We start from the raw sequence: 144,179 nt of genomic DNA on the forward strand, positions 1-144,179 counted from the left end.
GAACACTCCTTGTGCCATAGATTCCCGCACGTCTCGCAGATCCGCCCATCAGATGTCCTGCCGGGGCATGAATCCGCACTGCACATTGTCCTACCATAAGCCCGGTCAGGGCAGCAACTAGAGTCTCTGGCACCCGGGGCACAAATGGATTCATGCCCCCCCCCTCTTTTTTTGCACATACCACACCAATAAAGCGGGGGGTCTGGGGGCCCTCCCATGGAAAAATGGTGCTATTTAAGCATTTTCCATACCTACATGTAACAGTTTCTGTGCTACTGTAACTTCCATTCAAAAACTTTTTACCAGTTACCAGTTGTAGTAGGAATTACAATGCAAGCGATTTCGGCGCCCCCACAGCTTTGCGCCAGGCGTATGCCCCACTTGCCCCCCCCCCCCCCTAGTTGCGGCACTGAGCCCGGTATTCGAAGCAAAATCCACACTCATAATTTTCGAAGTGCTCGCAGCTCTCGCCGGGCTCTGGAAAGTCCGCTTCCGCCCAGGTCTCGTAAGCTTCCTAGAAATCGTCCATGATTATCGGGAGTGTCTCGCTGATCGGTAATATAGTCTGCGTCTTGTCGCGGCGTTATCTTGCACAGAACATCCTTGCTTCATCGCGGTCTCAGGTTCGTGGCACTCCCACGTCTTGTTATCTTGCGCCGAACGTCTCCAGTTCGCGACGTTCCCGCACCTTGATATCTCTCGTCGACGTCTTGTGTTCCCGTCGCTCCCACGTCGTGCTATCTCACGCCGACGTCTCGGGTTCGCGTCTTTCCGCGCCGCGTAATCTCGCGCCGACGTCTCGAGATCTCGTCGCTCTCATGCCGCGTTATCTCTCGCCGGCGCGCCGGCGCGACATCTCGGTTTCATGTCGCTCTCATGCCGCGCAGCCGCACCTGCCTCCGTCCTGTCTGTGTGCGCTTACGTGCGTTCGCGTGCGCTTACGTGCGTTCGTGTGTGTTTACGGCCCCACATTGGGTGCCATATAACGTCCCTCGGCCTATGGTTTCTAATCCCCTGTGGTGAACTGTCCTGATTTGCCCGTGTAGCTCTCGTCGGTGAGGGATAGTGAGTTCAAGCCAACGTGGCTGGGACTGGAAAGTAAGGGACCAGGAGGGAACTTTGCGTATGTGGAAGGAATGGTAGGTGGTACCAAGGATAATGCGATGATGTCCGTTTTCATGAGCCCCTTTTATTTCGTAAAGAAATCCTGTCGCAGCCTGGCCAGCACGTCGCGAAACGAGCGTCCTCCTCTGCTGTGACCCAGACTCCCGGAAACAAACACTTGGAGACAAAATGAGAACTGGCGTAACAGTGAATTCGGTCCCGTAGCGAATCGTACCGGTTACGAAAAGTTCAGCGGTGCTTCGTAACAGGTACGCGACTCTTGACGTATGCATAGACGACTCTATAATGATATATACATGTTAAGAAAGTAGGAAGGCCCAAACGTGCACTGCGTGCGTCTCGAGCGGAATGAGTTGCGGAGTTACGAAGACGCGACCTTGTTAACGAGGCTTATCGCGAGGAATCCTGTCACAGCCTGGACGACCACGCCGGTAGACGAACGTTTCATCCTCTCTGCGACCCGGATCCCGTACTACCTCTCGCGGAGCGGAGCGAAGCAGGTCCGCCCCATGCGACTCCCAGTAGGCAACTGACTGACGCTCTGCCGCCCGCCCGCGCGGGCTAGGGAGGGGAGGAAGGGGAAACGGGCCGGTGGGGAAGATGCGACTCGCGCGGCGGGCCAGGCTTGCCGATCTACATGATAATGACACAGCACTTGAATGAGTTAAAGAATTATTACAATGACATGAAAAGTAATTTGTTAATGAAATGCAAACACAAATGAATTGATTAATAAGTCACTGATCAAAGACGAAGTATTTACACAACATTCACATACACTATTCCAGACGTAAGAGCTATATATATATTTGTGGAGGCTCGTGGTTATTTAGAATGTGTATACAAAACATAACTATTTACAACACCCCTGACGTCCGCTGACGTACCAGGGCGCACGTGGGTGCATCCCTGCTCTTAGCACTGCACTTAGGTTTCACTAGTAATGCAAGAGAGGACGTTTACGAGGCATAACGGCTTGAAGGAGCCGAGGTGACATTTGGGTCGACGTCAATATATATATATATATATATATATATATATATATATATATATATATATATACTTCACTGTGTTCGAACTTAAAACTCCGAGCTCCATGACACAAGTAATTTTTTTAATTAAAATTTTATTAAACATATTTTTAGGTAATTGTTATTTTATAAATTTTCAAGGATTTTTTCCGAATCTTTGGTTAATAATTACTGATTTTCAATATGGTGGTTGTGGTGTCACAATCCAAGATAGCGAAATATTTTAAATTATTTTTTTTATTAAAAATATTTTCCCAATTTTCTAGCATAAAAATACGAACTTTCAAGTTAGTGGCTGTGACGTCATGATCCAAGATGTAGAAATATATTTTATTCAAATTTTAATTTTTTTATAATATTTTTATTAAATTTTTCCTGATTTTATAGCATATAAATTACGAATTTTCAATAATTTTCATAATGAACTGACATGAACCCCGCTACCTCCGTGTGACTTTAGGCATAATAGGTAATGTCTGGAATCTCGGGGTAGGTTCGGCCTTGTGGCGGAAGCCAGAGGTTCGCCGTAGCAGGGCCTCCCGAGCTGTTTAGGCCACCCGGGATGCCTGATAACTGATAAGTCCAAGAAAACACAGTGTTAAAGTTATTCACTTAATCCGGCACAGCCCTTACAAGGTGCTACCCCTCCTGGCCGTAACGGTTGTCCCGAAACGAATCGTCACACGCGCGGCCACTCCCTCAGTGGCGGCTCGTGAATTTAATACCCGGTAAGGTCATTCAGTTCTGACACGACACGACGATTACATATGCGCACTCTAAACAAAACACAACTGGAACCCTAAGCAAGATCACGCTTCACAATAACATTACGTATTACACTAGGCTAGGATCGTGTATGCCCGCTACTCCGGTGACGCTACATGAGACCTAAAACTGTCCCAGATATTGATGCATTAAGATGTTGGTTACATAGTGCCTGCTGGCTGCCCCGTGCGGGCTAAAACTAAGTAGCCGACTGGCTAAGAAATCGCGTGTGGCGCCGACAGACCATCTTCCAGTCCTTACACAGTACTTAGTTATATGACGTAGCGCACTCCTCGTCTTGGAGCACTAAATAATTAAGTTACATACCACACGGTAAATCGAGGCCGACCACGGGACTGAAGGAAAAGGTTTGAAGAATTGATTAATTATGGTAAACTACATGTTGGTGAAAATAAAGAAAGTGCTGGTCCTATGACGCGCGGAGGCTGCCGGCCTCTGTGAGCTCTGGAAGGAAACTGCCGCTCTCACCGCGCGCGACCCCCTCCCCACCAGCCCTACCATGCAAAACCCATGATTTTCGCGGGAAACTGAACCGGCCAGGTTTGGGACAAGGCGCACGGTAAAACATAATTTTGGAAAATATAAAATGTTAAACAATGAAAATAAAGTCTAATATGTTCCTGTGGAAAAAATACACAAACACTCTTGTAGTTCGGCGGAGGGATATGGCACACCCGGCCGGTCTCCTCCGCCGACGTGGCACTAAATGCGTGGCGTTCGCTCCGTTGCACTTCCTACACTCCGGTGCGTACCCGAGCGCGTTCGGTGCACACACTTTCGTGAGACGTTGATGAGGAATAGAAGTCTATGCGACATAGAGGAGCATTGGCGGTCGGCGTCAGAACATCGTTTTTAATATTATAATACTGCTGTCAGCCGCGGTCTCGTGTTCGAGATCGGGCGCAGGTCCTAGCGGGTTGGCTGGCTTTTTTAGCGTTTTCTGCTCCGGGAGGGCGCCAGGCTAGCTCGGTGTCTAACCGTGTGATGGTCGTGGGTTCGTTGCCCCAGCGTGGTCCGCTAGAACCGTCAGCGGTGGTGAATTTTGTTTCCTGATTGGGTTGTTTAAGTTAATTGACATACACTGTTTGGTTTTTCTACGGGTCGCACGTCGCGCACGGGGGGTGCGGGGTGGACTTTTTATTGTTCACGATTGACACTGGTTCATTACATTGGGCGCGAGGTTTACTCGGCGGTACATGACTGCCAATGGGGCGTCGGAACACGTAGAAGTTTTGATTACACTATGATTACAATTACACTTGATAAAATGGCACTCTGTGGTGCTTTTAAGTACACGGTTACACTGCACACGTTATTTGAGCGGGGCACCTGCGTGCCTCTACGTGCGTTTACTTAAGTCCTCACGCCAGTTGCAGTCGAGGGAGAGCGTTCAATTAGCATCGGCTAATTTCGTAATCTGTAATTGGCGACGCGCGGGCCCACCTGTGCGGACCGCGGCTCGCTATTAAATTAAAACACGTTTAATCTTGAAGGTAGCCTGTGCCTGTGCACTAGGCGATTAAATAAAGTTCTGGGGTGGCGGGAGACGGCCCGTACCGTATACTGCACGGCCCCACGTAATGCTTTGTGTGGGGCGTGTTAAATTGATGCGGCTGGGTTAGGCCCTACACCGTAAAAGGACCGGGCGCACACGGGGAGTATTAAAAAGAGGTTTTGGTTGTGACTATAATTACCAGATGGACGTTCGGTGAAACAAAGAGATGCTGGCTCCCCGTGGGACGTGCATCAGTCCCGGTCCGCGAGTCGCGCTGTACTCACGTCCTGACGTGCAGCCCTGGCGCGAGGGGAGGGGTAAGCTCCCTGTCGCGCCAGAGTTTCTAAAGTTCCGTTATTCGTAAAAATCTATATAATTAACTAATTTTAAGTGGCTCTAAATTCAAATAATAAAACATAATGATTAATCTAATATCTATATATGTTATAGAAATGACATTTAATAAGTTTGTCTAAAATAAGTTTGAATATTAGAGTCAAGCTGGAGACTGTCTGTTTCTTGAAAACTACTCCAGTGGCGAACGATAATGCTAATTTGGGGTGGTTTGAATTACGTCACACGCTTCACTATTGAAATTAGGCTGAAGGCCGCAAGGGTTGCACTCACAGCTGTTTTAGCGGAAAACCACACGTGAGTGAGCCGGGCACTCCTACGTCGCACTTTATTAATTAGGGGCTTTTGTTTGTTTTTGATTACGTTATTATTGCGTGGGGAATTTTGTAGGCACGGTGAGTGCATTGCATGCGTAATTAGAAATGGTTCGCTATTCTCTACCTTGGGGCTGCGGTCCGCTCACTTGACTCGGGTGGGCCATGGCTAGGGGCGCTTTCCGTTAGCGGAGCCGAGTACTGGCGGGTGCAGGTCGGGCTTTGGGGTGGCCTTCAGCCGTACGATGTCAATACTTAAGGACAAATAGTTTATTTTATTTTAGATGAATTAAAATTTGTTTTGAAATATTACTCATTTTCGTGCAGGCTACTGCAAGTTTCGGCGCACACAGATATTTATTAATGCATATACAGAAAATCTTCCCACCCAGGTAGAAAACCTCAATACAACATTTTGTTAAGAAAGCTCATAGAAATAGATGTGTGTCGTTGTTATGTCTCCATATTATTTGGTTTGACAGCAGAAAATTTGTAATTATGTGGTTTTTTTTGGGTGCAGGTCCAGGTGTATACAAAGTTAGTGTTTTGAAAGCAGTTTTTCCTAAATATCACAAAAAACATTTTCAATAAGTACATTCTTAAGATTATATTATTTTTTATTTTGTTTTAAAAGGAAACTAGAAAATTTTAAATAGTTCTTGAAATCATAGAAGTTTTCCCGCAGGCTACTATAAGTTTTCGGCGCACGCAGTTGTTGCTAAATGCATACCTATACAGAAAATATGCCGACCCAGGTAGTAAAAGGGGAAGGTATATTTTGTTAAGAATGTTTACAGCAATAGTAGGGTATGGTTTTTGGACAGCCTAAGTTTCACCCCCATAGATCGACATGCACGAACAGTTCCGAAGTACGTCGCTCGATCGGGTAACTTCGGTAGTAGAAAAGCGCGGGCTATAGCTACAGCTTTTGAACGTGAACAATGATATCGTTTTTTGATCTAGCAAGAGATAAATTGCAAAATTGTACCAAAAGTGATAAAGATAACACTATTCCGGGATATGTAGACAGTGAAATCGGTTATAACAATTTATTTGATGCCTTAAAAAGTGCAGGTTACTCGTTCTCAGTCAGAAGTAGTGCAGCACAGGAGCAATTCAAAATATTAGATTCAATTTTCTGTAGAAGACGAAGCAAGCAACATTAAAATGTTTATCTTGCTTGCTTCAAATCCTCAACCCTTATATCTGTCAATAAAGGAAATTAATTTAGCTTTCAGCTTGGTGACCTCTAGATCATTACAAAAAAATGAAGGGCTATAAAATGCTAATGATATGACAGAATGGGTGGGTGAGGTAACGTAAGAACTCTGAGAAAACCAACTAACCACTGCAATGTTTGCTGTGTTCCCCACTATCAAAAGATCCATTAATGACCCTGCTGAGAATCAAACCCAGAGCACTTAAACACAGAGACCTAATGTTTGCCTCTAATGACCACATTTATAAGACCACAAACCTAATGCTTATTACCTTTTCCACCATTAATTTAATTACCTTACCTTTACAGATCGTGAGCAGCAGGTAATGACCAGTGTACTGAATGAAGTCTTTGAGATTAAGGGCTTCTTATGTGTAGAAATGTTTGCAATTTTTGAAACAGCCCTTTTCGGAATTTTATTATTCTACTACTGTTAAAAGTCTCTTCTCTACAAATTTGCTTTGTTCTCTGTTACTAATTATTATTAATGTAGGGCATCCTCCATCCATTGCATACCTTTAGTGAACATAATAACATATTATATTTTATTATATTTTTATTCTCCTCGCTGGTTCTGTATGTTCAACTACAGCTGATTCAGTTGTGTCTTTATATTTTTAATTATTTATTTCCATTGTTTTCCATGGCAAACAATACAAAACTTCAATGCCGTTAATCCAAAAATTGGAAGTAAATCATATTTTGAAGGTTTGCTATCTAACAAATCATTAGGTATTTAAAAATTTATTGTAATTTTTAAATTCAAGAAAAGTTTTCTGATGTATGTTCTGAGAAAAAGAAACATTTATGGAAGCTTACTGTAACACCAAAAATGAAGTATGATGTTACTGATATCATTTGTGTTTCATATAATTAATTATTAGTGTTAAAAGTGCATTTGCAGTGCTAATTTCTGATCCCATTCACATACAGGCATAAGTGTGATAACTAAAATGAAGTATGACGATTTAAGAGTTAAATGTTATGTTTAATCTCTTTGCCTAACTGTTTGATGAATATTTTAAGTGCAAATGTGCAGTTTGTAGTTCTTATGTTAGATCTAATTCATATTATACAGGCTAACATGCATTGTTTTATGAAGAATAGTGTTGTAACAAACTGTCAGATTAAATTGTTTTGTTCCAAAATAGAGCAATGCTCTTTGGAACATTGCAGAAAATAAAATTTTAAGAATTACAAAGTCTAGCACAAATATTAATGTAAATCAGCTCCAAGACTTAAGTTGTAAATGTGAAATTAGGCCTATGTGATTACAATCTTATGGCATTAAAGGTCTAGTAAGCCTACCTACATTTGTATTTTAAATAATCCAAGTTCATAAACATTTAAAGAAATTGCTGCAAATATTTCAGTTCAATGAACTGATTCAAATAAAAAATTATAGGTTTAAAGATAATCTAGTAATGAAGCCAATAGTATTATTAATTAAAATCTTGTCTGTAATCTCAGAAGTCAGAGAAGTTGAACCCTCATGCAAAACCCAGAGCTGGTAGGCAATAATTTTTTTAATTTATTAATCATTTTCGGATTTTTTTTTTTATCAAAGATTGATTAATTTACATTGATTGATACCAAACATATACAAGAACTTCAGAATACATATTTTCCTTCATATTGAAATATTGTTATTTAAAAAAAATTATTTTCTTTTATTGATAATACACTTATTGGAATTGGCTCTAGAATATAATAGTGAATACGTAATCTGTACTTGTCTATGATTTGTTTGTTTTTTATGTAAGTGTATATAGTAGTGTTTTTTTTTAATGGTTGTTGGCTAGTGTTATGTATGTATGTGCACTATATGCAAATGGTAGTTCTGATAGTATATGTTCATAATAACTAATATACTGATATCAGACTAGCTCAAAATTGGTCTGTATTGTACATATATGAATACTTTATAAGATATGTATTGAAATATTATTTGAGTTAAGGAAAATTGTTACTGTAGAGTGTAGATGTTTGATTGATTATTGAAAAAAAAATTCCTTCTGACAACCATTAATAATTTTTACTGCTTTTTATTAATCTTCATAAAAATTCACAAGTCACCATGGTTACCATCTTCCAGCCACAAAACAAATATTATCAGTGATTTTAAAATACATCAATAAATATTATCAGTGATTTTAAAATACATCAATAAATATTATCAGTGATTTTAAAATACATTAAATAAACTCTCTCGCTGCATTCACGAAATCATTGCTTATTTACATTCGCCAGCCAAAGAGTAGATTAAAAAAAAGCTGTTCTCCACAAGCCTGAAACAAAAAAGAAATCAAAGTTAAATGATTTATATTGTACTAAAGAGAAATGAAACTGATAAATAAATGTATCAAAGAAAAAAGTTATGCATACCAGAATGATAAATTAATTTCAAAACCATTTTAGTTAGAAATTTGATACATTAAATATTTTGGTAAATTCTCATTTATGTACTACAATTAACATTTTTCTTTGTCCTTTCAAATATATATTTTTTCCAAATACTTTTTGACAAAAACTCATTTATGTGAAAAAAAATTATATGAAAAACATAATTCTATTGCTCTTGTGCCCATTATTGCAGAAAAACTAGGTATTTAACAATCCAAGTAACTACACAATTTTAGAAGTTTGATTCTCAGGGCCTCAAGTGATGTAATTGCTTGTTATTAGCTTAAGCAAATCTAGGCTTTGACTCAAGCAAAATGTTTACAAGTTGAATTAATTTCACGTAATGCATGTCACATAAGCAGTTAATTTTTTTTTTTTTTTTTTTTTTTAAGTATCTAACCAAAGTCTTCGGGGAGAGTATTAGTAGGTAGGTTACCAAAATTTGTAAGATTCTATATATATCCTATATGTTCATATTTTAGTCGTATCAACAAAATGCCTACACAAGAATAGATGTCAGCATGTTATTTTGCAGCAGTCGATGGCATTACTTCATAGTACAGTAGTGAAATCACTACAAAATGTGTCGGATGTATATTGCAATGATTTACAATATTATCGGTAATCGCATAACTGCAGAGTTCAGAGCGTGTTAGAAAATTAAAATATACCACACATTGTTCTTTTTTTGTTTCTAATAATATTAGTTTATATTCCTACAAAGATGGATTCAGAAATTTCCTAGAGTAACAACTTTTCCACACAAACCAAATTTGATAAATAGTAATTCTTAGTACTATGTACTTCGCCAAATAAATTATTTTTAAAGTCTAGGTAAACTTACCTAAAGAATAATTGCTTACACCATTTTACAGTAGTTATGAAGAAGTTACCTTTCCCTAACCATTTTCATGATTTAACAGCACTTATGTAACTAACCTAACCAAGTATTGCAACTGTGAACTACAGTATAACCCTGTAATTGTTTTCAAGTGAGCATGCGGAAAAAAACATAAGCAGTCGATGGAAATTTAGCCATTCCAGTGTTTTAACGTTTTACCAATGGATTCATTAAGAAAATATAATGTTAAAAACCATTGATCAGTACCCTTGATGCTTGAATTTGCTTAACCAATCCAACAATTATACAACTTCAATGTGCATCAATAAAGTAAATCAATCATCAATACAGTAAACGTCTTCGATTATACTGCGCTAATTCCCAAATATATTTTTAAAAAATTGAAATAAATTGTTTAACAGTAGTTTAATGTTAAAGTAGGTAAGTATAATCAATACAAAATTTGTAAAATCATGTGAATGGTTGGTTAGCTAAATTTAAAAAAAGTAATTTTCTTTTGTTGCTGCTTATCCATAAATTAAATTATAAAATTTTGAAAATACCGCTTCAGACACTAAAAACCTTCATCTATTAAAACTGTAAACAGCTTTTCTTAATTCCTACTGGTTTTCAAGAAATCACATTTTGCAGGTCACGCTAGATAGCTTATGCAGTGAAGCAGCTGTTACCATTTTCCCCTCTAATTGCATAGCAGATCCTGTGGTTTTCCATATATATAAGAATGTATATATTTTTTATTTGAATATTATAACCTAATGAAACGTAAATAATAGTTTTAAAAAAAGTTACGAGTCTCTAATGTGTATCCAAACCAAAACGCCAACCCTTGACAGGGATTTTTTATAGCAGTATGGAGGCGCAAAGCGCAGATTAGTTACCTGCAATAGCACGTAACCTGACGTATAAAAGGAATCATTTGTTACAAAATGAAAATTTATTTTATATGTCAGGTTATGTGTTGTCTCACGTAAAAAATCAGAATTTTGCACCTATAAACTGCTCAAAAAATATCGCTCTCAAGGACTGATGCTTTGGGTTTGGAATGCACAATAAGGAGTCACATAACTTTTTTAATGTGTTAATTTATGTTACTGCATTGCAATATCCAAATAAAAAATAGACAATTTGTGTATGAAAAACAACAAGATCTGCAACTCAATTAAAGAACAACATGGTGACAGGCCCTTTACTGCACAGGTAATGTAATGTAACCTATAAACAGTGATTTCTCAAAAACCAGTCTGAATTTAGAAAAAACTTTTTTCAGAGTAAATACAGGTACATATTTAAAGTTAAAAAAAAAGTGTCCAAAGTTTATTTTGCATACAAAAAGCAGCAACGTGAGATAATAACCTAAAAAATCACTGTAAAATGTATATTGGTTGGTTAGATTAGGTTAGTAACATCCAACCGTTCAATTGATTTTACAGAATTTTTAATTGGTGCTATCCCAAGCTAACCAAATGTAAATTCCACTGTACTTAGAATCACTGTACGTATAATGTTACTAACCTAACAAATTTCACTGTATTTTTAATCCAGCTAACCCAAGGGCAGTATCTCAATATTACAGATTTGTAATAAATAATCCTAACCTATCCACATGTTAAACATGATAAACTACTTGCAGTATCAAACAACCCTCATAGAGAATAATAATTTTAAACATGTCAGGAAGTAAAAAACACTTTAGGAATTTATAATTTTTCCTGCAATACCCCAAATTATATTAAGTGCACTCACCTCAATGTAATTCAGCTCTGGTAACAATCATTTTAAAATATTTTTACTTAAATGCGGTTAACTGCTACACACCACCAGAAAACATTTCTTATGATTTTATATTTTATACGTTGTGCGCTCATGAACATAAGATGAAATCTCCACACGCTACCTAAAATTTAAAAAGATAAGCCTATAGTGTACAAAAATTTATATAAGAAATGATTACTTGCCAAGAATAACACAAGCAATGTTAACTTGTAAACGGACAAAACTAATCTCCTAACAAATCAAACAGAAATAGCTCAATAACTTACCTGAAAATCTCATAATTAGTAAAAGGAAATATTTGTGTACATGTGTTTTACTCTTAAAAAAATATAAAATAACATTAGTCAACAATTTTTTGATCAATATTGCAATGTTTGTTTTGAACGTACAGATAAAAAAAAGAAAAAGAAAATAAAACCGAACATGTACGAACCAGCCCGAAGGGCATGTCGATCTATGGGGGTGAAACTTAGGCTGTCCATGGTTTTTATGTGTCCAAATTATTTGGTTTGATATCAGTAAATTTAAAAACAAAAGTTTTTTTTTCCGAGGTTCCTTAGTGTAGATTAAGTGTTTTTAAATCAGTTATTTCCAGATATCACAATAAAAATGGTTTTTGAATAAATAAACACTTAATTGAAATAAATAGATTTTATTTAAGTTTGAAAGGTAACTGGGAAAAATAATAACATTTTGATATTGTACCCCTTTTTATCACGCAGGCCATTGTTAGTTTTCGGCGCACCATGTTGTTCAACGATGTTGTTGCTTAATGCATAGCCAGAACATCTGTCTACACAGCTAGAAAAAGTCAACTGTAAATTTTGTTTAAAACCTGGTGGCTGAGGGCAAAAAAGTAATATAAAGTAATGTTTTTAAAATATATTTTTTTTTTCCGAGGAGCACTATAAACCATTATTTTGAATAAGTAATGGCTTTAGTGAAACGGTTTTTTATATTAAAATTGATTGATGCGGATGTTGCAGATAATGAAATAAGGAGAGGGAGTTACATAGTTTTTAGAAGGGATAGAAACAGGAGAGGGGGTGGGATAATGGTTCTTGTACGGGGGGTGTTATACGCAGAAGTCAAGTGGATGGGAGAAAAGGAAGAAAGATCTCAGGGAAGAAGAGGAAAATGCAGCTGTTTGCGGTGTACAGGCCGCTGGGTGATGGGGGTACAGATGTGGAGGCTGTATTTGAAAGGCTTGATAGGCTGAAAGAGGACAGCATGGTAGTTGTAGCAGGTGACCTCAACCTTCCAGGGGTCAAATGGCAGTGTGGTAAGGAACTGGTGGGGCCACTGGGACAACGGAGGGCAACTAAACTGGTTAACATGGGGTTACAACAGGCAGGGGCGCAACAACAGGGGGGGCAAGGGTATTTTGCCCCCCCCCCCTCTGAAACATTGAAGTGGGGACAAACAGGGGCAAAGAATGTGCTGTGTAATCAATTTTTAGATAGTAAAACTGCTTAAATAGCACAATTTTCCACCTTGAAATACAAATTTTCCCGGGGTAGGACCCTCGGACCCCCTGCTTCAATAGGGGGGATCGATGATTCTTTATAAAAAGGTATATTGCCCTCCCCCCCTTGGAAATTTAGTTGTTGCGCCCCTGTCAACAGGTGGTGGTAGAGGAAACTAGGATGGGTGGGGGAAATGGAGGATCACTATTGGATGTAGTGCTGGTAAGACCCGAGGAGCTAGCCACTCACTCTAAAGTGATGGATGGGATAAGCGACCACGATATTCCCGTAGTGGAGATTTGCCTGGACAAGAAGGTCATGAAAGGCAGCAGCAGGCAAATATGGTTGTATGGGAGAGCAGTACAGACAAGGGTGGAGGAGTTTCTGGAAGAGAGATTCGACCAATGGAGGGTAGGCATCGATGTATAGGAACTGTGGAGGGATTTTAAAAAGGTGGTGGGAGATGCTCAAGAGCAATATGTACCTAAAAAAAGGATAAATGTGGGAGGGGACCCACCTTATTATGGAAGGGACATTCGGAAACTAAAGAGGATGGGTAGAATGTTATATGCGTTGGGGAAAAAGGAAGGAAAGAAGACACTAACAGAGGAGCTGAAAGAAATAGGAAAGCAACTGAATAGAGAGATAAAGAATGCGAAGGAGGCCTATCTCGGGGACCTGATGGTACAGGGGACAAAAGGCAACTGGCAAAAGCTATACGGGTTTGTTAGGAGCACGAAGGGCACAGGGACAGGGGTACCGATTCTGAGGAATCAGGAAGGTGAAATTGCAGAGGGATCCAAGGAAAAGGCAAACTTGTTGGCCATGCAGTACATGTCAGTGTTCGAGAAGGGAAAACAGTGGGAAAGGAAACATGCTGAGCATAGTACAGGGCGACACGAGAAACGGCTGGAGATCAGGAAGGAAGAAATTGAGAAAGTAGTGAAAAGGTCAGACAGCAGGAAAGCCATAGGTAAGGATGGCATAGAGAATGGGATGATAAAGCTTGGGGGGCAAGCCATGGTGAAGTACCTGGAGTTGTTATTCAGTAGATCGCTGCAGGAGGGCAAATTGCCACAAGAATGGAAGGAGGCGGCGGTGGTGGTACCTATATACAAGAAGGGGGGTAGCAAAGAGGACCCAGCCAGCTATAGACCAGTTAGCATCACGTCAGCAGTAGGTAAGGTTGACGTCGTCCGACCGAAGGCCACCCTAAAGCCCGACCTGCAACCGCCAGCATCCAACCCCGCTAACGGAACGCGCCCCTAGCCATGGCCCACCCGAGTCAGGCGAGCCACCAGCAACCAAGGTAGAACCCGGCCCCATGATAAACAGACCGACATTACAGCCGACCACGTTGCTAAAACACACACAGAATATTAAACAATATTACGTATAAATTAAAAGTTGATTAACGAAAGTGCGACGTAGGAGTGCCTGGGCACTCACGTGTGTAAAGGTGTCGATACGTGTGTGTGTGTCCCCCTGGCGGCCTTCTGCCTAGATTAGTTAATTAACCCATGTGACATAATTATTAACCCCTTGTGTTTCGTTATTACCCCCCACCGGAGCAGTCCGGCGAGAGACGAACAGTCTCTAGTGTGACGTACAATTTAAAGGACATAATTCATAAACATACTAACTCTAAATTGTAGAAGGAATGAGTAATGTTAATTTAGCCTTAATAATTAATGTAGGAATTTAGCGCCCTTAAAATCTCTTATTAACGTGTCACATTAGAAAATAACGTAATGAGGTCAACCCTGGCGCGAGGGGCACCGAGCCTCGGCCGGACGCCATAACATCACGCCAGTACAGCGCGACTCGTGGACTGGGGCAGACGCACGTCCCACGGAGAGACATCATCCATTGTCTGCATTGAACTCACTTCTGGTAATTATAGTCACTTCATCGAAACCTCTTTTTACTAATCTCTCCGTACATACCCGGTCCAATTTTCGGTCCAGGACTTAATCCGGCCGCATAACTTTTAAAACCCCCTGCACCACACTTGGTCTGCGGGGTAGTTTCAGTATACGGCACGGGCCGCCTCCCGAACCACAGAAGTTGAACTAAAACCAGTTTCTCCGGCACTGACATCACCCCGTAAGGGAACTTGGACGAATTTAGCTGCGGTCCGCGCTCCACTACAGTGGATGCGAACACCGCCTCGAGACATTGATATACGGGATTGGCCGCCTCCAATCACCCTCACCCCTCTTTTGGGTAACCAGGCTCAGAACCGCCTAGTGCCATGGTAATACGTAACATTTAGTAATCTTGTGCGACGCCTTGAACCTGGAACGTTTTTTAGTAAACTTGTGCGATGCGCCACCACGTAAAATTCAGTAAACTTGTGCAACGCATCATCACGTAACATTTTTGTAAATTTGTGCCACGCCTTATTACGTAACTTTTCAGACTAACTTTGTGTAATTGTGTAACTTCTGTATTGTGTGACGTCACCCTCTGTACGACGTAGTGTGTAATCAACGGTATTACACCAAACCCACAGTCGCATGAATAAACGACGCACGTTATTTGTTGCACTACTTCAGCGCCTAAGTAGGGAATTCCTCATATCCCACGCAACACCGCCGACGGTCCTAGTGGACCACGCAGGGCAACCGACCCCACGACCCACCTATCGACTAGAAACAGAGCCTGTCTGGTGCCCACCCGGAAACACTACATCGACAACAGCTATTCCCGCTAGGAGCCGCACCGGGACTCGAGCCCGAGACCCCGGATGACGGCAAGGTAATGGAGAGGTTAGTGCACAGGCATGTAGTAGAAGAACTGGACAAAAGGCAGTGGATTGACAGGAGACAGCATGGATTTCGGAGGCTGGCTGGCCTGTTGGAGGAGCTGGTGGAAGGGGTTGATACAGGTCTGCAGATTGATGCCTTTTTCATCGATTTCGACAAGGCATTCGATAAAGTTTCTCATGAAAAAATGATGAAAAAAGAGGAGGGAGCTATAAGTGACAGGAGGGTGGTGGGTTGGATTGGTGACTTCCTAAGCAACAGGACACAGAGGGTACGTGTGGAGGAGATGTCGGAGGAAGGAAGGGTTACATCAGGGGTGCCGCAGGGCAGTGTGCTTGGCCCACTTCTCTTGACTATAATGATGAATGATATAGGTGAGGAGATAAAAGGGCATATCAGGCTATTTGCAGATGACTGCGTGGTATACACGGATGCTGAGAGAAATGGGCTACAGGATGATCTGGAAAGGCTGGAAGAGTGGTTGGAAAATAATGGCATGAAAATAAATGTGGGAAAGACAAAAGTGGTCAGGTGTTTACCAGGAAGAGGAAGATTGTCAGGAGGGAATATCACTGGAGGGGAGACGTGATAAGTGAGGCCGCCAGCTATAAATATCTAGGGGTGTTGCTGCAGGGTAACCTGTGGTGGGGGGAGCAGGTAGACAAGGTAGTCAAGAAGAGCAGACAGGCCCTGGTCATGCTGGGACGAGTGCTCAGGGGTGGAAGCAGCAGCATACATGACAAGGCCAATAAAACTATGGTCCGCCCCATGCTGTAGTATGCCGCAGCAGTGTGGGACCGATACTTGGCAGTACTTGAGAGGGAGCTGGAGGGAGTGCAGAGGAGAGCAGCTAGATGGGTGAAGGGCAAGTGGTGGAGAACGTACAGAGAAGGGAAGGGGGAGTGCAATACCACAGAGATGATAATAGGAATGAGATGGGAGAGCTAAAGGATAGAAGACAGAAGGAGAGATTGGTCAAGATGTACTAGGTACTGAGTGGAGTGGGAGGATGAGGAGAGCTGGGGGGAAAAGTCAAAATGGGAATGCCTAGAAGTAGGAAGGAAAATACTAGGAAGGTTTTCAAAGAGAGGAGGAGAACAGAAAGGGGAAAAATATGTGATGGTCGTGAGGACGGTAGGGGAATGGAATAGGCTGGAGAAGGAGTGTGTGTCGGCTGGGAGTATGGATCAATTCAGAAGAAGAGTGTGGGGAAAGTAAGGAGAATGCTTTCCACCAGGTACTTCTGTACCCAATTGCAGCTATATATATATATATGAAATAATTTTTCATAAATTATTACCTTATAACTTAATTAATAAATAATTTTTTTTGGGTAAATATTTCGAATTTGTGAATTTTCTTTGAAACCATCATGATGGACTGTTAATGAGTTCTGTTGCTGTTTCGCATATTCATATAGAAATTGACCAAGGTTCCCTTATCTATGGTTCCGTCGGACATCGTTTCTGTTTATTAGCGATTGACGTTTATTGTTTGTATTATTTTGAGGAACTGTCATTAAATTTTAATGTAGTCTACAGATAAATATACACAAGTAATTTACCTTGCTATAGACTAAATGGGCCTATCAAGGTTGTTTGTTCGTCAGGTATGAAATTTATAATTATTTGTTAATTGATACCTGTCCAGAATTTAGTACCTTTTACTTTAAAATAATGTTGTAATTCGGAATTGGCACAGAACCAGATTAAAGTTACAGAAGAACTGTGGCCAAAGGAAAAGAAAAAAGAAATGCATTTATAAATTTGACATGTAAAGTAAACAGTTGTGTAAGCTCAGGGCACAGTGGAAAAGGACTATGTCAGTTGTGTTGTAAACAAAGATTATTTTTGTTTTAGAGGTAAACAGATGGTAAAACGGGTTTTAGGTTAAATTTTGATATTTTGAAAAATGTGTAGATGGTGTTTTTTTGTGTGTGTATACAATATGGAGAGTCAGTGAGTAGTTGCAGGAAAGTTATTTAGATATTAAAGAACTGCCAGAGAAGGGCAACCTAACTTTTGTAAACAAGAGGAAAGAAAAAGTGTTTGGTAAATATGTAGAGTCGCGGTATATGCGAAAAAAAATGCTAAAAATCCGAAAATACTTTTATACTATGCTCCTTCGCTTCCTCTTTTCAAATCAACCGGCGGAGATAAGAAATTCCAAATACTTTAGGAGATATCAAATTTTTTAGTTTTCATCACAATACCTGTGTATTCATGCGGCGATCATCATTGTTTCTTGTTTACGAGTATATATTATGTTTCTTATTGGACAATTTTGTCACGTGACAGTTCCATGATTGGCCAGTATTCAAATGAACCAATACTGATTATTTATTCATTTATTGTTCAATACAATGTTTAATTACAACTGTCAACTTCTGCCATTTGATCATTAGGGAAATATACCCGCCTCCAACTTAGGTGAGTTTTTAACGTTTATAATTTTAAAGTCTTATTTTTTATTTGGATATTGTTGCGCAAGTAATAAGTAACAAAAAAAAAATTACGTGAGTTGTTAATGTTCATCATTTGTCCGGGTTTGTTAGGTCAGGTCAGTTACATTATAAATACTTTAAAACTAAAGAACCATTGAAATTAATTCATATTATATTTAATGTACGCTTAGTTTGAAAGTATTCATAATGTAACTGACCTGACCTAATCGACCATTTTAGTTCCTACTGTTCATCCTTTGTCCCGGTTTGTTAGGTCAGGTCAGTTACATTATAAATACTTTAAAACTAAACAGCCATTAAAATTAATTCACATTTTTTATGTCCGCTTAGTTTGAAAGTATTAATAATTTAACTGACCTGACCTAATTGACCATTTTATTTATTACGTATTCACGAACACACTGCAAAATAACAAAAATTGCGACGGTCAAATGGTTGTACAGGTGTTGTATTGCAAAATTAAAAAATTCGATATCTCCTAAAGTATTTGGAATTTCTTACCTCCGCCGGTTGATTTGAAAAGAGGAAGCGAAAGAGCATAGAATAAAAGTATTTTCGGATTTTTAGCATTTTTTTTCGCATATATCGCTACTCTACATATTTACCAAGTGTTTTATTGTGTGAGATGGACTCATTTATTCGAGAGTTGCCTGTGGTGAATTGTGAAAGGAAAGAAGTGTATGTTCAATGTGTGTTAGTAAGCCGAGGCAAACTAGTTGCCTGAAGGGACCCAAAATGAGCAACCTGCTCTCGGCAAGTTGGGGATTTAGGCTGAGTGGCATGGTAGCTTAAGGAAGTACCATGTGGATTAAGGAAGAAGTGCGGAGGAAATATTGTATAGTAATTGTATTGAAATTATTTATATTAAGTTAAAGGTACTGGTATGAATAATTTTTTTATTGAAAATTTTACCAAGGTTTTTAAAGTAAGAGAAGTAAATGCACCAGTTTGAAAAAAAGTTAAAGTAGTCATGGTTCATTGATATTGTGCAGGGTATTTAAATTTTTGTTGATGTGAAAGTCACAGGGGTTGAGTTAAAAAAAGAAGAGTTAAAGTTTTGTAAAGATGTTGAAGTTTTTAAAGTTTGTATGCCATAGAATTAAACAAGAGTTAAGTTGTTTTTGGAAGTACAGCAAAGATTGTAGAGACTTTAACCAGTCGTTGCGTCATATACTGAAAGAGAGCTGAGGTGTTAAGGGGCCCGCCTACCTGGGCACACATACGGTGTGCAGAGCTTCAGGAAAAACAACGCGATTTGAAAACTACTCAAGATATCCGAGGGGAGTCTGCTTACGAAAAGCATTTAAGAGTTCGCTGAGGACCGAAAAGTACTTTTAATTTCGGATTAAGTTTTTAAACTGTATTTTTAGAAGCGTTAAAATGCCTAAAACGCGTGTTTTCAGAGTAATTTTTAGGCATACAACAATCAGTGCAGATTCTTGAAAGCACTTAAGGGGCTTGCATAACACCTTTATCTTCATTTCTCCGCCATATAATATTACGGTCACCACTCAAATTTCACAGTTATCCTGTGACGACGAGACGAATGTGCGCCGGTTCAGAGCCTTGCGCTTAGAGGCTATACCGCGCTAGAAGCACCAGCGAGCGTCACACTTATCATCCCGCCTCACTAACACACATACACCCCTGACGAGGCGGGCCCCTTAACAGAGTTTTGAAAGTGCGTAGTTGAGGTGTGGAGAGATTGGCAGAGTTATGAGTGAAGAGTTGTATTCCAGGGGCAGAGGTTTATGTGGTTGTAGTGGTTTGTGAGGCAGTTGAGAGGCATGAAGGTGTAATCCCCCAAGTGTCTTAAAGAATAATTAAATAAGTAGGTAAAAAGATTTGGAAACTCTGAATACTGGGGCCCTTATTTAATAGCTATCATAAGTCAACATCAGAGGCAACACTAGGAGTAAACAAAGAAAATTTAGAGACTCCCAACGTACACTTGGGAGAAAAGGGATCATTATTATAGATTAACTAAATAAAAACAACAGTTACGTCTATAGACTTCCTTATTTTATTAATAATTGTTCTTTCTTTTTTTATAGATTAAATTTTCCTTTGTAACATCTGTTTTTCATTGATAAGTGAACTTACATAAATTCCTCACAATTACACTTATTATATTATATTCTTTAACTTTATGTATGAGAGGGCCGGCCCTAAATGTTCAACAAAAATTACAATATTTAAAGAAATGAATGAAATTAACATCGCTAACTTTAAAGATAGTACATATAGTCCTTGCAAAACATCATATGAATTTCCTCTCCTCGAACTGCTTTAACTGTCCGCTGTCTTAACTGGGATAGACTATTTTTTGAGTTCGTAAAGAAAATGATTGAGTGATGCGGGTATCACCCGGAACTGTAGGTTGACGGTGATTGAGGTAGTAGGCCTAAAGATGGTGGATTCTGCTCAGGATCCGACTCCAGAGGTTCTGGCAGAGGATTTTGGTTGCCCCAAACTTGGAACCCTGTCTGAAACAGAAGTCAAAATTCCAAAGAATCAGACCTGTTTCCAGACAGTATACTTAAATGGCGCAAAAGGCCAATAGAGGGAAATTAAAGGGGGGATGACGTTAAGACTTACCAGAACAGGGTGTTGGTCCTGGCGCTCAGGAGAGGGCGTCTCGTTTCGGAAAACCTTAACCACGATGCGCGGTAGACGCGGAAGTATTCATGATTTAAAAAAATATATAAATAAAAAAAATACTAAGTTTCTCTACTTTTTATAATCTACTGACTGGTTAATCTAAATTTTCCAGATAGGGACTTCATCCCTATAGTCTGAGAAGACTACATAATAAAAGATGCAATGCCGATAATTCGCCGAAGATCGCAGTTACAAAAGGTACCAGTCAGCCAGGAGGCGCGCACCGAAGTCCCTTCAGCGCGGGATATCGTCAGTATATCATAAGCATGGGATCTCTAGAGAATGGGAGGGGGGTTAGGCTCTGAGCCGAAAATTACCGAGCCCACCTGAAGGTGTCCGGCATAAAATATATTAGATCTTACTGGAGTGACTGCACGACTGAGGCGCTATCTTTTTGTGGTGAAAAGAAGTACTATGAAATTGACTTGTGGCCGACGAGAGTGTCATTGCTAGGGGCTTATGGAGCAACCAGTGTTGCCACCTAGCGGCCCAAGATATAAGGGGGAGAAAGGTTGTCGTTACCTCCACGCGAACGCGCTAGTGTCGGCGCTGCCGACGCCCACACGTGTAGTGACCATAGTCATTGCTAGATGTCGTTAAAGACCAGAATCGTATCTGCGGCTGTCAAGCCTGAGATGGCCTTGAATTCGGTTACCGTCCCCAGGAGTTCACAAGCGGTCATCGCTCTTTGCTTCAATTCTGAGAAGAAAGGGTGGGGGAGCAGGGGGGGGGGGATGGCTTCAAAAAATGCATAGTCTGTGGGACGCAAGGTCCACGGGATCCTCCTGTTGTGTCTTGCTGCTAGTGAACCTTATACCGATTCGTGACAGAGTTAGCAGGGCTCAACACTGCTCCACAAGCTGCTGTATGCAATTCTAGTCATGCGGAGATATAAAGTCACCGGCCTCCGACGTGCCTATAGGCGGGAGAAATATTATCCAGACTGCTAACCTAGCATTATGCTGGGAAAAAAATTAGCTAGTCTCTGATAACAGAGGCTGAGGGCCTGGTCGTAAAGATATAAGATGAGTAAAAAAAAGAATAAATTTCCAAAAATATTTAAGATAACAAAATTTTAAATAAAACTTGCCCAAATCCCTAATACACGGCACAAAGGGTAAGTTGAAATGGTTTTTACCGGAAGTGTGGCCAGTGTTTTTTTTTTTGTAAGGGAATTTAGGATCCCTTCTCCTTGGCCGTTCCCCTTCTCATGTTGTTGAAGTTGTTGATGGTTGCAGTTGATGTTAAGGTTGAAGTTGTTTAAGAGGTTTAATGATGTTCTTTGTAGACCATAGAGGAACAGTTGAAGCTTATTAGGAGGCCAGTGTTGACTTCAGTAGTACAGTGTTACATAGTTTCCAGCTATCAAAGTCTCGTAGTTGCATGCAGCACTATGCAAAGACTGCACACTCGATAATGCCTAGCGCATACAGGCGATTGCACTTGATACATGTGCTAGTTTTGATAGGTGTAACACAGGCAATGTTTAAACTACATGCTCCACAATTATGGACAGGGATAATATCGATAAGTTGATTCCAAATGTTCAATTAGCTGGAAAATATTAGTTTGAACTTGTTAAAACATATCTTCACCAATACTAGTAAGGATCTAAATATCTACTTTAACTTTCAGAAACTGAAACACATTTCCCAAATAATAATTCAATATATTTGCCTTTTGATAAAAATTCCATGATTAAAAATATCTGTTACTCCCCTGAATGTTTAGGTTTTTGGTTTTTTGTAGATAAGATATTTACGAATACAGCAAAGTACAGTACTTGTGTTTTTTTAATTTTTTTTTCCTTTCTGACACTTACTTTTGCATATTGATTGAGCTTGTTTGTGGTAATGCAAGCTAGCTTTTAGAATTTTTTTAATAAAACCTTCCAAACTTAATTTTTCTAAATAATCTCTTTGAATTGTTACAAAGCAACTAATGTAGAAATACTTTATTTCTTAGTTTATTTATTAAAATAGAATTTTATTTTTCGTATTTCTGATCTTGGGGAGGTGTCATGAAATCACATTTATACAAAAACACATATTGATACATATATGACTTTTCATAAAGATACACACAGCATTGACAATTATGATATTTACAAATATACAGTATCAAATTTTAATAAAGGTATTGTACCTACAAATGAGATGTTTAAATATGCTCTATGAAATAAAGCTGCAACCCCTTCTTAAAAATTTCTATATAAATTGAATTTACTGAGTTATGATGTGTGTGTTATTGAAAGGACCCTGTAGGCCTGAGTGCAGTTACTGAGTGACGTGCCTTGTGACATTCCAGGTGCGCACGATACAACGGCAGGCGCGCAGCATGAGCTACCAGCTGAAGTTCGACAAGGCGTTCGTGAACCAGAAGTGGGTGGCAGCGGCCAGTGGCAAGACGTTCGATGTCGTGAACCCCAGCACGGAGCAGGTGGTGGGGGCGGTCCCGGACATGGACGAGAACGACGTCTCCAAAGCCATTGACGCAGCCGGCGAAGCATTCGCTGCGTGGGGCCAGACCACCGGCAAGGTAGAGCGGGAGTTGTTTGAACATCTGCAGTGAGGCAGACGGAACTCAGTTGGGTCATTATAGCCAAGTATTTAGCTCTAATTGAGATCTTTGTGGGAAAGTGTTACGTACATACTGTAGCATACCTGCCAAAGATTGAATTTTTTTAATCTAATGGCTGTTAGCCATCCATTTCTGCACCAATTAAACTACTTACAAGGTTTTAGGACTGCAAAATATGTTATGAAAAAAATTAATCTGATCAAATGAAATTATTGTGTGTTGTCCGCCCACCAGGAAACAGCTCCACTGCCTAACACTCTTGTAATGTAACTGACGTAAACTCACCTTTTTTTTTTGTGTGCATTTGATGTGAAATTTGAAGACCTCATTCAAAGTTATAAGCACTGAAAGTAAATACTGTAACTAGAACGTAGAGTCTAAATGATGTACCAACCTGCACCTGTAGCAAAACACCTTACTAAAAGGTTGATAAGTATGCTTCAAGACTAGCATAAAACCAAACTGTGGTTTGAAGCAGTGTGCTGGTCTTGGGAGAGGTTTCGCCAAAACCTGCTCAAACCGGAGCAGCCGCTGCTCTGTGTAGGACTGACCTTGTATTCAGAAGCACCCAGGTTTGAATCTGGGCAGTCATCGTGATTTCAGTTGTCAGAGTTTTCTTGAAATCATTACAACAAATAGTGAGATGGCCTATTCCTTTTCCAGGTTCTTTGATCCTTTTGTGGTATCTTCATATTTGTCTCTGATTACCTCACTGTCAACAAGACATGAAGCCAAAAATAATTTATTTTCATAAGCTCTTTGTATTTTAAGTTCATTCTTTCTTGAAAGTTGAAAATTGCTACCAATGAAGTTTCTTTTGTAGCATGATTCACTGTCAAGAACAATTTTTTTTTATTTTCAGAAACATTCTGAACAAGTAGGTATCTATAAATAATTATCAAATAATACTTTTAGTACTGTGACTGGGCCAGCCATATCCTCAAATACCATAAAATGCCTAGTATTTTAAGGATTTACTGTCTAAGAAAAATATTAGAGGAAATAAAGTAAATTAAAAAAATCAAACGACTAATAATCTCTGAAGTTTATTGGGTAATTTGTTTCTTCATGCTTATCTTGTTACCATCTCCAAGATATTGTAATTTAAACATGTAATTATATAAATAAAATTATAACATGTATTGCTTCTGGAATCTTTGTTTGTGCAGCAAACATTTAAAAGGGTTGAATGTTCCATCACCGTAGTTAACATTTTTGTTCATTTTCTATTTCATATCCTTGAGACCTAGATTCTGACTTTAGGGGTATATTCAAGGTACTCTTTAGGATTCGAATTTGAGATTCAGATTTAAAAAAAAAATTGGAATGTGGCCCATCACTATTTATTATCTTATCGAATAAATTGAGATGTCAGATTGGATTCCAACAAGGACGGGAGAAGTGTACGCAATAATTCAGTGGCAGTGATACATTTGCAGGAAAGGGCAGGAGTAATGAGGAAGTGGTACGAGCTGCTAGTGAAGAACCAAGATGAACTTGCCAAACTCATGTCGGCGGAATGTGGCAAGCCGCTCAGCGAGGCCCAGGGAGAAGTTGTGTATGGCAACTCGATGATTGAGTGGTTCTCAGAAGAAGCTAGGAGGATACACGTAAGTCTGCCCACTTACTAAGTTACAAATGTTTTGTTGGGAAAGTGACATGTTTGTATACGTGCCTAGATAAATACATGTTTTAAAAACATATTTTATTTATTTTTATTTTTGTTTTCACCTATTCAGGCTCATATCCAAACTTAATAGCTGATTTTATGCTTGTTCTGTGTGGGTTTATGTTTTCATTTTTATTTCTTAATTTGCATTCTTGAATTTTTTCCATGACAGACATTGCAAAACTTTCTAAGAAATTGTATTAAATCAAGAGCTAAGATATTACACATCAATAATAAAATTAATTTTACTACAAAGAAGACTTCAATGCTCATATACATTCCTTAGTCTATTAAAAACACTTTCATAAGAAAATAACATCATCTTTAATTTTAAAATAAATAATTGAAACTAAATAAATATATAAAAAATAATTTATGTTGTGGATTTCAAAGACAATAATTTTTGGTTAGCTCATGGTTTCCATTTGATTAATTTTAGATTAATTTTCCAGGAACAGTTGTGTTAGCTCTTATAATTCACATTTTTTTTTTAAATTCATGATTATGCTACGCAGTACAACCAGGCTACAACAAAATTGCTTGGAAGGGTTTAACAATGCCTTAACATTTACTTAAAATTAACTTTTTTCTTCACTGCCATTTTCAAGGTGGTAGTTATAGTAATTACAAATTAGTTTTCTGTAACTTTCATAAAACAGTAGTTTCCTTCTCAATTTGAAAAAAAGCAAAAGATTTTTATTTCTACTTAGGTTTATTTGCAAACATAAATAATAAATTAAATAAATAACCCAATATAGATTGAAAGAAAAAATGTATACAAAAAAGCAGTGTTTGTTGATTTAAACCATGGTGGTTTAAACCATGGTTTAAACAAAGTGGATTTTATAAAAAACATGTGTCTAAATATAATATCGTAATAAATTTTAATGAAAGGTCTAATTCCACTTACATAATGTTTCTTGTGATTTACTAAACAAGATATAAACATTTAAATTACTGTACCTGAATAAGTTACTTAGTAAATTGTAGTTGAAATTGTTAAATAAAAATGAAAACAAATAAATTTATTATTTTAATGAAATTCCCTTTTGTGGGAAATCCCCTTTCTGTGGGAAACACCCATTCTATGGAGAATCCTCCTCCTGTGGGAAATACCCTTTCTGCAGTCAAGTCCCAGTCAGATGTGCAGGTTTGCTGGACTTCAGTTCTTTGATGTTACAACTTTTCTGGTTCAACATGAGTAGCATAAACCGGGATGTTGTATGGCTTTCATTTAAACATGCTGAGAACCAAAATAACTAATGTGATAAAAAATACTGGTTTAAAAAAATTATTTGTTTGATTTTTTTAAAAAACCTGGTTTTTTTCCAACCCTACAGCAATAGCAGCTACAAAAAGTATTGAATCACCCATCATTTATGTTTAAGTTTTCCTCTCTACTCAAATTTATCTCAACTTCCTAAAATTTTAAGTTTCATCCTTGATGACTTAAAACTAATTTTAGGTTATCTGTCCAAATTTATTTGATGGAAAAAGTTGGTAGCCATTTTATATCCAGTAGCCCTCCAACTTTATTGTCAAATACACTGGAGACAAATATTTGACAGGGTGACAGGGTCTTACAGCAGCAGCGACACATCTGCTGTCTGACTGGCGGAAGTTGACTGGGAAAGGATGGCGGCGATAGACAGCAGGGTGTGCTCTGGCACTTGGTGTTCTACCAGTCACTAAATACTTTAAACTACGTCACTAAATACACCATTTACGTAGCATACAGCACCATAATGCAAGTTAAATCATAAAATTAAGAAACCTTTAACAGGAACGTGATTCGATTCACAAATAAATAATCTTTTTATTTTTTAAATTCAAGGAATGTCATTATTTTCAGATGAAGTTTGTACCAAATGCATAAATGAGAAAAATTAATTTACTTTGTATGTACCTTTAAAGGTACACAACTAACTACATACATAAATAAATAACATACAGTAAGTTGTTTTAATGTGAATTTCAATGGTGCAATACAAAATATGTTAACAGAGAAGGTTCATAATTAGATAAAAGCACTCTTACTATTACACTAAAATCCATAGACAATACACAAAAACAAAATATGAATTAATGCCACCAATGCACACACACTGTTGCCAACTCTGATGATAACCACCTGCACACAGGCACGCGGTGGTTGAAACACCTTCCGCAGAGTTGGTGCTTCAGGGTTGAGGCACAATGATGTCAAATTATAACGAACTAAGGGCTGGAAAAAATAGTTATTATTAGATGTTCATAATTAAACTAAAGTGTTAATTGTGGCATTCTGACGTGCTGAAGCGAACAACTGTGTGTGTTGCAGGGTGAAGTTATCAGCAGTCCAGTGAAGACCAAAGAAATGGTTTTAATACGGCAGCCGTTGGGGGTGGTTTCCTTGATCACGCCGGTAAGAATAGCTGCATAGCTTGCAGTTCATTTTATTTAATTCATCTATTCATTAGCTTTTACATTTTGTTGGCAAGGTCATTTAAGACAAACACTATAACCTTTGAATATATATACTGTATAGAAGTCGCGAGTGGATAGGATTTACTCTACGTTTTTCAAGAGCGTAAAATGAGCAGCTTGGGAACTTCACCGCTGCAGTGCGCTGCCGTAACGCCCTGTATCGTCTTAGTTGTTGTGTACACGTTAGAATGCAGCACTGTCGCCCGCTGTCATTCCCCGCACCCCTCATCCATCATTCACTGCAGCTCGAGGTCGTTCAACGGGAGGGGGAAGGGGTGTTTGAAGAGTTCGGCACTTGTCCGCTAGGGACCACCACAAGTCGATGCCCTAGAGATGGTGGCGATTGCAGCGGTGAATTAACCAACTACCTCAAAACCGTATTAGAAATTTTAACCTCGGCTGGCGACTTCTATACAGTATATATATTCAAAGCTATAACATTGGTTGTTCAGGGAAATTGATGGAGAGAGTAAGGAAAGGAATTATTTTAGCATTTTCTTTATAGAAACTATAGGGAAACAAACTCAGGTGTGCTGGACTGATTCAGGTTGCATGCCCCATCTGGAAAACTTGGTATACTCATAGGTTCTGCGGAGTATATGTTCCTACATTAGATTGACTTCTGGTTTTTGGCAGGGTTTTCCCCTCAAATAAACACTACCAGATTGTTCTGTACATTAAGCAAAACATTACCGTTCTAAATGAGTAAATCTTTTCCATTAATCCCTCTGGAAACCTATGAGGTTACTTATCGGTGTGTGCTTTATTTCTGCATGCATTCTACCATGCCAGGTATTTTTCTAGTCACCTTAGATGCCATAAGCTTAACCTCTGCAACTTAATTTTTCAGATCAACACATACACACTTATTTCTCCAACCACAGAAAGAAAACTAGACTAATATTCGCCATAAAGTCCACTTGGTGGAATTAAACTAAAGAGGAAAAGTTTAAATGTGTAAACTAATCTTTGGTAATATAAATTTGAAAGTATGTAATTGAAACACTACACAAACTTCAATACAGTATAATTCTTTGTCACATTTTGTAAATAGGTATCACTTTGTGGAAAAAGCTAGCTTACTTCAAGAAACTCATTACTTTAGGCCAGTCGAAAGTAAAAATGCACTTGGATCTGTAGTAGATGTGCTATCAATTCATAGGTAGAAAACAGTAGAAAATATTTGAAGGTTTACAAGTTAGGTGATGCAACTAACACATTTTACTCTCATTCAGAATGTTGCAAGTTTGAATCTAGGTACAGTCATCCTGAGTTTGGTTTTCATAGTGTCCTAAATGCCTCGAGGAAAATGTTGGGATTTTATCTTGGAATATAACAATTACCCTGCATTATGTCAATTGTAATTGGGTCTATAAAAACCTGTAATGAGGCTTAAAGCCCAATTCAATAAAGGCTACTGTACTATCTAATATTTTTCTGATTATTTTTCAATAGTTTATTTGTCCTCTAATGATAAGATACAAACTACTAGTTTCAACTTTGTTATGAAACAATGTCAGTGCTTTGGGGTATTAAGTCCCTTAAATCCATGCCCTCTGGTTCCGATGAATTACCTAACTTAATTCAAAAATTTGGTTTTCACCTACTAGTACCTCTTGAAACATTTATTCAATATGAGCCTCAAATCTCAAGTTTTTCCTAAGAAATTGAAAATTGTCAAGGTTATATCCATACACAAAAGTGGTTCTAAATTAAATGTTACTAATTATTGACTTATTTCTCTTCTCTATGGTATTTCTAAAATTTTTGAAGAAATAATTTTCAAAATTATAAATTTCCCTTAAAAAAACAAATTATCTTTCTATCAACAGGATTTAGATCAGGAATGACCACTGCCAATAATCTCATTACTTTTATGAATCTCATTTTCAGTGAAGTTACTAATAGAGGTCAGGTTGATGCCTGCTACTTTAACTTGGCAAAAGCTTTTGACTCTATCAACCATGCGGTCCTTCTTGGCAAATTATCTAACTTCGGCCTAAGTGACAATTTTGTGAACTGGTTCTCCAGCTATCTCAAAAATAGAAGTTGCTTTGTTTCCATTAACAATTGCAACTCTTTACATTATATAGCCAGTTCTGGTGTTAACCAAGATGTTACCCTGTAACCCTGCCTTTTTAATATATTTATTAATGATATCTCTTATGTTCCCAATCACTCCAATGGAGTTTCATTCGCTGGCGACCTCAACATTTGCAGAAAAGTTTATTATTTCAATGATTGTCTATTACTAAAAACTGACATCAATGCAATTTTGAATTTGTGCAAACTTAATTTAGTACTTATCTCTCAATAAGGGAAAAGCTAAAATATCAGTTACTAGATAATATTTCCCTATTAATATTACATATGATTACAAACTAGAAAATACTGTCCTTCCCAAGCCGTTCACTTTAAAATATCTTGGATTTATTTTAGATTCAAAATTATATTTTCATCAGCATTTCAATCACCTAATTAGTAGTTAATCAAATATAACGTTTAATCAAATATAACCTTGTATGCTACTACTTGTGATTCTATTCTTTATCTTTACTTTTCATGAATCAGATCAACATTAGAATATCGTGCAGTGATTTGTAATTCTACGAACTCACCTGATGGTTGCAGTGGAACTTCCCGCACGCCATGATCACGCGCAAGGCGGGCGCGGCGCTGGCCGCCGGCTGCGCCTGCGTCATCAAGCCGGCCGAGGACACGCCCCTCACGGCGCTCGCCCTGGCCAAGCTGGCGGCGGACGCGGGCGTGCCCCCGGGGGTCCTCAACGTGGTGACCTGCGCCCGGCCCGGCGCCCCGGCCGTGGGCCGCCTGCTGTGCGAGCACCCCCGCGTCGCCGGCATCTCCTTCACCGGTGAGTACTGAGCACACCTCACAGCACACAGTCTCCAGTCGCTGTGGAGGCAGGAGCCAGATAGTTGTGTTGGGAGTACATATTTACAACATGTGGCATGTGATGAAGAAATGAAAAAAATTTTCTCTTAAAAATATTTTTTTTACCAAAAACTAAAATAAAAAATAATTAATTAAAGCTGTGAATAAAACTGTAAGTGTAATGAAACAATACATGGATCACAAAAAAAAAATTATATTTCTAAAGTTGTCTGTGAGAATATTATGACCTCATAACAGTGACTGATTGACAAATTATTTGACATTTATAAACAAAGACAGCTTTTAGGCAACATTATATCTGTTAATATTTCGTTTTTGAAACATTCGTCAGGCGGGCCGTATGTATCTAAGAATATTCAAAACTCACAATTGAAAAAAAAATGGGAAATACAGTAAATGTCAATGGCCATAACTGTAAATGCCAACTGGGCGGTTTGTGTAACTTGTAAAGTTTCCAATGAATCCCATTAGCAATGGACTTGTAATTCTCTCTTAGCTGTCAGGGTACACTCGGGCATAAAGGAACTCTGGAAACTCACGGAGGCCCGACCCCTCTCTCAAGACGGCCCGGTTAGAGATGAGAGCCAAGATGCAACACAGGCTTTACAACAAACTTGAATCACGTTAAGAGAGTTAATTGTTGTGTTATGCCGGTTAGATACATAGTTGTGGTGTAGTACCCAAGGTGGTGTGCTTGAGCCATGTTTTAACCTATAGAATTTCAACTATTTGCCCATTCATCAAACAAATTTTCTTTAGCATGAACATAGATTGATGTTCAAGCTGTAATTAAATGGTTTAGAGTGGAAAAGAAATACTGTAGGTGAATTTTAAGCCAAGTTTTCATCTTATTTATATTTTGATACATGAAATAAACTCAGCACAGAATTATGCTCTGTTAAAATGGCATGGTGCCATAGTGGTAAAATTTCTTGCCTCCCAAGGAAGCGATCCGGGTCAAGTCGTAAATGTGTTGTTCTTTGTAATGAGTAAAATTGTTTTCAAGATAATCTTAAAGTTTTTTGCCTGTTGCTTGTGTGTGATTGTGTGGTGATGTGTGGTGAGGTTCCACGGCCGTCGGGAAGGTGCTGTACCGCAACTGCGCGTCTGGCGTCAAGAGGATAGCGCTGGAGCTGGGGGGAAACGCGCCGTTCATCGTGTTCTCCGGAGCCGACCTGGACAAGGCCGTGGACGGGGCCGTCGCGTGCAAGTTCCGCAACTGCGGGCAGGTGACGTTGCCTTTTGTGCACTAACGCCGTGCAATCTTATTTTCAATTACAACTGGCGTATATTACTGTCTAAACTTGTAGAACTCTGCGGTGGCTTTATGTCGTCATTTATCATTAAATTATAAGCTAATTTTCTTTAGTTTCTCCGAATGTCTAATTTTGTCATCTTGATAGTTAGACATTAAATTAAAGATAACAGAAGTTAAATATTAACTTACAGAAATTTTCATAACAACAATTATTCATGGTGATTAACAAATGAAGTAAATATAGTCACAATCCGTGCAGCTGCCCACACCCGGTGCTAATAGAGATGAGCGGCCAGGGCCACAGCCGTGACGAAAGAGAGAGAAAAAAGGGGGGAAGGGATTGTCGTCTGTCAGTAGTTGCGTATGTGACACGCGTCAGCACATTACAATTCTTGCCTATAACCGAGCACCTTTTCAAAAATCTTGAAAACAGGGTGTTGTGCAGATTCTGAAACACAATGACAGGAACTTTGTATATTTTTCTATTAAACGTACAAGTACACAACACCCAGAAATAGGGACAAGATGATATGGTGAATTGTGATAAAACCGAATTAACACCAATGAGCATGCCAAAACACCACATAACACCGAAATGCAAGTTACATCATCGAATAAGTAGCATTTAACTTAAACTATATTCAAATCATAAAAAAAGGAATCTTTTTATGTTTAAAATACAAGGAATGTTGTTTCCAGAAAATTAATATAACTTGTTTTTAACTTGTTTTACTGTGCATTTCATATTGATTCAATTATAAATCATGAATGATAGCTAATTAATTTTTATTGATTTAAATGTATCTGTTGTAAACCAATTTATTAAAAATTATTTTACCTTAAAAATGCAGCATACAGTCAAACTTCTCTGAAACGACCCCTCACGGTTCCCAGGAATAGGGTCGAAATAGAGGGGGGTCGTAATAGATGTTTTCCGAAATTTTCAGTTGATTTGAACCCCCCCCCCCCCCCCCCCCCCCCCTATCCTCCCACACCGCTACCTACTAAGAAACCAGCCGTACAATGGCAGGATGCTGTCACTCACAATGCTAGACGGCTTTGCTTTAATCCCACTTCAACCTTCATGACAAGTCTGTCGCCCTACAGGCCACCTCTAAAGAAAATATGTCAAAAGACAGTTTATTTTTACTGGTTAGTTTACATGTACGCTTTCTTGCTTGCCGTAGTTAAAAACACTAGAACCCCGATGTCATGAACCCCGGATTTAACGAAGCAGTGATTTTACGAATACATTCTCGGGAACCGTCAAAAAATTGGACATTTTGACCAAAATGTGAAAATCAGAAAGAAAAAAATTAAAAAAAAAAAATGAAATGAAAGATCATTAAAATCTGTTAATTTTAACGCACAGCGTATTTTTGTGTCGGCTTTAATACTTCAAATAATGTTCATGTAAGAATAACAAAAAAAATAATGGGACATTTCCTTTAAAAAATATGGCAGCTGTAGGTTCTGCAACGCGAGTGGGCGCATACGAAGCTCGCCCGTATGGCTGGCGGCAGCGGCTTCATGATGCATAAGCTCACCCCTCCCTCCCCTCGTTAACATTCTTCAAGGCTAGCTCATCCCTCCCAGACACACAAACCATCTAGTGTCCTCCCTTATAACACCCCAACTTTGCTCTCCTTTGAAAAACCTTCAGTGAGAAAATGCTCATTTCACCCTCCCTTCTCCTGTAAAATTGGGCTATTATGAGGGAGGTGTAAGATCGTTGTAAATATTTTCGGACCCCTCCCTCCCCACCAAAACACGCCCAAAAAAAAAGTATGTCAAAATATGTCACTTTTCACACCAAGTTCAAGTTTAGTCATCTCTGGCAAGGAATTTATAAGCTTTGAAACTTAAATATAAATGTATTTTAATAGCAAGGGTCCTATGAAAAGGAATATACCGAACAAAATCAAGCTGCTGTCACCAAACTAAGCATAAAACGTTATCTTCATTTTAACGAGAGTAAAAATACCGTATTTACTCACATATAGGTCGCGGCAATTTTACCAGATTTGAAGGGAAAAAAATGAAGTGCGACCTATATGTGAAGAAAAATTTTTTTAAATTTTTGAGGAATTTTTTTTGCAATACAGTGGAATCCCATCGTCGATGCGACCCCCCCTCTGATGCGTCCATTCTGTTTATACGACAGTTTTTTGAGAAACAGTGAAAAATTTGAGCAGAGAAAGTCGAAAATTTGATTAAAATCGGCTGAAAAACAAGTCTGTTACACTTTGTTGGGCGCTATGTGTTCACGTTTATCTTGGCGAGAGCTGTACTGTAAGCAGGCAGGCATACAAAAGACGGTTGAGCTCGGCGCGTCCACTATCGCAAGAAAAGCCGTCTCAGCTGTCATGTTATCTTACCCGCCCGCACGAAAAGCCACTGTGGTAGCTTCTGCGAGAGCATAAGAAACTCGTTCGGTCAGGCTGGTGGTAGCGGCGGCTTGACGTCATACGTGACGTGACGCGACACGACGCTTACCTCTCCCATCCCCTGCTAATTCTTCAAGGCTCATTCCTCCCAGAGCCACAAACCATGTAAAAACACCCTCTCCCCCCTTTTCCATCTAACATTTCAACACATTCCCTCCCTTATTTCAACCTTCTGCGTGAGAAACTGTCAGCATCCTCCTCCGAGATAGGCCGCAGCGCACGGTACGGGGAGAGGGTGAGCCGACTACCATGTTCACATGCTGCGGCCGGAGGGTTTTTCCTGCATTGTATTAATATAGTAATTAATATTTAATGGTATTTTATTTATTAAGTCATAATACACAAAATCGGAAAAAAAAAGAAAAAAAAGAAAAAAAACCTGCATAAGTCATCAGCAATAGTTCACAAATTTAAGCGAGAAAATATACCAAATTGGACTTCAAAAACTAAGCAAACATTGTTAACCGATAGTAATCAAAATCAAGAGAAATCCAGCAGGTAGCTTTGCCTTAACTTTGTACCACACTAGACACTCACAAAAAGCTAAACGTAAACACTTTGCCACAAAAACTTTATCTGCACCCTGCCGGCAAAGGGATGTGGAATGGGGGTTGTCAAGCGCTGACAGCGGTCGACAGGATGTGGTATCTATTTTTAGATATTCGCTGCCTAAGGCAGTACAGCACTCGGCAAGAGAAACGCAGTAACACGCTACTCACCACAAAAAACTTATTTTCTGTCCGATTTTCTTCGGATTTTCAGCAATTTTTTCTCGGTTCCTCGAAATCGGGTTGTAATAGAGAGGTGGTCGCAATAAATGGGGTCGCAACAAAAAGGTTTTACTGTATAACTTTTATTCTTATTTTGGTGGAAAAAGTATTACAAAACAGCTTTTATGAAATTAAAAACAACAACACTGAAATCCTCTGTTTTAAAAATGAAATTGGACTAAAAATAAAACAATAAAATCTTGTCTCTGCCCATGAAGAATAAATTCTTAAAATTTGGTGGGAAGAATTTTGTTATTTTCCTATTGCTTTATGTGTGTACAGCTTTATGTATGTACAGCTTAAAGAAATCAAACAATTTTAAGAGCACTAGAACTTGGTAGGTAAAGAACAATAAAAAGATTTGAAGTTTCACAAGGTAGGTGATGCAGTGGTAACACATTGGACTATCATTTGGGATGCTGCAGGTTTGAATCTGGGTACAGTCATCGTGATTTTGGTTTTCATAGTGTCCTAAATGCTTCCAGAAAATCTTGGAATTTACCTAACACTATATCAACTACCCTGCATTATGCCAATTGTACGTGACAGGAACCTTTGTTTGAGGGTTTTTGCAATTTAATGCTACTAAAGTAAGTATCTCTGATTATGCTAAATAGCTTGGAAAGGGCACCAAATTAATTTCTCAGACTTGACTTGTCCAGGGCTATGCCCTCCCTTAAGCTCGATGTGTCTTGTCGCTGCAGACACCTTATTCTCCCACCATCACCCTCTGTCCAAACTGTACTGGTGTGTATGTACAATAGCGTGCCACAAATTACCACTGGAGGGTGCAGTAATCTCAGTGCTTTGTTCCCGTAAATTAAGTGAATAAATAGATATGTAGCTTATTTTATTTGTTCCCTAGTGTTTTATGCATTTGAGCTCGTAAATAATATGATTATTAGTATGAAGAGTACACAGAGTTGAACGTAAGCGAGAATTAAATTGGGGAATTCTCGAGGCGGCGTTGTTAAGATGATACATGCAACTGATTTTAGAAGTACATATAACAATTATGAGCAAAGACTGCATCAAGATAGGCTCTACAGTCTACAAGGAAAGTTACATAAGGTTGACGAAATTTCTCCAGAATAATTGGTTAGATAAATATATTTTGAATATTTTATAATTTTTTAATATCAGTTACCTTGATGCCATTATAAATAATAGAACAATATTCTAACTTTGATCTTATAAGTGCCAAATATAGGGAGACAATTGAGTCTGAATTAGATGCATAAAAGCAATCAATTTTATAAGGGCTAAAGTTTTTCAGGGAAAAGAATATAAATAATCATGTTTTGTGAATTTAATTTGGAATCTAGAATGACACCGAGATCTTTTATGACTAAGGATTTGGAGATTAAAGAATTAGCTAATTTGTATTCATATTCAATTGGATGGTATTTCCTTGAAAAGGTTATGATCTTAGCTTTATCTTTATTAAGTGTGACCAGATTTTGTAACCACCAATTATTAACATCAATAATGTCTTGTAATAATAGACAATCATTTGATGTAGAAATAATTTTATAGATTTTTAGGTCATCTGCAAACTTAAATGTGAATTTTGTCTCCTAAAGTCAGTCATCACCATCTCAATACTCGCTTGGCTGATTGCTGCTGCGTGACCTTGAACCACCGAGACACCATCTTCCTCCCCCTTCCCTGCCTACTCATCATGCATTGTCAATCAACACTGCTGTCATTGGTTACCCTCCTCCTGGCCAGATATGCGATAACAAAGGTGCGTAAGGTGTTATTACCAGTCACAACCTAACTGCAGACTCGCCTTATCGCCTAGATATTTGACGCCTCAGCTCGTTTATCCTCTACTCATGTACACTGCCTGCACTTAATGATCTGCTACCTTCAGCTACCAGAGCCTGCCACCGCTGCAGCCACCTGCCAGCGTCCGTTTACAAGCTCCTTGTCTGGAAAGGTAAAGGTTCCGACCCTCCTTGTGTCATTGTGCGGCTCACGTGTCACAAAGTCTTCAAGATCGTCTAGGCAGTTCCGTTTCCCGTCAGTTACGTTTCCTTTAACAGTTGGTGCTATAAGAGCAGTTGTCAGTGGCAAGGGTGGCAGGGAACTCCTCCACATAAAATACCCAGAGAAGAGACTTGATCACGCCACACCTCGGCCGCGCTTCTCGCAACTCAGCCGTGCCTTCTGCAAGTGGGCCATTGAGACTCCGACGTGCGACTCAACCCCTCATCACCCCCTTCCCCCGGAGGAAGGAAGCTCCAGAGTGGAGGGGCCGGAATTGGGGAAGGTAACTCTTCTCAGTGTTCACGTTTCACATGAAACACATTGGTTAATCATGGTATGTATAAGAAATTTGTTTGCTTTTTATTTAATATCAGTGGCAATTAGTTGACTTGCTAAGTATTCCTCCCGTTATTCTTTTTTAGTGTGAGATATGAAGAATGTGCTCCTACTCAAGGATACTCATTCAAGTTGTATCTATCTAAGGATTGACCTTAATGTAGTAAACTATTCAACTAATCTTTGACTTCAACTTGGATTCGAATCAAAAAAAATTATCTTCCCAGACCCCTAAATTATTTACTGTAGTTAATAAACTTAATTTGGTTGATGCACAGTAAGATTCCTAACACTCCCTGTGTACAATGTTTTTCCTCACAAAAATTCTAGAGTCAGAATCCTTAGAACTGAACTGGACTGACCTTGGTTAAATGCCACTTAAACTTTCTTTTGAAATACGGAAATATGGTTAAATATTATCTAACTCAAGCTGTTCTGTGACTAGTTGGTGTCTTCCAACTACAGTATCAGTTACTGTTTGTTCCTTCAAGCTAGGCATGTGAGGGCGAGTTGTCATTTGAATGCCAAGAACGGATTGTCACAAACCAAGAGTTTTTTTGTAGGTAGAAAACATTCACCTCACCAAGTTGTTGGTAGTTTATCACACATTTTTATCTAAATAGGTCACCTCATCTTAGAATCTGTATAATCAGGCTCTCGAAAGCTTTTTGCACCACAAATTATTAACTCAATTTTCTCATTTTGTGATTATTTATGGTCTTCCCAAAAACCATGTTTTCATGGTATCTTCTCTTTCTAGCACTCATATTATTCATATTCATTTCAGATTAGAAAATACCCAAAAAATATTATTGTCATATTAATCACCACCCTTGCAGGGTTTTTATAGAAAACCACAAATGATTAAACTTGAGAGGTCTTCCCCAGCACTTGCTCGTCAACACGAAAGCTCTCCTCATCAGGAAGGGGGTGGTGGGGGGTTGAGATGCTCTTCAGGGTTTCAGCGGCAACCTCGCCACAAGGAAGCAGAGTCGTGAGAGATGCGACTGAGTTGTTAGATGCGCAAATGCTCAGGACATTTTGCCTGCTTCGCATCTCGTTCGAGGGTCTTGGCAAGGCGCCAGAGCATGCACAATGTCAGCAGTTTGTAAACTACAAGTCGAGACAATTTCCGACGTAAAGCCATTTATCATGCCCAAAGAACACAGCACTCTTGAGGGTTGCCCCTATTGTGCCAAGTGAGTTAAGGGAAAACTAAATGGGCTGCAGAACTACTTATGAAGATCTTGCAGTTTTACTGGCCTCACAATGCTGCAGAAAGGCGTATGTAAACAGACGGAGGAGACATGTTCAGAAACTGATGGTCGAGATGAATTAACCTTTCAAAATATTCCACTTGTAGACAGTAGGGAAGCAGTAAGCAAGAAGCATCCATAACAGAACATTCGCCCTGGTTCTGGCAGCGGCATCGAGCAGGCTTGTGCTGCTGAAGGTCGCAGGCAGAGGAAGAAATGAGAGGCAGCGATGAGTCCCAAGTGTAACAAGGCGTGTGAGTGACTGGGCGACAACTGATAGCACAGTGGCACCACATATTTGGCCGGTAGGAGGGCAGCCAGCACACGCCGATTGGCAGCGCGTGTGGAGTAGGCCCTGACGCAGCAGGCAAGACTATGCCGTTGGTTACTGCAGCAACACTCAACTGGGTGCCAATGGAGATGGGCGGGCAGCGCAGGACATGAATGTCTGCAGACAGTTTTTAACCTATCCACTTTCAGAACCATGCAAAATACTATTTTTATTCTCAGGGAGTGACAAAGACTTCAATTTACACTCATCTGAATCTGTTTTGAATAAATAAGAGTTTATTGTGAACAGTGAGCCCTTAAGTGACAGAAGTTTTTGGACACATCTCATAACTCAAATTTTTCTTAAGTTAAAATCAAATCAAATTTTGAAGCATTTGACCATTAATTTAAAATTTCTTATATTGTTTATTTTACCTACCTTGTCTTGTGAAGATCTACAAATAGTCTATAAAAAAAGTTAAACCACTGTTAATGAAATAGTATTGATATTGTGTTTAGCAAGTGGCCATGTTTTGAGAAATATGTGGGTTGGGTTAGCTTACTGGTATATCTCATTAACTCATAGTTTCAGTTTAATTAGTGATAAAGCAGGTCAAGACAGACTAAAATGCAAAGGTCATGTTTTTACTGTTTGCATGATATATAGCAACTGTTTGTTTAGTGTTAAAATTTTAATTGTTTAATGATTTTTTGCAGTTGAAATAATATCTGAGAAGTGCTGAAATTTACGCAGATACCATGTACGCATGTTGTTTTTCATCCTACAAGCTGTGTATGTAATACGACATTGTAAAATTTATTTGCAGACATGTGTCAGTGCCAACAAGTTCTTGGTGCAAGAGGATGTGTTTGACCAGTTTGTTGACAAGCTGCAGAAGAAGATGAAGGCATTGGTTGTTGGTGACCCATTTGCCCCAGGCGTAAATCTAGGACCACTCATTAACAACAGCCAGGTCACTAAGGTATGGCAGTGTGTATTTGACATTGTTGGATTCTTTTTGCAAGTTTGTTTTATTAGTACTTTCCTTTTCATTGAAATTTTTATTAGTTGCTTACAAGTGTCATGGCATCCTTGTGCAATTTTCTGTTCACCCAAATTTTCTGGTAGACAAGCTTAATGCTACAGTAGGTTATATACCTTAATCTCTTACCTAAGTATAAAGGTAGAAGATTATTGTCTAGACCAGCGGTTCCCAAAAGTTGTTCCGCGAAACCCTGGGGTTCCGTGGCAGGGTCACAGGGGTTCCGTGAGTCAGGACGAATGTCACATGAAGCAGGCACAATTATTGTCAAATAACTTTCTTTGAAATAGTTGGGGGTTCCACCAAAAGAAAAGTCGATCTTAGGGTTCCCTGGCCAAAAAAAATTGTGTACCGCTGGTCTAGACTCTTAACGTAAGCTGCAGGTTTGAGTCTGTCAGAAGAGAAAACATTGCAGGTGTTGGCATTAATTTGGGTTGGATTTTGTGTTGTGTGTGCTGCAATTTTCATTTATTACATTTAGTACTTAAGCCTCACTAACACAGTGTTTGAATATAACAGCTGTAATCTACATGTAGACCATGGCCACAGTCATTAACTACTTCTTGGTTTCTGGGTTTAAAACATGTTCGTGGAGATGATGGTGTGCTTGACATGTAGACATCCCTGGTTTCAGGCTTTTTAAGATGACTGCATCAAGTCAACCAGAAGATATAGTTAACAATAATGTGTACTTATTCCCTCTTCTCTGTCTTCACTATTCCCAGCATTTTATATGCATATCTTTCAACAAAGTACCGTATTTACTCGTGTATAGCGCGCCCTCGTGTATAGCGCGCACCACGATTTTTGCAACAAATTCCAAAGAAGAAAAAAATTTGAAATTTTTTTTCCCATAAATAAATTTTACTAACATTTTGTGGTACCTGATTATTTAAATTGATGTGTGGTGATGCGTCAGGAAAATACTTAAACTCTGCTGTGTAGACGGAAGATAATGAAGCGCTTTATCGTCACAACTGGTATGTGAGCGTGAGGAAGGGAGGCAGGCAGGAATGTGACACGGAGTAGATGACTCACCGGTAGCAGCTGCGGCGAAGCGAAGGAAGTGGTAGGGGGGGACTGGTGTCAACATTTTCTCTCTCTCTCTCTCTTTTTATTTTACTAGCTGTAGAGGGGGAGGTCTAAAAATAAACAAGAGACCTGCGTGCTTGCGCGCGCACGTGTGTGTGTGTGTGTGTGAGAGAGAGAGAGAGAGACCAGGTTGTGTGCGTGCGTGTGTGTGTGAAAGAGAGGCCTTGTTGCTTGTGCGTATGTGTGGGGGCTGGCCAGAAACGTCACCCGTCACCCGGCAGTTAACGACTTCCACTCCTCCCCGCCTCCCCCCCCCCCCCCCCCCACAATTTTTTTTTTTCCGTGTATAGCGCGCATCCTTATTTTTTTCCTTTACTTGAGGGGAAAAAAGGGCGCGCTATACACGAGTATATACGGTAGCTGGAAACACTCCTGTTCTACAGGATGTCCATAAAAGAATGTCCCAGTTGCAATGGTAACTATTTATTACAAATCATACATCAAATTGAAGGTAAACTAACCTAGTTTTTCTTACGCATGTCTAATATGTGCACCTTTAGTTATATGGCACACATCTAAACTAAATCCAATTCTTCCCACACTTTGGTTAACAAGTTTGAAATAATGGAAGCAATAGCCTCGTCTATTCTGTGTCTCAACTCTGGCAAATCATTAGGTAGAGGTGGAATGTAGACACAATCTTTTATAAAGCCCCAAAGTAAAAAATGGCATGGTGTTATGTCAGGTGAACATGGAGGTCAGCGACTTCGATGTTCAGCCCCACTCGTACAGAGAGATTTCAATGGGGAGGGGCTGAGATACACTCCTCAGAGTCTCTTGATGACTGGGGGTAACTAGTGGATCTTTTGGTTTCAGAAGGAAAAATAATGATTTCGTCTAGATATTAGTACCTCTGTTTTATTTTACTTTTGATTATTTTCACATGGTATTTTATAAATTGATTAACAAATATATATATTTAACATTGACATTGATTTAAAATTACCTTATTAAAAGAATGGGCCGGCCCGGCCCTCATTAGGAAATTACCCTTAACAACAATAAACATACTTATGAGTAGCAATTCCAGAATACAGGTGGATCTTTTAAGTTCTAAAGGAACATTTCTGGCTGTCTTATCTGTTCAACTTCGTGATTCAATGGTAGTCTAAAAATGTTAAAAAAAACTGTAGGGCTGGCAGTTTGACGATTGCTGGACGAAGTGGAACAGCGGACTGGACGTCAGAGGGCCTTATCATCCGGCCCTTGGAAACTGATCTGGTCCTTGGAAACTGTCCGGTTCTGGGAATCTATCCGGTACTTGAACCCTGTCTGTGAACAGATCCGAAACACACATGTTCAGGACTGATTCACAGACAGTTGGCAAAAGTAGGCAGAAAATGCCTTCTAATCACGCTGATGGTCGGGGAGTAAAGGTTGTCAAAACTCACCAAACAGGGAGATGGCTTCCAGGATCAGCCCAGGTGTGTTGAGCTCGCGAACTTGCGAACTCGCGGACGTTTCCATGATTAAAAAAAATAAATTAATAAATTATGCTGAATAAAACATGACTACTCTTACGAGGTAGGTCTACATGGACTGACTAAAAGTTAATCACTATAGTTGTGGGAATCATATCCCTTGTCTAGCTAATTACATCTCAAAAGAAAAATGGAGACACGTCCTGATGTCAGAGATACGGAGTGGTCAGTCCATAATCGTGGCGCGCAGTGAATTTGGGGCGGCAGCGACTCATAATTTAAAGGCGAAGTTAAAGAAAAGAAAGGGGGGAGGCTTCGGCTTCCGGACCAAAAGGTTCCAAAGATTACCGAGGGGCTTGTCGAGAAATACTGACTTCGATATCTCAAAGTTGGTGTTACTGGCCGATGTCAGCACGACCTACTGAACTGTGTCTGAACCAAGTAGAGGTCGACTCACACAAGGCGACTGCTAGCAGCATGGGACTTGTGGAGCGGACTGGGCCAGCTCTCTGGTGGCCTGGGAAGGGACTACGGGGTATTGGTTACTGCGGGAGATGCCAGAGGGCAGACGTTTAGCAGGCCTTCAAACACCCAGGGGAAGTGATTCGCAAAACTACCACTAGGGTGCATGAGCAGTACTTTTTTGGACTGGAGTCGTGGCCTTGGGACAGGCCGACTCTGGCCGGGGTTAGTGGCCGGTCAATGCTCTGGCCAGTGTTCCCAGGAAAACTTGGAGAGGGGTGTTGTGTGGAGACTGCTGTGGCAGTGAGAACGAGGCTCTACTGAGCCCGGAGGCGTGACTGTAAATTGGTGAAAATGACTCACGTCAGGCGAGGTCTTAGAAGTAGCCTGCCCTGAGAGCTTGCAGGACATAGCAGTTCTCGTCACGGATTGGAGGCGAATTACAGGCGACGTTCGTGCGCCAAGGCGTGGATAAAATGATACACAGTCTGACTCGCAAAAGACTCGGCAAAAATCGGATGTAGGGCTTGGAAAAATTGGGGAGGCAGGCCTGTCAAAGATTATACTGAAGTGTACAGTAGGAGGAACAAGTTTAAGTTCTTGCAGCAAAAGAATGACTGGTAACATTATTTTTTAAAAATTTAAATGTAAAATTGTTGGCGGCACAAATTACAGTTTAATTCTTAGCTAATTGCAGAACATAAAATGCTTTAGCTCAGAGGTTACCATTTTGGGTAGGTGGCGCCTGCAAGTGAGAACACAACAAAGCAGTAATCGTGCATGCGCTTATCTAAAACTTTTTGAGTTATGCTTTAATTGTAACCTTGAACCAACACACTACAACGTTTACAGTTGAAACTATTAAAATTTATAACTGGGACATTCTTTTATGGACGTACTGTACTTCATGAGATGGTAGGGCAGTGTGAAGTACTGGCCATAGCTGTGTACATCAGAGGCTGTGGGGTAGAAGAGGGGATGAAGGAGCGTGCGTGTGGTTGCAGGTGACGCAGATAGTGGAGGATGCAGTGGCGAAGGGAGCAGAGGTGAGGCTGGGCGGGAAGCAGGTCCCGTCGCTGGGGAAGAGGTTCTATGAGCCGACCCTCCTGCTCAACGTGGATCCCTCCATGGTCTGCTACAGCGAAGAGATATTTGGACCTGTCGCTGTGTGTGTCAGGTAGATGTTCACACTGACAGCTAAGCACGTGACTGCAGTTAATATCGTTGGATACAGAACAAGGTGGTGAAGGATTCAGACTCAGGGCTCACAATCAGAAGGACCTGGGTTCGAATCCTGGCTTTGCAATCCGCATTTAGGTTTTCTGGTGTTTTAACTAAGTCACTCTCAGCAGATACTGGAATTGTTTCTGACAATAGGCCATGGTCTAATTCTGTTGTTGAGTATTAAAAACTCTAATGCCCTCGTTGACAAGACATATAGTCCCACTTTAAAAAGAAAACCTTAAAAAAATAGGCTTATTATTTGTTACCTGTTGACATGAAACCTTTATATGATTTAATGCTCTTTAATTTCTTCATTTTCTCTACTATTATTCTCTCTTAGTGCTATTACTCTCCCTCATGCTGCTCTTTGTTCAGCCTATTTTTTCGCGTTCATTTTGCATGCTCAGATCTTATTCTTTTTCCTTGTAATAACCTTTCCTGCTATTACTCTTACAGCCTCATTTTATATTCCTTAGACTTTATTTTCCACATACAACAGATAATAATTCTTCCAATTAATTTTTATAGTTCAATTTAAAAGACTGTGTTCTAATATCTGTACTTTAGAACCAAACAAGTCTAAGTCATGATTAGCCAACTTCAAATGAGAATAAAATTATGGGTGCATGGAAATTTTTAGGGTACACAAATATTTGAAACACATGTAATTATTCATTAAAAATAACTCTTTATTTTATAGTGTACCCTCATTCCTTCGGGAGATTATGTGATAAAACATGTTACTCAAAAAATAGTTTCAAAGCAGCAGTGCTGAAACATGAATCTTACCAAATTAAGAAGTTAAAGTAGTATACAAACGACTTACATTCTGTATGCCACCCACTGCAATGATAAAACCTAAAAGAAGATTAGCTTAGGAGCTCGTTGCCCCTTCAAGACCAAGATTACGAAAAAAGTCTGATACTTGTTACAATCATGAGCAAAACTAGCCTAACCCCCTGTGCATGCGCGGAAGGGGAATGGTTGCAAAGCCAAGGAGGACTCTCAGAGAGGGGAAAAGGGGAGTGAGCATGTCTCGGTCAGGCAAATCTCTATGAGGCGAGGCGCGAAGTTCAAATCTCGAAGTCTGACAACTCTGCTGCCACCTCAGAACAAAAATGTACAGATTGAGTGATCAGAGGGTATATTTGTACATTTTGCTTGTGCACGTGAAGTAAGAAGGCCATTTAGCAGCTGAGGATTGTGTGTAGCGATAAACATGACTTTATTTTGTTCCTGTTTACTGTGTGAAGGTTCAAGACTGAGCAGGAAGCGCTCTCCATCGCGAACAGCACCAAGTCGGGCCTGGCGGGCTACTTCTACTCGAGTGACATAAGCCAGGCGTGGAGGGTCGCCAAGGCGCTGGAAGTGGGCATGGTCGGCATCAACGAGGGCATCATCTCCGCTGCAGAGGCCGCGTTCGGCGGAGTCAAGGAGTCGGGCTTCGGGCGTGAGGGCTGCCACCACGGCATAGACGAGTTCACCTACGTCAAGTACCTGTGCTTTGGCCTGTCTCAGTAGGCAGTGCGCAAGCTCCGAGCTACATCCGTGTCTTCCATTACCTTCTATGTGCCATATCAAGTGATATTTGAGTGTGTTTACATACACCACATGGGTGAAAATCTTTAAGATTCCCAGGGGGGCTCGGGGGATAACGTTTATGATTCCTATTTCACACTTGCAAGTGCAAGCGGAGCCCCTCAGAGAGGAGATTTTTGATTCTTTGGGAACCCAAAAAAACTCCCCCCCATATCTACCGATCTACACCCATGACCGGTGTTGTTCATGCTTAGCTGATAGTTGTAGCAATTTGCAGTGAAACATTTTTTTTTACACTATTTACACAAACAAATAAAATAAGTTGTGTAGGAAAGTGTAAAGTAAGGTACATTTATATTATGTGAGCATTACTTTACTCAGGGTCGCAGGAAGATGGAATAAAAAAACAGAAAAATGTAAAACTTGTAAAGGGAAAGGGGTAAGTGTAAGAAAGGGTAGAGTTCCACTGCTATATAGTTAGGGGCCGGAAAAATTTGCAATTTGCGATAGATGCGATTTTTTTTTGCGAATTTTGAGGTTAGATGCGATTTTTTACTAATTGTTGTTATAAATGCTATATTTGCAAAATCGTGGTAAAATTGCCATTATCGGGCGAAAAACCACTATAGAATTCAACAACACGGCTTGAACACACATTCCTCAAAGTATTGTTTTTGAAAATAACCACCATAACACAATTACTGTAAACAATAGCTTCTGACAAGGCTTGTTGAAGGAATAAAATCCGAATCCTAACCTTAATTTATAAAACATTTCTTAACCAAATATCACACATGATAGTATAGAATAAGTAATTTTGTAAATTTAGTGTTTACGATTTACTCAAGTTACCGTTGAATGTTTAGAAAAGAATGGTCACACTACTTATCGACGCAGTTATTTTGTTTTGTTAGATCACGTCACGTTCGCCTACGTTCGCCATTGCATCATGTGTTGTCTGTTCATGAAGAGTATCCAACCTAACAAAACAAAATTTCCCGGGAAGCGCATCACGGAAACCAACAACCTAGAAAATATCTAGGTCATTGATGGGATCGTAGTGAACTTGCAAAGATAAAAGGGAAAATATTTTAAATGCTGAAAACTACTACAAATATTTTAGTACAGTACGCGGTTTTTTACATTTGTTGATAATCACTTTAGTCTTCAATTTTTTTTTTCTGATCAATATTTTACATAGAGACAAATCATACATTTTGTGGTGCACGTTTAGCGTACTGAAGTTGGTCAACTTGAATTGTCCGTTTGTTTTCATCTGAAATTACTAGTGGTCAAACGTTTGTTTACAAATACCGTTTAATGATTTTGGTTTGTGTTAAAATTCGTCATAATGGGTAGAAACACTATTACAACTTCTTGTATTGTTATGTAACTAATATCTTAAGCAAATTTCTCAAAAATAGATGCTAATTTCTGGAAAAAAGATGCTAAATTTCAACATCATAAATGCTAATTTTGTAATAAATAGATGCTAATTTTCCCAGGCCCTATACATAGTTTTATTAATAGTTTATTGACTTTAATATTTACACTTTACAAGTTTATGTACAGATGGATATTAAGGCTGATAAGTTGAATGACTAGGCTTTGGCTGGTTCCATTGTCTTTAACTGAACTCTTTTTTGAATTTTGGATCAATTTAATTGATTCCAAAGAAATCTAAGCATTCAGAAACCAATGGTTTTGGAATGGAAGCTGGTTGATTCTTTCCCAATACCTCGAATTTGTGAATGTTGAAATGGCGTTCAGATTTGATTTTTCAATTGATTGTTTACCAATTATTTGGGATTACCATTAATAAGTCAGGGTATTTTATTAAGAGTCATGTAGAATTACTCATACTCAGGTTTTTGTTCCGTTTATTAGGAATCTTATTCAATTAAGCAATTGGACACATATTAGGGTCATGTGTCTTTCTTTATTGTATGAAAACATTTCAAACCCTGCAATTCATTAGTTTATATAAAAAAAACGTTATGTCAAAGCTTTGATCCCCAAATTGATAAACACTACTAACACATATGTAAGAGCAAATTTGTGTAAATACAGGTGTCACGAAACAAACATTCTATCGCCCAACTTCATCCCATGTCCGAGGACTTGGAGGTCGGGCAGGCGGTCTTCATCTACGCTGCCCGCCACAAGGCAGCTGGGTTCTTCGGGTCCAGCTCTCTAAGCTGGTGGCTCTCTACATGGACAGGTTCCCCCCCCCCCCTCTTTCCCATTTTAGGAGGGCATAAGTAGAGACAATATTTGATGGTTTTATTTTTAGTCCAATTAGATTTTTAAAACAGAAGATTTCTGTGTTAATTGTTGATATTTTTATAAAAGCTGTTTCGTAATACCTACCAAAATAGTGGTAAAATTTATATGCTGCATTTGTATGATTATATAATTTGCAATAAATTGGTTTTAAATTTTAAAACAATAAAAATAACAATAAAAATAATTTAGGAAACATTCGTGGTTTAAAAGTGATTCAATAAGAGATGCACAGAAATAATTTTTAGTTTTTAGTTTTCCAGGAAGAATAACAACAATTTTTGGAAGCAAAAATTAAATTAATTTTTCTGATCAAAGCACTATGGTACAATTATTTTCCTGGAAATGACATTCCTTGAATTCCAACCATTAAAAGATTACTTTTTTTTAATGATTTGAATCAAGTATTGGTTAAATGCTTCCTAATTCCAAGATATAACTTGCTCTTTGTTTCTATAAGGTGTATTAACTTTTATTTTGGTGCTAAATGTTGTATTAACTTGCATTTCGGTGTTATCGCAATTCACCATATAACCTTGTTCCTAGGCATAAGGCTGAGTAAGGGAAGAGGTGAGGGTCGTTCCTGACCGACCAACCCGTCCTCGGGTGTGACTGTTTTCCCAGCAGGCCAATTTTGGGGGTACTTCCAATCCTACACAAGCGTTCGGGTCATGGCAACTATGGTGGTGGATTCGCAGTGGGATGTTTTCCTGGCTGACCTATTTTGTGGGGTACTCCAGCCACTGCTGTGTTGGCTAGAACCAAGGCAGGGCGCAAGGGTCGAGCCCAGGTCACTGAGCCATGTTCCCTGCCCTTCCCTCGGGGTCGGCGGGGCACCGGCGAAGAGCCCAGCTGGGGGAAAGAAGAGCTGACATTAGAGAAATCCCAAGTGTGGGATGATTTCCTTATTTATATTTACAAGACTGACAAATAGTATGATTTGTGTGACCAGAAATTCACAACTTATTTTTGTATCAATTTTCTTATTCTATCCAAACTTAATAGTTCAAATTTATGTTAATTTGATTTTAAAAGCATTAACATTAAGAGATTCACTAGTTTATTACTTTAAAACTAATTATTAAAATTATAATTATAGTTAAACAAAATCAATTGCAAACTAATGACAAAAATACATTAACAAAATTACAACTCGTATGTACATACCGTGGTCCTTGTGCATTATGGAAATAAAATAAATGTTACATACAATTTAGTCCTTGGCTTTCTAGCAATGATGTCAGGCTTTGCAAGCAACATCCTGACAACTTCCTCAAATGAAGCATAGATGTAACTAATAGCAGAGCTGGCATGCAGTGTTTCTACCCTCTGTCTCTGTCTGGATGGCTGTTGGTGGAGGCGGGGCAAGACGAGATGTCAAGAGGCGGGAGCTGGTGCAGGCAGCTAGTGTGTGGCAGGCTCTGTACTGGTCGTTAACTGCTTGGATGCGGCCGTTTATACCGTCCTGGTCAGAGTGATGACGCGAAGGAGGGCTGAAAGGCTTAGACTCACCCCTCTCTCTAAAACTCTGGAGGGGTGGCAAGCAACTGGTTGCACGGAAGGTTGCTGGCTGCCCAGCGCGAGCAAGGTCCCGTGAACACACAGGGAGTGGCAGACATTGGTGCTCTTTGATTGTGGAGCAGGCATGCTACATTTCTGTTACTACAAGTGTTACCACAATAATTTAAATTAGCACCATTACAGTATTTTAGTTTTATTTCCTAACAGCAACTGCTTTGGCCCACACAAATTTATTTTGGGGTTCTCAGGTTCTTCATTCCAAAAAGCACTTTTTTTTTGACTAACTTAGCTCAGAAAATGAGTATCTTAAAATTGATAGTTTTTAACATTTGTTGGGTTTATGCAATTTTATGATGCACTTAATTATTGCATTTTGTATACTGAAAATGATGTGCAGCTTACAATATTGATGAAATTCTTCATATGCTGGCAAACACATTCACGTTTGTATACAAGTATAAATAACATTTAGTAAGACAATAATTCAGGAGTGGATAGTGAACTGTCACATTAAGGTAAAATGCTGGTAATCACATGCAGTTTTTAAATCAGGCTTCTGTTTCTTTTAGAAAGAACGACCTCTCCTTGCTCAAGGTTGAAGCAGCTTAGTAAATGTAAGGTAGGTCAGGACAGCCACCTTTGCACAAAACCTGTTCTAACTACAACACGAACTAACTCCCCGTATTTAACATTCTCCTGTTTCTTCAACTGAAGTGTATTTTATATTTGTAGGTTAACATTTTCTTTCCGAAAACTTGAGGTTGAAAAGAGGAATGTGTCTTAGAATTAATGGTATCTTAGATTTGAGTATATATCTTTTGTAGTTCCATCTGTAAAAAACAATAAGTTTTTTTGTACTAGAGTATATAAATTTGAAGTTTAAATACAAATTGATTTAAAAAGTATGGAATAGGAATATTTTAAGAACTGTGAATCGGTGAATCCCTACTTTTTACAAAAATGAATGGTATTACTATTAGCTGAGCCACTATGACAATCTCTGTAATCACCTTCCTTTAAAGTAATGTGTATTTTGTGTTTTAGAATGTTTTAAACATCATTATTGATATAAATTTTTTTATATTTAATGGATTATAATTCAGCATTTTATAATATAGACATTTTGTTAAGAGAACTTATTTTAATTTTATGGTCTTTTGAAGTGTTAAAGTTTTGCTCTGTACTGTTAGGGAAAAAACAAGATAATTTTTTAATGCTAATTCTGGCAATGTTGTTATATTTATACCCAGCATGCTGCTTTTAACTGAGCAGAGTTATGCTAGAACAAAAAACAGTATTGTTTGTTACATAGTTTTATTTTTGTATTTATGTTTGAATTGATTGTATTAAATTAAAATTCAGATGTTTTCTAGTGAAATTTATTTTAGTTGTTACAACTTAAATGGAAATAAAAGACGTCACCTTTGTCTGAGAATTTATATATCTCTCATCTACCTGTATGATGGCCATCAGTGTATTTGGATGAGTGCATAGAAATAACTTGAACTGAAACTGGGGTATGTCCAAGAAGAAAGAGGTGTTAAATCTGTGCACATGTACAAAGAATTACTTTGAATAAATATTTTGAAGGGGGAGGGAGTGGTGGTGGTTCTATTTACACAGCATGTAAGTGCCACTTTCCTTGCAGTATCAAATTCCCGGTTTTTCAAGGTCATCACTCTGAACATTCAAAACTAATAAAAATTAGTACATTGAACATTACATTTAAACAAATTATATGTCAATATCAGTTTATGTTAAGTATTTCTCCTGAACATAGTTCGTAGCATTTTCATGATTACAGTTTTATAGTAGTAAAGCATATACATAACTCAAATTATTCTTTTTGAGGACTCATCGGTTTCATTTCTGTCTTAACACTTTTTTTTTTTGTACATAAAGTTAGTTTGTAAGCAGTCTGCCACTAAGCCATCAGACACATTGTGGAACACATTAAATAAATTAGCCTTGCTATTTATGGAGACTTAAGACTTCACAATTGCAATTAACCCAAACATTTTTAACGTCATACTTATTTTGGGGTTCATAGGTTATTCATTCCAAAAGGAAATTTTTTTTACTTCGCTTAGAAAACGAGTATCTTAAAATTGATAGTTTATCACATTTGTTGGATTGATACAGTTTTAAGATGCACTTAATTATTGAATTTTGGATACTGAAAATGATTTGCAGCGTACAATATTGATGAGAAAAAAAAAACACACACACACACACAATGCTTTTAACATTAATACAGCATTATTTCATATGCACTTAATGACTAAAATGTATTTTAAACTAAATCCATGTTCAGTGATACCTTTGAATATATATACTGTATAGAAGTCGCCAGCCCAGGTTAAAATTTCTAATATGGTTTTGAGGTAGTTGGTTAATTCACCGCCGCAATCGCCACCATCTCTAGGGCATCGACTTGTGGTGGTCCCTAGCGGACAAGTGTCGAACTCTTCAAACACCCCTTCCCCCTCCCGTTGGACGACCTTGAGCTGCAGTGAATGACAGATGGGGGGTGCGGGAATGACAGCTGGCGACAGTATTGCGCTCTAACGTGTAAATAACAACTAAGACGATACAGGGCGTTACGGCAGCGCACTGCAGCGGTGAAGTTCCCAAGCTGCTCATCATACGCTTCTGAAAAACGTAGAGTAAATCCTATCCACTCGCGACTTCTATACAGTATATATATTCAAAGGTGATACACAAGTAACAAAAAAAAAGAGCACAAAATTTACTTCACACAAAAGTACTTTCCTACCAACCAGCTAAAAATTAAATGTTCATTTACCTTCAACAGTGTAATATTAATGGCCAACAGTATCTTATAAAAGACGTACAGACACTTCTTTTTTTTCTCAACAGGGGGTTGGGGATTTACAAAAAAATTAAAGTGATTTTAATGAATGCCAGTTCTATTTCAGGACATTTTTAATGCAATTCACACTATCTGTACTATAAACTCTGAAAATACTTAACTAAGTATTCTCGACAGTTGCACTGCATGAATATACCTGCAATAGCATACATATAAACCACAAAACAATCAGGAACATTCCTTTCAGCCTTAAAAAAATCTATCAAAGTAACAGAAAATTGTAAATGTGATTATAATAATTAACTACAAAACATATTAAGATTTTTAAAGAACCCTTTTATAAAAATAAGTGGTGAAAATTAACTTTCATAGATTGTTTTTATCAAAAATATTTACAAACATATAGTCTGGGTCACCACTATCTGCTTCTTTGAAAACATTTGGTAATTTTCTTGCATTACTGCATAGTAAATGTTGTATTTAAAATATATATATTATGAATCTCACATACACCAAATAAATCAAAATATTTAGAAGACTTGATATCACAAAACCAGTTTGCCTTCAATATCAATGTCAGTGGTTGCTTATTCGTCTTCCCGGGCCGGTTAGAGGTCTGTCCCTCTCGTCCCACAGAGAAACTCCGTCACAAGCACAGATTTGTTTTGGGTTGTCAAACACTCCAGCCGACCTTGCAATGATGCCACAAGCCAGCCTGGAACACATCCACAACACTTGAACTCCTTTAGGACTTTTTAAATTTTTGGCAGGACAAGGCACAAATGATGTCTTCCCCAGTCATTCCGCATTTACCTGCAGAAGGGTTTTGGGCAAAAAAAATCTAATACAGTAGAGCACCCCTCAACCGTAATTCCCACAAACGGAACTCCCGATATCCAGAACTAATTTTCCAAAAAAAAATTAAAACATTACAAAACATCTTCAAAACATTTCCGCACTGGAACGAGGTTATTTTGCTTTTGCCTGACTGTACATGTCTTGTAGGCGCGCGCGCACGTCTGTCAGAGAGCTAATTATAGCCAGTCTTTCCCGCGCATTGCGTAAATACACCGCTGGTTTTCGCGTTGGACGAGAATTACTATAAAGATGTTTATGCTATAAGTAGTTTTATTGTTTCACTATGTCAATTCAATGGAAAATTCCGGCCGGCCCGAGAATGTACACCGACTTCCACTACACACGCTGACACACGTGATAGCCAGTAACATTTACTTCCAACGTGTGATGCTTTCAGTTTGTAGACAATAATTTAGTGTACACATATGTATTGTTCTGCACCTCCCTTTGTTACACTAATAATTCTATCTCTCTCTTTCTTTAATTTATTGTTGAAGTAGGGAGAGAAGGCAGTACAGGGTGGAGGAAAAAAGTGTAGGTACTGTGTTGTTGATACCTTCGTAAACTTAATAATATAACATTGCATAAAAACCTTAGAAACAATGCTCTAACAAATAAACAATAGTAGACGGTAACAACTGACGAATCCAATCTGTAGTTTACTATGGAAATATATAGTATTTTAATTATGGAGTAAGAAATTTGTATATTATGTGGATAGGAAATTGATTATTTAAAGAGTGGTGAAAAATCTGAAGTTTAATAGTTTGAACCATAGATAGTAAACATAACACAGCAACACTTTCAATAACAAACATACACTGACATACATAACCTGAACCTGACTCTTGATACATATGAAAATTAACAATATTATTCAACGATATAATTAGGAATCTTTTGTAAGTTTGAAAATATTATAAGAAATGTATATATTCATCCTTTCCAAGTGTGTATAAGAATTTAAGGTTGGTGGAGTTATAACAATTTTAATACTCAACAATAAAATATGAATTTACTTAAAAATTCTTAATTTATATTGTGACAAATCTTTCCTGGAGATTATTTGCAGTTCAAATGTCTTAGGATGTATGTTGGCACAGATCACACCCAAAAGTTCAAAAGTGATTTAATTAAGTCCAGTAGTTGTTTCAAAATTTATATCGTTCATAAATCAAATGATTTCAAAGTGAGTTAAAAATTAGAGAGTTTAATATCAAATTAAATTCTATTTTAAATAGAATTACACGGCTTTAGTTCAGCGGGAGTACGATTATCTTAAAAGTAGGACTTCTGGGTGTCTAAGTAGAATTACTTCTCTTTATATTATGTTATATACACAATCTAATTGAAGTTCAGTTTTATCAACTTTTGCAACAATATAGTTTGTTTGGCTAGAAATCTCACGTATTTATAAGCATGTAAGCAAATTTATACTGGCCGCTTAAGCCTTGAACAATGGCGACACTGCTTAATTATGGCGTCCCTAGCTAAGCAATTCTTAAATTGGCTTATACTTGGCATAACTGCTTTAAATCCAAGTAAATATTACTTACAGTTCGTTAAGATATTTAGTTGTAACAATTTCATTAATGTACACAACCGACGATACCCTAAACTCATATTTTTAATAATTTTAATTGTTCAGGCGTCAGGCCTTAGCCTACACGTAGTAACGCCAAAAATCACACTTTTTTAAATTACTTCCTGTTCCTGTGTGGCTGAGATACGTGTATACACAATATATATGGTTCATAACATCCTTTCATGGCCTTTGGTTACAACAATACGGTAAGGAACTAGAATAAAATTAATTGAATTTACAAATTAAACAGATGGTCAGAATAAAAAATAAACGGTAAAAAAATTAACGAAAATTACAACAATGCAGATGAAAGAAAAAAAAATATTAATATTATTAAAGTTCCACAGATGAAAAGTTTATGGTTGTAATAAGGCGAAATATTTACTAAACATTCATAGCAGATATCTTAATAAACACGAAGATGTCTGTGCTATTACCATGTAATAGTACAGATGCTGTCCCATGGGATAATCATAAAACGAAGCGAGCACAAAGCATAAGATCGCCGGTTTATTATTAACCCATCTGTCTCTCTCACACACAGCAGGTGCGACCGTTACTCGAAGCGACGGTTGAGAATTGGCAAGGAGGTGGGGGTTGGGTGGCGCGCTAATCAGCGATCAACCGGCGGCCGAGGCGTGGCGTGACTGTTCAGTCTCGTGTCAGCCGTCTCGCAGTAGACACCTCGCTGCTTCGCGCTCCGGAAATGGCGCGAAAACTCCGTCGTCTCGTAGTCGTGCTGTTGATAGGGTGTTGGGATGGTGAAGAACATCAAGCAGGAACATAGCACTGGTAGGTTTACTTACAGTTGAGTGTAGTGCTCGGCTAGGTAGTGTCAGGTGCACCAATACTAACACTCAGTGGTTCTCCCGGATTCACCACAGCGTCGTGGTGTGCTGCCACACACCTGGGCAGGCGATAACGATACCTCCACGACACCGCAGGGGGGTGTCGGCTACTGATCACGGCAACAGGATGTACCGTGTCGGGTGACCTGCGCTCGTGAGAACTAGTGGCTGACAGTGGCGGGTCCTGACGATGTCCGCTACAGTGCCGGGCTCGGCTCTCCAGGTGGCCCGCGGGCTGTCCCAGCCCTTGACCAGGGATGGTATCAACGGGGAATAGACGGAGGTCTCATGCTGACGCCGCTGTGTCAGCATACGTGGCGTCAACCTAATGTCTAGTAGGAGCAAGGCCAGCTCCGTCATCGCACCGCTAAGTATATTTCCGTGTTCTACACTCGTGGTTATTTCCGCACTATGCACACGACAGGTGTGTATCTAGTATATCGCGTTTCCATAACTCACTTTAACAGTATACATAACAATGTTCTGTGCTGACTGGTTGCTGCTTGAAGTCGCTCTCACAGTAGGATTGGTGTAAATAACCAGGAAAGATTTAATCACTTTTACGAAAATTAATTACTTAATCAAAAAAAAATTATATTCGTTACGAGAAATAGGAAATTGTTTAAAGAAAATAAATTCTAGTTGTCATTATTGACGTATTAATAATATACTATACATTGCAACAATAAGATAAAATCTTATTAATTATTCAACATCAAAGTAATGCTATAATTGTGGATTATCATAGGAACACAATATTTACACAATTGTACTGCTAGTTTACTTATTGGTTGACTAGTCTGTCAGTGGTATAACCTTATATTAGTTTTCTGGTTTTGTTTACAACTTGTAATTACCATATCAATAATTATCAGTGTTGATTTACACCATTTTTTTTTTTTTTAATTATCCTCATTAGATATCATGATAATGTAGCATACAATTGCTATTCAGCCTATTTTACTGCTACATAACAGTATTATGATTGGAATTTTATTCCACAAAAAAAAATATTATTCATATTTACAATGGTTTCAACACAGCATTTAACCTGTGATTTACTGAGTAAATTAGTTGACTACTAATGCAATTATCAGTATTATTACAATTTCTTACAACATATTAAGAGATTATTAAATAACATAACACAAGAAAAATATTTACACACAAGATTAACCAGTTGAAAAATTATATACATAATTAAAGTTATACATAATTGAATATCATCATTTCTTATGATGCAACAGTCATTATTATTTTACAGTTTGTTACACATATTTCATAACCTTATCAGTTCTTATGATATCTTGACAGATATTATTATTATCCAAGCCTAAAATTATTACATAGTGTTCTACAGATGAATAATAATTCAGATGCAGTCTTGGACAATTTCAGTGTTTTTTCTTGAGTATGGTGAGGTTTTCAGCTGGTGGTTTACAGTCTCTCACTATCTTACTCTGGACACAGCTGCACAGTAGATTACTTGCAGAATGCTGTTGTCTTGTTAGGTAGGCTGTCAGCTACTGGCTGATGCGGAGTCTCATATCATTTCAAGAATGTTCATGATCTTCCAGTCAGGTGTTACACCTATTTACCCTGACATATAAAAATTTCTTGCACTTTTATACATTTGTCACAATTCTGTTACAGTGACTTCCTTCAACAACTGGGCAGCATAAGAGCGGACTTTCTCTCGCAACACCAGTGTTCCTTGCTACTGTGGATAACAACTCAGAAGACAATCACATCATCATGTGCTGCTGAACAACAGTGACGTCACTCGCGTGACAGTGTGATCCTCAAGATGACAGTGCTTCGAATTATGTGTTACACATCAAAATAATATTCGGAGTTCATAAAATTAATTTGTGCCCATAATTTATAAAATCAAATTCCAAAATAAATTAGTTCCAGTGCAGTTTTTTTTTTCTTTCATTCTGATAGAGCAAAATAAATCACACAAATTTCTTCATATCAAGCTTCCATAATTTTTTTTTTTTTTTTTTTTTTTTTTTTTTTAAATAAGATAGCTTTGTGGGTGATCCAACAACAAGCTAAGGCTCAGAGTGCTACGAGAAGGAGTATCATATCTGCAGGTAACTAGCAGTTAGAGTGTGCATGGCTTAGTAGTTGCAAGTGTTCTTGTGCTTGTAGTATGCAATGTGCATGTACTGCTTAGGAGTCACACAGCTGGTCGGCGAAAAAATTAACACATAGTAGTCACTCTTGTTAGGTTGGTTAGCTCACACTATAGTGGATCAGTAGGTTTTTTTTTTTTTCTTCAGGGTAAACAACATGATTACACTGTTAGTAGACATCTAGTCCTGCTCACATGTGTCACCGAAGCTTCATACCCATTTAGGTTATGCCATAGCCATACATTACGGTACCATAATAACCCTAGGTTAGTGCTGTACAACAAATCCCAGTGCGGCAGAGCCTTAGTCTTAGACCGTCACGAGACAACACACTGGTTTTAAGCTCATCAGGCAACCAGACTAGTGCATTTCCTTACACTAACAAATACAGCATACCGTACAACCTTGGCTAGCACAGGTCCTGACTTGGACACAAAACATTTAGCTTCACACACTTACAGTGCTTGATGTGCAATTCCTTGATTACATAGGACTGCGCAGTGTAGGTAACATGTGCACTTATATTGTTACTTAATTCCCCAAGAAAAAAAAACCATTAAACACTATTGTAGTAGCTGACACAAGCAAATAACACTTGTTACTGTGGGACCATAGGCTTGTGGTAGGCCCTTAGCTGGGTTAGGTTATACCTGCCTATGCTGTGGTTGGTGGCAGGGTCTGCCAACTCATAGCAGTTGTTATGTATCCTGTCTGTGACCACATAGGGTCCCTTGAACAGCAAGAACAACTTCTTGGTGACTTTGTCCCATTTCTTGCTCACACTTGCACTCCTGCATAATACGAGCTCTCCTATGTTAAATTGCTTGACTTTCGAAGCCTTCTTCCTTCTTTGCCTTGCTTGTGCCTCAGACTGTAGGCGACTGTTGATCAGCTGTTCTACCTCACTGCCTGTGGGTAGTTCTTCGTAATCGGTTTCTTTGTCAAATTTGGGCATATAGAGCGGGTCGATCGCCACCGATTTATCCAGATACAGAGCTTCATAAGGGGTGACATGTAGGCTCTGGATAGCGGGTATGAGTTCGGGGCGATGCAAACCTGACCCGTTCTAGTTTAACGCTCTATCCTGGTTGTTCTGGCTGCACTGCTGGGCAGCTGAACCTGCTGGGTTAGGCCCTGTCCAATTGTTGGGTCCCTTGGCAACCCTGGGTACTGTTGCCTGAAATTCTGCAGCAGCAGGATTCACCGGTGTGTTACGTTGAAAATAGCCTTGTTGTGGCTGGAACTGTTCTTGTGATGAGAATGAGGGTGGTGGATATGCAAAATGAGTTTGTATGCCGCCAGACGAGCTGTGATGACTCGGTGGTCTGCCGCTTCTGTCTGGGCTGGCGGGGTTCTTGAGATGTGGCTGGCGGAAGTCATGTTTACCCCTAGTATAGTCAGCGTAAAATTGGCGTTGACTCTGGTGACGGTAGTCAGCCTCACCATCTGAATCTGCATAACGATGGGGGTACGTGACCTTCCTGGGGGGCCGTTCAACAGATGTTTTACCCAAGCGCTGGCCGTGGTGGCCATCCTCACCATCACTACAGGCATGTTTGTTCGACCACCAGATAGTCTTGTTGTAGGGCTTGTTATGCCTATTCTTATGGGTATACTTGCCCTTTTGTTTCTTAGCGAGATGCCCTTGGTCGTGGTCCTCATCACTCTTGACTGTACTCTCCCACGTCAAGGTGTGCACGTTTGCCTGCTGGTCCTGTTTGGTCCTGTTCTGCCAGTAATTGTGCACTGGCACATTCTTACTGGGTGGTTGGTGAGGTGTTCTTTCAGATTCCTCTCTAGCACCTTGACCTCGCTGTAATCTCTGTAGTTTGTCTACAGCCAGAACATGGTCCCTAAACTCAGTAACATCTTTGTAGGTATGTCCCGACATTTGTATTTGGTAGGCGATAGGGAGTTGTGTCAGCATGGTTGCGATGAATTCATCGTCTGACATGGTAATGTCTAAATATCTGGTGCGCTCATACATTGATGAAAGGTGCGCCTCCAGACTGCTCCCTTTCCTACTGTCGAATCTGTCGGAGTGTAGCTGGGCCCTCAAATTCCCTTGTACCTTTAGATTCCAAAACTGGGATCTAAATTTTTCTTTGAATTGTTCGTAGGATTTGATGTGCAGGCTTTGCAACTCCCACCAGAAAAAAGCAGTACTTTTAAGGGCTACGTTCAAACACTTCAGTTTATCATTGTCACTTAGTACAAAGGTTCGGGCATATTCCTCAAATTTGTTGAGGAACCTAACTGGATTTTCTAAGGATTTGCCAGAGAACGTAGGCATAGCCTCAGCCCAATGTTTGGCTGGGTGATGTATCAGAGCCACCTGATCAAGATGTGAAGTACTGCAAGATGGGGTCTGATGAGGTGGTGTGGCGTTTGAGGTAACCACTGGGGCTGGTGGTGAAGGGTAACTGGCAGTCACGGTAGGCTGTAGGTTGGGTAGCTCTGTCCTGGAGGAGTTGGCAGTTGTCATCCGATTATGTAATTCCTCCCCTCTCAGTTGCCTCTGTTCTTGTAGTGAGCTGGTGCATGCTTGAGCAGCTTGTTCAGCGGCTGATCTTGCCCCTGACTCTACTGTTTCCATTCGTGACTGCAGAGTGACTGCTGTCTCCTCTATATGTGCGAGTCTCTGCTGGAGTAGCTGTGACTGGTCTCGCCCCTCTATTCTTACCAGTTCCATTGATCGAATCATGGAGGTAGTGTGTGACTCCAAGTTCTCAACTCTTTCTTGTTGTGTCAGTACCTGGTTGGCCAGCTGTCCCACCGACTGACATTGTTCCTGTAATCTGGCATCCAAACGTCCCTCCAGGTCACTGAGGCCTGTTTGCAGCTGATGATCTAGAACCTCTATTCTGGTGTTGAGTTCACTCTTCAACTCGCAAAGGTTTGCGTCCAGCTGACCTCTGACTCCGTCAATCTTCTCAGTAAGCTGCGTCACGTTCTGTGCGTTGTTATCCAAACGGTTGGTGATAGCTGCCATGTTCTGTGCGTTGTCCAGAGCGTTGGCGTCCAAACGGGTGGTGATAGCTGCCACGTTGTCGTCCAACCGGTTTGTTATAGTTGCCACGTTCTGTAATAACAACATAATGCTAGACCACTCAGTTGACTGCAGGTTCTCGGTCGGTGTGGTGGTGTGAGTCATGTTCGCTGCTTGCTCATCTTCAGCTGCAGCTGTAGGTGTGGCTGTAGCTGTCCCACTCTCTCTGTGACATTCATTTCTTTCTGGTGTGCTGGGTTCAGGCTGTACCTCCATTACCAGTTGATATACAGGCTCATATCCTTCCTGTATACTGTCGTGTTCTGAGAGATCTTCCAGGTTGTTGCTGAGCTCTGACCGACTCCTCAATTCATAGGTCTTATTAACAGACATCTTGTGTTTTCACCTTGGAGAGGTAGTCTACTTAGGGATTCTCTTCGAGCCCCACACGTTGCGGCGCCACTTCCTCTGTTCTGCACCTCCCTTTGTTACACTAATAATTCTATCTCTCTCTTTCTTTAATTTATTGTTGAAGTAGGGAGAGAAGGCAGTACAGGGTGGAGGAAAAAAGTGTAGGTACTGTGTTGTTGATACCTTCGTAAACTTAATAATATAACATTGCATAAAAACCTTAGAAACAATGCTCTAACAAATAAACAATAGTAGACGGTAACAACTGACGAATCCAATCTGTAGTTTACTATGGAAATATATAGTATTTTAATTATGGAGTAAGAAATTTGTATATTATGTGGATAGGAAATTGATTATTTAAAGAGTGGTGAAAAATCTGAAGTTTAATAGTTTGAACCATAGATAGTAAACATAACACAGCAACACTTTCAATAACAAACATACACTGACATACATAACCTGAACCTGACTCTTGATACATATGAAAATTAACAATATTATTCAACGATATAATTAGGAATCTTTTGTAAGTTTGAAAATATTATAAGAAATGTATATATTCATCCTTTCCAAGTGTGTATAAGAATTTAAGGTTGGTGGAGTTATAACAATTTTAATACTCAACAATAAAATATGAATTTACTTAAAAATTCTTAATTTATATTGTGACAAATCTTTCCTGGAGATTATTTGCAGTTCAAATGTCTTAGGATGTATGTTGGCACAGATCACACCCAAAAGTTCAAAAGTGATTTAATTAAGTCCAGTAGTTGTTTCAAAATTTATATCGTTCATAAATCAAATGATTTCAAAGTGAGTTAAAAATTAGAGAGTTTAATATCAAATTAAATTCTATTTTAAATAGAATTACACGGCTTTAGTTCAGCGGGAGTACGATTATCTTAAAAGTAGGACTTCTGGGTGTCTAAGTAGAATTACTTCTCTTTATATTATGTTATATACACAATCTAATTGAAGTTCAGTTTTATCAACTTTTGCAACAATATAGTTTGTTTGGCTAGAAATCTCACGTATTTATAAGCATGTAAGCAAATTTATACTGGCCGCTTAAGCCTTGAACAATGGCGACACTGCTTAATTATGGCGTCCCTAGCTAAGCAATTCTTAAATTGGCTTATACTTGGCATAACTGCTTTAAATCCAAGTAAATATTACTTACAGTTCGTTAAGATATTTAGTTGTAACAATTTCATTAATGTACACAACCGACGATACCCTAAACTCATATTTTTAATAATTTTAATTGTTCAGGCGTCAGGCCTTAGCCTACACGTAGTAACGCCAAAAATCACACTTTTTTAAATTACTTCCTGTTCCTGTGTGGCTGAGATACGTGTATACACAATATATATGGTTCATAACATCCTTTCATGGCCTTTGGTTACAACAATACGGTAAGGAACTAGAATAAAATTAATTGAATTTACAAATTAAACAGATGGTCAGAATAAAAAATAAACGGTAAAAAAATTAACGAAAATTACAACAATGCAGATGAAAGAAAAAAAAATATTAATATTATTAAAGTTCCACAGATGAAAAGTTTATGGTTGTAATAAGGCGAAATATTTACTAAACATTCATAGCAGATATCTTAATAAACACGAAGATGTCTGTGCTATTACCATGTAATAGTACAGTATTATGTACATATTTATACGTTAATATATGGTTAAACAGTCTACATTTACCTGTATTTCTCTATCTCTGTGTTTTTAAACGAGATGCTTGAACTTGAAGTGTTATTCTTGTGTATGTGAAATGTAAACTGTGCGTGGCAGTGACTATACACTCTCCAGGAAGTGTGAATCACTAGCACGTCAACACAGAAGTAACACAACACCGCAGCTGTAGTCCTACTACCTCCCCCGAATCCTCTTCATCAGTCCTCTTCGCTCACGCACGCACCCACCTGTTATGATCTGGATTATAGTGGATTATGAACTGGAAAACAGTAACGACAAGTCTCTTGGGAGGCCATATTGCCAACTGCTTTAATTCCGGAAGTGCATAGATACATGCACTAAACACATAGATACATAACATCTCCTCTCTCAAAATATAAAGTTAGAACAGACATGTCTTTATATCAAAGTGCAGTTTAGTGCACCTTTCAGGATGCTGATAATTAATCCACACATTTAAAACAATACAGTTATTAACACACATGGTTTACAAAATGGTAACAAATGGCTTTATCAAAATTTTTATATCAAACCGCAGTTCAGAGCACCTTCAGGATGCTAATAATTAATCCACACATTTAAAACAATACAGTTATTAACACACAAGGTTTACAAAATGGTAACAAATTCTTTATATTTTACACACATAGTCTTTTAAATAATTTGGTAACTTCACAGTTCGCCCTGAACTTGACTTAACTACTCTCTCCCCATTTTGAACAAAATTCCTTTGTGTATCATGTACATTATTGCCTAGCCTATGTCTTTCTTCAAATCCTCTAAACCTTTCTTGTGAATTATCATCACCATCCTTTACTAATTCACATGAGAGTTGTTCATGCACAGGTGGGGTTTTTGATTCATATTTATAAACTGTTTGAGTGTCTCCACTAGGTTCTTCTATGTCACCTGCAATGACCAGAGGCTGATTTATGCTATCCCTGATTATATCTTTTCGATTCCTTTCTACCTCATGACCAGTGTCAACCCTTACGCGATACGACCGTGGTCTGTCCAAGAGTTTCACAATCTGTCCACTTTGCCATGAATTCCTGTTCCTAACTTTTACTAGACTCCCTTCCTTAAGAGGTTTCAGCACCCTCGAGTGGTAGTCGTAATAGTGTTTTTGTTTTTGTTGTCTAGCATACAAATCCTGCACTATGTTAGGCTGTATTTGAGGAATAAATCTGTCAGCTGTAGAGGGTAGCAAGCCTCTTAGGCGTCTGCTAAATAACAGCTGGGCCGGTGAAGGCATTGTGGTGTCAATTGGTGTATTACGATACTCCAAAAGAGCTAGCATGATGTCCTTGCGATCAGCAACAGACTTTTTTAACATGTGTTTGATAGTTTGTATATGGCGTTCTGCTAGTCCGTTGGACTGCGGGTACATAGGGCTCGAGGTTTTATGTTTAAAATCCCAACGCATGGAAAAATCCTTGAACTCTCTAGAGGAAAATTGAGGACCATTGTCACTGTAGAGAATTTCCGGAATACCGTGTCTAGCCATTACAGCTTTACAGTGTGCAATTACTTGAGTTGATGAGAGGTTTGGAAGGTGGCTAAATTCAGGGTATTTCGAGTATGTATCAACTAGCAAGAGATAATCTTTGCCCTGGAAGTGAAATATGTCAATAGCTACTATCTGCCAGGGTCTGCCTGGAATTTCTTTATCAATTTGGGGTTCTTTAGTATTAGCATGCTGTGCTGCCCTGCATGTAGTACAATTGCCTACTCTGTTTTCTATGTCTCTTGACATGCCAGGCCAAAAAACACATTCACGAGCCCGTAGCTTACATTTTTGAATCCCTAAGTGAGTGTAATGAATTTTATCTAACAAAGCCCCTCTCATGGATGTGGGAATTACGATTTGGGTTCCTTTGTATATTAGGTCATCCTGTATAGTCAAATCTTCCTTAAATGAATAATATTCTTTTACGCAGGACGGCAGTTTTTTACTTGTATTAGGCCAACCCTTTAAGATGACTGCTTTGAGTTGGATCAGTGTTTCATCCTTAAGTGTTTCAGACTGAAGGTTTCCCAAAGTTTTGTTAGATGCTTGTATGTGGTGTACAACCAAGCCTTGTTGAGCTGCAATCTCTTGTTCATGCAGTTCAAAGTTTGTATCTGGGCCACTAGCTCTAGACAAGGCATCAGCTATTGCTAATTCTTTACCTGGAACATATTTCAGGGTAATGTCATAATTTTGTAACTTGATTCTCATGCGCTGTAATCGTAATGGGCACCTATCCAAGGGTTTTTTAAATATTGCCTCCAATGGCTTATGATCTGTCTCAACAAGAACAGTACGCCCAAAAATGTATTGGTGAAAACGCTCACAGCCGTAAACTACCGCTAGCAGTTCTTTTTCAATCTGTGCATAGTTCTGCTGGGTCTGTGTCAATGATTTTGATGCATATGCCACTGGACCCTTAGACTGTAACAGAACTGCTCCCAAACCCTTTTGGGATGCATCAACTGAAATGGTTATAGGCTCATGAGGGTTATAAAACTGTAATACAGGTGTAGTGGCTAACAAAATTTTCACTTTTTCAAAAGCATTTTGATGTCGTTCTGACCACTGCCAGATAGCCCCTTGTTTGCACAATTCCCTTAATAAGGCAGTGTGTTCAGACAGATTGGGAACAAATTTTCCAAGGTAAGTTATCATCCCGAGAAACCTTTGCAACTCACTCACTCCCTTGGGTTCCAAAAAGTCAGTTATGGCTTGAACTTTACTCGGGTCAACTTTTATTCCTTCTTTGCCGAAGATATGTCCTATGTATTTGACCTCGCTTAGGCGAAACCTACATTTATCCCAGTTAAATGTTACATTTTTTTTTAATGCCCTTTGAAGGACCCTTTCCAACCTCTGATCATGTTCATGTTGGTCCTTACCAAAAACAATGATGTCATCAATATAAACTTGTACCCCATCAATGTCCTGAAACAATGTGCTAAAAACTTTGAAGAAAATTTCTGACGCACAAGACAGTCCATAGGGTAGGCGTGTGAACCTAAGCCGTCCCTGTGATGGTGAGTGAAAGGTAGTCAGCTTTGAGCTTTCCTCAGTAAGCTGTATCTGCCAAAAACCTTTATTGGCGTCTAAAGTGCTAAAGTACTGTGATCCTTGCATTTTGAGAGTGACCTCCTCTAGTGTTGGTAATCTACAGTGTTCTCTTAAGATTGCATTGTTTAATGGTTGAGGGTCTAAACAAACTCTCAATTCCCCAGAAGGCTTCTTTACGACAACAATAGGGTTCAACCATTCAGTTGGTTCATCCACCTTGATTATTACCCCTAGTTTTATCATTCGATCCAGCTCTTCTTGCAGCTGGTCATGTAGAGAAAAGGGTATTCTTTGAAAAGAAACTGTCGGTGGTGCACTATCTGGTTTTAGCACAAACTGATGTGGTTCCACCCTAATGTTGCCTAAGCCTTCAAAAACAGCCTTATATTGAGACAACATTTTGTGCATTTGCGGTTCCTGTCTCGCATCCACCGTGTCTACTCTCTTAAGTATTCCAAGTTGCTGAATGCCAGGTAACCCTATTATAGGTGTAGAGTGATCAACTTTTGTCACCTGAAATTCTAATTTGTGCGAGGTCCCTAAGTTAGTCCTACAGTCAAGAAAACACTTTCCTAAGAGTTGTATTTCTGACCCCGAATAGGTTCTGAGTGCCACCTGGGACTTTAACAATGCAGTATTAGTTAACTTCAATTTTAAGAAAACACTTTCAGGAAGTACATTAACTTGTGCCCCTGTATCAACTTTGAAATTAATATTTACATCAGAGTCAGTTATATATAAACTATAAAACCATTCATCCGTTAGGTTTGTTGCTATACCATCAACAGGCATAAGCATTTTAGATGTAACACAACCTAACAACAATTCAACAGGCTTTTCACTACCTACATTACTTTCCTTATTTAACACTTCATTGACAGATTTCAATCTACACATTCTCGAATAATGACCCCTTTTATTGCAATTATAACATGCAGCATTGATCGCAGGGCACTGTTGGTAAGAATGTTTATGTCCACATTTGTGACACATCTTATCAAAAGATTGACCATACCTTGAAAAGCCTTCATTGTGTGTGCCATGTTCCGGATGTAGCTTACTTGTTGATGGCTTGTTGTACTGCTGATGCGTGGCCCTTCCATCTCGTGGACCCTTAAAGCTGTTATTAGAGTGAGAAGGGTATGCTGCTCGTCCCATGGGTTTTCCTCTTGTCCTGTAATTTGAAGTTCTCTTCTCACAGATGTCTTCATCTTCTGTACTTCTTTCTGACGACTTCATACTTTTTTGATTGCTACGATACACTGTATGTACTACCTCCTTTCTATCGATTGTCTCCATTAATTCTTGTGTCTGTTCAGCAGCTTTGCAAATTTGTGTTGCCTTTGCCAGCGTTAGTATCGGCTCCCGTAACAAGCGATCTTTGAGACGGGAATCTCGAACTCCACACACTATTCTGTCTTTGATGAGGTCATCTCTTAGTCCATCATAACCACAATTGGTGCTTAGACGTCTTAGTGCTGTGACAAAGGCGTCGATAGTCTCCCCTTCTTCTTGTACTCGATTGTTGAATTTATGTCTTTCGACACTTTGATTAGTCTTAGGCAGAAAATATGATTCTAAGCATGCCAGAACAGAATCATATTTTTTACTGTTTTCTTCAGATATATCCATGGTGAAGAATAAATCCTGCCCTTCTTCACCAAGCACGTGCAGCAATGTAGCTATTTTAATACCGTCGTCTTTACCGTCACCACCTGTGGCTTTCATATATATTAAAAATTTTTGCTTCCAGCGCTTCCAATTGTTAGCCAGATCTCCATCAAAGGTGAAAGGTCCCGGTGGTTTCAGTCCCTCCATTACGCGTGCGTTTTAGGGTAACACTTAACACATCACAAAACCAAACTATTCGTCAATATCTATTACAGTCCAGTTACCAGAATGCGACGGAGATATTCCGCATCGTACACATACCAGAAACAGTCCGCAGCGCCATGTTATGATCTGGATTATAGTGGATTATGAACTGGAAAACAGTAACGACAAGTCTCTTGGGAGGCCATATTGCCAACTGCTTTAATTCCGGAAGTGCATAGATACATGCACTAAACACATAGATACATAACACCCACCCACAGAGATAAGAAACACCGCTTGCCAGCTTGCTAGAATGAAGGTCATTCAACCGGCCCGGAGGCCGGCCCTACCGCAACTCCCCTTACCCGGAATTTTCCCATAACCGGAATAGACCTCCCCCCAATGATTCCGGTTGAGGGGTGCTCTACTTATTTTTACCATAAGGGTCATCTGTGGATGGGTAGCACCATAAATCTGTCCTAACAAGAGTTGCGTGGATACAAGTGACGTGTTCCTTTTCTCAGCTTATTGACACGTAAGAAATAAGACATTGGCGTTGACCTTCTGCTCTTCTTTTTCCATTTACAATTGGAGGGTGTGAGGCGGAGGGGCACCCCCACCCATTTACGACCCCTCCAATTACCACACTTACTAAAAAGACAAAGAATAAGACTGCTGTTTTTTATACCATAGTATTTAATTTTTTAGCCATCCTTTTGCCATGGACAGAGAAGAGGCAGCAAGCTACTTTTTGTCAGTTCCGTCTATCTAAACTAGCTCGCACGTTACCGCTAGACTGGAGGAATATAAAATCTTATAAACACCAGCGATGGCTGCAGTATGTTCAGTTGGAAGCGTGGGAAATCATATTTAAAAAACCATAATGATTGGGCACAGTTGCATCATGAATACCTGTTTAAGACATTTTAATTGTGTATGTGCCAGTTAATGGGACATTTACAAATCAAGAGGAAGGGAGAACCGTCAACACTGCAGCATGGCCTCAAGCACTCTTGCTCCATCTCTGGCTGGTTTATTTTTAGATCATCCCCTCCTCTCGTCTTCGCAGTACAGTTGATGTGTCATTTGCCGGCGCTGCAACTGGTCCAGCGGCAGTCACGGCACACTTACAATAAACGTGCTGTTCAGGGGACTTTGTGCTACTGCAGAGATATTTTGATTAAACTATTTATTAAAAACCAACAAAGGGTTATTTATTAAGGCACATATTCAACCACACAGTACTACCGTTTTGGTCCGAAAATAGGCCGACCTCGAAAATAGGCTGACCCCTTCTACAACACACTTAAAATCAGGGAAAAATAAATTTTAACTATTTCTGCCCAGCTTCCACATTTTTGTGGTTTCTGCATATCTATTTACACTTACTTTGAAATTGGCAGAAAAACTATGCCTAATTCCCCTGCAAGTTGAAGCTTTAACCTTTACGTTATCAGCCATTACGAACGAACAATGGCTTTGTGCACGGTACTCCGTAGAGTCTAGACCCAATAGGTGCGTCAAATACAGATCCGGGATACATGTTCAAAGAGCTGGATCCGGAGCTGTGCTTCCGTTTATCTTCACATTCTTTTGTAGTGGTGCCAACATTTTATACGGCAATGGCTACATTTTCTAAGTTCATAGAAATTGTGACGTAAAACATTTACCGGTACGTTTAATTTTGACGTAAAATACCCAAAATGGTTTCGTGTAAAACGTGTATTAATCAACCATAAAACAGCCAATATATCAATTAGGTTTTAGTTTTCTTGACTTCTTGTTACTGTTGGTATGTACCGGTATTTGTTTATTTAGTGTCGCAACTACAAGTTGCCAACACTGGTGCCATTTAGCTTGATTTTCCTGTGGTAGAAGAGTAAATAAACCATACTACGGTAAATAACCATACTGCAAAATTGCTGTTTTTACTAATTGTTTATTGTAAATACCACATTTTACAAGCAAATAAAATTACCGCAGCCTGTTAAATACAGTTAAAAAATAACCAGACCGAGCTTTTAAAAGCTATGTGCTACAAGTGACCACATCTGTGTACTTAACCTAAAATATGATATGTTATTGGGGTTAAGTGTGTTTACTAAATTTCTAAGTTGAAAAAATTACTAATTCCACGTAAGTACGGCATAATTTTAGGTCAATGAATTGTATATCTGATAACATTTTTATGCCATAAGTGATTTTCCTTGAAATGTATGTGTTTAATTATACTATTTTGGCTAGTGCCCCATTATAGGCCAACTCTAGATTTCAAGGTTGACAAAACTGGCAAAAAAGGTCGGCTTATTTTCGGATCAATACGGTATATTCTTTTCTAAATCCCAAGTTAAAAAATTGTATATGGGTCGCAGTACATTTTTTACACTAAACATCGGCATAACATACGCGACCCATACACGGGTAAATATGGTAACAACTATAATGTGTTACATTCTCATATTCATTAACAGATTTTAGCCTGTAACTTCCAGGAAGATGAATGAATGATTGAAAGAATTGTGGCTTAACAAGTCATCTACATCGTGGTCTTTAGAGACAATGAGGAGTGATGGCAAGAAGAAATAACTTTCGTTTCACATGAGTAACTAGAGGTGGAATAGTCACAGAGGGCCATCACCCATGTGGTGTAGTGGCTCGATCACTTGATACCTACCACGGTGATCTGGGTTGCACTCCAGTGGGGTCAATCTAAGATATTTCGCAAGTGGAAAACATGGCGGGTATTGCCATGAGCAGTAGGTTTTCTAGTTTCATACAGGTACTCTAGTTTACTCACCCATTCATTCCATATTTCATACTGTTTCATCTTAATATAATTTAAGGAGTCTGTAAGGAGAGACCAAATTTTTTTTAACGATTTGAGATATAAATAAATATAATTAAGTTTATTTTTAACACAGATCACAATAAGTTAAATTATTACTATCCAAATTTTAAACTTAATGACAACTTACAAACAAAGAAGGAAACAAAAAAAAGTATTTCAGGAGCCAAACAGCATTGTGAAACACTTGCAAAGTGCAAGTGGGAAACATGCTTGCTGCTACAGTAACAAAAAAAAATTAAAAACCCCACAACATGCAACACAATGTCTTCTATTTTTAATTGAAATAACATATTTATTTATTAGTTTTATAGTTATACGATCTGTGGTAAATTTTAGGACTTTTAAGGGCCTATGTTCTATAACCAGTCAAGTTATAAATTAAACTGCTCTACAAGCTAAAACTTACTATTTATTGTAAAGAGCTGCTTTTGCGAGAAACAAAATATCCAGAATAGGTGTTTTTGAGTTGTACTACTCATGTTCCTTGATTGTCCTGCAAAGGGCCTTGATTATAAAGTCTACAGAAATTGAAGGGTGAAAATCATTTAAATACAAAAATAATGTTAAAGGATTATTAAAATAACTATAAAAAATTAATAAAAGTAATTGAAAAAATTGACACCAATATTAATATTTTTTTAGTCCACTAATCCACATAATATTTCTTATCTTCAAAGTCCTTCATAACTATATAGAGTTTTATAGACTCCGCTGGAAATAAAATGCAGTTTTTACCTGCAGAAGGGTAAACCCTGCATATGGGTCACACTTATAATTTTTGGCATGAAAATATAACATTTTTAAAGTAAGGGTCGCCTAGAATAAGGGTTGCACCTTATATCTGTCTTCAGTACAGTTCTGAAGTCTTTGAGTTCTCTGTCTCTTAGATTATTGGCACATAAGAAAAACAGCACGGTGGTGTTGACCCCATACTAACTTTGTTACTTCTCCCCCTTCCCCCCCCCCCCCATATTTACTACCCCTACAATTTCCCCATTACCAAACAAACAGACAAAGGAGAAGACTGCTATTATTTATACCTGTTTCCCTTCAGTCTATTGTATTTTATTTTTTACCCATCCCAGCACTGCAGTGAGGGAAGAGGCAGCAAGCTAATCTTTGTCAGTTCATTCTGTAAAAACTAGCACACATGTGCATAACTGGCAAACTTGTGCAGGGCTGGAGGAACGTAAAAGCTGCACTTCAAAACACCAACGATGGTTGCAATGGCAGATGTCTCATGGAATGTCCAGTTGAATGCATGGGAAATTTCACGCAAAAACAATAACGTTGGGCACAGTTGCATCATAAAAACCTGTCAAGATAGACACTTTAATTGTGTAGGACAGCTCAAGGGACATTCACAACGATGAGGGAGGCAGAACTGTCAACATGGCCACATTCACCCTCCCCCCCCACCCTTCCCCACGCCATGCCAGAGCAGCGCTGCAGACACATCACACATCGATCAGAAGGCAGCAGATGTAGAATAACTGTGCTGTTCGTGTTCGTAGAACTTGACACTACTGCTGAGATATTTTATCTAGTCAAACAAATTATACTTACTTGTGGTTTTATATTTACTAAAAAACCAACAAAGGCTAGTTATATGTGTGTGCACATGTTCAATCACACAGTGCAATGTAGATTTTTTTTTACCTTAAAGTGAAAAACTCACACAAGGATAGCACTAAATTTTTTAAACCTAAAAATCAGCATAAAATGTGCAATCCATATTCAGATAAATACAATACTCACTGTTGCCAGAATTAATAATTTTCAATGATTTTAGAGAATTGTAAATGAACCTGACCTAACCTACATGAGTATCATCATCATCCAGACATGCAAACACCCAGCCTCCCAAAAAGTCAATAAAAATGAATTTTTGCAAGAATTTAAATTTTTTAACTACGAAATAACATACCATATACCTATTAAAAAAAAATTCTTAACCAACCTTCTACTCTAGTTATGTTCACAATAAACATAAAAACATATCCCTCTCAGAAAATACAACCAATGGCAATGTAAATTAAAAAAAAACGTTATTTTTATTTAGTTACAGTGAACTCCTTTCATGGCTAGCATTAGTCTGGAAAAAATTGCTTTGCACCATGAACTTATTTCAATATTAAAATGAATCTGTATCCAATATCATACAAATGCACACAATAAGAACTTTTTTGAATCATAATAAAATGCACAACTGCCTACCACGACCACTCTCACTAGTAGCAAAAGATGATATTTCTTGAACATATCCATTTGACTTTTCTTTGCTCAAATGTTTAAATTAAAAACATATATATTATCTCTGAAATCAATAATTAACTAATTAAACCAATAAAGTACATAGCATAACAAATAATATGAGACAAAAATATAATTAAGATTTTTCACATCAAAACATTTTAAAAACAGAAAAAAACTATTATTTTAATAGCTCGATAGTATTATTTACTTATAACCAGTTGGCACAATTGAAAGCTAGCACTTATCTTCAAATGATTACCATGCAAAATTCATTAAGGGCCTTGCCTACCCGGGCACACATAATGTCCAGGGCTTCATAAAAAAAACATGGTTTTAAAACTGCTAAAGATTACGATTGGGGTCTGTTTACAAAAAGCATTGGAGGTTAGATGAGTACCGTGTTTTCTCGCATAATCGTCGCACATTTTATTCTAAAATCAAGTTTGAAAAGTAGGGGTGCGATGATTATGTGAAAAAAAAAAAAAAAAAAAAAAAATTGTTAGGTAAAGTTATTCATAAAAAAACCCGTTCATGGAAAGTAAGTTTATTTTAAAAACAAGGTGAAGTATACAAGAGCACGCCAAACAATTTATATTAATAATTAGAGACAGGTGTTTTCGGTGAAAAAATTTGCACAATTTCGTTACTTTTTACGAGATGATTTCGGTATATTTTTCGCTATTTTATCAGTAGTTTCGTCAAAAATTTCGTTGATTTTAAAACTGCAATATGAGGTTTATAAATATAAGTTCTACGTGAATGTGTTTAATATGTCATTTAAGAGTAGAACTACACAGTTTGTCTGCGTTGTTCAGGTTTTAAAAAATGCATATTGTATTTACTAGGCCTAAACATGTTACAAAGCACAGTACTGGAAACTGTTTTAAAAAATTTACTGACAAAAAAAAAGCTCAAGTCCTAACCTAAAAACAAATAAGTTACGTCTATTTTTACCTGTGGCTAGGTTATATAAACTTTTTCCAATAAGCGCTGTAAAAAAACACGACTCGCAGCTATATGAATATTTCAAGAGTAGGTAGGCCTAACAAAATTTATTATCGTAACGTTCTGTTTATCTGCTTTAGAATGCACAAAACTGTTAAAATATCGTACGCTTTAGCACCTACCGGCAATGTACTTGTGCATCCATTGACAAAGTTTCGGGTCATCCAGTTTTTCAATCGGTATGTTCTAGAGCTGGGCCGATCACCTATTTTGCCGATCATGCCGATGCCGATCATCTGCTGCCGATCTTGCCGATCTTCTGAGCCGATTAGAGCCTTTCAAGTACCTCTGATTACACGTTGCTTTTGACGGATCACTATAAACGGTGAAATATTCCCAGACAAAACTACTTTTCATTGACATGATTACTTAAAAATCACAACATAAATTTCACGGACTAGCGATTATACAGGTAAGCCGGTAAGGTCTTGTCAAGCTTCTCAGACACCAGCGTGCAGCTGGGTTAAGGCCAAGGTCATGTGACGTAACATCTCCCGAGGCTTACTGCGCCTTGGCAGCAGATGGATAAAAATAGTAAACTCCCCATTATTCGTGTTCATTGGGACCCGCCGATGCCCGGATAATTGAAATTCTGTAAAAAAAAAAAAAAAAAATAATAAACCCGGATAATCGGTTAACGGTAAGGGCCGCCTTCGAATTGTTGTCTCGGCTTAAAAAAATACGGCACTGTCTAGCCATTAGTTCACTGTCATTTACAGCAGCCGAAGAGAGAAAGATAAGATCGTGCTGACCTTGTACACATAAATTTTGGGTAGCTCCCCACCCCCCTCCACCCCTTCGACCAGCCGAATGCCAGACAGACACATCACTCGCCAGGCGCCTGCCGTGCGTTGGCGGGCGGAAAGTAACTCAGCAGCACGTGAAACAACATTCGAACAAACGGGAGACCAGAAGCAGAAGTCAGGACATCTCCCTCAAGTTTAAAGAGTGACAAATGTGACAGTTGAAAAGGGGGGGTGGGGGGGGGGGGGGCGACACAAAGGGTCGGTACAAACAGCGTTGCAGATTTTGGCGGCCCACGCGATGGCTTGCATTGTTTGCCGGCCGCCGGCCCGCGTGACGTTAATTTTAAGCGCTGACAATTTTAGCTTATCTTTATTTTCTGCACTTTTAAATCGTCCCGGATTATCCGATTCCCGTATTAGCGCGTCACGGATTAACGAGGTTCTACTGTGGGAAACAAAACTCTTCATCAACCAGGTTTTTATACAAAAGAAAGTTAAGCTCTATTTCCCGCTAAACAGGATAATAATATTAATTTCGCTAAACAAAACTTTCAATAGGCCATATTTAGCGAGAAAAAACTTATTAGATGAATTCCCGAAGAGTAGTTGTTTACTAACCACAAAACTACTAGCGCCATTAATCCGTACGAATTCCGTCGCGCGACGCGCGTCACTCTAATCTCTGGCGTCACATAACCAACCTAAACAACAGTCGCCATTCGCCATTCCGGTAATATTAACCGTAAATGGTAAACAAATACATAGTTTTCGGTTCGTAAATGATAAATGACTTTGCAAATAGTATAATGGAAAATTATTTTACCGAAAGTACCGTAAATATACGTGGAAATTGATACTTAGGTATGTAACTGTTCAATGTTTATAAAACTTATGGTATTTGTTTACTTTATTGGTATATTTTTTTCGTGTGTGGTTAGTTTTAAATTATTAAATCCTATTATTTTTCGATGAATAATCAAATTTTCTTCCCGAAAAGTACCGTAAACAAACATGGAAAGTTGTTAGGTATAGGTAATTATTCAATGTTATAAGTTTGCAGTAGGAGACCAATGATCGGCTCAAATAATCGGCTACGTTTTGCCGATCATTATGATCGGCAAAATTAACAAAATCGGCCGATTATTACGATCGGGGATCGACATCGGCCCAGCTCTAGTATGTTCGCTTCAATAAAAGCTCGAGTTGTTGACATAATGAACTCATTCTTGTCAAATTTTGCTTTTTTTGCCATCAACAAGGCTGATTCCAGCGAAATTGGTAATGTTCGAATAAATATTAGATTTCTACTTTAAAATACATCGTTTTATACGGAAAAAATACCTACATAAAGTGCTCAGTATCTAATAGCGGGAGCAAAAACATCATCATGTTTAAACTAGAATTATTTTTGATCCAAATATTGACGACAAAAAATATAGGTGCGACGATTACGCACGTGCGACGATTATGCGATAAAAGAGGGTAGTTCTGTTTCTGTATTATGTTTTCAAACTGTATTTTTTGGAAAAGGGCTAAAACAAAATCCCTACAATGTGTGTTTTCAGAATAATAATTTTCAGACATGAAATGCCTGGTACAGATTCTTGAAAGCACTCAAGGCTTTGCATGTCACCTTTATCTTCAATGCTTTGCTACATAATGTTATGGTTACCAGTCAAATATCACAGTTGCCCTACGTATGAAGACCACACCACAGTCCACAGTCTTGCGCTTCAGAGGCGACACTGCACTAGAAGCATCAGCAAGTGCTACACTTATCATCCCACCTCACTAACACAAATAAAAAAATATTTGGTTAGGTCGTAAACCCAAGCAGTCCTGCCCTTACGTGTCATGGTGTTGTTGCATTTGTTTCTTACACCATAAATTCCCACCATTTTCTATTTGTGTGTCTCAGATAAATGCTGTGTTTTATTGCATAGTCATCGCACTCGCATGATCGTCGCACCGTTATTTTAGGAAGTCAATATTTGGGAGGGGAAATTCTCGCATAAAAATAGAATTATGTTTTTGGTCCTGCTGTTAGATTCTGAGCACTTTGTGTAGGTAGTAAACATGACAGGATAAAGCACCGTGCAAGCAGCAATCATTTTTCAACCCATCAGGCAATTTTGTAGTTATAATGGGAAAACACAGTAATTAGAATTACTACAGTAAAACTCCATTAAGATGTACCTACACAATAAAATTTACCCTCCAACATGATCAATGTATTGGTCCTGTCATTTTCTCAACAAAATATACATTAATTTTTTCCATGTTAAAATGTTGCCCATTAACTTCTTTTCCCGTATAAAACAACGTATTTTAATTTTGAAATACATTATTCCTTAGGATATTACAGCTTACTTATTTAAAAGAAATACAAAATTATCTGATGTGTAAATTCTGTTTTAAAGACATTTATCGCCGCTGCGTACAGCGTATATAGAAATGTAGTCAGTACTAGTTGGCATCATTCATGTTTGATTTATGTTAGTGATGGGTCAATTCCTGTTTTTTCCCGGTTCTCGGTTCGGTACCGGTTCTTAAAAATCGGTTCTCGGTTCTGACTTAAACAATAAAATAAATATTATTCACACATTATTTATGAGGTGTTTTAAGTAATAAACTATTTATTGTTTTGGCAACAAAAAGAGCACTGTTTCAAACTACAGTAACACACCAACCTATTAAAAATGTAATATGTATTAATAAAAATTAATTTGAAATAATATAGAGAACACTTAATAAAACTAAAATTTACTATATCAATCTAGTAATTACCTCAAGAAATCTACATACACCCTCCTTTAAAACATAGGAATAAAAAGAAAATGTTACAATAATGGAAATAAATACAATGATGGTGAACTTTCAAAGAATTAAAATATTAAATTGTCCATCAAACTTATTGCCTACATTTAATTCAGTTTGTTTGCACAGTCAACAGTAAATTACTGCCACACTTCTGATGCCATTTCTTACACAATTTGCTCTATTTGGCCAGAATAACTATACTTTAGAAGTGTCAACAAGCATTTCGTTTGACCAGCCAATAGTAAAATACATCTACACATCCAAAACACCACTTTACTAAAAAAAAAAAACTTCCCCCTTCAAAGCAATCCCGTTTACCTAGAATAGAAAGTTACTAGCCATTACGCTAGATGGCTGCAGATGCAGTGAACTTATAGTCCAAAGCACTGCACAAAAAAACCATAAACTTTTAGAATGCCGGAAATTATTACGGAAAATTTTAAATCAATCATAAATTCTATTAAATAAATATTATGTGGAATTTTTCACTTTCAATTGTTCTTTATACACCAGTCACCCTTACATACGTGTCAACGACTCAATTAACTACCTATTTTTAAAAACAAATTGAAACAAACATGGCGTCTTTCTGTTCTCACATCTCTGCTTAAGCAAGTTATAAAGTTGCACGCATCTATGAACTACATACATCTATGGCACCTTCAACTGTTATGTTTTGATTGTATAACGTACTTGGTTTACAGATGTGATGAGAACATTAAATATTTTCACGTGTACTTTATTTTATAGTTAGAGACGAATATTATTCCACAGAAGTCCAAAAAAATAATTCATATGTGAATTGAACGTGAGTTGAGCCATTTCATGCTGCAGTTAAGTTGTAGGGAAGGACTATTTTCGTAAAGGGTTTTGCTATACTGCCGGTACCGGTACTGGCACCGACATTTTAGCTGCGGTTCTCGGTGCCGGTTAAAATGCTAAAAAACCGTAGGAACCGAGAACTGAGAACCGGTACCGACCCATCCCTAATTTATGTTAATGCCCATAGTAGAATATTGATAGCTCGCCGATTTCATGCAACGTGTGTGCTCTGTCTAGTGCTGAGTAAACTACATTTGATAGCACGTACTCTTTCTTGGTTAGTGTATACTATGACAGTTATGTGTTAGTTCTGGCTCACGTTCGGGTCACTGTATTAGTTTTTTAAAGTTGAACCAATGTGTTTTTGTTTCATGCCTTGTTACTTTTGTTTAGCGTGTTTTTGTATATTCTACTTTTTAATTAAACATACTTGCCATGAATAGGTTTGGTTTTTAAGAATAACTTTACATTAAAAAAAAAAATGTTTTTTCTTGCATAAGATTTTCAACCCTGCTTTTCAAACATAATTTTAGAATAAAATGTGCAACGATTATGCGATAAAACATAGTATGGCCCAAAAATATGTATTTTAAATAAAATGCTAACACTTCATTAATAAATTACTTCTTCTTACCACAAGAAACTACTTCAAAATAGATTTTGCATGAGATAGTTTAAACATACGAAGAAAATTATCTTTTACAGAACTGTATCTATTCTGAATAATTTGTATTGTAAAAGCTCATATATAAGGACATGTATGAGCACTTGACGTGGGCTACAGCAGGCTTGAGCTCACCTCCTGCCAGAGTTTCCGTCCTGCGAGGAGCGCGGACTGCCCCCCCTGCCCAGGTCGTCTGGGCCGTCGGTGACCACCAGCGAGCGGCCCACGATGTCCCACACCTTCAGCACTCTGTCCGTCAGCCGGAAGGTCGCCCGGCCAGTCTCGTCCGCACAGATGTTGCCCAGATCCCCCGTGTGCTGCGACATCCAGCAGCAACCAGTCATCACAATTCGTGGAGGAAAAAAACTAACGTATTTACGAGGGCTGTGTGAAAAGTTTCAGATCTCAACATAAAGATGGCAGCACTTGTAAAAAAAAAATTGGGTAATGTGTTTGCTCATGCTTTGAAATGTAGTCTCTGGAATTTCAGCCATTTTTGAGATTTGTTTGTTAACAATCGTTTGCATTAGTTGATGCGCATGTTATTGTGAAAATGGAAAACTGAGTATCATGCTGTCATTGAATATTTGTTTTTGAAAGGCAATACACCTACCCAAATAAAAGACGATTTGGATGCTGTGTACCGGGACTCTGCACCATCATTTATCCCAGTGATATTTTGGGCAGCTGCTTTATGACGATGAACGTTTGCAAAACCAAAAACTACAAAAAAAAAGCCAAGACTGTTCCTTTGGCCAGGAAAGTGGTGGTGACTGTTTTGAAGGATAGTCATTGCAGAAAAAGGTCACATTTGCAAAAACCAAATTTTTTGTTTCACCAAGACAATGCACCAGCTTACACCTCAGTGGTTGCCATGGCGAAAATCTACAAACTGTGATTTGAATTGCTTGACCACCCTCCTTACTCACCAGATCCAAACCCGATTTTTTTTTGTTTCCTAGAATAAAAGTTGCTCTCAGAGGACAGAGATTTTTGTTGAATGAGGAGGCCATCACCTTCGTAAAAAAAAGTTGGTTGTCTGTAAAGTCGGTTTATGGACGATAGTTTAACGTGACGTCATAACAAAACATTGATGAAATTGGTGATCCAGAAGAAAAGGAAATATCATATTCAGCCTGAGACTTAGCCGTAATAGGTTTATGTAACCAAACCATTTAGGCATTAAAAATATTATATTCTTTGAGGAAGAATTATTTTTTTTTAATTTTTCTATCTTTTGTATGATAAAATCTAGCTCTGCATACTTTTATGAATAAAATTGAATAATTTTTATTAAATTATCACTATTTTGTATGGATACAAAGGAGGAGTGAAATGAAATGTACAATTTAATTAATAAATTTACTTATATTTGCATTCATTAATTCAAATAATTTATTACTTTTAAAATGTTGTGTGCGCCGTATTTATTTATACAAGTACAAAAAAAAAAATTCGCAGCTGCCGGGATTCAAACCGACAACCTTCGAATTGGAAGTCAGCCATTCTAACAGCACGGCCACGAGGCCAAATTGTAAATAATTGTTTCAGATGTTATAAATTGATAATATTCCACGCATGATATTTGTTTAAATTTATTTTAACTAGCATATTCTCTGTTGGACTCAAAATATTTACACGCTCGTGGGCTCATAACTATAATACGGTGTGTGATTTAGTTGATCAAATAATAACTCATGACAAATAATTACCAATGTCAAACTAAAGCGTGAAAAGTATCATACCAGCAATAAATATTTAGTTAGACAGCTAAAACAAAACTCGTACAACACTGTTTAAATATACTGATTTACACTAGTGTGACGTGTGTGTCACGTCACATTTGGTGGCGGTTATTTTTGTGTACTGGCGCAGTGTTATTTACCGTTTGCCATGTGGCGGCGCGAGCCGTACCTTCAGATTTGGTGTTTAGGCCGGCGTGGATCTAGGAGCGCGGGCACGTTTCAGATTGTCAGGATCTAGAGCCGCTCGTGCTTTCGTGAGGCTCTGATCGGCAATTCTCGGTACTCGGTGTTTGCGTTTGTCATGTGTTTTCTTTTTGGTGGGTTGAGGTTGGTACCTGTGGCGCGCGGAGTTGTTGACGAGTTTTCTCTGAGGAGGGTCTGTCTGCTACGAGCCATAGCCTGAGTGGGTGACTTTTTACTGCCGATGGAGTGGCTGCGGGAATTAATTTCATGGCTGTAACTTAGTGTGGAAGTTCGGTAAATCCTTGGTGGAATATAAGAACTTAAGTTACGGCAGGTTTTCCTCCGTCGGTTATACCATGTTCGAGTGCAGCAGTGTTCTACGCAGTTATTACCAATGAGGAGAAAAATTTTATTTTTAGTATATCGAGAATTTTAAAATTTTGTAGAAAGGGCCTAGTCGCTAATGTCGTAGACGTCAAATGGTGCCGTGCGTGCTGCTGATCCTTCTTCAACCCGGTTAAGGCTTGTCTGCGAGGCTTCTTGATTGGATATCTCCGGAAGTAGATGGCAACAGATAAACTGTAAGTTTTGAAATTTAGTCTTCGTCTAGATTACGTCAGACGGACCTTCTGTGGGTAGACCTTGTGGCCTACGCTACGCCGGTATTTTTCACCTTCGAGATAACGTTTGAATATAACTGTAATTTTTTGAAGCAATTTTTTTTATTAGACACAGCCGCAAGTAACTACGTCGTCAAGTCTGGAATTGAGTGGTTACCTATTTGGGAGGGAAATTGTTAATATTTTGTACCCTTTATGCGAGTTATGCGTACTGGGTAAATTTGTTTTTAATGAGATTTTATTGTAATTTTTTGTTGCAATTTTTATAACATTATAAATTTTTATGTAGCTATTTATCAAGTTAATTTCGAAAGGTGTGTACTCAGGTGCTCGATAGGGTATTTTGTGAGGCAGAAAATTGGCTGTGAACTATTATAATCATTTATCGTATATACATATTTCTTCTTTACTGCCTGATCATGAACTTCAAATTGGACTGGAAAAGTTTGAGGCAACCAGTAATTATTTTGCCAAATAACATTGAATGAGTAGATTAACTGAACCGAGCACCTAATTTATTTTGTGTAAGGTGGTATTATATATATATATATATATATATATATATATATATATATATATATATATATATATATATATATATGTATTTTAGGTTGCAGTTTTAAGTGATATTGTTTTTTTTGAAGTAATATTGTATTTTATATTTATTGTGGTGGTTTTTGATGTTAACCAAGTCAGAACAGCATCTAGTTCATGTGCGACACCCGTGGTGCACCGGGGGGGTGGTTATAGGTATACTTGTTATTTTATAGTGTTATGTACTTCTAGTCAAGAGGGGCGAAGCCTGATATACCCTGTTGTTAATTGTTAAATTTAATATACTTATATATTGTTTGGCATGTTCTGCTTATATTTGTTTTATGGTCATATAAAGAACCAAATAATACATAACTAACTCACTATTTCGCTGTCTATTCTTTGTATCCTGCCTTCCGCAAATTTTTGGGTCTAAGGGGGGTACAGGCTGCGCCACTCTGCTACAGCGAGAGCAGTGGTGTTAGTTGCGGTTTATCTTGGGTGGTAGTATCGTTGTGACAAATCACCATTTATTATGCCGACGGCGTGGGTTCAGAAACTATCAAAACCAGACTTGAAAACAAACTTAATTGCTGCTGGTCTCACAGTTGAAGAGACTGAAGATATTGATACCTTAAGGAAACGGTTTGTTGCGTACTTAAAAGGAAATAAAGGGGATGTGCAGGAGGGGGCATGCAGTGTGGGGGGCACTGTGGAAAGTACTGATTTCAAAAGTCGATTAGCGTTGTCTACGCTGCATAATGTGCCAATGTTGAAATCTTTTGAACCTTGCGAATTATTGAGTTTTATCGTTGCTGTGGACAGGGTTAAAAGAAGTCTACTGTTACGGTCAGATATGGACCTCATTCAAGGGTTGTTATGTCGAGTCTCAGGGGTGGCATTGGAGGTTTTCCTGGCCGGTCTAGAAAATGGTGATAGTTGGGTTACTGTGAAGAAGCAGCTTGGGTGGTGCTTTGTCCCACACGTGAAAAGGAGGATTTAATAAACAATGTTGTTAAACGTTTTCAAAGGCCCAAGGAAAGGATGGTAGAGTTTGTGCAAGATGTTGGAGAGGCGGCTTATGCGTTGGGGATGGAATTTTCCGATAATGCATTTATCTCGTTGGTCTTGGAAAACATGGCCCCCGCCATGAGACAACAATGTGCCTTTTTGACCTTGCCAACTACTAAGATTGAGTTAAATTCCTGGGCTATGCAGGTTGACAATCTTATGTATGCTTGTCAAAAGTATTTTGTGCAAGTGTCTCATGGAAAATCAAGCGAAGTTGGTTTGGGTGTCAAGGAAGTTTCAGAACCGGCAGGAAATAGTGGGAAAACAGTGGTCTGTTTCAAGTGTGGCAAAGTGGGGCATATAGCTCCTAAATGTAGGGGTGATAGTGCGATAGGGCGTAAATGTTATAATTGTGGGAAGAATGGACATTTTGCTAGGGAGTGCAGAAATAATAGGGATAAAAGGAGCAGTTCGGAGGCAGCCAATGTTAGTGTGGTGGATGAGCAGCATGTTGCGATTATAAAGCATGGGTCTGGAGGGAAGAAAACAAGCAGCCTTTGGGTTGATGTGAATATTGGTGACATCACTATACAAGCCATGATTGATACGGGGGCAACCAATTGTTTTGTTAGTCAGAAATTTGTGAGCCAGGTTGTCAAGGAGATGCCAGAGTTGAAAAATAAAATCATGGTTGAAGAAGGTTTCCGCTTACAGGTAGCAGATGGTGGTTGTGTTCAGGTGAAGGTTAATGTGTTAATACATTTTAAAATAGGAAAGTTTTCATGGAGTAGAAAGTTCTGGATTCTGCCTGGGCTTCTGTGTGATATGTTGCTGGGGCTAAACTTTCTTGAGGAATCGCGAGCTCTTGTGGATTGCTCAGGGCATAGGTTAATTTTTGGTTTCGACAAAAATGTTTTAATTCCTCTAGCTAAGAAATTAAAGCATGGGGTGAAAGCATACTCTGGTATTGAGGCAAGAGAGAAAGGATTAAATGTGGAACAGGAAAAGGTATTACAGGAACTCATTGATGAGTTTGGAGATGTTGTTACCAAACGTTTGGGTAAATGTGAACTATTGCCCTATAAAATAAAAGTGAGTGACGAAGAACCCATAAAATGTCGCCCATATCAGTGTTCTCCTCCCAAACTTCATGCCTTTAGGGGAATTATAAAGGAGCTGGAACAGCAAGGAGTGATAAAGCACACTCTTTCCCCATATGCTTCGCCAGCTTTCTTGGTGAAAAAGAAGGAGCCCGGAAAATTTAGACTTGTATTAGATTATCGCCAACTGAACCAGAAAGTAAAAGTAGACCCATTTCCGATGCCTAATATCGAAACTCTGTTTCAGTATCTGAGTCAAGCCAAATTCTTTACTGTGCTGGATTTAAATTCCGCCTTTCATCAGTGTGTACTAGATGAATCCAGCAAGATGTACACAGGTTTCGTGACTCCTTGGGGACACTACCAGTGGGAGCGCGTGCCTTTCGGGGTGAATTTTGGAGGACAATGTTTGTCGCGTATTCTAAGTTCCCTGTTGGAAGATTTTCAATTCAAATTTGTGGTATCCTTCCTGGATGATATCCTCATTTATTCTGAGTCCTTTGAAGGACACTTGGAACACATCAAATTAGTTTTGGAGAAACTTCGTTGGGCAGGTCTCACAGTGAACCCTGGAAAGATTGTGTGGGCCAGTGACCAAATCAAATTCTTAGGGTTTCTGGTGTGTGAAGGGAAGTTGATTATGGATCCCGAGAAGATCTCCCCAATAGTGAATTTTCCTGAACCCAAAAACGTAAAGGGGGTGATGCATTTTTTGGGAATGATGGGTTACTTCTCAAAATTTGTGCCAAATTATGCTGAGCGCTGTGCTCCCTTAAACGCTCTTAAGAAGAAAAACTGCATTTTTCACTGGGGTGAGGAACAACGAGTTGCCTTTGCAGACTTGAAATGGGCCATCTCCCATCCCCCTGTTTTAGCTTTGCCCAATTTCAATGAGAGATTCACTGTGCAAGTTGATGCCAGTAGTCTAGCGGTAGGTGCTGTGCTTCTGCAGGGAGATGAGGGAAATCGGCGTCCGATTGCCTACGCGAGTAGAACCCTGAGTGACCACGAACAAGCCTACAGCGCGTATGAAAAGGAAGCCTTGGCTTGTATTTTTGGAGTTGAACGTTTTGCCTGTTATATTGAACATGATGAGTTCGACCTCCTAACTGATAATCAAGCGTTGACTTGGGTTTTCTCCCATCCTAGGCAGTTAGGAAAAATAGGAAGGTGGATTATGCGATTGACCCGTTTCCGTTTTAAGATTGTCCATGTCAAAGGAGCAGATAATAACGTGGCAGATGCCCTGTTGCGCATGTATGACCAAAGTGAGTTTGAGGTGCGGGAGAGTGAGCCTTCTGAGGAAGTCTTATTATTGCATAGTCAGGGTGAATCTGAGGTACAAGGAAAAGTAACAATAGGGGCCTGTTTAGTTCTTCAATCTATTCCAGAGTTTTTCACTAATTTGGGTGAGTGGCAGAGAGATGATCCTGAAGGGGTTTTGCTTCATCAGAAATGTGAGGGAGGCACTTGTAAGAATTTTGTCATATATAAACAGATTCTTTATTTTGTCAACAAGCAAGGTAGAAGATTTGCTTGGGTTCCTAAAGCTGCGAGAGCGATGGTTCTGCACTATTTTCATGACACCCCGGTGGGAGGCCATATGGGGGTTAGTAAAACAGAGGCCAAGATTCGTAGGGAATTCTATTGGGCTGGCATGCATGAGGACATAAAAATGTAAATGGCAAAGTGTTCCCACTGTCAGTTGGCTAAGCAGCCCCAGAACTCCAGAATGGGCCCTTATTCTGTACAAATCCCAGAGCGGGTATGGCAAAGAGTCTTTATAGACATCTTCGGACCTCTTCCTCGATCCAGTAGCGGAAATAACTGCATCTTATTGTTGGTTGATGGGTTCTCTAGGTTCATCATTCTGTTCCCTCTTAGGGATATGAAAGCCAGTACCATTAGTGGAAAGCTAGAACGTGAAGCCTGGAAAATATTTGGTAGTCCAGAACTCTTAATTTCAGACAATGCTTCCTACTTTACTTCTAAAACTATGTCGGATATGTGCTTTAAATGGGGTGTGAAGCAAGTACACACAAGCCCATATTACCCTTGCCCAAATCTAGTCGAACGGGTGAACAAGACTGTCAAAGTAGCTTTGACCATTTTTCATCATCGAAACCAAAGGTTTTGGGACACAGAGTTGCCGCTATTAAATGTTGCCTTGAATTCAGTTCCTAATGGAGCTACGGGAAAGTCACCTAGCATGGTTCTATTTGGTAGAGAATTACCTCATCCCTTATTGAGTATATGGGGAATTTCTCCCTCCTGTTTTGAGGCCACCGGAAAAGAGTTGGAGGAAATCTGGTCCGAGGTGGACAAATCCTTGGTGAAGGCTCATCAAACCATGAGTAAACGCTACAACAAAGATCGCATTGAGTGCAATATCAATATTGGTGATTTGGTGGTTTGTCGGAAGGTTACATTGAGCAAAAAGGTAGATTTTGTGTCGAGCAAGCTTAGTTTGGCATATGAAGGACCTTATAGAGTCCAAAGTTTCTTGACCCCAGTCACTGTAAATCTTGTGGACCTTGAAGATGGCAGAGTTGTGAAGAAAGCTCATCTGTCAGCGGTGAAAAAGTATATTCCATCCTAGGAGGTTGTGTGGATTTGGTTGTTGCTTTAGGCACCAGCATCCTCTGTCCTCTTGAGATCTTTCTTTTGGCTCCTTGATGTAGTTTTTGTTGATCTCTTCAGTTTTTGGTTTGTGCATCCTTGTTTGTATTGGTGTGGTGAGTTAGCATTGGAGGTAGTTGACAAATTTGAAGCTTTTGTTTCCTTTGGTTTTTCCTTCCCGGGGGGTGTGTTTTTATTATTTATTATTTATTATTTATTAAAATTTGTGACATGCACACCAACAGCCGAAGCTTTAGAGGTGTGCACAGAACAAGTAATACAAACACGACACATACAAACGAATAAATACAACATAAACAGGATAATAAAAGACGACACATACAAGCGAATAAATACAACCTACACAGGAAAATAAAGGACGACACAATAACAAACAAAACAAAACAAAACAGCAACTGAGATAATTTTAACTAATTGATCTAAAATTGGAAGAATAAACAGGATTATAAAATTACTCAGAATATTAGGGTAATCATAAAAATTAAAATTTGAAGTTTTTAATAAAATTTTCATATTTATTGAAATTTGAGATAAGTCTGTAAATTAAATCATTATTATTGTGTAAGGAACATAATAGGGATCGAAGGCGGCTTTTGAACTGCGGGACTCGAATACCAGAGTTATCAAGTAAGTATAAGCAATTAATTTTTGAACTATAGCACTTAAACACAAACAGGGCATCCAGATGGATGCGACGATTTGAAAGAGATTCTAATTTGGGTAATTGATGGTGTCTAGAACTAATTATTTTGAAAAATTTATTTTGTATGGATTCAATTTTGTCACTGTCGGTGGTGTTAATACTGTTCCAGATAACTGAGCAATATTCGAGTTTACTTCTAACTAAGGACAAATAAAGAGTAAGAATGGATTCAGTATCAGATGCATAGTAAGTTATATAATTTATTAAATATAAGGTTCTACGGGAAAAGGATACTAAAGAATTAACATGTTGATGAAAGAATAGTTTGGAATCAAGAATAACACCAAGATCTTTTATACTAAGAGATTTGGAAATTTTTGAGTTGTCAAGAAAATAATCATATTTAACTGGATGAATTTTCCTTGTGAAAGAAATAATTTTTGTTTTATCTTTGTTAAGTGAAACTAAATTCATTTTGCACCAATTATCAATTTCAGTAATATCAGATTGAAGAAGCAGACAGTCATTTAAGGAGGAAATTTCTCTGGATATTTTAAGATCATCAGCAAACAGAAAACCAGTAGTATGATGAAGAACTTTAAAAATATCATTGATATAAATATTGAATAATAAGGGAGATAAAGTACCCCCTTGAGGCACACCAGAAGTAGCATGATATAAAGTAGAAGTTTTTTTATTAAGTGAAACAAAGAAACATCTATCTTTAAGGTAACTAGTAAACCAGGTTATATAATTATTACAGAGACCGAAGTTAGAAAGTTTAGCTAGTAAAATGGAGTGATTGACAGTATCAAAGGCTTTAGCCAGATCAAAATAACATGCATCAACCTGCCCCCTTGTTGTAACTTTATTGTATATAGGATTAATAAATGAGAGAAGATTAGTAGAAGTTGTCATACTATTTCTAAAGCCATGCTGATTAGGAGCTAATCTGTTGTTTATTGGAAAGTTAATATGTTTAAATATTATTTTTTCAAAGATTTTAGTAAAGCCATTTAATAATGATATAGGCCTATAATTAAATACACTGAGTTTACTACCCTTTTTATGTATGGGAATAACCTTAGCTATTTTCCATTTAGTGGGAAATACTTGTGATTTTAGACTTGTATTAAATAGATGCAACAATAGAGGCATTAGAATAAAAGAGCAGCCTTTAATAATGAAATTTGGTATACCGTCAGGACCAGTAGACATAGTTGGTTTTAATGATTTAATTCCCCATAAGACCTGGCTTTCTGATAAGAATGATACAGGAATTGAATCGTGAATAATATCGGGATCAATGATACGAGGGTGGTTGGTGGATGGTACATATACACTAGCAAAGTACTTAGCAAAGACATTAGAAAGAATACCAGGATCATTACAGATATCACCATTGACATTAAGAGAATGGGATTCACTATAACCATTTTTCATAACATTGACATATCTCCAGAATTTTTTAGGGTTATTCTTAACCTTATTATTGATACTACGATTCCAATTAGTTTTATCACGCTTAATAAGATTTTTAACTATTGCTCTATATTTAGAGAAAAGAAGGTAATACTGAGTATTATTGTTTCTTTTATAGAGTTTATGAAAGTGTTTTTTAGATTTTAAGGCATGAATTAATTCACCAGAGAACCAATAAGGATGTTTAGAGGCCTTACGTGTGGATAATGGAATGTGAGTATTGATTTTATCACAGATACAAGATGTAAGTTGATCTACAAGAGCATCTACATCAGTGGTGTTATAATATTCATCCCAATTGTGGGTTTTTAGAGAGTTATAAAGGCTTAAGTAATCACCAGCTTTGTAGTTTCTGAAAATAGAATCTGGAGTAAAATTGTGTGAGGTCGCCTCAATAAGTAGTTTAATAAGTAGGGTAGGATGATAGATATCCTCTTTGACCAGAGATTCAACAGCTTTTTCAACCACACAATGGGATAGATTAGAAATACAAAGATCTAGAAGATTATTGGAAGATTGTATTAGGTTGTGCTGAAATAAATCCAAATTAGATATGAAATCAAGCAGGCACTGAGCCTTGGATCTGACATGTGCACGGGCAATATTGAAATAGTGATTTCCTTTCCAATCTATCCCAGGTACATTGAAGTCACCTAAGATAATCACATTATCATGAGAATTAACGAGTTTTTGTTCAAGAGCTTCAAAATACAATGTAAATAGATTAGGTGATGTAGTTGGAGGAAGATAAATATTACCCAATGTTAAGTACTTATTAAAGGCAATTTTAATATTAATCCATACGGCTTCTACTCCACGATAGTCATATAATTGAATTAGCTGAACAGAAGGGAATTTATGTTTGTTCACTGCGATCAACACTCCGCCACCACGTTCCATTGATGAGAGTAGTGGATCCCTATCAGTTCTAAAAATAGAATAATTATCGGTGAAATAATGAGCATTGATACATCTTTCGTTGAACCAAGTTTCTGTTAGACAGATTATGTCATACTGAGTATTAATAAGATTATCAAAGAATTCAACTGATTTTGTTCTAAGTCCTCTAACATTCTGATATGCAATTTCCCATTCATTAAGATTGGGCATTCACTGGGAAGTGAGTAGGAAGCACTCCTCCAGGCCCTGGCATAGAAGTTGCTGGCATAAAAGGTGACGATGTACTGCAGGAACTTGGAGGTAATTGGGTAGAATTACCGAGAGCTTCAGGAGATGAATTAGTATTAACAATTTGGTCTTGATGCAGTTTTCCAAAGAAAGGACTGATTAAACAGCCACTGGGCCAAAAAACAATATTATTAATTCTACTAAAATCTTCTTCCAGAACAGATACATGGAAGGAGGCGTAAGAATTATGCTTTGTCCGGAGCTTGGCCACTTTGACTTGCTTGAGATTTAGTTCGTTGGAAATATAATCTACGACTTCTTGTTCCGTGACAGACGGCTCAAAACGCGTGACAAAGAGAGCTTTTGTTTTTTTGTAAATAGGTTTAGCAATTGTTTTTAATGTGGAAACATTCCTGATGCCAATTTGCAAGGGATTTTTCTTACGATCCGTGTTAGATAATTTTCTATCGGAGTTTTCATTATTCGTGGACTTGCGTGAATGTTGTACTACGGTGAAGCCGTCTTCGTCGACGAGCTGTTTACCGTTTTTCCTGATGACGTCGTTGGAGACACGCTGAGTTGTAAGTGGGTCACTGGTGCGCGCACTGTTGCCAGATACGCCGGATGACTCGACACAAGCAGGTTTCTTGTTTGAGGAGACTTTTTTAACTACTTGACTGTATGAATTAACAGAATCAGTCTTAGAAGATAAGATCTGTTTAATCTGTTGCAGTTCATTTTTTATCTCTGCAGTTTCACTACGAGAGTCGATAAGAAGGGTTTTTAACACCATATTCTCGCTTTTTAACTCGTCAAATTTCATACTGAGGGATTTCACGGCCGAGATTAAGTCTTCCATGGTGGGATCCAGAAGTTTTACCGTCCAAGCTTCACTAGAAGATTTTTGCTTCGATGAACTTTCACTTGCTTTTTCAGATATTCCCGGCGAATTAGAAATCACTTTTTTAGTAGGCGATCTGAACATTTTAGTAACCGTGTCTGGAACTAATTCAATGATCGAATCATTATTATCGGGTAATGAAAACCCATGAAAGTCGGAAAGATTAAGCAGCGATGAATCAATTATGAGTCGAACTTAACGATAGTGAAGAAATAATAGCACATTAAAGCCGGGGAGCGCGCGCGCACGTCCGTCGGCTATGAACGCTCAGCCGGAGGGGTGGCTGTGACGTGTGTGTCACGTCACATTTGGTGGCGGTTATTTTTGTGTACTGGCGCAGTGTTATTTACCGTTTGCCGTGTGGCGGCGCGAGCCGTACCTTCAGATTTGGTGTTTAGGCCGGCGTGGATCTAGGAGCGCGGGCACGTTTCAGATTGTCAGGATCTAGAGCCGCTCGTGCTTTCGTGAGGCTCTGATCGGCAATTCTCGGTACTCGGTGTTTGCGTTTGTCATGTGTTTTCTTTTTGGTGGGTTGAGGTTGGTACCTGTGGCGCGCGGAGTTGTTGACGAGTTTTCTCTGAGGAGGGTCTGTCTGCTACGAGCCATAGCCTGAGTGGGTGACTTTTTACTGCCGATGGAGTGGCTGCGGGAATTAATTTCATGGCTGTAACTTAGTGTGGAAGTTCGGTAAATCCTTGGTGGAATATAAGAACTTAAGTTACGGCAGGTTTTCCTCCGTCGGTTATACCATGTTCGAGTGCAGCAGTGTTCTACGCAGTTATTACCAATGAGGAGAAAAATTTTATTTTTAGTATATCGAGAATTTTAAAATTTTGTAGAGTGGGCCTAGTCGCTAATGTCGTAGACGTCAAATGGTGCCGTGCGTGCTGCTGATCCTTCTTCAACCCGGTTAAGGCTTGTCTGCGAGGCTTCTTGATTGGATATCTCCGGAAGTAGATGGCAACAGATAAACTGTAAGTTTTGAAATTTAGTCTTCGTCTAGATTACGTCAGACGGACCTTCTGTGGACCTTCGCTGGGTAGACCTTGTGGCCTACGCTACGCCGGTATTTTTCACCTTCGAGATAACGTTTGAATATAACTGTAATTTTTTGAAGCAATTTTTTTTATTAGACACAGCCGCAAGTAACTACGTCGTCAAGTCTGGAATTGAGTGGTTACCTATTTGGGAGGGAAATTGTTAATATTTTGTACCCTTTATGCGAGTTATGCGTACTGGGTAAATTTGTTTTTAATGAGATTTTATTGTAATTTTTTGTTGCAATTTTTATAACATTATAAATTTTTATGTAGCTATTTATCAAGTTAATTTCGAAAGGTGTGTACTCAGGTGCTCGATAGGGTATTTTGTGAGGCAGAAAATTGGCTGTGAACTATTATAATCATTTATCGTATATACATATTTCTTCTTTACTGCCTGATCATGAACTTTCAAATTGGACTGGAAAAGTTTGAGGCAACCAGTAATTATTTTGCCAAATAACATTGAATGAGTAGATTAACTGAACCGAGCACCTAATTTATTTTGTGTAAGGTGGTATTATATATATATATATATATGTATTTTAGGTTGCAGTTTTAAGTGATATTGTTTTTTTTGAAGTAATATTGTATTTTATATTTATTGTGGTGGTTTTTGATGTTAACCAAGTCAGAACAGCATCTAGTTCATGTGCGACACCCGTGGTGCACCGGGGGGGGTTATAGGTATACTTGTTATTTTATAGTGTTATGTACTTCTAGTCAAGAGGGGCGAAGCCTGATATACCCTGTTGTTAATTGTTAAATTTAATATACTTATATATTGTTTGGCATGTTCTGCTTATATTTGTTTTATGGTCATATAAAGAACCAAATAATACATAACTAACTCACTATTTCGCTGTCTATTCTTTGTATCCTGCCTTCCGCAAATTTTTGGGTCTAAGGGGGGTACACTAGTAATTAAAATAATACGTACTTGTAAGAACGCCATTTCCTTGCGAATATACTCCCGTGGCGCGGTGCACAACAATAACCTCGAACCCCGCTATGTTGTCGTCTGCCCCAAGCCGTGTGTGGCGACATGCGCAGGCATGATCCAACCGGCGCGACCCGCCTATCCCTGCAGCATGGCGGGGTGAAACCTGAGCAGTACGCCGCCACGTGCCGGCCGAGTTCTCTGTACCGTCCGCAACATACCAGAGAGATGCCACGCATGCGTAAACACATCCGTAGTGGGACATCTGTAGTGGGACATCCATAGTGGGACAATTTTTCGTGCGTGCAGCCAGCGTTCATTGATTTAATAGACGTTGTCACGTCAAAAAATGTTTTGCAGAGACTCACGAAACAATTGTTAAAAAAAACAATTGCATAAACAAAATGGCTGAAATTTCAGAGTATATATTTGAAAGCATGAGCAAACACATTGTCCAATTTTTGTTGACAAGTGCTGCCATTTTCATGTTGAGGTTGGAAACTTTTGAGACAACGTTTGAACATAAAAGATACTATTGATTCTAACACACACCCCTCTTTTATCCTCATATTTTATAAAGAAAAGGTTTACCTACAAGCATAAAATGCACCTTAATATAGTATCTAATTTTTTGTGCAAAGTTGTGCAAACCAAGTTCAACATGTTATTTGTCTACTTAAACCTTAAATAAGGAGGGTTAGTTTTTGACTAACCAAGTCTCAATGCCTTTCTGAAACACGAGCCTTGAATACATGGTGTTATTGCGATTATCAACATTTAACCTTAATGTGACTGTTGACCAGCTGCCCATTTCTTGTATCACATCCTCAATTATTGTCATTCTAAATAACATATTCTGTTTGAATTTACTTCAAGTAAATGAGTTTGCAAGTGTAGGAAATCATCAATACTGTAGGCCACAAACCATTTTCAGATCTGTAAAACTCAATAAATAAATCTTAGAAAATAAATGCTGTGATTGTAAGACACTATTGATTGTTATACACACTCCATTATCCAATTTAAGTATGTAACAAAAATAGTGTGCCTTAGAATCAAGTAAATTCAGTACATTTAGAAGATAATATTCTGTTTACCTCCAACACCATATCTAACATTAAACCAGCCATTGTGCCATGATGATGTCTAATTGTATGGAAGTAAAATAATATATTAATAAATGTGAGAGACAGCAAGTACCTCTAGAGTAGACAAACATACCTCACGAATGGAGGGATGGGATATGTATGTTAATGGGTACAACATATAAATTTACTATGAATATTAACATCCAACTCATTCTGATACTTCAGTGCAAACGTAAATGATACTATTAGTACATGAAAACAGAGTTCTGAGTTATGACAAAAATGTACTAAGACATGGGTGCAAGTGTTACATGGATTGGTGGTGCATTGGTAAACTGACACGTGGTAACTAATGTATGCACTGCAGAAAAAATAAAAGGGAGGTTGAAGCCATTCCATGACCACTTTTTAATAATACCAATAATTTTAGTTTCTGCCAAAGCATAATACAAATTGCCTACAGTTATTATGGTGACTAATTTAAATTTTCCTTTTTACAGCATACAAAATGGGAGTTAACAATTCACCTATTCTTTTATAACAAATATTGTAAGCATAAAAAATGTTTTGTCATAGGCAATAAGTCACAAATTTTATATTCCCTAAAGTCACATTCTAAGAACATTTTCAAAACTTATAAACATTATACCTATAACATATAAAATCAAAATGGTAAGCTTTATTTGGGCTCATATCAACATGTAGATGAAACATAAGTACATATTTCAAATATTAGGAAATGTAACTATTTTTCAAGGAACCCGTAACAACATCTAAAATATAGGCAAGAGTAAACATGTATGTAACATACAGGAATACCTATGTAAATGAAAGGTTCTTGAATAAACAGCTGACAAACCAGAAGTAATCTGTTAGTTATTTCATTAGTTTTTATTTCAAGTGCCGTCAACATCGCGGTCGCTAGGGAGGGACGAATACCGTCAAGTAAAGGCCTATCATCAGGAATGATCTCAGCATTTGCCCACAGTAGTGTCGGGAAAACAAGGGAGAAACAAAATCGTGACTGGCGAATGCTAACTGAACCAAGGAGCAGGCTCTGGAAGGGACACGCACCCGGCTGTTGGGATCATCCTCTGGTCCGCCGTGGCTCGTCCCCAGCAGGCTGAAGTGGTCGCCCACACTGCAACAAGCACACCGGCCCTGTCGCCCTGCCAGCCACTCGCAGCTCTGCCGGTACACGACCAGGCTGTACCTCTACCTTCAGCTTCTCCACAAACTGGACCTCGCTCACAGCTGATGCAATACCAGTTGGCTGATTCAAACCACTGTTTCAACAAAGTGGTTTTATACATATATATATATAAAAAAAAAACAACTAAAAATTGTATTTATAAATAAAATATATTAACATTTTTTTTTTTAAATGAAAGATCTAATTCCACTCTAGTAACAAAAGTTCGCTCATTGATGTTTCTTGTGATTTACAGGAACAAAATCAACTAATCAAGATCTCATCATTTAAAATATCTGAACAAGTTTTAAATTATACCCAGCTAAATACTCCTCCAAAATTAAGAAATATTAAAAAGTTAATTCCTATTCTGTAGGAAATCCCTTACTGTACACTAAACCCCCCATTCTGTGGGATACACCCATTCTATGGAGAATCCTCTTTCTGTGGTTAAGTCCCAGTCAGATGTGCAGATTTTCTGGACTTCAGTTCTTTGATGTTGTAACTTTTCTGGTTCAACTTGAGTGGCAGAAAGTGGGATGTTGTATAGCTTTCATTTGAACTTGCTGAAAACCAAAATAACTGACATAATAAAAAAAAAAGCTGATTTAATTCAATTAACCATATTGGTTATTAAAAAAAACTGTTTCTTTCCAACCCTGAGTAATACACACACTATCTCGCTGGTAACAGCTCTGGGTAGGTTCTTAGCACAGTGGAAGTTTTATTCTTGTTAACTAAAGGAAACAAACCTAAATGTAAAAGACCATATTCATAACTGTTGCAACTGTCATATCTACATATATTTCACAAACCCAGCCTTAATAAGTTATGTCCCTAAAGCCAGCCCCATACAATTCCCATTTCCTTGGCAATTTCCATGCCCATCTTCTGCGAGTGCACCTGCTCCCGTGGTAGGTTAACACATCACGACCCTTCCAAGGGGTCTCACTCTGAGTTTAAAAGTTTTAAAACCTAAAGTCCTACCTAAAACCGTACTAAATGTATTATATTTTTTTTTTATTGCTTTACCAATGAGTAGAAGTTGTCAAGATGGCGAACCCACATATGGCAGGATCGGGAAGACAAACCGCACGAATCGGTGTGTTGAATAAAATTTTGTAATCGTGAAACTATTGTGGAATACCTTTCGTTAACTTAAATCGTTACAGAAAAAAGTATTCACAAATTTAAAATTAAGCTAGAAAATTGGAATAACCAATTCAATAGCTCCTAGTATCAGCGCAAATGTAAACGTCTCTCCATATCACCGGGTGAAACAGGTTTTTCTCTGCATTCAAAATATTTATAAGAAACGACACAGACCCTTATACATTTGTATATGAGTCAAGATACATTTACAAAACTTTTATTTTGTCAGGGAATGTACAGCACCTAGTTAATTGAAACAAATATACAGTAAAGTAGTAAATTAAGAATTTTTGCTTGGTCTAATGGAACCTGCTCAAGTCGATGACTTGCAACGCCTGCCCAAAGCCCAGCTTGTAGTAAACATGGACCTGTCCGGCTGTGACACAGGACTTGGTGGGCATGCCCGGCCCACGCAGGTCAAGTCGCATGTTACAAGAAATGACCTGGCTGTTAGTAGGCTCATACTGGCTTGTTTCACTTACCTCTCCATGTCCACAGGCAAGGCAGCCCAAGTCGCACATAACAGTTTGAGATGCACTCCCTGCCATTTATCACTCGTTTTATTCACTATGTCGCACGCAGCTTAGCTTTACACTTTTGTTTTATGTTTGAGGTAGTCTTATTTACTCTTTTAAAGCATTCTTCTACTCTGAAAACATGTCTACTCAAATAAATTTGCAACTCGTTATAATATTCCGAAACTTTCCTCTACAGTGCCGCAGAAAATTAACTTTGCAAATGCATCCCTAAAATGTGTGGATCTCTTAAGATGGAAACAAAAATGAGACGTCTAAAATGCTTGCATTTATTAACATTCAGTTCAAAATATGATAATAGTAAAAGTTCTTGTTTTACTGCAATAACACACTGAATACAAACTTCATTTTGCTTGCTTGCTAAAAGCTAGGCGCAATTCCTTGTTAATGCTTTTTTTTGGCCACAGATTAATATCTCACTAAAGAAATATCTTATTGCTAGAATAAATTTATAAATTTTCAGTAAAAAATCTAATACTTTTCCAGTAAGAAGCCATTCTGCACACAAATTATTCTAAAACGTATGCCATACATTAACTATGATCTTATACTTTGTTTTATGTGATAAGAAGAAGAAAATAATCTGCTGTAATACCATTTTGTTCAGAAGATGTGTGACTAATCATGTAAATTAATATTTTAACAATAACATAAATCTTTTTTTTGCAAGCCATTGAAAATATACCTGAGTGTAGCTGCTCACTTTAGGTTCAGCACCATTAGGTGTATATGCCTCCTTACGCATTGACTGGTCGTATATGTTCTTAAGAAGCATAGGGTTGTTCAGATATCCACTATTTAATAAATTGTTTAATTAACAAATCATCTAATTTTTTGTAGGAAGCAACTATACAATGACTAATACAGTAGTGAGAGTGATTAAATAGGTCTACGTATCTTTTGCACGCACATCAACTAAGGGGATCATTCATAACTTAGAATCATATGCAGCATGGGCGAAAAATATGTAGGATTCCCAGGGGAGGTACTTGGGATAACTTTTATCATTCCCATTTCACAGTTATGATTTTACAAGCACAAGCAAGAACCTCGGAGGGGCTATTTGGATATAGGGTCCCTTGCCCCCCCCCCCCCCCCCCCCGGCATCAGGATCTACACCTATGATACGCAATATCAATCCGAATGATTAGCTAGGATACTAGTTCCTGAAGTAGTTAACTTAATTTAATCAAAGCAGAAGTATAGTTTATTTAAACAAAAGTATATCAAACTAGAAACTTTTAATTACGACTTACAAAACTTTTAACTCTAGATCTAGCATAGCTATTTAAAGAAAAAGAATTTCAGTTTGGAATTTAAACAGAACGTACCTACATCTAGATTCTATTAGGCCCATCTGCACGAGCAAAGGTATATTTTATGGAACTATTTTCCCCTTATATGTACCTGTGTTATAAATTAAAAAACTTACGAAAGACTCGTATCTGATGGACTGTTTTGACTATTATCTTTCTCCTTCAATATTAAAAATTTTAGTATGAATTTTTTTTTAATAAGATTCTGGTAATTATTTTCTATGGTTCCTCTTTATAGCACTTTGTGAAGCACACAATGCATGACAGAATAGTTGGTTTTATATTTGTTCCCTTGTTCACCCACATGACATAATGATTTGGGATTACCCAAATATTCCTGCTCTGTGCTTTTTTTCCTCGTGACCTGACATCGCAACACACTAGCGATGGGAGAGGGAGGTGACTATCTTCCCCCTCCCTACCCAACCATTCCGGTTCGCGATGTCGGTTGGTGAGGGGAGAGGGGAGAGACAGCCAATCACTTGTCGACATCAGCACTTCCCCTGGAGAATACGTAAACTATCAGTCAGTGCTCTTATCTGGTGTCACTAGCATCCACACGTACACAGATACAGCCCCAAAAGTGGAACAGCCTGTGTTTCTTTAATAAAGCGTTGATCAATAAGATGACCTTTCAATACTATTTATCCCATAGAAATATTATAAATACCCAACAAAGCCCTTTTAGTTATAAATTTACAAACCGAACATGTCCTCTCTGAAGAGGAAAAATTTTGTAAAGGTGGCCTGAAAGCAGAGTTACAACTCAACTACACATTATCCCTGATCAAAAGGCTACTAACATGCAGATTCGTTCACATTAACTAACAAGCAACATGCACGCACCTGTCGCAGCCCTGGGAGAGGTCCCCCAGCTCGTGGACATGCAGGCCGTGGGGACCGGGACGCAGGCCATCCACCGCGCCGTCCACCACGCAGGTGTCCGCGTCAGCCTGCACGAACCTCACCACGCCCTGCACGCCCTCGCCGCAGCCCAGCACGGCCACCGCCGCTGCCCGGCCGCCCCCGTCTGTAGCACACCTGCCTCCGTGCCACGCACCCCATAGCAATACACCACCCACTTTGTTCACAAATTTCAGTAAGCATATGTGTTTCACTAATGAACAAAATAATAGCAACTTTAATTTGCTACTAATTTGACAATCTCACCAAAATATATTACAGATGTAGTTTTGGACAATTTCAAATTATAAACTAATACATACATAGTAATTTTCTTCTAACAGTTGAGTCCTGACAGAATATGTATGCACTATAATAAATACTGTAATCTTTGATTTCAATTTTGGTGAATTTAAAATGAATTTTATTTTAATTAATATATCTGTTTTATTACAACTACCTATTCAAAATCACGACCCAGTATACTGATTGGACTTACCTAAGTTTCAATGGTACCCAACATCTCACAACCAAGTGCGGTATGCCCAACGTATGCTGAAAGGTTTTTCAGCTTAACGGGTGGTTTATTAAAAGGCACTTTGGGGAGTTAATGCCACAGTTATATCACAAAATGTTCTTTTACCACATGATTGACATGGCTTTCCTTGTCATTTAGCATTACCTCCTTACATCCATCTAGCTCTCTTCCCACATAAGTCATAGGGTATGCAGCGTTCCATTGCCAGAAAACTGGAGATGATTATGAGTGTGGTTGAGCGCCGGTGAGTTATTGGCAGAGTTTGACTGGTGTGAGTGCAGGGAGCCAATGAAAGTACTGGTTGGTCATTTCGTAGGGAAAGTTTTAATAACTGTGGCATCGGGGTCCACAGATAACTTGACTACGGGAATAAAAGGTACTTTGCCCAGGTAATCGGGAATAAAAGGTACTTTGCCCAGGTAATCCACAGGTATAAAAAGCATACAGTAAGTGTGTCTGGTTAAATAAACACTGCCTGACCAATTCCTTCCTACAAGTTCAGTAGGGAGAGGGGAAAAAAAAAAAAGAATTTAGCAGGTAGAGCAGACTTTATGACCAAAAGACATAATTTAAAACAACTCTCAAATGTTACAAGAGCAAGGAAAATTAATCACCTCCACAATCCTGCCGTCGTCCGGGGTCTCGGGCTCGAGTCCCGGTGCGGCTCCTAGCAGGAATGGCTGTTGTCGATGTAGTGTTTCCGGGTGGGCGCCAGACTAGCTCTGTTTCTAGTCGATAGGTGGATCGTGGGGTCGGTTGCCCTGCGTGGCCCACTAGGACCGTCGGCGGTGTTGCGTGGGATATGAGGAATTCCCTACTTGGAGGTGGTTGGGAGTCGTATGGTTAATTGATTAGGCGCTGAAATAGTGCTTTAAATGACGTGCGTCGTTTATTCATGCGACTGTGGGTTTGGTGTAATACCGTTGATTACACACCACTTCGTACAGAGGGTGACGTCACACAATACAGAAGTTACACAATTACACAAAGTTAGTCTGAAAAGTTACGTAATAAGACGTGGCACAAGTTTACAAAAAATGTTATGTGATGGTGCGTTGCACAAGTTTACTGAATGTTACGTGGTGGCGCGTCGCACAAGTTTACAAAAAGAAAACATTCCAGATTCAAGGCGTCGCACAAAGTTACTAAATATTACGTATTAGCGTGGCACTAGGCGGTTCTGAGCCTGGTTACTCAAAAGAGGGGTGAGGGCGATTGGAGGCGGCCAATCCCGTATATCAATGTCTCAAGGCGGTGTTCGCGTCCACTGTAGTGGAGCACGGACCGCAGCTAAATTCGTCCAAGTTCCCTTACGGGGTGGTGTCAGCGCCGGAGCGACTGGTTTTAGTTCAAGTTCTGTGGTTCGGGAGGCGGCCGGTGCCGTATGCTGAATCTACCCCGCAGACCAAGAGTGGTGCAGGGGGTTTTAAAAGTTATTCGGCCGGATTAAGTCCTGGACCGAAAATTGGACCGGGTACGCACGGAGAGATTAGTAAAAAGAGGTTTCGAGGAAGTGACTATAATTACCAGAAGTGAGTTCAAAGCAGACAATGGATGATGTCTCTCCGTGGGACGTGCGTCCGCCCCGGTCCACATGTCGCGCTGTACTCGCGTGATGTCATGGCGTCCGGCCGAGGCTCGGTGTCCCTCGCGCCAGGGTTGACCTCATTACGTTATTTTCTAATGTGACACGTTAATAAGAGATTTTAAGGGCGCTAAATTCCTACATTAATTATTAAGGCTAAATTAACATTACTCATCCCTTCTACAATTTAGAGTTAGTATGTTTACGAATTATGTCCTTTAAATTATACGTCACACCAGCGACTGTTCGTCTCTTGCCGGACTGCTCTGGTGGGGGGTGATAACGAAACACAAGGGGTTAATAATTATGTCACATGGTTTAATTAACTAATCTAGGCAGAAGGCCGCCAGGGGGACACTCTCACACGTATCGACGTATTGACACACGTGAGTGCCCGGGCACTCCTACGTCGCACTTTCGTTAATCAACTTTTAATTTATACGTAATATTGTTTAATATTCTGTGTTTGTTTTTGCAACGTGGTCGGCTGTAATGTCGGTCTGTTTATTATGGGGCCGGGTTCTACCTTGGTTGCTGGTGGCTCGCCTGACTCGGGTGGGCCATGGCTAGGGGCGCGTTCCGTTAGCGGGGGTGGATACAGGCGGTTGCAGGTCGGGCTTTAGGGTGGCCTTCGGTCGGACGAGGTCAATCCAAACAGTTTCATCATGATGACTGACAGATTCCATTAGGTTTGTGTCTTAAACTGGAAACATCCTACCGCATTGTACCAGACATAGTTTACAGCTACCGGGTTGGACAGACCACTGGCGGATCCAAAGGAATGGGGGGTGGCATAGATGCATGCCCCCTCCCCCCCAAACACTGAATAATTTTAGTATATTCTCGTAATTCCTAGTCATAGTTTTCCAAATTTACTATAGAATTATTTTAGTGCAGTGCTACATACAGATAATACGACATTTTTGAACCACAAATAAAATCCACTAAATTTTTCAATTCTAATTGTAGTAATATTTGTATTAGAAAGTTTATTTTAGCCCTACCCTGACCCACATTATGGATCTGCCCTTGAAGCAGACAATATGGGCTGACTAGCTGTGATGACTTGGGGAATCATCATGCCACGTTCCAAGCATTGCCATAAAAAAACTCAATATTTCATTTTTTTTAAAAGCTATTTTAGATTATATTAATGCCCCAGCCTCGTGTCAAGAATCTTAGTGGATGACAGCTCACAAACTATGGTTGGACTAGAACCTGTGACTGCAAGGTTACAAAAGTCCAGTACACTGATTCTTAAGCTAACCAAGGCAACTTACGACCTCCTCGTGATGGGCCATTCCATGCGAAACTGGACAAATCTTCAAAAAATTAAAAATTATTGTATAGCACTTTTTGTGGTTTGTTTAGGATACTTAAGTATTGTATTTAACATTTTTGTTACATAAATAACAATTGTTTGTTTTTAGGTTATTATATTAAAATGTTAAAGGAAACCATGTACACAGAGAGAAAATTTTTGTAGAGATATGTTAAGTTGGCATGCTTAAATCTTCCATCCAAAAAGGTTGTTTGTAACATTCACTAGGTAGTGTTTACAGTGCTAACCTTGCAGTAAAGAAACATCAACCTATCCATCCTGTAGGTAAGTTAATCTGTCATGAATTTGGTTATTTAGTAACTGTATACATATCTGTCACACCCGTAACAAAAAATTGATAAAAGTTGACATGCTTGGCTAAATAAAGAACTGAACATGTTTTCATTAAGTGAATGAAAGGTTATATATGACAATGTTTAGTGTGACCATCCCTTAACTGGCTATATTTTGATTAACTAAGTAAAGATTAATATTAAAAAGTGTCACACCCGTAACACAAATATAAAATTTTCTTTTATTTTAAGGTATTAAAGCATGCTTTTAAGAGTAAATCATTTTGGAATGTGTCAGGACTACAGGTAACAATTAGATTTGTTTTATTAGCCATGTATAGTAGCTGTGAATTTTAAGTTTGCATGTATATTTATTATTACTTTTTACAGATGAAGGTACAGGACAGCAAAGAACATGTACGTAAGTGGAGAGAGAGATTGAAAGCTAATCCAGATAAATGAAAGGAGCACCTAAGTAAAGAACAAGAGCGAGATAAGACAAGACGAAAGAAAAATATGGATATCTTGTGTAGGCCTAATAACAGAAGACAATTTAAATTAAAACGTTTGAAGGATTCGGAACGCCAGAGGAAGCACAGGAAGGAGTTGAAAGAGAAAAAAAGATACAATTTATTTAATTTATGTTTCTTCTTAGATGATTGATTTTGGGCTCATTGGGGAGTGGCATTTTTTTTGCATTTTTTTTCATGGCAAAGGGGCAGTGGATGGTGTAGGAGGAATGGTCAAATATAAAGTGTGGAATGAGGTGAAGTTCCGCCGTAGGATGGTTTATTAATGCGAAAGAGTTTTTCAAATTGTGCTTCGGAAATCATTTCAGGAATAAAATGCATTTTTGTAAACATAGAAGAAAATCACAAATTCAAAGGGATGCTAATAGACCGATGGAACAATGCAAATGCTGTACCTGGACTTCAGTCAAAACATTGAACAACAAGTTCTGTCTCTTAGCCGCACATCTTTCTCCACGTTAGAGAAATGCAGCATGACGAAGGAAAAAGTATCATACAATGACATTTATGCAGAAACTGAATCAGGTGATTTCAGTGACGATGAACCCATCCTTTCAGTTTCAACAAATCATCTCAAACCAGGACAATGTGTTTTAGTAGAATATGAGGGAAAGAAGAGAACATACAAATTTGTAGGGATGTGCCAAAGTAAGCCTGATGGTGAGGAAGTTGAGGTACTCTTTTTAAAACTTCATGATAAAGACAATAAAAGAATATTCAAAATTAATGAAAAAGACAAGTTTTTTGTTTTTATCAAACAAATTTTGAAGTATCTTCCAGAACCAGTATTGAAGGTAGTCGGTAACAGAGTGTACTATGAATTTCAAAAGGATATTGACGTCATTGAACCGTAACATGTTTGTTAAGATGCAAATCTGGAGTGAAATTTAAAAAAATTGTTTAAGACTTAGCCTATACTAGTGTGAGATAATGTAGTTTCTTAAAATCCTGTATAAAGTTAAAGTTTGACTTTTTCTTGTATACATTTTACACCATACTAAAATAGGCTAGAAGTGTTTTGCATTAAAAATTGTTGTAAATTTGTTACATAGTATTATGTACAATGTTTAATGTAAGAAGTTGGTATGACGTAAGTGATTTAGTGTAATTCAAATCTGTCTACAAAAGTGACAGCCATGTTGATGTACAGTCTCACACCTGTAACAGATGATGTCACACCCGTAACGACACAATATAATTTTTTGTAAAAAGAAAGGAACATCTTCATACAAATTGGCACAGGAATAATTATCTACGTTCATTTTATTGGCCATATATGGTTAGATTTGGAAAAAGTCCTTTCAGATTTCACAGAGAATTCAACATAAACATGTAATTTTGTACAGTGGTGTCCAAAATATGTCACACCCGTAACATAAATACAGATGCTTGTAAAAAAAATTTTATAAATTTTTTTAACAAATGAAAATGCAGTAAATTAGCCCATTAACTGCAGTGTTTGTGCATATATGCCTGGAACACATTTAGTTATATATAATACATACAAATATTGTTTTTGCTTGAAAAATATCATTCAAATGTCACACCCGTGTGCATGGAATGGCCCTGATACCAAGGGTATTCAACAAAGTGAGCTCTATCATGGAGTCCTCATCCCTTGACATCCTCACATGTTGGAAAGAGATATCTGGTGAGGTGGAAAAGCCCTCTCTGCAGGCAACGACAGCCATTGGGAAGAGGGGGGGGGGATCAGCATTGTCGGGCCCTCACTGCCTTGGCTCACTGTGAAGAACCAATGGTGTAATGGGAAGGGCTAGTCTGCTGTGGAAACAGACACAACCAGGCGGGAACAATGCTGTAATCTCTGCGGTAATGGAGCTGGTGGAGTATCAGAGGAGATGGCCCTACGGGACCAGTTTCCCAGGCATCCCTTGTGTCTCGGACTGGGGCAGTTATCATGCTAGCTTACAGGCTAACAGCTCGTATAAGCCCATAAGAGAAAGAAAGGTCTAGACAGTAGTGTGGGCGACCCTTGTTAATTCTGAGATTCCCTGCTGAGGTTTTCTCTACCGGCCCAGGTCGCATGGCGTGGAATCGCACTGGCAATAAATGGCTCTGATCGCTTAGGGTACCTCCTGAGTAGTCCCAACTCCATTCAGGGGGAGATGCAGTGGGCAGTAAACAGCTCCGGTACAAGCTTGGATGCACTTTGGTCAGATCACAGGCTCTCTGGTTTTTCTGAGGTGTTCCAGGGATGTGATAGACTTCGTGATACTCTTAGGATGGGGTACCCTCTTAGTCAACCACGGGTGGTAATTATGTTGGGATGGGTTGCCTCATTGTAGCTTCTCTTCAAATTCTTCCAAGTTGTGATGAAATGGTGTATCCATTTTTCAATGGCTCTAGGGAGCTGGTGTAAGACTCAGCCCTCACGGGAGCAATTACCATAAAATTGAGGCATGTTAAACAAATATAGAGCCACTCGCTAAATGACTGACCCTTAGTTCACTGAAGCCTGCAAGAGCCGATGGAATGAACATTTCCTGACCTTGTTTCCTCACAGAAGCATATAATACCGAGGAAAATATGCTACAGCTTCTTTGAAAATTAGTAAAAGACCTAACGAGCATACCAATTAGATCTAACTAAATTACAACTAAATGTTGTGCATGTGCTTGCATTGGACAAATTAATATGTAATTCAGAACATACCCCCATAGCCTTTAAGGACGGCTCTCCTTCCAGTCGATTCTAGCTTCGCCTGGATGGCAGAGGAGGGCAGCGTTGTAGTTATAATCACGGATTGGTTAGCTAGTGACACGTCCACACTCTCAACGCCCTTAACGCCAGACAAGCTGTCTTTCACCTTGTCCACACATGACTGACAAGTCATCTGCACTGCAAACTCTATCTGCAATTTAAAAAATCAACCAAAATGTGAGCTAGGACAAAACACAAACTTACTAGCTAATTTCCTTCATAAAAATATCCTATTGTGATACTTATTTCTCACCAAATTATTTGAGCATGCATTGGAAATAAGTAATGTAAATGTTCTCACCTTATTTCTCACTCTAAAATAAAGTATTTGTTAGTATCCACAATATTGGGAAATTGTTTTTGAAGTTTCTATGAAATTTTTGTATAACATGTAGACAGATTTGACTCAATAATATTGCAATAATAGAATTGTTTATACTATTCATTAAATATAGCATTAGTTGCAGTTGGCAGTGCTATAAGTGTGTTAGCTTGGCTTCACCTACTCAGATTACACTTATAATTACATACTTTGTTGCTGAGAAATTATTTTGTCAAACTGAGTATTTTATCCACATGTACCCCATGCTGGGGCACTTGTGGACAAATGCGGGGCAGCTGTGGATGCTGTTTTATGAGACTGATAAATGAAATAAAATGACACATTGCCATGGTAATTATTTACTATTATTAGATTTTTAATTTAGCAAACATAAAAATTGTATGACTATAAAAATATGCACAAATTAAGTTTAAATTTATTCCATTTATGCCTACATTCTTAACTACAACTGCACTAATAAACAAAACCATGAAGATATATATATATTTTTTTAATTTCTGTTCTTAACCCACGTTGTAGCTATCAATGTCAATTGAAAACGTTAGAAAGCCACTTGCTCGCATTGTGCCACCAATTAAACCCATTCTTGGTTTTAGCAATATCATGACAACGTCCTTTATTAGCACTTCACTTTTGTCAACTTCATAAGGGAAAACAAATTTTCCATCACTTTTCTGTTTTAAAAAGTTAATTTCAAAACTATTTTCATCTATTTTCTCGTCAACTTGACCAACATAATGTTAAACCATTTTTTTAAACTGAAATTTCACTAGATCATAGTCATTCACTTTAATTTCACCCAAACATCCAGCTGAATCTATAACGTCATTGTCACTTTCATTTTCGCTGGGGCTGTCAAATGCTGTGTTATCAGAGTCAGTCAAGTCATCTTCATTTGATTTAAGTTTTGATCTAAGCACACCGCTAGGAAAATTAGTTTTGATTGTTTGATTATTTTTACTGCATCTTTTCTTAGTAGTTCTTGACTTTCCCTTGTCTTTTTCCTGTAGGCGTAGGAATTCTTCTTCAAGTCTAATTTTCTCTGGTGTGTCAGTCAATACTGTATATTTTCTTATTCTCTTAGAATTTTTCTGTCAGCCTTTGGGAATGGTCTAACCATTTCTGGTGACAATGTTTGTACAGACCTTATAGTTCCGCTGTTCAGTTGAGAAAAAGTAGGCCTACAGTTCTCGTTTGATACTGTTGAAGCAGAATCAGTAACTTATAGCACTGATTTGAAGTGGATGGATGAATAGATTTCACAAAGCCAGGATTATTGTCCGGATGAGAAGAAAAAGTCGCTGTGTTTGACTCAATGGAAGTAAGATCTGGAGAAATTCTCATACTTGAAGTGGAAGACTGAATTTTCGACTTAACTGAAGCAAGATCAAGACAAATTTGAGTACTTGAAGGCCCAGGAATGGTTGATTTTTACAAATTATGATCAGCAGACATACTTTCCATGTGTATCTCAGTAACATTAGAAGGCATGAAGTCTTTGTCAGTAAAAACATCCCTATTCAAAGGGAAAATTCCTGACTTATCAAAACCAGCACAAATGTTATTTTGTGAGAATGATCAATATAGGGTTTTGCACTCAAATAACCAATGTTGTAAATTGTAATCGGTTTTCCAGGATTAGAAGCCATCCAGAAATTGAATGCAGTCTTGCACCTAGACTTAAAAGGACCAAAAACTGCTATATCAAGGGGCTGGATACCGTGGGTGCAATGTGGAGGAAATGTTAATAGAACTATTCCATTCTCTCTACAGAATAAAACTAAATCAAGACTTGTGCGAGAGTCATGACTGTCAAGAAGAACCAGGATTGGATTTTCTTTGGAAGCTGTAGTGACCTTTTGAATGTGTTTCATAATCTGCAGAAAACCGTCTCTTGTCATCCATCCATTTTGGATTGCCAAGCCGATGCTACCTGGAGGAGATCCTGTGAGGAACACTTCCTTGAAACGAACCCTAGGAAATATGTACACTGGAGGGAAAGCTTTGCCTGCCGCTGAAACTATTCCCACAAAAGTGACTTGCTCACCCCTCTCACCCGACACTGTTCGGCCCACTTGCTTGCAGCAAGTTGGAGCAACCACTTCTGGAGCTGGTACGACAGTGCTTATTCCACATTCATCAACATTGATGATCCTGCTGCTACTAAATTTGTGTTTGGTTAACACCTTATCTAAATTGTAAAAAATGAACTAATATTATATCGATTGAAACTGATATTTCTGCCAATACTGGTTGACTCCTGTTTACGAAGAGATAAAGCAGGATGACGTTTCATAAATGACTTCATCCAATCAGTCCCAGCCATTTTCAGTGTTATCCAGTTGTTCGGTAGAGGACGACATAGCTTAACAGCATAAGAATATACAATTTCTCGGATTTGAAGATATGTGAGCCCAAACTGCATTTTAGATGACTGAATAAGGTACTCTTCTAACAGAGCTTCTTCTTTTGTAAATATTTGCCTACTCGTGTATTTTGAATCATAGGCATGTCTTCTTTTTTCATTTTTATGTGAAGTAGTTCCTGGTACATTTACACAAGTTTCACTGTCTTCACTAGTTGCTTTAATTTTTGACATTCTTTTGTGTTCATTGATTTTGTTTTTGTTAGATCATACTTTGCAGCTGCTGATCGGATATTAGCACCACCTAATATTTCTTCAATTGCTTTTGATATATTGTCTTCAGGAATTTCTGCACGGCTGGTTTTTCGTTTATATGTTTGTACCATTTTTATTTACTGAAAAATGAGATAAAAATTAATAATCATGCACATGAAAATAATATAAGAAGGACATAATCAACAATTCTAAATGGTTTTGATAAAGCTGCATAACATAAAAATGGAAAATTTATAGGATATCGTCCACATGTGCCCCCTATGCACTGTACACATGTGCCCCAACACCACTTTAAACAAACATGAAAACAAAAAGTGCATTTAGATTACGATCTGAATTTCATTGTTTATTTTCAAAGTTAGATAAAATTACACTTTTTCATCAGGCAAATAATTGTAAAGATATAAATGCATACAATATTTATGTTTTCCCAAGATATAAAGTTCTGAAAACTTACTTTTCATGAGTAAATCTAATTACTCAGCAATAGAAAACAAACAACAGAACTCAACAGGTTGAAATTTTATGTAAACATAGTGGGCAGTAGTACCAACTGTGAATACAAGCCACATCAACATTTAATAAAAATAAAGGCGTGAAATTTGAACTGTCCACAACTACCCCATGTCCACACGTGCCCCCTCTCCCCTACATAATTATGTATTAAAATACCTAGTTTACAAGTTAAGAGAAAATTTATTATTTCCACTTGTCAGTCAACTGTGCAGTACATTCGTCTGCATTTCACACACAGATGCCCATCTAACTTAATAATAGTGTGTGTCAATAAATATTTCCAAATCAAACACAATAAAAAAATTTCATTCATTATAAACATAAAACTGTTCAATGTAGACCATTTTTGATCAAGCAATGAAAAAACAAACTTAATTAATAACTAATATCAATTTATTAACTTTTTAAATAATCATTTAAATACGAACACACTACACACATTTCTGGAATGTTGTGGAGTTGCCATACCTACAAAAACTGATGAACACCTTGGAACTGCAAGAAGCAGTACAATATTGCAATAATGAAGCTTTTAGATATGTAACTCTACCACCCATCAAATTCTTGGTCAAAGGAATTATTATTTCCATGAGTAAGCCAAGGAATAAACTGTTTTTAAATTAATGCTAATTCTACACAAATTTGTAGCTAGTGAATCTTTAGATGTAAATTATTTAAAAATAAACTAGGATAAAAACATTTTACTACCATTTTCCTAATTAGAAGTAATATTTGCATCCTTTCACATTTTTCACAGTTAGCATGAGGGCTACCAAACAAAGTATGCAAGGAGTTTCAGCAGAGGCACCCAGGAATTTTTTTTTTTTTTTGGGGGGGGGGGGGGTGTTTAAGTTTGTTTTTTATGAAGGAACACCGGTTTCAAAAATAAATTAGGGGGGGGGGGGGGTTTCCAGGGGTCCTCTTCTGGGAAAATTTTGTATTATAGGTTAAAATTGGTGCTATTTAAGAAGTTTTTGTATCTAATTATTGAATATACTGCTGGTAGAAAAAAGAATAATTTTTAGTACGGTACAGAATTTTGTTTTAGACATGAATCAAACAAAGTTACCTTTATCAAACCCAGGGTCTCGTCCGCTCAAAATCAGTATTATTTTAATACCATGAGAATCATAGCATGCATTAAAGTCCACATTCTGTGCAACTTAAATCACTGAAAATGATGGTTTGCTTTTTACTGCATTCACACACACAAATTAAGTTCACTCTACAAGTAAAAACAAAGGGTATAAAATTCACACATTAAATGTCTAGTTAAAACTGCAGAAATACAGTCCAAAATTATGTAAAAATTGAGATAAATGTAGCGCACAAACAATTCTTAGTTTTTATATAACACAAACTAATATGTAAAAAAATTAAAGTAATTCACAGTAGCAGACTACAAATGTAATGCTACAATAACACTAATCAGCGATCAACAATCTTTACTACTGAAGGCTCGAAGCCAAAGGAAAGGAAAAATATATATCGAAATGAAGTAACTACAATTTTTTACACTATGTGTTAAAGTTTGCACATTACACACTTTAAAGGTTATATATTATAAATCTTTTACTGGTTATAGTAGGTAATTTTGGAAGTCTCTAATTATAAGGAATACTCTTATTTTAGTCTAAATCTAAGCTAGTATAATACATAGCAAAGTAAATAATTAATACACAGCATCAGTAAAAGAATTGTCACAGCATTTGAAGGCATTATGAAAATCGACTTGTTCTAATGTTCTGTCTGTCCTTCCAGGAAACGAAAGCCTCATATTTAACAATGCTGCATCAGTGTGTTCGTGAATACGTGAATCGTCAATGCGTAATTAATAAAATGGTTGATTAGGTCAGGTCAGTTACATTATTAATACTTTCAAACTAAGCTGACATTAAAAATAATGTGAATTAATTTTAATTATTCTTTAGTTTTAAATTATTTATAATGTAACTGACCTTACCTAACAAACCCGTAACAAAGGATGCACAGTAACAACTCACGTAAATTTTTTTTGTTACTTATTACTTGCGCAACAATATCAAAATAACAAATAAGACTTTAAAATTGAAACGTTAAAAACTCACCTAAATTGGAGGCGGTAATTAAACACCGTTTTAAACAATAAATGAACTAAATAATCACGTGTTGGTTCGTTTGAATTCTGGCCTATCACGAACAATCACGTGACATCATTATCCAATAAAAAAAAGTAGATACTCGTACCTCGTACGTAAACAAGAAACAATGTTAACCGCCACATCACGGCACTGGTATTGTGATGAAATTCCTAAAGTACTTGGAATTTCTTATCTCCGCCGCTTTTAATGAAAAGAGGAAGTTGAAGAGCATATAATAAAGGTATTTTCGGATTTTTAACATTTTTTTTCGCAAATACCGCTCAACTACATATGATGAAATTTAAAAATTCGATATCTCCTAAAGTATGTGGAATTTCTTACCTCCGCCACTTTTAATGAAAAGAGGACGTTGAAGAGCATAAAATAAAGGTATTTTCGGATTTTAAACAATTTTTTTCGCAAATACCGCCCAACTACATATTTACCCCATAAGGTATACACTGACGTGAAAACATCTCATAAAGTTTGGTAGATTGAGCGCTGTCCATAGACCATTGTACCTATTTTGCTGGGACTGGGAATGGTTTTACTTTTTCCATTCTAGATTTTTTCTTCACATTTTTGGAGGGGGTTTAACCCCTCCCCCCCCCCCCGCCCCCCTGGTGCGTCACTGAGTTTCAGTAGGACAAATTTTCAGGACCTGCTACAACTGATTTCCGACAGAAAATAGTGTAAATTTCAAGTGTAGCTTTTCCGTAAATTATATAATATGCCGAAAATGATCTTTGTCAGTACAGTTCCTTGTTTGACCCTGAAACCAGCGTTGATGAAATCCTAGAAATATTTTATTTAAGGAAAAACCGCGACGTACTAATTTTTCCAACCCTTATATATTAATGTGTGTTGAAGAAACAAGTCATATACATGTTACCGGTTTATCGTAATATAATAGGCAGTAGATAACATAGTAAATAAAGAAGAATCGACACTTAAAATTAAAACTCACCTTTGTAACTGACATTTTACCGTGATTAATTAGACTGTGTAATTTTTACTTTCTTAACCCTGACCTGTGTAAAATAAAAATAAAAAAATTAGATAAATAAAATGACTTGCACAAACATCGCATATCAAAGACATTACATTACTTTTATCAAAATTCGCGCTGAAAGTATGAAAACAAACCAGTTCTTTCTTTTACGCATCATTCTCACCGCGGTAGGCTACCTCTATGGTTTAATCGCCAGCAAATGGTTTTTTGCTGTCATTGGTCAATTGCAAATGACGCACCTACTAGACCACATTACCGCGGGAATTCAAATTATACACATGAATAAAGGGTACTTATTACAGATTTTTTTACTCATAAATTGATGTAATGTATAAACAGTTGAAATATACCGTGAGTTTTTGTAAGTAATATATTTAAACTTTATTAAGTATTCAGCTATTAAATCATAGATTAGACTGGAAACATTATTTTAAAATCTAAATTAGTGCATTGTTTCAGTAGCCTGCTGTACTTGGTTCTTGCAAAATGAACAGCAACACTGCGTAATGTAATGCTAATTTGCTTACGTGTTTGTATCATCTGTGAAATAAAAATTTACAATGAATGAATAATTATATTAAATAGTATATTTTTTCCTTCCTTAAGAGATTAAACAGTGTCAAGTAATGTCAGTTAGTAGTAGTAAGCAAATCTGATCTACGAAGGCATTAAATCTTTTAGCATAGAAATTTGTAAGACAGCAATTATTTTTGAACTATAATTGGGAATATTTAATAGTCCTGTAAATCTTTAATTGCATGCTTCTGTGTGGCACAATTATCATCATGCTTTTGACTGTACTTCTGACGTCGTACCGACAGAATGCCATTAGCCCGGCTTCAGCCCGCAGTACTAGCTCCTGCTGGCGGAACGCACCCCTCGCCAAGTCTGCACCCAGATAAGACGAGCGGCGTAATCTTGGCGCATGGAGGGAGTGTCCCCCCCCCCCCCGGACCCCAGCCTCTGAGGCAGTTCTGATCAGCTCGCGGCCCGGAGAGGACGTGCGCGTACTGTGGGGAGCCTTCAAGTTTTGTCTCTCTGATTCTTCACGACTGGTAACTATAGTCATCACCAAATACCTATTTCAACGCAACTCCCCACGCGACTCCGGGTCGGTTTTTTTTCTACGGTGCAGGGATTAACCCGGCCGTCACTACTTTCCAAGTCAAGCCACCGAGTCTAGGGGACACGCTGGGGCCGATCGACCCACTCACGGTTAGACGACAGAGCTAGCCTGGCGCCCTCCCGGAAAACATCCAAATTTTCACGTACAGCTCCTTAGACTCGCCGCGGGAATCGCACCCGAAACCCCGGCTGATGGCAAATGGCACCCAACGTAAGGCAAATAGTGCAAAATAAATCAGCAAGAGAAACACCCGTCAAGCAAAACCGGACAGAAAACAAACCAGGAGAAATCTCAAAACAGAATTCTTCAAGCCATTCCCAACTCGGATGACAAAGCGGACACGAAACTGCCATTTTGCGGGCGAGAACGGATCAGGTTCAGACAGACGGCGCGTCGAGGCGAGAGGACATAGGAGCTTCTCCCCACCCCCCTGCAGCCACCCGCTTCACGACCTTCGCGACGCAGGAGCGCGACGCCACAGCCCGACATCCCCTCCCCTCAACGACCGTTTTTCACCTCCGCTTTGTGCGGCTGTCCGGGCGCTATCGGCCGTCGCTTCGCACGCCCATCCGCATCCCCTCCTCCGCCGCGTCCATCTTTGACCTCCGCTTTGTGTGGCTGTCCGGGCGTTCTCGGCCACCGCTGCGCACAGCTATCCACACTCCCCCTCCTCCACCTCGCCCGTTCTGTCCTCCACTTTGTGCGGCAGTCCGGGTGCTCTCGGCCCCTACCTTCACACGGGTGTCCGCACCACCCCATTCTTCCGACCCACTGAAGCAGCGCGCGCAACCAACCCGCCCTCCCAATCGCGATCTCCGCTTTGTGCAGCTGTCCGGGCACCCAGCCTGCAGACCCGCCAAGGCACGCGCGGCACGTCAACGATAACAGCTGTCCAAAGCACCAAGAGTCGCAACACAACTATGTTTCACCAAACATCCAATGGGACATGCGCACACTGTAAGCAACCGAGAACCACCGACTTGCTGACAGGCTCACTGCCTTGGCAAAGCACGTGCCAATGCGCAGCGCAAACCAATACCAAGTCACCAACCTACCAAGCGAACCACGAACAGTGGAACATAGACTGGGAGAAGATTTGGAAGGAAAAAGTAGAGACAGGGTATACAATACCACCACAACCCACACTGACAGTGCCAGTCACCGGGAACAAGCCAAACACGTGTTAAGGTATGCCCCCACACCAAACCACAGCACAACCTATTGGGCACGACATTTCAACGCGACCCACCAACACGCACATGGAGTCGGTGCGAACTGCCCCATACTCATCGAGGTTACCCGAATTCAGTGGTGCGCCTCACTAGGACCTGCAGGCATACCTCCACCAGTGTGAAATCCAACTCACGCGAAGCGGAACCCCAATCGACGAGTGGCCCGAGCGGACCAGTGAACAGCTGCGGGGAAGCTCCCTGACCTGGTGGCGCCTATGGGGCCGCTTCGATATGGAGTGGCAGGAGTTCACAGAGTCCTTCAGCCAACAGTTCGATTCAGGCGCGACGATGGTGCAATGCACAGCACAATTCTACGGGAACCCACAGCGAGACAGTGAACCTATTGAGAACTTCGTGGCACACAAGCTACAGCTCTTCAAGAGCATATCACAACTTGCAGAGCCCACCATAGCACTCCCCACCATCACCCTACTGTTGAGGGACGAGCTACAGCCGTTCATGCGCGTCACCCACGTAAACATTGTCATGGAATACGTGCAACTCGCTGTGGCGACAGAGCAAAATGTTCAGAGGATGTGGGGAAGGAGCGCACGTGGCCCCGAGCGAGAACAGAGCAGCCCACCCAACCACCGACACCTGCTAGCAATCCCGGCCCCACCACCCCAACCACAACAGAGGGGCCCCAACCTCAGAGAGCCGAGAACGCTACGCACCGACAGCCTGATGCGGCCAGAAGCCAGCGGGAGTTATCAACCGCCGCAGTGCAGGTTAGGATACTCCCAGGGCACGTACCACTGGCACAGCGACTGTCCTAGGGGGGGCAAACGCCTGGCGCACGACAAAACCCGCCTACCGGCCATCCACCACCTCGCACGACCAAGAGCCGATGGTAAACGAGTAAGGGGGGGACACAGATGGAACCCCCTGCCCGCAATACCGACACGCGAACCAGGTGATGCCATGACCACAGCAAACCCACCAACGACAAGGGCATCACCGCGTGAACCACCCACCACCACACTCACGACAGGACCCGGCGACCCCAGCACCACACCATGCTCAACCACTGAGCGCACCCACCGCGCCGACATACACCACGCCCAACAGCCCGGACATGGCGGACCAATCAAGTTACAACAATTCCCCAGGATGTGACAACTTGCACAACCCAGCAACCACCTGCTCCGTGTGCCCGTCGAGGTGAATGGATGCCCGACCCACGCCCTCATTGACATGGGGGCGAGCAAGGTGTTCATCCACCCCTCGCTGGTACCTCCCGGCACCTTCCGCCGACACCAGGGCGAGCTCCGGCTAGCAACTACCTCCCATGCTGGCTGGATGATGGGACACACGGATGTGAATGTAAGCCTTTGGGAGCTAACTACACCAGTGACCGCTGTTGTTGTGGGGGACTTTGGGGAAGAGCTTATGTTAGGGCAACCCCAGCTGGCAGAATACGATGCAGTGTTGGAGATGGGGCCAGCTAAAATCAATGTGGGGCGAACTGAGAGGTTTGCTGTGTATTCGGTGGGTCGAACACCTAGACCATCAGGCCCGACCGTAACCCTAGATGACCTCCACCACGATGTACCACTGGAGTTCTTTAGCGCCATCAACGAAGTCCTGCACGAACGACGAGGCATGTTCGTGACCGCCAAGCCCTTACTGCGCACCACTGTAGCCGAGCACTCCATCCCGACCACCACCGACCAACTCATCTATGAATCACCCCGGGGTTATGGGTGCAAGGAGCAGAGGATCATATGGGAGCAGGTCACTGAAATGCTGCACAGTGAGGTGATCGAAACCTCCAACAGCCCCTACAACGCGTGTATCGTTCTGGCCCCCAAATGGGACGGTACCCTGCGTTTTTGTACTGATTTTCGCCCCCTCAACGCCGTAACCATCAGCGCAAAACCCCCGCAGATCAGCATCTAGACGGCAGTATCCGGCCTTGGGAGGGCCCGCGTGTTCAGCACGCTAGATCTGAAGTCGGGGTTCTTGCAAGTACCAATCAAACACCAAGACGGGAGAAAACCGCCTTCACCGTACCCGATGGCAGGCGATTCCAGTACAGGGCCATGCATTTCAGGCTCAAGAGTGCACCAGCGACATTTAAAGCAATGATGACATGGGTGCTAGAAGGGTACCTCGGCCAGTTCGCCCTCGCGTATCTAGACGACGTTATCGTCTTCTCGGAGGACCACTGCCACCACCTAGCACTAGTGTTCGAGAGACTCGCTACCCACCACCTGACCGCAAACCTCTCTAAATGCCACCTGGGTACCGAGGAGGTGGAATTCCTGGGGCACCGCGTCAATGTGGAGGGGAGCCAACCTCAGACTGGCTATCTCCAGAAGATCGCGACCGCGGAGGCCCCACGTACGAGGAAGCAACTCCAAAGGATTATCGGTCTGATCAATTGGCTGAGGGTATACGTACCCGATTTCTCCCGGGTAATCGCATCCCTCACCGACCTGCTGTCACCGCAAAGGTGCTACCACTGAACAGCGAGGCGCAACGCGCATTCGAGGAGGTGAAGAGCGCGTTCACTCGCTGCCACACCCTTGCACGTATTGACCCCGAACGCCCACTCATCCTGCAGACAGATGCCAGCGCCTTAGGGGTAGGCGCCATCCTGTTTCAAGTTGACCACCTAGGAGACAAGCACATAGTGGAGTACGCCAGCGCAAAGTTCGGGCCTGCTGAGCGTAGATACCACAGCAAATAAGCAGGAGTGTTTGGCGGTGATCTGGGCAGTAAAAAAAGTACCAGCCTCATCTCGAGGGCCGGACCTTTACTCACTGTACCGACAACCGCTGCCTCACCTGGCTCCAGACAATGCAGGGCAGAAAAGGGAAACTCATACGGTGGGCATTACTCCTCCAGTCCTTCGACTTCATGGTGGAGCACTTGCCAGGGCGAGAAAACCAGCTGCCAGACGCTCTGTCGCGGCAACCAAGCGACCAACACGAGGTCATCGACGTGGAGGAGTGGGAGGACATGCTGCCGCCCGGTCCCAACACCGAACACCTCTCGCCACTAAACACCTGTTTATGGATCACGACCGACGCCAACCAAACTGACCCACCACCTCACACTGCAACTGACGTCGACCAATGGGTCATGACCGCTCATTGTCAATCAACTGAAATGATCTGACGACAACAAGCCGGAGACGAAATACACCCGACGTGGAGAGACCAGGACGGCTGGATCATGCACCGAGCGCATGGAGAGGCTGGGTCGAGGAAGACCTACGTGCCTCCCGAGGCATGCGAGGCTGTCTTGAGGTTCTACCACGACCACGACTTGGCAGGACACACTGGTACGGACCAGACATGACACGCGGTCTCCCAACACTACCATTGGCCCGGCATGCCGCGGGATGTGAGGGAGTATGTACGGGAGTGCGAGGTCTGCCAGGTCCTCAAGGCGCTCCTACGTGACGGGGAGCAGCAACTGCACCCACAACAACCGACCCACGCCATCCAGACCATCGCATTCGACCTGATGGGGCCCTACCCCAGGTCGCCCAGAGGGAAGAGGTTCATACTCGTCGTGACGGATATGTTCACAAGATGGACAGAGGCATATCCGTGCAGCAATGCCAGGGTGTCCACCATCATCCATCTCATGATGCACGAGTTCCTGCCTCGGTGGGGCTACCCACAGTCGGCCTTGACCGATAATAGCAGCCAGTTCATCGGCAAGAAATGGCAGGACTGGTGCGCGCAGGTGCATATCCAGCACCACACCACCCCAATTACCATCCCAGAGCCAACCCCACCGAGCGCAGGAACCAGGACTTGAAATTCCAACTCCGACTCCGACTGACTGACGACCACTCGAAGTGAGACCAACACTTCGCCGACGCCCTGTTCTGCATCCGCTGTCATGTGAATGCAGCCACCGGCCATACGCCTGCCGAGATGGTGCAAGGAAGTAACCTTCACCTCCCAGGCGAATGGGCCACCAACGGGACGCCACACGATGGAGAAGGGACGGAGGAATGCGACCAGCGCAGGACAGACATGTATGAAGATGCACGACGGCGACAAACGACCTACTCGCAGAAGATCACCCCCAAGACCACGCGGGAGCCACCCCTAGTCCGAGCGGGAGACCAAGTCTACGCCTGGGTCCACCCGCTGTCGGCAGCCCTCCGCAACTACTGCGCCGGATTGGCACCGCGCTGGAGCGGGCCTTACAAAATCCATAGACGCGTGGGCAGGACCACATATCTGGTCAGACTCGGGGGGCGGCGCATACGGAAGATCCACCGCGACGATCTACGAATGGCCACGACACCGGGTGAGCTGATGCCGGAAGAACCCGACCACGACGAGACACACGACGACATGCACGACGACGAACAACCGGTAGCAGACGAGTCCGAACCGGCTACTGGAGAGCATGACCACGACATCCGAACCAGGACACCAAAAGAGGCCCTCGACGACCTGGAAACACCAAGTGACACACAAGATCCCACGCACGAGACGACAACGTCACACCATCCGGGACAGATGACCCGCCATGGACAGGTGACCATCACCGACATCTCACTGAGCGACCCAGAGGGCCTATTGGGAGACACCGCCACCGTCGTTGACGAACCCGACGACGTTGTACTCGGCGCCGCCGGACAACAACTACAACTCTGTGCGGCTGGGCAGGTGATCGCCCACGCATCAGAGGAGGAGGCGGCAACCCTATCTGAGGGCACCTCACCCGTCGTGGAGGAACCCAAAAACGAGGCAGGAGAAACCCAGGTATACCCAAACGAAGGAAGCAACCTTACTCTAGCGGGCCATCATACATTCAACGACGCGAGTAACCGCCGTACAACCCCGACGGAAGACCACAACAACACCACCACGACCACCACTCGGATGCCTCACAACCCACCAGGAGCGTCCGACGAACGGCCCATATGCCAAGTGACGAGACCTGCCAGGGACAGGCGGCCCCCGGGGTACCTGGCCGAGTACGACCTCGGGAGGGCCCAGAGGGGCCACCGCGGCCCCCGCAACCCCGAGGGCAAGAAGGAGGAAATTCGACCACCGGTGGACACGCACTACCATCTGCGACAGCCCAGAGCCCCAACCGCCTGGACATGCTGTGAAAACTAGGCCACCACACCACACCACCACACGACCACAAAACTGCTCACCACCACCTCATCACGCCTCCATGCGGCCCCACCAGCCACAGCCACCAGGTCCAGAGCGCCGGCCCCACTAGCCGCAGCCACCCCAGGCGCCAGGATGGGGAGTCAACGACATGCTAGGGGTGCAAACTGCCGCAGAGCCTGATCGCGTGCAAGGCCGGGCTTCTTGGGGGGGGGGGGGGGGGGCGTTTGACGTCGTACCGACCGAAGGCCATTATCCCGGCCTCAGCCCACAGTACTAGCTCCTGCTGGCGGAACGCACCCCTCGCTAAGTCTCCACCCAGATGAGACGAGCAGCATAACGGTGGCGCATGGAGGGAGTGTCCCCCCCCTCCGCACACCAACCCCTGAGGCAGTTCTGATCTATTCGCGGCCCGGAGAGGACGTGCGCGTACTGTGGGGAGCCTTCAAGTTTTGTCTCTCTGATTCTTCACGACTGGTAACTATAGTCATCACCAAATACCTTTTTCAATGCAACTCCTGATGCAACTCCGGGTCGGTTTTTTTTTATGGTGCAGGGATTAACCCGGCCGTCGCTACTTTCCAAGTCAAGCCACCGAGTCTAGGGGACACGTTAGGGCCAATCGACCCACTCACGGTTAGACGACAGAGCTAGCGTGGCGCCCTCCCGGAAAACACCCCAATTTTCACGTACAGTTCCTTAGACTCGCCACGGGCATCGCACCCGAAACCCCGGTTGATGGCACTTCATTATAATCATTGGCTGCTGTTCAAATAAATAAATAAATTTCATAAAGCCTAGAGGCTTTTCAATGCATATTGAAAATAACAAATTTTTAAAATTAATTTGAGATGACTAATAATTAGTATTTGTGTTGACGTCGACCCAAGTGTCTTCCCAGCTCCTTCAGGCCGTTATGCCTCGCCAGCACCATCTCTTGCGTGTTTAGTGCGATGCAAGAGGATGTGATGTGCGACGTTTTGTTTCGATACAGGATTTTGACATATTATTTTATTGTAAATATTTTTTTTGTTTTACGTTTTTGTATATTTTATATTTTGCTTATATTTTATTTTAATTAATTTTGTATTGAAGGTTTATGTATTTGTGTAAGTTTTATTTGTTCACCGGGTGCCAAGGCCGTGGATTCCGCCTGTGACCAATCAGCGTGTTTCGTGGGCTCCCGGAGAGGGGAGAGACGACGCACTCGGGCGCACCAGGGGAGTGGGAGGCAATCATGGACCCGGCACGAGAGGCAATGGACGCGTTTGCGACGTCGCTCCGGGACGGTGAGATTGGAACGGGCGCAGTATTTGCTGTAGTTCTAGACTTTGCCGAGCAGAAGGGATTTCAGATTATGCAGTCGCCTTGTCATTCAGTCGAGTTTGTTTCCTTGTCATTCGGTCGCGTTTGTCATCTTGTCATTTTTCTCACATGTGTTCTTCTCTTAAGTTTTGCGAGTCGCGGAGTATTTTTGTAAACTGGACATTCGCCGTCGCTTGTACTGTGTTTTACGTTTCCTCCCGGACATTGTGTTGTACAGTCAGACAGTCATCTTATTGTACACGAGCAATAGTGAATTCAAGTCTTTGCTGCGTGGGTAATACTCAGGTAATACTCGTCACGGGCGGAACGCCCCGTATTTTTCAGTACTCTATAAGTGCGCGGAACCGGGCTTCACCCTATAGAAATAGTCACAGGCGGAAACGCGGCAGCCCCATGTAAAGTGTTCATTTTACTGTGCATAAAGAACCAGGAAACTTTATTCCAGTTGTGCTAATTTTAATTCTGGAGACTAAGTCCCTCGGCCACGCGGTCTGAACCCCCCTCTACCGAACCCTGAGTAGCCGGCAAAATAGTATCATTTCAGGGACTAGTCGGCCAGCATACGACAGTGTATGAGTGAATATGATTAAACATATGAAATCTATAATTTTTAACCGAAGAGAAAGTATAACTACATTTTAAAGGCTGTCTGGTTTACTGTAACTATTTTCACGTGCTGTAATTCGGGAGCATGTTAGCTTCCGAAAAATTATGGTAAATGATAACTGTATTGAAAAATTTGTTAGGTTAGCTACAAAAAAAGCATACATCAATTCTTTAGTAAATTTTTTATAGTTTCTATTCTAACTTAAAATCCTCACTTTACTTGTTATTTACTTTATTTTCCATAACCTGTGCTTTTCTCCAAAATTACCTCTATTGCTAGCAATATAATTCCGATATAAAAGCTCAGGTTAAAATTGCAAAATGACCATTTGTCATGAAAAATGGTATATTTTACAGCCTACATAACAAACATTATCGACAGGTATTTGTTTTCAAGCTGGTGTCCTAAAACTTTGACCCTTTTTGTAAATACCACACTTATCAAAGTGAGGGCCAGTAATTGGAAAATTGCTATAATAACCACTCAGCTTTTTTTTTCATCCACAGATATATACCTTGAATGCTGCCTCTGGAAGAAACCATGGCTAAGATCACTGTAACAACATTCCCCACCAAGCGATGCTTCCCAGAAAGTGGTTTTCAAATGTAAGGCTCAAAACATAAATATTCAAAGACAAATCATGGATAGTTTTAATGAAATAAATAACTGCTCAATAATTTTGAGTTGGGATCAGATGCTTTTGTTTAATATCTTGTCGTCCCTCCCGCCCTAAGTCACCCGGTCCCCGACGAAGCTCGCCCTGTGAAAGTCGTTTTGCCCGAGAAGCTCCAGCTGGAGAGTGGCGAGTTCAGGCCTAACGTGGCCAGAACCGGAATATGTGGGTTCAGGGGAAGGAAATAAGGAGAGGTATGGGACGTAGACGAAGGTGGTGGAAAAAGACGTTTCGCACAGATTTGAAGGCGATATTTATTGATAGCTAGCTTTCCTCGCAAACCTAATCGCGACCTGGCCTATCACGACAAGAGACGGACGTTTCTTCCACGCCGCAACCCAGACTCCCTGATTATAAACAGAAACAATCGCGGTGCAGTAGGGTAGCCGATGACTACCCCATGGTTCAAGAAGCTAATCGCGATAGCTCGACCGTGCGTGAACATGCTCGAGAAAGTGTTTGCTTACGTAGCGGAGCGACGCAGGTCTGCTTCGTGCTGTAGCAAGCCAGCGACTGCGCTCTCCGCCCGCCCGCACGTGCCATTACGATGGAGGTGGCGTGGGGAAGATGCTGGCGCGGAAGACGTGTTTACGGCAGGCCAGGCGGTGGGTCTTACAAACATATTACACAAACACTGGATAACAATATAATATTAATTACAAAATACAATTACAATGTTAATTATGAAATAAGCATACATGAGTTACACAGATACAATATTTACACTAAAAAGTGTCCGGCCATGAGTGGTCCTTATAATCATGACGTAGGGTGCACGTGGGTGCGCGTCCCTGACCTTTTCACTGCACTGTACTGCACCAGTGGAGAAGGTGTCTTTCTTAGGTACACGGCGGTGAACAGGCACGGCCTCTACATCATATGCCCCCCTCTCCCGAGGCCATCCTGGCCACCAACTTCGGCCAAGACTGGCAGCCGCAGCTGCGTCCGGTTACGAGTCTGGTCCCTTACATCGGGTGTGTTCAGGTCGATCATTCGGGGTCGGGCGAACTGCAGCAGGAGCTGCATGATGCTGCAGCACAGACCGCCGGCGTCTGGCCATCGCACGTCACGGTACTTGCATTGGCCCACCCACTCGTATTCCCAGAGATAACGAGGGGTAGTTGTGTCACGTGTGGACCGGTGTACCCCTGGCCCATCCCCCGCGTGGATAGTCATCCTCGGCTCCTCGGAGGGCATGTCCAGGACCACCTGGTTTGCCCGGTCCACGTCACCCTCTCCGCTGAGTAGCCGCACCGTCACTTCGTCAGCTGTCGCATCGTCAATGTCCGTGTTCCCCACCCGCCATTCCCAGGGGTGGGCATGTCTCTGTCTGTGTCTCTTTTCATGGTCCGGCGGAGTCACCGTCGGGTCACTGAGGTCGACCAAGTCACCGAGGATGTTGTCATCGGTGGACATGTCCTCGATGAGCGACCCCGACCCGCGCAGGGAGTTCCTGTCGTCGACGTCGTCATTGTCATTATCATCGTCGTCCGGAAGTACTTGGCTCATAAGGTGCTCCAGCTCAATCATGCTGGCCCCTCGTGGTACTCCTTTGTCCATCGCATCCGGTGTCGCTGCCTCACCCTCGGTCACCGATTGGGAACAGTCGCCCCCCTCCTGACCCCCTTTCACTGTGTCATCGGCGGACACAGCATCTCGTGGTTTTTCGTCGTCCGTCCAGTTTGCCTGTAACGCCCCTCGTGCCCCAAAATTATATTCTTTTAATTTAATAAAAAAAAAAATCCTATGAAACAGCTGAGAAAAAATAAAAGAAAAAGACAAGTATTACCAGAGGTGGCACGAGGTGGTGAACAAGACAATTAAATACTCGCTGCACACAGCAAATTGGGAGCTAGTGGATCGTTTAAATATATATAGGTTAACAAGAAATAAATAAATAACTACATAAGTAGATTGGTCTATAGGATTCCTGGTTTATTTAAAAAGTATTAAATTAATTCTGTTTACCAGTTGTTTTAGTTTCACAAAGAAAGGTATTAACAAGTTATTAAAAGGAGGGCCGGCCCGATATGATTAACACACGTCATACTATCTTTTTAACAACAAATCAAGCAAAGAAAATCAATTTAAAAATGTCCTTCCCGACATATTATAGCATGTTACATTCGTCCACTCATTACTGCAACCATTTCCCATATTCTTATTTGTTAAGTTCTCTATGGCACTGCTCGCTGGTATTCATTTAAATAACTTCTTTCGTTGGTTGTAGGGAGAAGTTATAATAATGTTAAAATATCACCTGGGGCTTCAAAGTTGGACGTCTGGCCAGGATAAAGCTCTTCTTAAAGAGACTCGAAGCTTGAGGTCTTGGACAACATGATGGGTGCAATTTCGGCGCCCAAATGTTGGACCCTGTCTGAAACACAAGCCAAATTCAGACGAATTAGACCTGCTTCCAGACAGTCAAACATCGTCGGCACGAAAAAGCCAACAAACGGGAATTCGGGGAGGAAAAATAGACCAAAGTACTCACCAAACAGTGTGTAGCTCCTGGACTCAGGAAATGTCTCGCGCCGAATCCGAAAGGCGCGGACCGAGAATGGCGCGGATGATGCGGAAGAAACCATGATTTAGAAAGATAAAAATTAATACAATTTAAACTAAGACATAACTTGTTGCCTAATGACAACGACTGAATGGCTACTTTTTTTTTTGAAACTGGGATCACATCCCTTTACACCGATAACTACATTCCTAATTCGAAGTAAGAGTTCGTCGTTGCAGCGAAAAGGCCTCTCGACAGAGGAGACGCCGAGATGACGCGGTAAGTAGCCGAAGTCTAAGTGCCGCAATGGCGGACAAAGCTCCTAATTAAAACGGGCGCTCGGCCCTAGGGAAAAGAAGGGGAAGGTTCGGCTCTGGACCAAAAACTTCTAGAGGTGACCGAGGTGGGAGTAACTACACCTTCAAAGTTGCGCCGACGGACGACCACTGGGCTCTCTACCAGCAGGCACAGAAAGCTACATAGGATCGACTATTACAGGACGCGAGTAGAAAGTATAGGCCTTATGGCACAGCCGGTGCTGCTCTCTGGTGGCCTAAAGGGGAAGGAAAGAAGGACGTTAGCAAGGTCGCCACTAGGTGTCGCGGGCGTTAGCTCCACTCGCTGGCGACAAGCGCAGAAGTAACTGTTTCTGCCACTAGATGTCGTGGGTGGTCCATATCTGCACATATTTTTTCTGTGGCAAATCGTCCTTGAAGTAGGCCACTGCCTGGCGAGTTCATGTCAGGGCAATGATTCTGTACCAAATTTTGAGAACCAAGGTGGGGAGCTGGGGGGTGAGGGTGGACAAAAAACATAACGAGGCTGGGAAAGAGAGTCCTAACGTGACTTTCTATGAGTGAACCTAAGACATATGCGTGACGGGAAGAGCTGTTGTAAGCTAGTCTCTGAGAAGCGGTAACAACTCGTCCAGAGCTGTTGTGTGCAAATTTAGTCATGCAGGGAATTAAAGTTACAGGCCCACAGGCGTGACTGCAAGCGGGAAAAATGTCATGTGGGCTGCTAACAATGTCTTTAGGCTTGCAAATGCTCAGATTGGCCACTGAGAAAAGGTGCCTCGGTCCACTGCCGCAAAGTTTAACTAAGTAGAGTACATCAGCCTAACAAAGTGTAAATCACCCTTGTCTAACTAATAATTATGAAAAACAAGATTTCCAAAAATAATTTAAAATTATAATTTAAATTTAAAAAAAGCCGAAATACCTAATTTCCAGCACAACCCAATCGGAGGTCGTCACTGGTGTCATGCGTCCGTCAGCGCGACGGACGAGGTACATCGTGGTTCCCAGTCGGCCGACCACTTCCTGCAGGCCTGCCCACTTAGGGGCTAGGCTGGCGCAGAAGCCCTTGTCGCCTGCCGACAGATGGTGGCACCGGACAAATACCCACTGGCCTTGCTCAAGCAGTCCCGGAGGCCGGTGCCTCTGGGGCGTACGTCGGGCCACGTATTGCTCCTGGCGTCATCGAGTGTCCTCGCGTCGATCGTCGACAGTCACAACGTGAGAATCGGCGAGTGCTAGCGCTTCCTCGGGCAGAGCGAGGTTTCGGCCCTGCACCAGTTCGGCGTGGGAGTGGCCCGTGATATCGTTCGTCCTGTGGCGCAGGTAATACAGCAACATCGGCAGGTGCAGGTCCCACTTGGTATGGTCCTCATCCAACCAGATGCGAAGCTGAATTTTTATGTCCTTATTCCGCTGGTTGGTCGGATTCGCATGTGGATGGTAGGTGGGCGTGGTGTGATGCTCCACTCGCCATCGCTCGCAGGACATTCGCCACAGTATCTCCCCGTGAACTGCACCCCGTTGTCCGTCAGCAGGACCTCTCGGAGTACCCGTATCGCGGGAAGAAATCGCGCTCGAGCAGGGCAATCACGGTGCCGGCCTTCACGTTTGGTACCGCGAAGGCTTCTGCCCAGCGGGTGAAGACGTCCGTGTCCACCACGATAAAATGCCGGCCGCAGGGCGTACGAGGATACGGCCCCATGATATCCACCGCCACAGTATGGAAGGGATCTCGTGGCCGCCGTGGGACCTGTTGCTCCGTACCATCGGGACACCTGGACTTCCGCTCCTTCAGCGTTGGCAGGCTCTTACGTAGCGCCGTACCGCTGTCGCGTCGCCAGGCCAGTGGAACATCCGCCGGACCTCACATAGCATCTGCTCTGCACCCGGGTGTCCCGTCCCACCAGAGGGTGGTCATGCAGGTAACCCAGTACCCATTGCCTAGCCTCTGGCAGCACGTGAGTCTGCAACCTACTCGAAATGTGAGCCTCCTTTCTCTGGAGCACGCCGTTAAGACTCTGGCTGCTCAGCACCACTTTTTCCCCACACTCCGTCTGCTGGGATTGTGTCAGGGTCACGGAGCTGCACAGCATGGACCCACGAAAGCAGTTCCGCCATTGTCTCTGGTCGAGCGTCTGGCTCAGGGGCAGTGGAGTTGTACAGTGAGTACAACGCGCACGGCCGTGGTCCCGAGTCCTCGACACCGGGCTCGCACTCCGGGAGGAGCACCTCCTCCCAGCCCTGATCATCGCGAAACTCACTCAGAGGGTCCGGATTCCGGGACAGCTCGTCGGCCAGTTTATTCTCCCGTCCCGGGATGTGTTCGACTGTGAACGAGAATTCCTGAATCAGCATGGCCCAGCGAGAGAACTTAGACTTCTGGCCCTGAGCAGAGTCCAGCCAGCGGAGGCACTGGCTGTCAGTTCTCAATGTGAATGAGCATCCCTCGATGTGGTGCCGGTAGCACTGCAGGGCCCAGACCACCGCAAGGCACTGCTCATTCACGTGATACCTCTGCTCAGCCTGGCCAAACTTTGTGCTGGCGGACTCGATCACACGTCTCACTCCATCGTCGTCCACCTGGTTCAAGACATCACCCATCCCCTCCTGACTCGCATCTGTCTGGACGAAGATGGGATGGTCGGGGACCAGACGCGACAGCGTGTGACAGTTCCTGAACCGGTCCTTAAACTGGCGCAGAGCCTCGTCCGCGGTGGGTGTCCACCGGAACTTGGTCTTCGGCGACAGCAGGTCGTGGCGAAGTCAGGGATGAAGGACCGCAGCCAGTTAAGGGGCCCGCCTACATGTTACATCAAATGTGTTGTAGACGTTCAGCAGTTTACTTTTTATGAAGAAACTGTTTGACGTGCGCAAATTTGTTATATAAATAAAAGAGATTATAATACATTCTATGTCCCTGCGGTGTCCGCATCAATCTAGAATATATATGTCATAATAATATTGCATGCTGAAAATGGCAAAATAACGTATTTTAAGATGCAGACAGAACTCGTTGTTTTAAATTTTTTAAAAGAAAACCACCCCAGGAACATGTATCATTCTTTTATCATCCATCGCATGTATAGTTCGCACCATGTCACAGCATTTAATTTCGAGAAATTTGTGATTTCCTATCGCATGTTTGGTGTGAATGTGCTGAGTAGCTTGTGGCGCCCTCGAGACCCCGCCATACCCGCAGACAAAGCACCCGAGAGAACAACCTCTCACTCTACTAGGTAAGAGGAGTGGAGGGCTGTTTCTGCTTCCGCCCCTTCTTGGCGTCCTCTTTAGTTCCCTTCGCGATCTGGGTTGTTTGTGTGTGCGAGCTCCGGTGGGGTTCGTCTGACGGAGGAACAGTCTGCCCTGTCAGTAATATTTATGCTTTGTGTATGTGAATAGCGCGTAATTAATTGTTATATTATTTCTTTTTCTGGCCATTTTATGAATGTAATGGTTCTTATTTTGTCGCATGTATTACATATTTAAGTTATTAAATAACTTTTAGTCGGTCAATAATTCAAAATTATGCTACTTTAGTTGTAACACTGCAGTGTTTTAAAGAAATGTCACGATATGTTACTGAATCTTAGAAAATAACCTAATTTCTTGTTATCATAAAAACTCTGTGAAAATAAAAGTGAAATATGTTCTCTTTAAAATATTTTTCATTTATTTATAAACTTATCTTTTTAACTGGTGTGCAGACTTATCAAATGTACCTACTAATTAAGAATCTAAAGGGATAATCAAGCCCAGGAAAAGAAACTTGCATCAATTGGTGACGAAAATCATGTGGTGGAAGATTTCTCATGCAATCATTCGGGATATTAGGTACTCATATTTTCCTGAATGTATAAAAAATAATGCATGGCTAATCCCCAGCATAAGCTAGGATGATTTTGCTTGAGAGCTAAAGTTTAATGCAAATTTTGGATATATTTAGGGCTAAATGTTTTACTACCAATATTGTGTTTGTGCATGTTAATTTAAGGGAACTATTAGCCTTTTGGTGTTATGAAGCATCTGTAAAAGGTGTGATTTGTCAGTAATAAATGTGAATAGCGATGGCAGAAAACAGGGTATAATTCACAAGAGTTTAACAAGGCACAGCACACGGAAAATTTGCAAAAAAAAAAAAACCATCCTACGTAAACAAAATTCAGTTTCAAAGCGGCGTAAAAGACGCGATCAGAAACCTAGAATACGAAGATGAAAACGTTTGGTAATGTGTGGTCCAGACTGTCATTACGGCATTTTTTGTGTTTCATTTTCGTACAGACCATACAATGAGCTCAGCTTACACAAAAGTTATTGATAATTTTATTTATGGATAATGTTTTTTACTCATTTATTATTTTTGATTTATTTACAAATTATTTTGTTTTATTAGCTTAAGGCGATTGGTGCACGGTAAAAAATGGTCACAGGCCCGAAAACAATGAATTTTGTATCATATGACCACTAAAGAGTCTAGATGCCTATGTGGGTGACCGTTACTATGTAGGGAGGTCAGGAGCTTAGTTCCAGCTCGTCAGTGGCGAGATGGCCTTCAGACGGGAAGGGTGTTGCTGGTGGTCGCTCTGCGGCCTGCCATCTAGGAGGAATTAACAGAACCTCGAAGGTTTTATCTCCCTCTCCCTCTAACACACAGCCGATACGGTTCTATCGTGCCCGGAGGAGGGGAAGGTTTAGCAGGTTTCTCTTTCACTCATCCTTCTCCACTTCGCCATGGGGAGGCGGAATTGATTAATTTTTTGTCCGCAACTGCGCACATGTAGCTGAGAGCTAACCTCTGCCACTCCCGCACATCTTCTCACTCAACTCGCTCGTTCTCTCACACTATTTCAATAAATCTTTTCAAATCTTCAAGATCATTACTTTAAACCATTGCGCTTCCTACGGATTAATTATATTTCATGCACGTGCCCGAATTCAGCTGCAAAAAAATAAAATGGGTAGTCAATTTTTTTTTCTTCAAAAACCTTCCGAAACACTGTGTGTTAAAAAACATTCTGAAAGCGCATTTTTCTAGATAAATGTAAATTCTAAATCACCTACGCCACAAGGAAACATTGTGCTTTAATATTATGTAAAGAAAACACCTCTTAGTTTTATAGTTATGTAAAGGTGGTGTGATATGTTTTAGATGTAGCACCATCTTATCCATGTAGAAGAGTTACCCGAAAAGCTAACAAGACTATTGCCATGGAAATGGAAATGTGGTTAAGGAAATATTTTTCAAATGTTTGTAAACAGTAAACAACATATAAAAAATCTTATAACTGTAAAATTAAAATACAAACAACCATATAGCAAATTTAATTTCAATATGAAAAAGTCTACAATAATGTTTACAAGAAACGAAATTGCAATATCAATACAAAAATATCGCAATTTTGTTACATTGTTAATATATATATATTATTTTTAATAAAGGCAATAAAAATGACATACTCAATATTTGGAATACAATAAATACCTTAAGCCCTACATAATTGCTGCGATATTCACAATAAATGCTTTTCTTAAATATAGTAGTTAAAAAACATCGTAAATAAATTATGAACATACATATTATGGTGAAGGAAAGTGGACACTATCACACTGAAAAATCTTAGAGGGTAGTTTTCCTCATCTTATTTCTTTCTTTGCGTTTTTGGTCTTTTTCGTTAAAATATTTCATGTTCAAATACTTGATACGCATATACGTTCTTGTCCTGACAAAACAGTATATAACTTCTTCTGGATATTTATTTTCAGTAGTTCCGCAAATAATTTTAGTCAGTGATTCAAAAATCCGCTCTTTTTTGCACAAATTGTTGCCATGAACATTATCAAAACACATTTTAGCGATCTTTATTAATTCAAAAAATTCATTAGTGGGAAATTTTAAGTTACCCTTTGATTGTACATGTATCCAGCTATCGTCCTTTCGAATTGAAATCCGTAGTGCCAATGTCAGGATATTTATTTCTGAAATGGTGAGCTATATAGCCAGAAACATATTTCAGCCCTTCAAGAGAAATTTCGTCACTTGAAAGGGGCCTGGCCTCTAAATTAATCTAAGTCTATTTCTTCCATGTCAGCAATATCTATTTCATTTTAAGGTGATTTCTCTTGAAATGTCTTTGTAAAATACATTTCCTTGCACAAAAGTAGTTCTGTACTTTCATTCTGATAAGCACTGCCCTGTTCCATTTCATTTGACGAAAAATCACTCACCAAACACATTTCGTCTGTCTTCTCATCCGTGTTTTTCCGTTCAGCAAAAACTGCTGCAGAATGTTTTCACAATATGTAGTTTATAATTCTGTATTTAAAGTCAATGGGCGACAGATGCGTATTTTGATGTCCCATACCTCTAATATAGTACGGAGAAAAAAAAAACCACTCTAACACATCTTAGTTCAGTTTAACTGTAAAAAAATATTTAGGTTAACAGGTCCTATACATATTTCCGAGTGTTTAACTGACTGAGTTACATTAATTAAATTGATCGCTGATATTTATACTTTTAAACGAAATTTTGGATTTATCATTTTATGTGAACTCTAATGCGTTAAAAAGTGTGACGCAACACTACACACAGGTAGTGATGTCTAGTGCACTGCCCTATGCACATTAGTTAACAAAAAAATAAAATAAAATATTAATTACTGATAAATAATACCTTGATGTCGTGATACAAGTAACACATGGCTATCTGATATTTATCTCAATTAGAAAACGAAATAGGAAGTCAAAATAATTAAATGTTTTTAAGACTGATTTATTACTTACACACGAATAAACAAATACCACGTATCCCTCAATACAGTAATTCCATTTGACCAAAATATCACTCCGATTTTTTTAAACTATCGTTGCCAGGTACATGGGCACGACTTCGCAAATGTCAATGTTTTACGTAGAGTTAAAAAATGGATTTACGGTTCGAAAAATTCACTAACTCATAAATTGAATCTATTGTCCGATAAAACATAAGACATATAGACTCAAGACCACTAAGATAGTTGTGCATTGTATGTTCATATGATCGTGCCATTAATACTGAGAGGCTAATTAATTTAGTAAATATAATATTTAATAGCGCCTGGTTTTAGTTTATCCCAGCAACATCAACAAAGTCATAATATCAATCGGCAATGTTAAAAAGTTGCAGGGCGTCAGTACAGTGTTAGTGATAGAGTAATAACAAAATGGCCATACCTGGACTAATGATATGTTCTGACGTTAATAACTTTAAAATCGCGTATTCCCGTTCGCAACTTAACATACAATCAGCAGTCTGATGATAACCTTTTTATACATACTATTATTACCGCACACGTAACATAACTTATGGTAGGCTCGCGTCAGGAACGTCCTGACGCGGAGCTGCACGCACCAAAACGGCCAAAACCAAGCTTCTTTTTAGTAGCGTAACTTTTATAACAATAGGCTCGAGGCACTTTTTGAAAGTTCCGCCGAAACCTCAGGCAATTTCTGGCCGTGAAAAACGTAATTCCAAAAGCCGCAATTACTTAATAATTACATACAGAAAAGCCCAAACGTCTGTAACAATGTCAGAAATATAGTTCAAAACCCATAATAAATTAAACATATAAATTTAAATAACGTAGCACAGAATAATAAAACTGTAAACAAACACTTGAAGTATTAGGGTTTCAGTGTTCTGTGCAATGTAATATTACAAAAGGACATTTGTAATTAGTGTGCCCGACATTTTGGCATCGCTAGCTAACATTTCCAATTTTTTTTAAATTTCATATAACTGGAATAGCCTAGTGTTGATATGATGTTCTAAATAAATTTTAATAAATATAAAATCTATTTTTTGGTTAAATTTAGATCTGTCATTCTAGTGTGCATATATCATACCCTAACTAACCGGAATATACAACTGATGTTCTATGCTGTCAAAACATATTAATCTGGAGGGTAAAAATTTATTCATATGTGTAAACAACCACCACAAAGAATAATCACCGTGTCAATATTCAACTTCAAGTCAAAACATAACCGCTAAAAAGAATTTCTCTGTACGAATTTTTCTCTACAGAGACAATTTCCTTGCTTGAGCGAAGATAGACTCCACTATGAAGCGCGACCTTGACAGACCCTTCGTTTCTTCGGCTTCCTCTCTCGTCCTCCCTCTACACCCCATTCTTCCCCCTCCCCTCCCGCAGGCTACGGCCAGCCGGCTGGAGCTCCGCTGGACTACCTGGTTCCTACAAGCGCCGCCCCTCAGCGCCACGTCGCGGGGACATTCTTCCCGGCGGCGAGAGTTTTACATGCAGCACTAGAACTGTCACTCCAGAGGGTGTGTTTCGAGTCGGATCGTATCAAAAACAAAAGGATATGAAAATATATACATAACTCAATAGTGTTCTGCCAATTATATTTTCATTTTAATTTAAATTTATTCTTTAAATCGCTCCTGAAGTAGTCCAGCAGTGATCAATGGAAATTGTCAATATTAAACTGTAATTTTGACGATGAAAATTTTTTTTCTTACTTTTATAGGTGTAGAAACCTATTCGTACACTCGTTTCTTGAACTATACTTAAGTTTAACATAATTATGTGTTTTCTAAATAATTCTGGCTTGGAATAAAAATAAATGCATTTAAAATGACATAACTCAGTAAAAAAAGTTTATTAAAAATATCCTAGGTATATTATGTCTTAATAAGAAGCATAAAAATAAATATGAACAGTTAAATTAGTTTTGTCGTAATATTTTCCATGCACCAATTGCCTTAAGCAAGCATCTTTCAAATAAAATTTTTTGTAGCTTCCAAACACATTTTGTATATACCTTTTATTCTAATGATTATCGTAATTTAGTGAGTTTGGATTATTGTTATGTCTTTCCTGGTATGTTAGGTCTTTTGAGATCTAGGTGCCGTTTTTACACCTTGAGTAATTGAGTTTGTGTTTCTGGTGGTGCATGTTTAACAGTTTTCAATGAACAGCTTCTTCAAAATGTAAACAAAGCTGACAATGGATATCAGTAAACATAACTTCCATAGAATCATTATGCTTTGGTGTTGTCCGTACCGTATTTTACAGAAGGCGGTTAAAATTAATATGATTATTTGTATTAAAAATTCGTTTACTGATGTACTGTCTAGTTATGCTGCTATGTCATAATTATCAATTGCGTATTATTTTCACTGAGACAATTTTCTATGACATCAATAGAAAACAAATATTCATCTAGATTTGTAGAACAGCAAGTTACTATTGTGGGAACATTAATATAATTTTTATTTTTATAAACTCTGTACACATGAAGTGCATTTTTTATAATCGATAATATAATTATAGAAGTGACAAAAATTAGCTCCTCCGCATTTATATACTTGAATGCAGTAGTAGTTACTTATTTTGTAGCCACGAAGATTTGTAGCTTGGATTTCTATGTTTTCCAGCCAATGCTCTGTCAGACAGGTTTATCATACATAATATCTAGATACATAGTTAGGCCGTTTAACTTATTTTTAGGCACTAATTTTTTTTACGAATTAAAGAAAATAGTTGGTAATGTTTAGAACAACCACTAATATCCTGTTGCTTGTATTTCTTGCATTCGGTTGTTTTCAATAGCAAATATATAGATACTGATTTTCGGAAAACTTATCTAAATATTTATAACCCAAGCATAAGTATATTAACTATTGCAAATATTCACATATTATACAAAATTAAATGATACAAAAAAAACCAAAGAAGCCATAAACATAAAACAGAAATTGTTTGGCGTAAACATGTTAATTTTCCCCCATCATATCTGCTTTAGAATATTAGCAAAGTTGTATTTCTCACACAGTAAAGCTGTGATGTGAATCGTCAAAAAAATTTTCTTTGGGAAAAAACTTATATTTTCTGTCAAATCTAATTACACGAACGCTCACTAAGTGTCCATCATAGTGCGTAAATCAGTTAAGGAAACAATGGTTTCAACCTCGAAAAAATTTATCCAAAGATGAATTTTTGCACAGTGGTAGAGTCAACTATGCTTAATAACATACCGAACATTTACCGCTGTAGTTATTGTGCATATCACGGAAAAAGTGCAATTAAGTCCTCGATGACAGCGACTTGCAGCAGTCCATTAAAATACATTCCATTCATGTAGTTTTAAACATAGACTCTCCGTAAAATCATCAAAATAATCTGGAAATGCTATTACACACATTCACGTTGAAACATATTAAGAAAGATAATATTAAAGGTGTAATATAAATATATTAATTTATTTAATGAGTTTGTTTTATCTCAATCAAGGACATAATAAACTGATTATAATATGAACGAATGGTCTGACGTAATAACAACTTCATTGAAACTTTTTGCGAATTACTTAAGCTTTAAAATGATATACTTTTCAAAACGCTAGCGTAAATTATTACAGTGCTTCCGAGCGAAATAATGTTGCGTGGGTACGGTGTTACAGTCGCGAGAGCAGGAACGAATTTCGCTCTTACGAAATCGATATTTCTGGAATATTTTACCCACACAGAAATTAAGTAAAGTGGTAATATCATTATTTTTTAATAACATGCAAAAGTTTACCCCGTAATCCTTGTGCGTCACACCGAAAACGTGCAATAAACTCCTAAATAATATTTTTTTCAGCGTTCAATCAATATTGCCCTCCATAGACTTCATTACTATAAAAAACATTCAGTAAATAAAACCATATTAAAATAACAAAATTCCACATTATAAACCTAATTGAAAAAAAAAACTCTTTAAATTTTTCTAAACATGCAATATTATAATAATATTAGGAAAAAGGATTTTTCATTAAAATTTAGGTAGCTTTAAGGAATGAAAATATATATTACATAAACCTGCAGACTTTAACGTAAAAATTGTTTAAAAGACATGGTTGTAAATTTCGTAAAGTTATTTTGTAAGATACTGGTACAACTGGCATGACCGCAGAAGCGTTCCGAGCGTGGTGTGTGTACCGCACTGTGGCGGTGCTAAAATCGCACGGACTGGGACGATTTTCACTGTTAGAAAACAAAGGTTTTTAATGTATCTCCTAATGTAACCTTCTTCGGGTTAACAGTGATATTGGCCCCTCGTAAACGAGAAAGGACTTCAGTCAGGTGAGTAATGTAATCCTCAAAGGTGTTACTATAAACAATGGTGTCATCGGACATAATTAAACACATAATCATACTTAAGATCAGATAGAACATGATACAGGATCCGGCTCATAGCCTGACTGCCAAAACTAACACCCATAGGCACACAAGTAAATTCAAAATGGCCAAAAGGAGTTGAAAATGCGGTGTATTTGCGGCAACTAGGGTCTAAAAGTCACTGGTGAAAACTTTGGTTCAAGTCAATAACCAAAAAAATATCTAGCCTTACCTACATGCTGAAGAGCAGACTCAACAGTGGGGAGCGGATAAACATCGTCTTCAGCAATATTATGGTTCAAAGGAATGTAATTATGTACCATACGCCAGCTCGCACCATCTTTTTTACGCACTAAAAAAGTAGGAGTGCAAAAATCTGATGTAGAAGGAAAAATTACACCAGCGGCTAAGAGCTTATCCACGATGTCACGCATGGCCTGAAGTTTAGGGGGAGAGACCTTGAGATATTTAGTGTAGACAGGAACTTCATCCTTTAAATAGAATTTATCGGGCAAAATGTCACAACATCCTAATTTAGAGGTGATAACATCGGAAAAGACGTGAACTAGGTCGGCAATAGCCTACCCTTGAGCAATGCTATCAGCATCGTGACACTCAAAAATAACAGAACTACTAGGCTGCGATCGTAAGGGAACTTTCACAGAAGGGGCAAAGTCAAACCGGAGCTCACGCTGGCCCACATCCTGGACGCAGCGAGTCTTGCTCAAAAAATCGAAACCCAAAATAAAATTCGGTGAAAGACCAGGAACAACAATAAACTTCCAATTCCAGGAAAAATGCTTAATCTTAAAGTGAATAACCACGAACGTATTTGCGCGAAGGCACTCGCCATTCGCCACACAAATATTAATCTGGTTTTCAGAAAATACACGAAAAGAATATTTATGAAATGTTTCAATTAAGGTCTGGAGAAATGTGTCACTAATAGCCGAGCATGTAGCACCGGTATCAACCAGAGCCGAACAGAAACGCTCGTGAATACACACGGGCAAGAAATTCAGAAAAACAGAGTTAGTGGCTTTCCTATAGAAGCGACAGAAACGACCTCTTTTCCGTCCTGTCAATGGCCGTTTCCCGGACAATTACTCCCGTAATGACCCAATCCCCTACAAGAAAAACATCTACGTGCGTTAACATCAACACGTGCCTGATCACAGTCCTCAGTCACGTGTCCAAACACGCAACAGTTTGCACAAAAGCGCGAGTGTATGTTGGAACATTCTGTACTTGCTGCACAGAAGTGGCAACAGCGCTGCCAGTCAAACGCCGACGCGGCTGGGTAGTCTCAAGAGGCGGGGCAGACGGGTGGCTACCGGGAGGAATTACACCAGCCGCGCCGCCCAACCGCCCATGCGGCTGGGTAGTCTCAAGAGGCGGGGCAGACGGGTGGCTACCGGGAGGAATTACACCAGCCGCGCCGCCCAACCGCCCATGCGGCTGGGTAGTCTCAAGAGGCGGGGCAGACGGGTGGCTACCGGGAGGAATTACACCAGCCGCGCCGCCCAACCGCCCATGCGGCTGGGTAGTCTCAAGAGGCGGGGCAGACGGGTGGCTACCGGGAGGAATTACACCAGCCGCGCCGCCCAACCGCCCATGCGGCTGGGTAGTCTCAAGAGGCGGGGCAGACGGGTGGCTACCGGGAGGAATTACACCAGCCGCGCCGCCCAACCGCCCATGCGGCTGGGTAGTCTCAAGAGGCGGGGCAGACGGGTGGCTACCGGGAGGAATTACACCAGCCGCGCCGCCCAACCGCCCATGCGGCTGGGTAGTCTCAAGAGGCGGGGCAGACGGGTGGCTACCGGGAGGAATTACACCAGCCGCGCCGCCCAACCGCCCATGCGGCTGCGTAGTCTCAAGAGGCGGGGAAGACGGGTGGCTACCGGGAGGAATTACACCAGCCGCGCCGCCCAACCGCCCATGCGGCTGCGTAGTCTCAAGAGGCGGAGCAGACGGGTGGCTACCGGGAGGAATTACACCAGCCGCGCCGCCCAACCGCCCATGCGGCTGCGTAGTCTCAAGAGGCGGGGAAGACGGGTGGCTACCGGGAGGAATTACACCAGCCGCGCCGCCCAACCGCCCATGCGGCTGCGTAGTCTCAAGAGGCGGAGCAGACGGGTGGCTACCGGGAGGAATTACACCAGCCGCGCCGCCCAACCGCCCATGCGGCTGCGTAGTCTCAAGAGGCGGGGAAGACGGGTGGCTACCGGGAGGAATTACACCAGCCGCGCCGCTTAACCGCCCATGCGGCTGCGTAGTCTCAAGAGGCGGAGCAGACGGGTGGCTACCGGGAGGAATTACACCAGCCGCGCCGCCCAACCGCCCATGCGGCTGGGTAGTCTCAAGAGGCGGGGCAGACGGGTGGCTACCGGGAGGAATTACACCAGCCGCGCCGCCCAACCGCCCATGCGGCTGCGTAGTCTCAAGAGGCGGGGCAGACGGGTGGCTACCGGGAGGAATTACACCAGCCGCGCCGCCCAACCGCCCATGCGGCTGCGTAGTCTCAAGAGGCGGGGCAGACGGGTGGCTACCGGGAGGAATTACACCAGCCGCGCCGCCCAACCGCCCATGCGGCTGCGTAGTCTCAAGAGGCGGGGAAGACGGGTGGCTACCGGGAGGAATTACACCAGCCGCGCCGCCCAACCGCCCATGCGGCTGGGTAGTCTCAAGAGGCGGGGCAGACGGGTGGCTACCGGGAGGAATTACACCAGCCTCGCCGCCCAACCGCCCATGCGGCTGGGTAGTCTCAAGAGGCGGGGCAGACGGGTGGCTACCGGGAGGAATTACACCAGCCGCGCCGCCCAACCGCCCATGCGGCTGGGTAGTCTCAAGAGGCGGGGCAGACGGGTGGCTACCGGGAGGAATTACACCAGCCGCGCCGCCCAACCGCCCATGCGGCTGCGTAGTCTCAAGAGGCGGGGAAGACGGGTGGCTACCGGGAGGAATTACACCAGCCGCGCCGCCCAACCGCCCATGCGGCTGCGTAGTCTCAAGAGGCGGGGCAGACGGGTGGCTACCGGGAGGAATTACACCAGCCGCGCCGCCCAACCGCCCATGCGGCTGCGTAGTCTCAAGAGGCGGGGAAGACGGGTGGCTACCGGGAGGAATTACACCAGCCGCGCCGCCCAACCGCCCATGCGGCTGGGTAGTCTCAAGAGGCGGGGCAGACGGGTGGCTACCGGGAGGAATTACACCAGCCGCGCCGCCCAACCGCCCATGCGGCTGGGTAGTCTCAAGAGGCGGGGCAGACGGGTGGCTACCGGGAGGAATTACACCAGCCGCGCCGCCCAACCGCCCATGCGGCTGCGTAGTCTCAAGAGGCGGGGAAGACGGGTGGCTACCGGGAGGAATTACACCAGCCGCGCCGCCCAACCGCCCATGCGGCTGCGTAGTCTCAAGAGGCGGGGCAGACGGGTGGCTACCGGGAGGAATTACACCAGCCGCGCCGCCCAACCGCCCATGCGGCTGCGTAGTCTCAAGAGGCGGGGAAGACGGGTGGCTACCGGGAGGAATTACACCAGCCGCGCCGCCCAACCGCCCATGCGGCTGCGTAGTCTCAAGAGGCGGGGCAGACGGGTGGCTACCGGGAGGAATTACACCAGCCGCGCCGCCCAACCGCCCATGCGGCTGCGTAGTCTCAAGAGGCGGGGAAGACGGGTGGCTACCGGGAGGAATTACACCAGCCGCGCCGCCCAACCGCCCATGCGGCTGCGTAGTCTCAAGAGGCGGGGCAGACGGGTGGCTACCGGGAGGAATTACACCAGCCGCGCCGCCCAACCGCCCATGCGGCTGCGTAGTCTCAAGAGGCGGGGAAGACGGGTGGCTACCGGGAGGAATTACACCAGCCGCGCCGCCCAACCGCCCATGCGGCTGGGTAGTCTCAAGAGGCGGGGCAGACGGGTGGCTACCGGGAGGAATTACACCAGCCGCGCCGCCCAACCGCCCATGCGGCTGCGTAGTCTCAAGAGGCGGGGAAGACGGGCGACCACCGGGAGGAATTACACTAGCCGCGCCGCTGGCGGGGAAGCGCGCACGCGACCCGCTGTCAAATCTACGTGGTGGCGAACGCCTCGCACGTAAGCTGTCATGAAGGTGAAGCGAAAAGGAGGAATGCTGACGACTATTATCTTCATATGTGCGTAAAACACGAGCGTCAACATCGTGTGCGTCACTGCCACGAAAGTCTGAGGTAACCTGTAAGCTGTGAAATCCCCTGTCACGAACACGTGACATGGACGTCGATCTAGGGGGAGGCGTGAACTCAGCCTCGTATTTAGACACCGCTAATAACCGCGCCTCTACCTCACTACCACAAGCACGCAAAGCATCAAAGGTGGTAGGTGGAGCTAACATACCACAGTGGGTGAGCACATGGGGCGCAAAGTTGCCTAAAATAAGCTGTACTAACTCAGGCTCAGCGATGTCAATTTCCAAAACATCGGCATAGGAAACAACCTCATCAATGTAAGGGTGCGTTCACAAAGAAAGCTGGTTGCAAGCGCTTGCTAACAAGCGCCGACAAGCGCTGACCGGCGCGAGAAAATATTTTAATGGTATCAAGTGTGTGTGTTCAGAGAGAAAGCTTGTTCCGACTTGCAAGCGCCTGCTACAAGCGCTGAACGGCAAGCAAGAACCTGTTGATACTTGTTTTTCGGCGCCGGCAGCATTCAGTCGCTGACAACTACTTGTACAGTCAACATGGATGTCGATAAATTATTTCACAAGTGTTTAGAAGAGGACCTATTTGGGACAAACGTCTCAAACAACATGCGAATAGAGTATACGTAGAGAAGTGTTGGAAGGAGATAGCTTTGGAAACGAACATTGAAGGTAAGCAAATTTATTTTTGTCACTTAAATTTGTTATTTTAAGGAATACTACTGCACGAATAGTTTACTTTTGACCATAGATATACTACAGGATTTTTGATACGAATTTTTAAAATTTATATGAATAATAAATAATAATTTTACAAGAAAATTTTTAAAAGTTATAAGTGTACATACTATTTAAAATAATGTAATTATTCTCAGTCGGTTTATTAAAATTATTCAAATATAATTCAATTGCTCGAAGAACATTAATAAATGTTTATTTCATTTGTTTTTAAAGAGACTTCCACTGATTTCTGTAACTGTGAACAATTTTCTGGACATTGGCCGGATGAGACGGATTTGTCGATACTTTACGATGCTCTTCGGTACTGCCCAAAACTTGGGACAGACAATTCTGTCAGTGAGCTACTACTAATGAATAATCTTGACATTTATCTGTATGTCCCAGAAACTGATAACGAATTTATATATTCGATTGTTAAAAAAAGTTCTAGGTATACAAAACATGCACTGTGTGTAAATTAATTCGTCTATATATTTTTTTATCAACAAGTAGAAGTATCAAATTTAATAACCGCCATTTACAAAAATAGGCTACATTTCAACATAACTTGTTAATTTTAATAAAATATATAAAATTGTTTTGTTAAATTTTTGCTTTATTAATACATACTGCACACAATTGATTCAAGTACGATTACTCATACTGTATTAATTACGATTACTCGTGGACAGTTTTAGTATGTGAAAACTAATGGATTGTTGGAAAAGTATGTCTTAAAAAGGTCTCTCACAGCTGTTCCTGCGTTCATGGGTCTTCCCATTTTTTTCTGTCTTCTTTCTGGAACTGGCATCACAACGGCCTCAGTTAAATGATGTTGTATGCCATCCAAATCAATGATGATGTTGTGTAACAGGCAAATGCATTTGATTATGTCCTCTGTGATAACAATCTCGGTTTCAATTATGGTTGATAGTAGTCTCCATTTTGCAAAAAGGATGCCAAAATCACATTCAACCGACTTTCTCATACGTGATAACCTTTTGTTGAACATTTCTTCGTCAAAGCTTAGTTCATTTTTTACGTACGGTTTGAGGAGGTTAGCCATTAATGGATATGCGTCATCACCCACAAACACATAAGGTGCCTTAACATTTGTACCAGGTAGACATGCTGAATTAGGAATATCTAGTTTATTGGTTTGCATAACTCTAAACAAGTCAGATGCTTCAAATGTTTTTCCGTAATTTTGTTTACCGCAACCTCCAACATCAATTACTATGAACCGATAATGACCATCTACCAAACCTTGCAGTACCATTGAAAAGAAATGTTTGTGGTTGTAAAACATTGATCCTGATCTTTTAGGGCACTTGATTCTCACATGCTTACCATCTATACATCCTAAGCAATTAGGAAAGTTCCACAGGGAGAAGCAGTCATTAGAAATCTCTAAAATTGATTCTTTGAAGGCACAGGCACATGCAAAGGCTGCAGTACTGTCCAAATGGATGCCACTATTTCCCTTACAATGTTGCTCAGAGTACTCGCACCAACACGGAAATTAAATGACAGTGCCCGAAACGATGATCCAGTAACCAAATACCTGCAAAAGAAAATTTTTTTTTTGTAAGCAATGATTTACATCTCGCTCATACACATTCAACGCTAGCATACACAAAAAAAAACATAAAATTATTATCAGCTTTCTAATTATTTTTCTCTTTTTCAGAACATGTGCTGAAGAAGAAGTGGAAATATTTACGAGATCAATATTCCACTGAGCTGTCAAAAATGACTCGTCATAAATCCGGAGCTGGAGCAGATGAAATAGTTACGTGTAAGTGGCAGTATTTAAAAGCACTTTCTTTTTTAAAATACATTGTTAGACCTCGACAAAGTACAGGTAACTGTTCCACACTCAAAAGCCCAAATACTTTTGAAGATGTTGAACAGCAGAGGAACTCTCCAGATATAGGCGACAAGGAAGAAGTTATTGGGTCTGAAGATGTGGTAGTAGTTCAGCCCCAGCAAGATAATGCCGTGGATAATGACGATATATCCACAATAGCTGATCTTTTTGCGGAATAGAATACGAGGGTGATACTCCACAAACACAAAACATTAGAAAACATACAACGGATCGAATCAAACGTAGAAGAACTGATGACTATACGTCTTCAATGCTGGAAATCGAGAGAAAAAAACTAAAAATTTTAACACAAAGAGGAACACTAAAGAAGAAAAGGAACCTGAAAACGAGCATTCATTATTCTTCAAGACGCTTTTACCACGTCAGAAAAATTCGTCCGGAACAGATTTTTCCATTTCGTGCAAGGATTCAGGAAGTTGTTCAGCAATTTGCATACTCCATGTCTTACAGTGTTGGATCCACACCTAGAAACAGCACTCCATTTTCACCTTGTGGCACTTCTAACCAGAGCGCATCCATGGATGAATATGAGACAACACCAATTTCTGCAAATGAGGATTTTCACGGACTTGACCATTTATTAAATCTCAAATAAAAATAACTAGTTGAGGAGTTTTTATGCGTGTAAGAAACAATAAATATTTCCAACAACATGCCTATTATATTTAAATTCACAATTGTTTGTGTTTCCTTTAATTTACTCATTGTTATGTTCTTATATTAATAAATAATTGAAACTCCAACTATGTTGTGTTTTGTGGTACTTCAATTAATTCACTAGACATAAATAAAACCTCATTACTCACTCCGATACCATTACATAATTAATTAAATTGATCTCAGGATATAAGTGCAGATTATCTTAATACAAGATCCATAATAGACATTTGCTCAAAGATAAAATGCAAAAAT

The 144,179-nt window shown here is 40.2% G+C and overlaps 2 protein-coding genes and 1 long non-coding RNA gene across 4 annotated transcripts; 1 reads left to right on the forward strand and 2 right to left on the reverse strand.

The window, feature by feature from the left end:
• Positions 1–8,353: 8,353 nt before the first annotated feature.
• Positions 8,354–11,757, reverse strand: LOC134541525 (uncharacterized). Its single transcript, XR_010076653.1, has 2 exons — positions 11,629–11,757; positions 8,354–11,483 (listed from the first exon to the last, which is right to left on the reverse strand). It is a non-coding gene; the product is annotated as an uncharacterized LOC134541525 (long non-coding RNA).
• A 5,282-nt stretch (positions 11,758–17,039) lies between these two features.
• On the forward strand, positions 17,040–50,858 carry LOC134541596 (succinate-semialdehyde dehydrogenase, mitochondrial-like). Its single transcript, XM_063385137.1, has 9 exons — positions 17,040–17,205; positions 23,029–23,259; positions 24,741–24,911; positions 27,291–27,374; positions 30,068–30,308; positions 31,415–31,578; positions 39,506–39,661; positions 43,701–43,873; positions 45,174–50,858. The coding sequence occupies exons 1-9, from the start codon at positions 17,176–17,178 to the stop codon at positions 45,439–45,441; spliced, it is 1,518 nt and encodes a 505-aa protein (XP_063241207.1). The 5' UTR covers positions 17,040–17,175; the 3' UTR covers positions 45,442–50,858.
• A 1,317-nt stretch (positions 50,859–52,175) lies between these two features.
• Positions 52,176–112,636, reverse strand: LOC134541601 (copper chaperone for superoxide dismutase). Of its 2 annotated transcripts, XM_063385153.1 has the most exons (7): positions 112,552–112,570; positions 112,410–112,473; positions 105,775–105,973; positions 98,778–98,961; positions 94,810–94,876; positions 78,816–78,997; positions 52,176–52,811 (listed from the first exon to the last, which is right to left on the reverse strand). In XM_063385153.1, the coding sequence occupies exons 2-7, from the start codon at positions 112,422–112,424 to the stop codon at positions 52,673–52,675; spliced, it is 786 nt and encodes a 261-aa protein (XP_063241223.1). In that variant the 5' UTR covers positions 112,425–112,473; positions 112,552–112,570; the 3' UTR covers positions 52,176–52,672. The 2 variants fall into 2 exon arrangements, with proteins under 2 accessions (XP_063241223.1, XP_063241222.1); XM_063385152.1 differs by having other exon boundaries at positions 112,410–112,636.
• Positions 112,637–144,179: the final 31,543 nt, after the last annotated feature.

The sequence above is a fragment of the Bacillus rossius genome (genome assembly GCF_032445375.1).
Source record: "Bacillus rossius redtenbacheri isolate Brsri chromosome 4 unlocalized genomic scaffold, Brsri_v3 Brsri_v3_scf4_1, whole genome shotgun sequence".
Taxonomy (NCBI): Eukaryota; Metazoa; Arthropoda; class Insecta; order Phasmatodea; family Bacillidae; genus Bacillus; species Bacillus rossius.

Bases quoted from the DNA above. Each gene is read 5' to 3' on its own strand.
- LOC134541596 (XM_063385137.1), top strand. From the start codon at position 17,176: ATGGGCCTATCAAGGTTGTTTGTTCGTCAG. The intron at 17,206-23,028 runs GTATGAAATTTA...GTGACATTCCAG, and splicing joins CAAGGTTGTTTGTTCGTCAG to GTGCGCACGATACAACGGCA. The intron at 24,912-27,290 runs GTAAGTCTGCCC...TGTGTGTTGCAG, and splicing joins AAGAAGCTAGGAGGATACAC to GGTGAAGTTATCAGCAGTCC.
- LOC134541601 (XM_063385152.1), bottom strand. The intron at 94,877-98,777 runs GTGCGTGCATGT...TGCTTGTTGCAG, and splicing joins CTCTCCCAGGGCTGCGACAG to TGTGGGCGACCACTTCAGCC. The intron at 78,998-94,809 runs GTGCGTGTCCCT...TGGATGTCGCAG, and splicing joins AGGATGATCCCAACAGCCGG to CACACGGGGGATCTGGGCAA.